A 144,179-nucleotide genomic window follows, 5' to 3' on the forward strand; every position below is an offset into this window, starting at 1 on the left:
ACATTTATGACTTTGAAGTGGCGGACGAGGTCCTCTAATACAGATAGTTTGATATCCTACTAGCAATTGTCTGATTATTTATCCACTGTGGACACCAGCCTTTAGGTGAAACCAGTGACAGTGGAGACCTGAAACTTAATGTTCTGTGTGACTGTTATTACTAAACGTGGATTGGTTTAAAGACACTGAATCATCAATAGATGTCAGGTAGTTTTTAAGTTTGTATTTTGGCAAATACAGCCTAGATTTTGGTCTCCACACCACACTGTTTACATGCAGGCAAACAAAACAGGATTGGCTTAACTCAAAAGTGGACATTTGTTGCACACAGATGTTTTGCTTCGGCAGCAACTTAAACAACTGAGTTAAATTAACACAAGTCACTCAAACATGAGGCAGTTGTATTAAATACAAGATGCTTACATAAATTCAAGAGATGACCAGTCTTGTTTTTTCAGTGAAACTATGAATGAACTACAAACCCAGAAAGATTCCAGTAACAAAAATCACACATTCTCCATATTCATGTGCATACCGCTGTTATAGAGATCACAGAGCAGTCATAAAGAGGCACAAATCACCCATAAAGATGCAAGATGAGCACAAACAGACACGAAATGTTTAGAGGGATGCAAAAGAAATACACTCAAAGTGACCAAAAACAACCACAAAGAGTGCAAAAAACATCCACAGGGACACAAAATGCCTGAAAAAAATAAATAAAAATAAAAAATCACGTCTGGATCCTTGGTAAGTGGGATAGAGGGCCATGGCCCCATAACTTTGCACACTTTACCTGACTGATTTCCATCTCTATTACTCATTAACAACACCAAAAATGCCAAACAAACCAAACGGACTTGGATTTAAAAACTGTCCGTGTCTTTCTTCCCAGTGAAACCTTTAAAACTCGCCTCTGATCCACACTGCTTCATTTCTCCCAACACTTTCTCCGTGCGCTGGTAAAAATATATATATATATAAATAAATAAATAAATAAAAGCGCGAAAACCGTGTGTCGGCTGGACTGATGCTGGAACGTCATCACCGCGCTTACTCTGTTTCTTAGCAACAGAAAACATCTGCCTCCGCCAGGACCAATGAGGGCAGGCGCTGAGCGGAGTGTGTTGTCTCCTGTTGCTGTGAACGGGATATTTTAGGAGTCTGGAGAGGAGCGAGCGTCTCACCCCGACAGGAGCTCGAGCTCTGCGAACGTCCACCCGTCTGTGTTTCTGTTTGAACCCACACAGGCTGTGACTGCAGGCGAGCTGGAGAAGCGCTAGATCGCTGCGAGTACGGTGGATGAGGCACCCAGGAAAGGACATCACGGTGGACAGAGGAAAGGAGGCTTTAAAAACTGCTGCTCGACAAAATTATTTAAAGGTAAGAACCCGTCGCTTAATTATAATTGATGTATTGGTGGAAAATTTTTAGCAAAACAGCTGTTTCTTCCCTAAAGTGTCCATTAAAGGCGTTCATTTATTGAAATGTGGTTTTGTTTTGTTTTTTACTTCGGGTAGAAATCAACTGAAATAAACGAGAAAGGGAGTTCAAACAATGCATATGCTCTTCATTGAACAATAATAATAATAATAATAATATAAATATTTAAACTCTATGTGATGAAGGACTGGCATCTTGATTTAGGAGTGTTTTGGGGATGTAAGTAAATGCAGGGATCTTCACTATTATTACAGAAGCTGCTCTTTTTTTCTCTTTTTAATCCTAAATATACTCACATCTTCAAGTGCTGCTTTTGCTTCAGAAAGAAGACTGGTACCTGTGTCTGTCTGAGCTGCAAACTGTTGACTTCAGCTGGCAAAAGGTTTTTGATGCAAGTCATTAAAAAAAGAGCTTTTGTTATTTGCCAAATCTTCTTCAGATTGTAAAACTCCTGACCTCCTGCTCCAACATATTCCGCTTTTAGCGAAATTATTTTCAGCAAAAGAAAAGACAGCAGGCAGAATGCGCACAAGCACACTGACACACACTTCCCACGCAGCCTCCATCTCTCTCTCTCTCTTTCCCTCTGCTTATGCATCCATCACCATGGATCATTTTCGGGATGCAGTTGGACGATAGAAACTGCGTGAGTCACCACAGCAGCTTCAGGGGAGCCGGTGTGAATGTTTCACGACGTAAAGCTTCCCACTCTGTGTTTATGATTGATTTATGGCATTTTAAATAACATCACCCACACATGCGCACGCATTCAACCCTTTTATCTCTCCTCCTCTCTTTTGATCTCTCTTAAATTCAAATGAGCGGATTTCGGAAGCAGCATCTTTAGATACATTTCGCCAAAAATGCAGCATCGTGTAACAACATTAAAGGATCAGATCAGACATTGTACGTTGCACATACAGTGTGTGGGTGCTGTAGTGTGGGAACGTATACATCTGAAAGATGTTTTATTAATGCCCCAACATGAACTCATAGTTCATGTTGTGCAGGTTTATCACTGTTTAGATGCAAATGACAATGTATAGAAAAAAAATCGATGTGATTGGTTCATTGCAAAAACTCCAGGTGAAGAACGCGAAAGATTAAATGTGATCAAACGTGAAGCTTCTTTGTTTGTGTGCTGATGTTTTGGTCCTTGCTGATACTCATTTGTCTGTGTGTGTATGTTTTCCAGCAGGAGTCTGAGGGCGATGTGGAGGATCAGCTCAGCTCTGATTTAAACTCCGGTCTGAGAGCTGAATCGGCCGTGGCCCAATTGGCAGCAGGTAATCAAACCTTCTGTCTCTTCCTGCAAACCAACATCTCTCAACCAGGAATTAAGAGTGATGTGACAGAAGTCTGCTCTCTTAATGTTTATAGCTCATACCTTTCCATAGATTACATTAACTGGACATGACCTCTAGTGGCCGTGTGCATCACAACCATTGACTGAATGCAGCAAAGGCAGAAAGGAAAGTTTTCAAATAATAAAATTACTGAAAATAAAATTGGTAATAATACATGGCAAAATAATACACGCTTATTTGTTTAAAATAATACATTCAAATCACGAACAAAATCTAACACAAACTTAAAAATATAAAAACCAACTGAGTCAAATACCTAAAAAGAGAGAAAACGTTACATAAAAATATGGACACATTAAATAAATTTAAAGAAATGCCACAAAGTGACCCAAACTAACTAAACAAAGATGAAAATGACCAGAAGAAGAAAGGGACCAGCTGTTGCAGGTAGACAGAGAGACACATTAAATCAATAGAAAATGATACAAAACCAATAAAGCGGACACGGATAACTGTAAAGTACCATAGAGCATTGCCATATGCAGTGTTAGAGGATTGAAAAAGTAAAGAAATGACCTCAAAAACACATGAAAAAAGAAATAAACCCTAAACTAACCAGAGATGGGATGAAATCTGACCACAGAGAGTGAGGAATGACCTGAAAAGGAGGCAAAATATGACAAACACGCGTGCATGATCTGCAAAACAACTGTGGGAGCAAAAAAACCGTATCCACAATGACTCAATAACCAAAGCAAAGCTGTGGTTTCAGTCTTTAAGTCTGTCCTGAGAGGCTGAGCTGTCTTGCAGTCTGTGCAAAAATGTACATATATTGGATTTTGGTGATGTAGATAATTATCACCAGCTTTAATCCAAGAATACAGAGACCAACATTCACCTTATATCACATGGAAGCAGTTTTTGCTCTCGATAAGCACTCAAGTTAAAACCAGCCAGTGAAATCCCCTCAGTGTAACACAGAGGCTTCAGCACATTATGATTGTGGTGCTGTGGTGGCGGTAGAAAGCAGTGATCTCTGTGTGGTTGCCTCCAGCAGCTCCTTCCCCGTGAGAGAGACCAAACCATTCAACAACGTCGAAAGTTGCTTACTTCAAGAGGAAATATGCGGAGGAGGAGGATTTACACCGAGGCCTACATGGATATTTTCAAAAAGTACGTGTTCTTTTCTTCTTCTTTTGTTCTTTTCATGCCAGCGTGACTTGATTTTCTGTGCCTGAAAGACCTTAATACAACAGCTGAAACGTTTGGTGACTTCATAGCTGAACAGGCTCGCCAAATGTTTCTGGCTTATTGCTTCTTTTCTACTGCCTCTTCCTTCTTTTGTCTTCTTTCTTTGCTTCTGTGCATTCTCGACATTCACAATTCTCTCCATCACTTTAACGGTTTCACTCTTTATTAGCTGGCCTTCATCACATCCTTCAACTTCATTACAGCATCCTACACAGTCTCCACTGTTTCTCTGCTTTGAATACCTAAAGTGTTCACTCTGCTTCTAAAGGTTTATGCATTTCAGACATGAATGCAGTTCTACAAAAATAATATGTTACAAATAAAAGTTGTGCAATAAAAAATGATACCTAGGAATATATACAAGTATAATCAGGAATTGGGAAAATATTCTAGTTCCCTGTTCCAGCTCAGTGAACTGCAGCTATATATATATATATATATATGTATATATATATATGTTCATTAATAATTAATTAAATTAATTAATAAATGACATCACTTAGCCAAAGTCACAATCATGGTGCTTATTTTTTTCAGTTTACGGTCTATTTTTTAATCACTTAGAGGAAAAACACCCAAGGTTCACTTTTTGAGAAGCTAAAAAAAATGTGAGATTTGTCCAATTTTTCTATGATAACGCACTTTTGCCCTTCTATTCCGGTCAATCATTTCCTGTCTCAGCTCAGAGTTTCACTTCATAATAAAAGCACCATATGTTGGAAGCGCTTTAAAGACTAGCTAAAGCTGCCAAGTAATTGTAATGCAGTAAAAAACTACAGGATTATGTTCAAAAATAGCAGCATTAAACATTACAAAAGTATTTCAAGTATTGGACAGTTTTATTTAAGGATGGTGCTCAAAATGTGCGTTCTCCCATTGCCTCCTGGAAAAGGCTATTTAGAAACTTTGTGGGCAACAGCCATCAGAAGCATTTTTTAGGAAGACTATCAAAGATTTGTTTAACAGAAATGTTCCATTTTTGAAATCTTCTCATTTAAGTTTGCTTGCTTTACAATTTTAAAGTACAACTGCAGTTTAATCACGAAAGGTGGACAAACTAAGCAAACTGGATGGAAACCCTTTTTCTACATGTCTACATAGATAATTGATTGTGTGTATTAGAGAGGTAAACTCAAACAATTTTACATAAAAAATACAATGGGATTAAATGAAGGCAGGAGAGGGAAAATATCTCCAGCTAACTTTATTTTAAATAGGTCAATTATAAAACACATTATGTTACAAAGGTAAAGTTTGCTGTTTAAAACCACATTCAACCCCCTTTTTAATGTACGCTAAAACACCTTCAGTAATAATAATTTTAAAAAACATCTTTTTTCTGATGTTTTTTGAAAATTCTCAGTATAAATTGTCAAAATAAAAAAAAATGTAAAGACACAAACTGATCTGCTGCCTTCACGTTTGCCACTTGCAGCACTTGATACTGCAGGAGGACCGGAGCTGCATCCTGAGGCTGTCCCTGGAGAAGCTAAGGTTCCTGGAAGATCCTGAGGCCTACCTGAGGCGCTCCGTCCTCATCAACAACCTGCTGAGAAAAATCCACCATGAGGAGGAGGAGCTGGAGGCTGAGGAGGAGGAAGAAGAAGATGAAGTAGATGAAGAGGAAGAAGAGGAGGGGGTTATCGGGGATAGGGGGCAGCGGAGGCTGATGTACCCAGACAGGAAGAGAGTGAAGGTGCTGGTGACAGACTGCTGCTCCCCGGGCTTTGGCCTGGAGGAGCTGCAGCACTACCGGCTGGTGCCGTGTTACCCGTCAGCTGGTTGCCTGTACAGCCTGGGTACCTGCCCGGGCCTCACCCCAAACCACCAGGTCCTCCTGTACAACCTGGATGACAATGGCTGACTCTCTGCTCCTCACCGCCAGGCCTCTTTTCAAAGCTGGGAACTGCAGCGTCGGTTCATGTCACAGGCATGTGGACTCGCACTGTTTGCTCCAACCAGCAGGAGGAAGGCTGCTGCTGCTGCTGTTTTTCTCCCTGTTCACTAAAAATGCTTTGAGGGGAATGTGTCGCAGGCTCTGTTTCGTGCATCAGCAGGACGTCGCCTCTTCTCGTCACCTTGCTGAGAAGCAGTGGTGGATTCAAGAATCTGAGAGACCATTTTCTTCTTCTGCCTCAGGAGTGTTGATATTAAACTCTGCTGCAGCATTACTGCTATTTATTGTTTGTGCAAATGTAAGAGACTCTAAGCAGGCAGCATTTTTTTAATTCTTTGCAGCTGTAGTATTATTGTTTTTTATTGTTACTGTTGCTCATGTAAACTGTGAGCGCATTCAGGGATTTACAGACTGCTGGCTACTTTTGATGCACCTTGGCTTGCGTGGAGAATATTTGCTGATGTGCTTCTGTTATCTTTTTATGCTACTGTGTGATTTATGAAATATTCTGTGTAACATTCCCTGGATCGTGTGAATTCTAATGCTATGAAGAACTCAAGGCACTCATTCCCCCGGGGTGCGTTTACTGCCTGTGGGAAGACTGTTTTCTCTCTGTGGTCGATGTCCCGTGATTATGTTTTCATTTTGCAGCACTTTGCTGCCCTCTGCTGGCGAAAAAAGATTATCTCAAAGCATTTCTTAGTAGTCTGTGTTCAAATAAGAAAACAGAGGAATGCTTACTTTAAACCTCACTCTGATTTAGCATTAATAGATGTTATATACAGATTATAACCCACTATAGATGTAAAGAGATTTGTCAACAATTATAACATCTGCTGAAACATACAATATAGCAAACATTTAACACATTTTCAAATGAGTTATAACTGTTGGCAAACACTATTATTACCATACTAAGCACCAACCTGTAGTCTGCATAGTCTAAATATCCCAGATTATACATATATGTATAATAAAGAGAGATAATGCTAGTGGCAGTAAATACCTAAATATAAAAGTTTTTTTTTTGCTATCTAAAAAGGAGGAAATTTTTTTTTGTCAGTTCTATGAAGTCAAAATAGTTTTTTTCTGATACCAAATATTGCTTTTGTGAATGCATTTCAGCCTCGTGGTGTTTTAATGCTGGATTTCAGAGACCAGAAGGCCTTTAACTTGATGTTGCATTCCATTTTTTTCCTTACTATGGTTCCAGCACCAGTAGTGTTTTCACAGAGGACCAAGGTTTGCTAAAGTGGTCAGAAAATAGGTTATTTAACACGGCACATTGGTGCTTTATAAAGCCGACTTACCTGCTCTATGACAACAGCGATTAATTATCCATCCTTCTTCTGTGTCTTTTCGTGTGTTCAGTGTCTATCCAGGAGTTTTACTGATTTTTACAATGTGCATCTTGATAACAATCACTTAAATGGAAAAATAAAGTAAAATAAGGTAAAACAACAATGACAAACTAAAGGCAACTATTAAAGAGAAGCTTGATATTTTAAATCAAGAATTTATATTTTGATGAATATGAATAGTCTGTATTTAAGAAACTATTTTGAAAAAGGGCCGTTAAACTTTTTTCATGTGATTGATTATCAAATAAAGTATGTAATGTGACATTTTTGTTTCATTTTTTAATTTTTCGACCTCTCTATCAACAAAGCGCGGTCACGTCACGCCATGACGTTTACAGTTCCGTTGAGTGTTGTGCGTGCGCGCCGGAACCACCGTTGCTTTCAAGTGCTCCTAACAAAGACAGACTTTACATCCTCACATCAGCAACCGTCACCTCTGCAGAGAGTTTGTAACAGAACATAATTACGTCATTTGATAAAGCACAACTTTTAAATATTATGGTCTGTAAACTAGAACTTTGCACAATTTAATTTCAAGCCTTTATGAACTGGAGAGCAGTTACGTTTCTGCACCCACAAAGCAATGACTGAGTTATAAACGCATATTTCACTTTAAGATATTTTTTACATATACGAGAAGAATTATTAAATACACAAACTAAATATGATCCAGTATTTCTAGACTTTAAAAAGAAAAAAAAACATCTATTGTGATATATGTGTAGCCTCTGTTTGATCGTGGTCTCCTTTCCTTCTTGGCAGATTCCCAGCGCTTTGCTTTATTTAAAACTGCTCATTGTCAATCAACGTCCTGATTACTGCATCTAAAGCGATCTAAGCGGCTTCCTGTTACTTCAGTGGCTGTCCGATCTCGACTTTGGTCCTAAATCTCTGTACGTTCTGAAGTTGACTGGGGAAAGATTGTGACATGTCATGCAGCACCTGAAGGCAACGGGGAAGGCGCGTTCCACGGACCTCTCGTGGATCTGACAGTTGCACATAGCGGAACGTTTATCGCATCCAGGCTCAGACGAACGGCAGGAGCCCTCCGGTTCTTTTTATCCGATACGGTTCAACTGAAAACGGGATTTCTTATTTTAAAACGACTCAAGTTGTTGTCAGATTTTTTCTACCGTTTGCAAATGCTTCAAGGGTTCACCTTTGAGTGCCGCTCTGCCATGATGTACGGGTTAGCTCGCTAACGTTAGCCGGGGAGCTAGCATCCACAGTTCGGAGAAAGTAACGGAGTACGCGTTTCTTCGACTACGTGGGAGTCGTCAGAGGGAATTAAAACATGGAGAAAATGAAAGAGCTATGCCACTGCCTCCAGGACCCTCACCTTGTCGCCCGCTTTCAGAACATTTGCGGGGTACGGGGCACGTTTACGACCACCGGCAGCAGCAAGGTAGCGGACCGGGCTCACTCGCACAACAACGGCGCTTGTCATCATCGCGTCGCCGGAGAGGATGACCGTGAAAACTTGTCCAATGTAGGAGCTGGGGAAGGAGAGAAAATGCAAACGGCGTCAGCGAAGCTTCGGAGAAGGATTGCGGACTCTAACGTTGCTAATAACTTTAAAGATGAAGGTGAAACCCCGTCACAGAACGGGACAGCGGTGTCTGCGGCGACCGCCGGGGGAGAGAGGGTTGGTGTGGGCAGCAGCCTCGCGGGACCGGGCGTCCGCAGCGGGTCCGCGCAAGATTTATCCCGGGCAGCCGATTGTGAGGAGAGCCAGGTCGGAGGAGTCTTGGGTCCCCCACGGAGCAGCAAGGTAAAGCCACTCCGCAAGAATTCTCTAACGGGCGACGACGGGCAGGAGTTCCTGATCGACAACCGCTTCTTGTACTATCTCTTCACTTTCGGAACCGAGCTGGGAAACGAGACTTTCTACATCACTTTCTTCCCATTCATAACGTGGAACGTGGACGCCTTCGTCAGCAGGCGACTGATCATGGTGTGGGTCTGGGTCATGTACCTGGGACAGTGTACCAAGGATGTGCTCGGCTGGTCCCGACCGGCCTCACCGCCTGTGGTCAAAGTGGAGGTGTTTTACAACTCCGAGTACAGCATGCCGTCCACGCACGCCATGTCCGGCACAGCCATCCCCTTCGCCCTGTACTTCATGACCTACGGCCGTTGGGAGGTAAAGTCCCTTTTCACACACACAAACTGGATGTCACACCGTTGGATATAAGAGAAGTGGTTTGGAGCCACTTCCTCTTAATTTCAGTGAAAAAGACGAAGGAAGTTGGCTTTGTCATATTTTATAATATTTTGACAGCATATTTTTCCTTATACGCAAGTGAAATGTTAGGGTTCATTTGAGAGCACAGGAAACGCAGGTGGAGCGACAGAAACTCTGCCACGTGGGTAAAATCGAATCTTCATCCCTCATTTAATGTACTCTGTTGCAACCCTGGAAACTGCACGCACACCTGCTGCAGACACGACTCTATATATATATCTATCTAATATTTTATTAAAAGGGGTTTTGTGTCAAAAGAAGATGAAAAAACAATTAATTTCTGTAGCTTTTGTTAAATTATACAACATATCTGCTTATTACTTGATTACCAACATTAAAATTTTTTAATTATATACATTCAAATTTTTTTATATACTGTTTATTAATATATTTTTATTTGCAGTACAGTGCAACAGCTTTACTCAAATCTAAACTATTATTAATTACTTGCTTTCCCTCCAGAAACTCCCAGTTCCTCCCACAGTCCAAACACATGCAGGCAGTGGGGTTGTATCTTGTGTCTCTCTGTGTTAGCCCTGTGACAAACTGCCAAACTATCCAGGGTGTACCCTGCCTGTTGCCTCAGCAGGGATAGGATAAACTTGGATAAGCAGAAGAAAATGGATTTATGTAGTATTTAAAGCAGCAAAGTGTTTCACAAACTAAGAATTTACAATGAAGACACTGGATCATATCATATTCTAAGTTGTGAGATAATGGCAAAATAGCAGAGCTCCAGATACTCCCGCTGGCATTTTGTTTTTTACCAGATATGTACAAATTCCGATGTGTATGTAATGAGCCCAAATTTGTGGATTTATTCCATTAGTTGGGTCCAAGTTTAGGAAATAGTGAAAACTGTCCACAGTTAAGTTTAACCTGCAAAACCAGCAATTCAGCTGAAACTGAGACACAGCATGCTCATATTTTAGCAAATTGTCAATTATAAGATAGGCGTGCCCCAAAGTATACAGCGCTTAGTTCCTTTTGACTCGAATGGGCACCATAATTGTCAAAATGGACATAATATTGTACTCCGTAAGAACTAAAACTAGCAGTGGAGCTCATAAATGCATCAAGAATATGTTTACTAAAGGCCTAGATCGTGAGCGTTGAAAGCCATCTCCCCATAGACTTCTGTTCAATCAGATTTCTTTTTACTACCACAAAGCCCCCTCCTGTCTAACACACTGAATGCATGTTGAAGGCACTTTGCCATTAGCTTCACTTTCTAGACCTGGGAGCTATGTCCTTATTTTATACATGTCTGTAATTTGATGTCAGACCTATGATCCTCCATGTAATCACCTGACCATGCACCCTTTTGCTATTCGCAACCCATGTGATCACGTGCCAGTCTTTTCTACAATGTCACTGAGACTTTGCCCTCTGAAGTCAGTCTTCTGAAGTGCCATCATTAACAATTAATGAGCTGTTGGGTCAGTGGATATAGTGACAGCAGCTGTGGGGTGACTGTGGAAGCTGCATGAAGACAAAAGCTGACTCTTGACTGGGTAATTTACTGCATGAAATCATGCTTGCTATAGTTACAGCAAAGACTGAAAGCCTGACTACAATTGACTACCCGATGGAGAAAAACGCTCCTAACACAGCTAAAAAGAAAGCTCAGAAAGTCCATTACCAGTTTTGATGATGTGATATTTGCTAATTTTCTCTGATATTACTCTGCTGGTTGGATAAAATAAGCAGCTAATGTTTTAGAATTGCCCATCTTGGATTTTGGGCAATTCTGTGACTTTTAATAGTCTTTTAACAATTCTGTGACTTTGGAGTAATCGTTTTAATACTTAAATGATTATTGCAAAAGTGAGGAAGTTGGCAAAAGGTAACGTGATAATGAAAGTCCCTTGTCAGCAGCATCAGTTATGCAGATCAGTAGTTACACAACTGATGATAATTAGCTGAAAGCCCATATTCAGCTTTCTGTTTTTTGGCATTGTTAAAATTTTAAAAACATTTTAAAATGCTCCAAAATCATTTGAATAACATTAATGCTGAAATTCTGTTTTAACAAGCCATTTCTGTTATTGTTTCCTTCATCTCCTCCTATTCAGTCTGGAGGAACAACACCACATTGTGTCCAGTCTGTAAAAAAACAAAACAAAACCACAGTCTGTGAGTCCACTTCTGTTGTCTTACTGTGCATCCACACAGTGAGGAACGTGCTCGACAAGCTGTGGGACGACTGTTTGATTCATTTAAAAAAAAAAGAAAGAAATAGAAGACACTCGACAACTTTTTTTTATGGCTCCCCGATATGAAATATGAAAAAGTGTAACCTGAAAGTCAAGTGCAATTACCACTGAGCAATTACCTAATGAGCCGATCAACAAAACAAGACTAAAGAATCCTTTGAACAGCTGATTAATCTCTGAATGATATATCTATAGCTGCTGCTGATTTTCTATGAGTATACTAGTTGTTGTTGTTCTCAAACGATTAACTATTAACATAGGACATAAAGACATCTGCCTATTCCAGTGAACAGGATATGATAGGTTGATTTGCATAGCCTGCTTTTTGATTACCGAGAGCTTTTTTTGCTGACAGTGGTTATCTACATGTTACAAAGATGAGCTCTTCTGTTTTATTAATATAAACAAAAATACCAGTGTATATGAAAAACTCTCACCATTAGCTCTGCTGCACACTATATAGTCCATTTACCAAGGTTAAATGACAGGATGAAGTACATTTATCTGAAGTGGTTCTTGCTGATTGCAGGACTGCTTATCTACATTTAACTGCATGTCTAAGGCAGTATTGCTCAAGGAAACTGCTCTGCACGGACTCGTCACTAAATCCTACTCTGGCTGTGGTCAGTGTACAGTCCTCATTAAAGTCCTCTCATCTTGTTTACGAAAATGCTAAACATTTCATGATCACAGCTTCTCAAATGTGAGGATTTTCTTTGTCATATGTGACGCTAATCTGAAAGTTTTGGTTTGGACTGTACAGGGCTCGCAAAATCGCTAGCCCGACGTCCCGGGGCTAGCGATTTTTCCAGTCGGGCTACCAGAATCTATCCCTGCCCTGCCCTTCGGGCTATCATAGGAAGGAAAAATATATGTCAATGCTTTTGCATTCTTTCGGAAATGTAGCTGGGTAAATATGTCATTGGCATCGGTGAACCACTGTCAATATGTGACTAGGGCTGCTCAATTAATCGAATTTTAATCTAAATTACGATCTGGGCTTTCAACGATCATTAAAAATGACTGAGCCGATTATTAGCACCTCCCTCGTGCTTTACTCTCGCGCTGCTCCGTGTGGCAAATCGAGCGCACCTCTCTGCGTTTCGAACACGCGGCACAACAATTAAGAGGAGCTAACAGAGGGAAGCTCGGAAAGCTAAGCAGAAGTTATTTGGAGAGGAGAGTGACTGCCGTTGGTTGAAAAGAGAGGTAAAAAAAAACCCTTCAGTGGTGTGGAAACATTATGGGTTCGCGGAGTCAGACGTGGATCAAGTAGACATAGTGTGTAAACTTTGGTGTCCTAGCTGCACCACAGAGCGACATGGCAAAGTTCACTAAACATAGATGTTTACATTTTATTTTTTATATTGCAAACATTTGCACTGTTATCAGTATTTGCACACTATTTTATACTATTTTTGACAATCTTTAAAGCCATTATTCAATACATTGTTATTGTTAAATAAATATCATCAAATAATCGAGATCTCAATTTCAGTGAAAATAATCGTGATTATCATTTTTGCCATAATCGAGCAGCCCTATATGTGACATATTGAAATCGCATTTGAATTTGCGCTTGTTTTTTGCTTTCACTTTGCAATCGCGCGAACTGTGTATAGAGAGCGACAGTACTGATTGCTGAGTGACTATAATTTGCGCACCAATTCCTCTGACATCGTCTTATCAATCGTTAGTTTACTATCAAACATGACAAGTGAAATCTCCCGCAGGAAGCTTAAACATGTGAGAGGTTGATCGCGCAGAGAATCGCTGAGCGTTATGTGAGTGCGTGTGTAAAGGCAGCAGGATATATATTTTAGTTCTGCTGAGCCAAATAAGACCGGTCAGGGTGAAGAAGTGACAGCCAAAGAAAAGCTTACCACAAAACGGAAAAGTTATGACAAATCAGACTATAAGGCAAAAAGAAAGTGCAGCTTTATGGTTTCATGGACAAAAGAATTTCTGTGGCTGGAATATGACAAGCTAAATAACCAGGGGTGCACATAAGTGGTCCGCAGGTGCGCATTCGCTGTCAAAATAAAATACGCGCACAAGATAAGAAGTTGCAACGCGTGTTTGCGTCCATAAGATTTTCTGGAGGAGGACAGACATTTGTTTAGAACTCTTAAAGATGTCGAAGAAGCTCCTTTAAGCAATTACTTTGGTGTTCCTCCACCTCCAAAGAAATGTCAGATGGAGTCCGAACCACAAAAGAAGCGCGTATTCTAGGAAAAGTGGTTGCAGGAGGTGAGCTGGCTTCAAACAAATGATGAATGCACAGAGATTTGGTGCAGAATGTGCCATGAAAATCCCACTCTAGCGGACAAAAACAGTGCCTTTTATATGGACGCAAACGCGCGTTGCAACTTCTTATCTGGTGCGCGTCTTTTATTGTGACAGCGAATGCGCACATGCGGACCACTTATGTGCACCCGTGTAAATAACATAATGTTCTGCCGGGTGTGTTGTTGGTTTCCCTCGATTTCTGAGTTGACAAGTGCCTTTTTTACTGGGACCAGTAATTTTAAGAAAGGCCCCCATTAGAACCCATGAGAAATGCAAGAAATGGATTATTGCTCAGTCTGTAAATAACATACTAAAAATCAACCTGAAAAATCTGTTAAGGACAGCCTACTATGTTGCAAAGAGTGAACTACCACTGGCAAAATTTAGCAGTCTTTGCAAACTTCAAAAAGCAAATGTCCTAGATCTTGGTTCCACTTGCCTCTTACCCGTGACTCCAGTGGAAATTTCAAATTCAGGATCTGACACAGACTGATTCCTGTTGTACAGTTCTTACAAGTTCATAGAAATTTCTGTTCAATTACAACCAAGTATTTGAGTTGATGATTGTAATTTTTATACAATATTGTAATTTGTGTTTCAACAATTTTTTGATTAATGTTTTGTTTCCGTTACAATATTATACATTAAAGTATAATATTGTAACGGAAACAAAACAGGAAACAAAACATAAAAAAATTGCTCCCTTTTTTATTCGGGCTACTTAAATTTATTTTGGCCTACCAAAAACTGAAGAGTCTCTGCCCGAAGGGCTACCAGGGATTTTGAAATTTTGCAAGCCCTGCTGTAGGTTAAAAAATCTGAAGATGTGACCTGAAAAACTTTTTGCTGACATTTTATAGACGAAATAATTGAGAAAATAATCAGCAGCCTAACTGATAATGAAAATAATCATTAACCACAAGCCTTGGACAGTATATTCTGTCGTGTGGGTCATTTACAGAGAGAAATGTGAGGATTTGTAAAGTGAAATAGGTGGGATTGGGATTGCTGTCTTTTGAGGTTGAAATCACAGCAGAGTTAGTACTGATTTACTACACTCGGCCTCTCTGTCTGAGCCAGAGCAGGAGAGCTGGCCTCTGACCTTCCAGTGAACAACTGAGATAAGACTGATTTAGTGTCTGGGACTCTGCTTTTATCTTTACTGTCACTACAGCTCTCTTTGTGTTTGACAGCCTAAATTTGAAACGTGTATGAAGTTTGAAAAACTTCTTTCACACTACACGCTCTGAACAAGCCAAACTCTATTCAGCACCAAACAATACAAACTGCTGACTCGCTTGTGTGCAACACCAGATAAGATGTTGACCTCTGTCTCACCTTTTGAATCAGATTCATGCATTTGTTTTCTTCTCATGTTTCTTCTCAGTGTTCCCCTTAACTGGGGGTTTAAAAAGGTCTAACACTGAAATTTTCCAGGCTTGTAAATTTCTGAAAATTATGCAAGCTGGTTCTCAGTTGGTGTATGAAGAAGAATTTTCTCACACTAATATTTGTGTTGTGTGTGTTACAGAACGTCAAGTGAAGTCCAAAGCTTTCATCTTTTAGATGTTTTGACATCTGGTGGCACCAGCTGCCTGGCCATGTTAGTTTTGCTATTTTAGCCACAAAAAAATCTGGTTACATTTTCAGGCGCTTTCAATTCACACAGTAAGAAAATCTAGCTTAATATATACAGATCTTGTCATTTTCCAGCTAACCAGCTAATCAGCTACTGTAATTTCCCCTGTTGTGTAGTGTGACTTGTGATTCATTAAGAGCATCGGCTTGTCTCTGACGTTGGGTGGTGTCATCACTTTACAGAAATCTGTTTAAAAAGGAAAAAGAAACTATGGAAAATAAGCCCCAGAGGTTTATAGCATGTTTCTGCAATTCAGAGTTGTCGTTAATACCATTAGCCCATCCATCCCTCCAGTTGTTCTTTGCTGCTAGCCTCTCTGTGAAGTTTCCTTCTGCTTCCCTGGTTGACTTGTCTAAGCAGAGCAGGAATGTTTGGATTTAGATGGACCGCAGCCATTCAGTCCTCCCATCCCACCACCCTCCTCCTGCTCAGACAGTAACTCGAGTCAGATGTCGTTCTATGGAAGACACTGTAGATCAAAGTTGAAGGAGTTGATGAAGAAATGGACAGAAGCAGTTTGAGAAGAGAAGAGAATGAGGTTGAGCCGAGGAAGAAGAGAAAAGATTAGATAGTGAATGAGAGGAGATTAAGTAAAATTAGACTAGAGGACACGACACAGAGAAAGCCCTGAAGTGTTTAGAGACACGGAGAGGGGATTAATACAGTAAAGTGTAAGAAGGAGGAGGACTGAAGGATTTAAAGAAGGCTAAAGAGGGAAACAAACTAGTTTGATGGTGGAATTTGTAATAGGCTATAATATTAGCTGTGGAAAAAGAGTGCTGTATATACTGCAGAAGTTAGTGAATGGCTGTTAGCAAGTTTTGTGATGTTGTCCAGTTGATTCAGAACACAAACAACAGGCTTTGTGTGAGACTTCCGTCTTCAAGCAGGAACATAAGGTGGGAGCATTGCAGCTTTTCCTGCCAGCATGAATGAGTTTAACAGTATAGCATTTCCTAACTGCAGCTTGAGCTTTACAAGCTGTTTTGCACTTTTTGGAAAATGACAGGAAGTCAGGGAACAAACAAATCAAACAAGGAATGCTATTCACCAAATGAAATTAATAAACTGTATCAATGATCTTTTTGAAAATTATTATTTTTTATAATAATGTTTTTATTATAAAATAATACATTTATTTATTTATTAAAAGTATTTATTATTTTATTATGATCACCAGGTTTGAACTATAATTGTTTAAACTTGGTGTAAGAATTGATACTGGGCTCACTGGCCATGTATATATATTATGATATGATTGATAGTGCTGATTCATCGATTGTGGGGCCTTCTGTGTGGCACAAACGAAAACAAAACAGCACTACTCCTGATGAGAGGAAGAAGAAATGCATGAAGAGATAGACTTGTAGGCTTTTTCAACTGGGACACATAACATAAACATATTTGTCCCTTGTGTTTTTCTACTACTTTCACTTACATCAATTCCTGATAGTTTCTGCAATCTCTCTCCAGGAGTTTGCTGACATTTGTGAGTCTTTATATTGATGCTGTCATTATGACTCCTTATAATGACACAATCCTTCTTATCAGTTGAAACACTCTTGACTGTTCTCTAAACCCAAGCGGCGGTTGATGTCTGCAGATCAGACCAGGCCATCTGGCACCAACAACTATGCCATTGTTCAAAATCACTTAAATCACCTTTCTTCCCCCTTCTGATCAGGTTCAGCAGGTTGTCTTGACCATGTTTGCGTTCCTAGATGCAGTGAGTTGTAGAAATGTGATTGGCTGATTTGATTTTTGCATTTAAAAATCAGCTGAACAGGTGTGTGGAACAAAGTGTCCAGTGAGACTATAAATGTAAGTTGGAAGTCTTCAGGCTTTAGATGATGCTTAGTTGCCCAATGTAGTTGATTAAACTGTAATTATGTTGGTAAACGGCTGATAAATTGATGAAATATTCTTTTCTTTTACTCTGATGAGAACACATAACTTTAAAATGCAGAAGGGCCTTTTCACTAGTTTTAGTGTTTTTTATGAAATGAATAATGGACTAAAGGAGAGAATCATTTTATAGATGAAAGAGTTTATGATTTAGGGAACTGGAAGATTGACTGATAATAAAAGTGAGGAGTGCCTGTAACTGTTTCTTTGTTTATTACTGTTTAATGTTTTCTCAAGCAGTAAGTCTGTCCAGTTTTTTTTTAATTGTTTATGCTTATACAAAGGTGTGGCCGAGCCTTTTCCAGCTTGTAGGTCTTTCTCTCCAATATTAACCTGAACCCTGCGCTTCGACATTGTCCATCTCTGAAATGTTATTTGGATCGTATTCAACCCAAAAGTGTGTTACCCAAAGGTATGGTTTTCAGAGTATCTAGCAACTACTTGAGTATAAGTGCCTTTACTGACTGACATCACCTCAGAAATATGTCATGTAAATATGTTAAATAGATGCTCCTAAATCAGGTAATCAGTTGAGCGTGGACTATGTCTGATATGTCAGAAATGAAAAGGGAGCAACTAAAGCAATAGTTTCTTTCAAAAGATTCCAAATCTCCTTTAGCAGATCAGCAGCTCACATTGTTAAAGCCTTTGTTTTTCTGGTTGACACTTTGAACTGCAAATGTTTCAAGCTGCAGTTTCTAGCAACCAAACTAAACACTATAAATCGTATTATCAGTAATCAGGTCAGGGCTGTCCTACAGTGCGGTATTATAGTTCAAACATGAGAATGTCATTCACAACTTTGGTTTGTGCATAGCCTCAACACAGTTCAGCTTACATCTTGGCACTATTCTAAGTCAAACACAGCACACCTTGGGAACTGTGTGTGTGTGTGTGTGTGTGTGTGTGTGTGTGTGTGTGTGTGTGTGTGTGTGTGTGTGTGTGTGTGTGTGTGTGTGGACCTATGTATTTACAGTATATGTCATGTGGGAGAATACTGAGAAAACTCAGCACTGAGGCTCAGCGAGCAGTGTGCAGGGAACCACAACCCACAGAAGAAAGCACACCATGTCCATAAAGCTTTGCATGAGGCAACCGCCACACCACTGCTGTGGTCACAGACACGAGGCCAGAGTGGATATGCAGACATGAACCAGAGACACGTTTTGTGTTTACGCGCAGCCAGAGAACGGTGTTTGATGGTGTCCTCACAGCCCCCGCCCACCTCATGAAGTTCAGCTGATTCTTCTCAGTCTCAGTGTCAATCTGTGTGTCGGGTTCCTGCATCTGACTTGGCTTCACAGCTAATCCACACACATAAAGGCGCTTTATTTTTCAACCAGCACCTCCCTCTGCGCTGACCCCATTCTTGAAAAAGGTCTTAGAGTTTATAATTGAAAACTCACTGGTTAAAAAGACACCTGTAGAAGAGTCTTGCGGTAGTCTTGCTAAATGTAGGATATGCTTTAAAGAGTCGCCTTTCTGGTGCAATATTGTACTTTGTCCTTAAGAAAGATGCCTACTGCTCACTCCACTCACTCCGCTCACTAGATTGGTATTAGTCCAGCTCTGATTTGAAGCTGGATGGGATATTGTCACCAATGTTGCCACCTATGGCTATTCAGTTCAGTTACATTTTGCTTACTGCATAGAGCATCAGCAGCAGTGCACCGTTAACGCTAAAGAAAACAGTGGTTGGAAATCAGAACACATCCAAAATTATTGTGACAGTGTGCAATGAACTTGAGTCTTGTTGCCATTTAAATATTTGCTTTAAAGATGGGGACCAGATCTGTAGACAGTCAAAGTCAGTTCTTTGCAGCTTTGGTGCATGAAGGAGCAGTAAGAATCTACTGTCAGTTTATGATCGAATCAGTTGAAGTTAATACTACGATTAAGTGTGATAAATAGGCAAAAACCACAAAGTTGTTGCAAATCAATTGCTGTTTACATACAGATATTTACATTAAAATACTTTCAGTCAAATAAGAACCTCACAGAGCTGAAACAGAAATTGCTCGATAAATAGTGACGTAATTGATTTAAGTGCAAAATGACAGTTGCTTGGAAATCTTGTTTATATATAGGAATGTAACCAGAGTACAACCAGATGGCAGCCTTGTTAAGTCGAGACCCCTATTGCAGAGAGACCCATCGCAGATGAGCTGCGCTCATCAATCACCCATACTGACTCACATTAATTGCAGTTGCATTAGTTGGCAATATGTCTGTGTTTATAAATTTAATTTGGACACAGGTTGTGTCCAACCTAGTAGCTTGTCCAAGTGCCTTGAGTTCAGAAGTGGTTGAGGGTGTTACATGCTCAACCTCTGGGAAACCACTTGGTCACTGCAACTATTTGCTGTCAGTTGCTGAATGCAAAGGAATTCAGTGCAATCACCGGGCAACCACTGATGTTTCCTGGTCACAAGGAGGTTCCTGTTTTTATCTACCGTGACTGAGGAAACTAAGAGCAATGATTTAGATGCTAGTGAAGTTCACTGCATAACAAAAATAAGTCCTGAGTGTGAGTAGAAGGTTTGCTTTAGTGTGCCATTTGGTTCATTTTAAACCCACTGATCTCTAGTGTGCAGGGTTAGCCTTTAAGTTTAGTTAGTATACTGTTGTCATGAAAACTAATCAAAAGCACAGTAACTTGTGCCCTCTGACAGCCTACGTGGAAATTAAAAACCCCACTAAAGATAGGGATGAACCGCAATTATATACACAAATATATGCATATGATACTTTGCAGTGAGAGCATACCTTTGAATAAAGGTGCTGCTGTGGTTAGCTGTGGTTTGTCTGCAGTAGCTACATTGTTAGGAACAAATCATATCTTTTATTACAAAAACAGTTGGTTCCATAAATTTTAAATGGAGAAAGTTGGAGTAAAATGTATTTTTAATATCAGTCTCTGTTTTGTGCCATGACCCAGAATTTCACACTGGTGGCAGTCATTAAAAAAAAAAAGCCCTAGAAATGCAACAAAACCCTGATAAAAGCTCTTTCAGGTTTGTTAGAATGTGTTTAAGCCAGCTGTCTCATAGCTGTATATTTAGTAAGGTTTCTGCCTCATCTGCAGTGAGCAACTGTTTGCAGTATCACAGGATTATTCACTGGAAATTGGTGTCAAGTGTGTCACCCCCATAAATCAGTATCTTATCTCTGTTTAATCAGCCTTCAACAAGCACCATCAGGTAGCTCTCATGATTCATTTTCCCCTGAAGGCCACAGTGCTGGGAGATGCTGTGATGTTGTAGGATTAGTACTGTAATTCTGTTCTGAGAGAGGAAATATGAGCCATCTGAACTCAGAGTATCCACAGCAAGGAACGCAAAAGGTTTTTAGCAAGTGTGCAAACCTCAGCAGCTCACTCTATCCTCTGCCTTCTCTTCCAGTCAAACTGTCACTCATTGTGTCTTTTCTCAGTCTTTCTGCATGCTGAATCTGTGGATGCTCTGATCCAGTTAGGCTTCGGGTAACTTTTAATACCAAATACTGACCCAAAACCAGCATCAAATGAAAAAGCTGGATGCCTCACTGCAAGGAAAGACTTGCAATCATTCTTTTCTCTGCAAGGTACCATAAGGCCCAACTTAAACAGTGCTTTCCTAACTTTGTATTACAAATAAGTACATACTGGAATATAAATGTACTGAATTGGTATTTATTAGTAAATTAATAGAAATTTAGTGATGTACATAGAACTGCACCTACAAACATAACTTCCAGAAATTAAAATTAGCAAGCGATACCTGAATGCTGATTCAGGTGGGACAACAGAAAACAGCCCTTTGACTTTGGACATAATTGCATCTTTATGGTAGGCAACCAAGATTGTATCATAAACTTCGTTGACATTCAAATTGCTTAAACATAAATATATATATCTATATATTTTTTTAAATGTCCGATAGACACTTTAGCTAGTTGGTAGTTGCCATTAGCTTATTTTTTTCTTTTCCTTTTTTCAAATCCTATTCATCTGTATTCAAATTTCTATGTGTTTCTTTTATATTTTATGCCTTACATAAGGCATGTTATTTTGCTGTGTTGTTCAAAGGTGTTATACAAGTAAACACGCCTTGGCTCCCTCCTCTCAATGCTGCAGGCCAGGAACATCTGATAAGGAAGTGGCAAAATTGCTGAAACATTTATGAGGACATTTGAGTCTGGTACACATTAGCAGATAATCATATCCACTACATCACAGCAACATTTTATCAAGGCTCATTATAAGCTGCAAACTGAACAAGTTCTGGATGAAATTCTACTCCCACGACATGAGTTCTTTTGTTGACATGCAAATACAGAACAATAAACACAAATTTGATAGGTTAGCTTTGATACAGTGACTCACTGACAGATACAGTGGTGCACTTTTTGATGTAAAGCAAAGCATGCTCACGCAGTGCAGTTCAGAATACACTTTGTTTTTTTATTTGTATTTTGCACTACATGCCTTAAACATTGTGTCATGCATAATTAGTTGCTATTGTAAAGTAAAAATATTAAACATGTATATGTATGTATATGTGAAGATTTATTTGCTTCTGTGTTTCACCATCATAAATTCAGTCTTTTTAGGCTTTTTAGATGTCTTTAAACTTTTTTCCTTTCACCTCCACAGTACCCATCCACACTGGGATTCATCTTGGCTCTCTGCTGGTGTCTGCTGGTTTGTTCCAGCCGAATCTACATGGGAATGCATTCGGTGCTGGTGAGTGTGATCGATCTCTTACACACACAAACACAGACTTGCAGTCTTGCCAAACAAAAGACATGTTTAATATCATCTTGTGTTTTTAAACATCATAGCAGGTCTGTTGGACGAACAGCAACAGTAGTGATTTGTACCAGTGTGTGGGCACATAGTTAAGGTTAACTGTTAACTGTGAGAAGTTGTCATCTCTGGGCATGTTGCAGAGTAATGCAAATGTATGGTTATGAGGAGTATAATGAAGGAGTAAGTAAGTAACTAAGAGGAGTAAATAAGTAAAGTAATACATTATTTTTTGAAGAAGTAATGAGAAGTCCCAAAAGCTGGAGTTCTTACCTTTTAGAGTAAGAACTCCAGCACTGTCTGTCTTACATTTTTGGTGCTGTTTACCAAGCTAAAGTAGTTTGGTGTCAATTCGTTTTTAATATAAGAACCTGTGAAGAGTAGGCCTTTCACACAGCAATATTGTTTTACTTTTACTACCAACAATCTGACCTTTCTTCAAAGGTTCAACCCTCTCTCAGACATAGGTGTGATATGCTAGCGTCATTTACCAGAGGATCTTTATTGAGAAAGAAAATATATTTCAACACTTTTAAAAGGCTGTTGTAGTTTTTGGCTTTGGATGCATTTATTTGTTTATATTTTATATGTTTGTACAGTGATCACTAGTCTCACAGCACCACAGACAATTTACCGGTTCAGCAATTCAGCAACAGCAGGCAAATAATTGACTGTGTTGTTGCTCCTTTTGGGATAGTAGTGTATGACGCACTCCCATGTGGCAATAAAAACAAAGAAGAATATGTTTTTAAGACAAGAAAGATATGTGTAATTGTTTTATTTTTTTATTTTTTTAATAAGTTACCATTTAATAAGTTGTCTGTTCTAGTTCACTTTTAGTTATGTCATTGTGTAATAGTGGTTGTTCAAGTCTCTGTGCACTTTAACAAAAAAAGTATGCTGTTTTCTTTCTCTTTTTAAAACTTTTGGGACTAATAAATATTTAAATGTCACACTTGGAGGATGGATTAGTGACATTTCAAAATCCTGCTTTTTTGTTCCTCAAACAACCTCAGATCTAAGGTGAGCTTAGAAAAGAGGAGAACAGGCTCACTGCACATACATCAGTCCAACTGCAAGAGAAGGAACAATAATGGAAACATGATTTTGAGTGGATGGGAACTTGAAAATGTCTTTGTTTTATACTGTGATTAACAGCTAGGCTCAGGAACAGGAAACCTCTCGAGCTGTTGATGTTAAGCAGGAGGTGTATTCTGAACTTTAGTCCAAACAGTAGCTTTCCTGTGTTAAAATGTTGAGAAGGCAGCTAAAGGTAACAACAAGAAGGTAGGTGAACCACTGCAGTTCTGTGCTGTTTGTGGAGTTCATAGTTATGGAAGTGCATCTCCTCACATATACCAAACTGTGATGTTCACAATAAGTCATCAAATGAACAGTAATGGTTGTTTCATATCAGACATAGTTGTCAACTCCTTACACTGTTGAATCTTCAGTCTGACACTGCTTCCAAACTAACCAAGTACAGTGAGGAAGTGAAACACACCGCAATATTAAAAATGCATGCCAGTAGATGTTGTCGCCATTGCTGTTATTATTTCACTTCTCATTCTCTCATTTTCTGTTTGTTATTACTGCTCCTTGGCACTGGCACACAATTTGACAACAGTGTTAGTCCCACTCATGACTAACTGTCTGCTCAATTCTGTCAAGGTGCCACATGAATCAGCAAACTGGTGGAGTAGATGGATTCAAAGGTCAAGAGTCAGGCAACAAAGATGGCAAAGGAGCCAAGTTCAACACCAGACAAACTTAATATTGTGCAGATTTAAGTTCAGCTTATCAACAGTCCCAGTTTTTCATGTGGTCCCTTACCCACTCCCTGGTTTAGAGCCTACCTGTACTAACCATGCCTTTCAGCTAACCTGGACCAGTGATTCTGTCATGAGCATGCTTAGGCCTGTATATACCATCAGCGAGAATTAGTAGTCCAACACTTGATGTTTGTGCCTGCAAAAACTTGCCCCTGCTTCTTTTATCTGCTCTCACGTTAACAGAGTACAGTCATAACAAATCTATCACCACAGAGGTGTGTATACCTCAGGTTCCCTACAGCATTAGAAGATTTCTCAAAGTCCTATAGGTTGCAAGAGATGGGGGGAAAATGAAATCAACCAGCTGGAGATACTTACTTGTAGCTCCAGCAGTATGTGCTGACTGGTATAGAATTCAATCCATGAGTCAGTCTGAATCAAGTTCCTTTTGCAGTTCATACATATATATTAGATAATCATGAACCCTGGCTTAAGAAGTCAGACTCGGCTTGAATGCCAGATGTTTTCATGGATTTATTTTTAAGAAACACATCAATACTTCTGTGGTGAAAAAATCCTCAAGAGTCACCACAGATGTTTTGGTCAGATGTCTGGTAGCCTGTACGGGGGTAAATCTCACTGGTAAACGGCGTCAGTGTTGGTGCACTTGTGGGGTTGGGCTGTCTGTTGCAGAGGGAACATTCTCCGTGGTCATGACTGTGTCAGTGATGGATGGTGGTGTGAGACCAGCAGACATTACAGCACGCTGACCATCTTCCCAAACAAACTCAGAAAGTAATTCCACATCAGAGACCTTTAAGAGCTTTCTGTGGGTGCCAACAGGTGGTATCACTGTGAAAACCTGCACCTCAGAAACCACATGCACATCTGCCTGCTCACATGGTTTCATATCTCTGCTGCATGTCAAACAAAAAGGTCCAGTTTTTTCCACAAATAGACAAGAGCTGACCTAGAAAGGTGGTTAAGATGATTAATTTAGCAGTCAGTCAGATTACAGTTCAGTCGAAATGAGCGTGCTGAGATGATTGATCCTGACATTTAAGCAGAGTGACAACAATCAGCCTTCAAAATCACAGCTGCTTGAGGAGCAGCAGTTATGCCCCAAGAAGGAGCTTATTACAGTTTTTCAAGAAAAAGGCTGTCATTAAAAAAAAAATTAATTTAAAGAAAAACATCCAGGACTGATTCAACGTTTATACGTGATTTGTCAAAATAGTGAGCATTCATTTAAATAAAGACAAGGAAAAACACTCCCTCATGGGTCCCACATTACTTAATGAGTTCTCAAAAGAATCACATGAAACTGTTAAACAGAGGAGTTTTTGTGATTTCCAAAGCAAAAGAATCTGCTGTTTTCCTGTATTACATTGATATGCACGTACTAAATTTCTCTCAGTATAACCGTACAATGTAGCCCTGTGAGACAAATTTGTCATTTTGCCTACATAAATAAATGACCAGTGACCCTATATTAAGAATAAATGGGTAAAAATAGCTCATAAATTAAAGCTAGACTCCTTCACATTAAAGTGCACCTTTAAACAGTAATATATTTTTTGCTTGTGAGATCAATAAGACTCAGTCAGCTTATCAGCAAGTAATAACAGTAAATGCTGGGTTAGTGGGGTGTGGATTTTGCTCAGCTGCAGCAAAAGAGGTGGCACAGTGTACTTTAGGGAGGGCTGATCAGCACAAGCTGTGGCACATTCACTAATTATGCAGTCAGATGCTCGGGCCTTGATGCTTTAACATTGTTTTGTATGAAAACTATGTGAAATACTGTAAATGGCATGTATTTGTCTGTCTCTCATATTAAAGTCCTCATCGTTCTTGCAGCGTGACCGCTTACTGTTCTTGATTAAGAAGTATTTGTGAGCAAGCCAGAAACTCCTGCTGGCTCTCCTCACTGTCTCACCATGGATATGTTAAAAAAAAAAAAGTCTGTAACCATAGCAACTGTTGCAGTACACACCAGGCCTGGGTTGACTTTAAGCAATGATGTCAGTTTATCTATAAGATCTTAATTGTCCCTTAAAATAACCAATTCCCCCTTAAGAAAGCCTTAAGAAACCATGTCTTTGTACAGCGGTCCATGACATCATAAAGACACACCATCTGTATTTTAACTCCTCAGTTGAACTATGTCATACTTGTACTGTGTGACATTTAGCCAGGTCAGCCAGTGCAACTTATAATGACATTATCATATAATCTGTGAAAGGTGTGCACATGCTTTTCACCATTTCACACAAAGCTTGAAATAAAGCCATATGTGGTGTAGTAGTCACATTGATTTTTTTTTTTAATATCAACAGGACTTTTGCATGTTTGGGTATGGATTTCAGATTTTGAGAAGTTGAAAAGTAAGAATATTTGATTGCTCAGTAGGTCATGCTTTTGTTGTATTGATTTGAAGTTTTGGGGGTTTGGGTATTCTTATTTTAATATGGAAAAATATACCACATCCTTATGGATTATTACGCTTCAGTTCACCTCATTTCCAGCATGCAGACCACCACATTTTGTGATTTAATTTGATTTTTCTAAGAATTGCCTCCTGAAATATTTATGGACAGCACTGCCTGTCCCACTCCACTCGCAGATCTCTCTCCTTCTGCTCCGTTCAGCATATGAGAGCGCAGCAGGCTGTGCACGGCCTGAGAGAACACATAAAGACCCTGTCACTTGTAACTTTCTCTCTGAGTCAGTGATAATGTTTGACTTGGCCATATTTATGTTTAACTTGTGTGTGTAGTGATTTTGTCACAGTTAAAAAAAAAAATCCCTTGATTATCACACCAAAGTCCTAGAGCTCAAAAACCATTCAGCTTAGAGGTGACATCATTTTGCACAGGAGGTTTTATTACATAGGGTTGAACCAGTTTTGAATTTCAAGCCTTATACTGTTGTTTGAAAACAAGAATTGGACAAATATGATACCAGTATTTTTTTTTCAGTCTTTTTATTTGGTTTTCTTTTTATTCCATGATAACAAAGATTCTTTAAGACTCTTTTAGCCTTCAATAAAAATATATTCAATAAAAAATTTAGTTTTGGTCTGTATGTAAGAACATGATTTGTCTTTATTTGAGCAATTAACAACCATAATGCTTTGAGGAATATAAACAAGAAACATTTATGACATGGCGTCACTTGTGCTACAGTATAAGCCCCTCTATTTTAGTAAATTAGGAGTTATTTAATAAGCTCTTGTTTAGCTGTAGAGACAGTCTCATTTAGCCAGCTTATAAAATTCTGAAGAGCATCTTTCTACATGTTTCTAAGTTGGTTTCTTCTCAGTGGTACAGATACCCTTGAAAATTGAAAACTGGTGTGACTCTGAACACGTGTGCGTCATGTCTGTCTATTCAGATTTGATTGGATTACGGGGAAAAAATGGGTGTGAACTTTAAGGTGTGACTCGCCTGAAAAACAGTGACCTCAGAAACACAACATTCAGGTCAAGAGAAAAGACGTGAACCTTCTTGAGAAGGCTCGAGCTGCTGGTGCACAGGCACAGAGCTCATTTCCTCCTTGTGACTTAGCCCGACGGCTGAAGGCTCCACATCACTGTTGGGAATCAGGGACTGGAGCTTGAATACTTGGTGAGCTATTATCGGTCTGCTGTGCCAGGCCTGCAGGGCACTTAAAGAGATCTGGAAATCATCACGCCCAATGAAACTGCTTCCCCCCTCCTTTGTTGTACAGGAAGAGCTTGCAGACAAAAAGCTGTTTTGCCCCTGATAATCATGGTGTGTTCTGCAAACTGTTTACTAGTTCATGAGAACTGTATGCCATTTCTAGTTCCCTGTAATGTTTTGATATTTAAATGCAACAATTTGTTTACTATTATACTACTGCTATCTTACAAATCACATTATTTATAGGATTTTGAGGCTTTTAACATGTTAGTATGCCCAGTAGTCTGATGTAACTCCACTAACTTTATTTTTAGTAAATTTAGAAACATACCGATCAACTGTGTATGTGCCCACATCCTGTTATTTCCCTCCAGCTGCTCCCCTGTGTCTTCTCTCACAATTTAATTATTATTATTTTTGCCTTTAGTGGACAGATGCAGTGAAGATGGACAGGAAAGTGGGCAGAGAGAGAGCAAAGACGTGTAGCTAAACCGGCATTGAGTATTTTAAAATTCCAAAAAGAAAATCACAATGTCAGTGACTAACTTTGTGATATTTTTTAAAGCCTAATAATGAAACAAGAAAGTAATGCGTACTATTGGGAATTCTCTTTAGTTGCACTGATTAAGAAATAATGCTGCAGCTGTTAATTTTCATCATGTACTTGTTACTGATGCGTGAATTGAACTTGTACATCATTTGCAGTAATTTAGTGAACAGGCAGTAGGCACATGTGGTTGTGTTTTACAGAGAGAGTTCTTAATGGTTCTTTCAACATTTAGGCCACCCATTCTGACTATTTATTGCTCTTTTATTTTGTTGTAAAGATTAAGGCATCTACTGAATGACATGCAGTGTGTTGTTCATTAAGGGCACACCCTCTTTTTGGACAATTTTAGTTCAGGCAGCACATTGGTGTCAGTGGAGGAGAAAATTACAGATGGCTGAAAGCTTCCAGCCTCTCACTGTGTGTGCTATTAAGAGAGAAGGCTGATACGGGATGGCACTGGCACCAGTTATCTTCTCAGAGGTAATTTGGTTATCTCACTGTTGACTCATTTTGATATGGTCACACAGGGAAATGTGTCCTTATAGTGAACCATCTGCCAAAAGTGGAACTGCTGGGACACAAGTTGTTGCTGAGCTACAACACATCTGACGCCAGCTCTGCGGCTCTGGCGCTCGTGGCTCAGCACGGGCTACTAACTGACTGTTAGCTCAGAGCTTACACGTACCACAACATGTACTTAAGCAGCCAAATAGATACTTAAACTCTAACAGGACCTCAGTTTCCTTCCAGTGCGGCCATTCGAGTGGGCTGACCCTGCCAGAGACGGCTGCAATGTTCCAGTGTCTGGCTGGTGGATGGAAACTGGTGTAAAGTTACAGTGGCTATCATTGATTTCTCCTTCCAGGGAAAGCAGACACTAATCACAAAAGTAAATAGTGTACACACCCAGCTTAGCAAGATGAGGAATGATAAAGTGTTAATTTACAGTGTGTGCACTCACATTATAGCAACGTACCCAACGGAGTCTCTTCGCTGTAGGCATGTGCGTAAATGGCCAGGAAATCTGAGCCTGTCAGCAGAAATGGACTTGAGGGATTCCCATTTTTCATTCTTGTAATGTTTAAGATTACTAGTGCTGTGATTACTAGTAGACCTCGTGAATAGCATAATGATAGCAAACGTGTAAGCCACAGTATGCTAATGTAAAACATACAATAAAGGAGAAAAATAAGTACCACTGATGGCAGTGCTCAATATACACTCTGCAAACCAGTGTGACCTGATTAGGATTATTCATTACATGCCATAATTGTGCATAATTGAATAAACTTGGGTACTGTGTCAAGTTTGCCATATGCATCCTGCAGGATGATAACGTGTACTGAAACATAAGCTTTAGTTCCTCTACCGTTGCTTCTTTTGCTACACCCTTCTTTTTTGCTACACCCATAGCAGCTGGAGGATGAATCAAACAAAAGAGGCTTCTGCTGCCACAGTGTAACCACGTTTTTTGTCTTTGTCGGAATTCCATTCATCGCACGCAAGCCTTTGCTTAATTTTTTTCCCTACGAACGCCAACTGTGATCAGGCTCTGATCGAAAGACCTCTCCTACTATGTAATGCAGGATCACCATTTAAAACCACGTTCAAAGATTGCACCTCGATCCTTCCACATCGGTTATATAATTAATCTCGGACAACCCCAAAAAATGTCGTTTTACTGTTGCATATTATCAGTTCTAGTTTAGTGCATCAAAATCAACTCCAGAAAATGCACAGAAAATTACAAATGTTGTTTTTCCCCCAACCCATAACCAAAGTGTAGCCACACACACAGGCCATCATTCAACTTGAAGAGCTGCTTAAGTTGCCGTCTGCCCTGTGGTGCTTCAGGAAATGTTACTTTTCCTCCCCAACATTCAAACAGGTGCTAACACTGAGCATTATATCAGCATACACACACAGCCAGATACATGTTAGAAAAGCAACAAAAGAGAGACATAAGAACATGCAAGAATAAGGCTTCAGTGTCTCAGAGGCGTGGGAACAGATTCGGCTTAGGTAAAATTTGTATTTCATGTCATTTTTGGAAAGTTTGTTGGTGGAACAGCACGTTATCTAGAAATAAGGTTTAATTGTGAATTAATTTAATATGGGTACAGTGTTACAGATGAATGTCTGTCAAGTCAGTCAGGGTTTTGATTCTGTCAGTGTGATGTGGGAACCATGTCAGGTAGTAAGGATTCTTAGATTGGTAGTAGACTGATCACAGAATGCCATCCAGATACAAGGAGTCACTTATTTCAGAAACAGCTTGGAGACGTTGAGCAGGAGCTGGGGTGAAGTCAGAGATTTGAAAGGTTTAGAGGAGGCAAGAAGCCAACTGTCAGTTTACTCCAGAGATCAGTAAATAAACAGCTGTGACCTTTGTGTTTGAGTCCAGAGTTCGTCAGCATGTAGATCTTCCCGTTTTCCTGTTTCGTGTCAATGCTGATCCACTTCCTGTTCCCATCTGAAGGAAATGCTCCAATAAATATCCTAATAATAGCACTCCTTATCTGGTAAAGGGATTTTGCTGCTGAATCAGCTTGTGCAGGTTTAAAATTTTAATCTGCTGCTTGTGTTGTTTCAGCATTTATTCACAGAATGCATGATCAGTATAAATCATGTTTTCTAGCCAAGAGGGAAATTTGTTTTGCAGTCAGGTCACACTGGTTCGCTGAACAGGCCCATACAATCAGAGAAGGCTTTGGAACTGAGCGCTAATAACAAAGCACATGGGCTTTCTCTTCTTTTGTCATCGACTACAGACCAGTTTTCCACTTTTCCTCAGTCCATTTTGAATGAACTTTGGCTGAGAGAAAACATTTCTATAATTTCTGTCCCAACTTTATTGGAATTGAGCTTGTATTCTCCTAGGTGTTTGTTGAAGAAGAACCTACCAAGAAGGAAACTAGAACATGGTTGATATTTACAGGATGAAAGTAGACACAGCTGTGTTGTTGTTTTCCTGGATTGCATCTGATCTCAGACAAAAACAAAGATCAGACACTTGAACCTCTGTTCAGGCCCCTTCCTGACTTCTCCACCCTCTGACATCACACACTTTGTTTCAGTCCAAATTCACAACATAGTTGCTTTCATCTGCACACATGTGAAACACATGTCAATGACAGTCTCAGCTGTGCTGTTTTGTTTACAGTTTCTGTCTTTGTATTTCCTTCAGGACGTCATCGCTGGGTTTCTGTACAGCATCCTCATCCTGTGCTTCTTCCTGCCGATACTGGACCTGATCGATGGCTTCAATTTGACCTGCCGCTACGCTCCAATCATCATCATCTCCCTCCACCTGGGCCTGGGCCTCTTCTCCTTCACCCTGGACACCTGGAGCACCTCTCGCGGTGACACCGCTCAGATCCTGGGCACTGGTGCCGGCATTGCCTTGGCTTCCCATGTCAACTACTGCCTGGGTCTGATGCCCGACTTTACACCAGACCAGCTTCCCCTCAGCATGCCTGCACTTAGCCCCAGCCTGGTGGCTGTTGTAATGCTGCGGCTCGTTGTGGGAGTGCTGGTGCTGTTGGCCACGCGGGCGCTGATGAAGGCCATCACCATCCCACTGGTGTGCAGAGCGTGTAGAGTGCCCACTGATGACCTGAGGAAGGCCCGACAGCACATGGAGGTGGAGCTGCCTTACCGCTACATCGTCTACGGGACAGTGGGCTTCAACGTGATCTTCCTGGTCCCGCTGCTCTTCAGCTACATGCAGCTCTCCTGATTGGATGTTACTTGAGTGTGTGGCCAGTCAAAGTGAAGTAAAAACCTAAATGCTGTCATCAGATCAGTTTTGCTGCTTGTTTTCATCCACAGCCTAATCCCTAGCTGGAGGTTGCTGGGTTTGGGACTGATGAAGGTACATTAAAGCCTAATTGCTGATCTGGATGCAGAGTTTTTATCAGATTTTTTGTTTTTGTTGTCTCAGGTTACATTTAAAGACGGGTGAATCCTGAGCAATGGAAAATCTGCTAAAATGGGCTTAGACTGTTATCAGTTCACTAGCGATATCTCTTTGTTCTTTAGATTTATTTAAGAGTAAAATCCAGTCAGATGATGCTTTGACACTCTCAGAGCTGGAAAGTCACTCCTCAAATTCAAAAAAGCATTTCAACAGTGGCCTCTAGAAGACTAAAAATGCAGGTCATGACCACTAATAGATGATGTGCATTAGTGTTTGCATTGTTATGACTGATGTTATTATTAAGAGCTCAGGCAAAGAACCATAGAAGTATTTTTTTTAGGAAAACTTAAATTATTCCAACAACTCAAGTGAATGATAAATCTTCAAACGCCTGACAGAAAATGTTGAAAATAAAAAGACGTAGTAAGTCTCACTAACAGTCTGAAAGCCAAAGATATCCAGGCACGTGATGAATAAATAAATAAATAAAAAAAAAAAAAAAATAGAAAGCCTTCTTTTAGTCGGATGTCCAGATGGATCAATGGCAGAATGAGTTTGGGTTGTAAATTAAGTGCTTAGTTTAACTAGTTTAAAGAATGTTGTAGTTTGAGTTCAGTGTCACTGTTGAAACTTTGTGTGGTTCTTTGTCTAGTAGCCTCTTAATGTTTCTGTTTGATTATACTCTCCTTTTTCTCAATTCTTAAAGCAATAAGAGACCTTTCATTTTATGATTCTTGTGTTCCTGTACTGGATCGGAGGAACAATTAGTCTTTAACCTCTGAACCCCCTGCCTGCGGAGAGGAAACCAGTTTGATTAAAATTTTTGATTTGTTGTTACGTCTCTGATGTCTGAGAATTCAGCCACATTGTTTTTTCAGGAGGTTAGATTGTGTTTTCTTAAAGGGCTTTCCCCACTATTTGAGTTCTGAGTTTGACTGCTATTCCTGCAACCCGATGGGAGAAAAAAGAAATACCAGGCACATACTGTACGATGCAAAAGGAAAGGAGAATGCATCGCTTTGTTTGGGAAATGTACAGAAAGGGTTTTAATGGTTTTATTTTGTTCTCTAAGAATGACTGGAGTCTGTGCACTCAGCTCAGCCTGTTTTTTTAATTTTTATTTTTAAACACTGTAAACTTGCTTCCTATTAGAGATGTCGGCTCACATCCACTTCCTGTTCTTAGCTGAGGGTCTTTTGCTGATGTCAGGTGGGAGAAGGTGGTGGAGATAAACCGTCCAGAGGGAAGACAGAATGAAAGTTTTCTCATGTTTCTAAAATTGAAACTCCATCGACAACTTTTTTGTGCACAACAGGCGCATTCTAAAAATATTAGAAAGTATTCGACTACAAGTGCAACATTATTCACTGTTTTATCATGCATGAATTTGATACTTGATTCTATAAATGTAGGAAAATTTTGTCTTCAAATTTTGAATACAAAATTGCTCCAGAAAAGCGGCGTGAACGTGAACTTTTTAAGTGCCTTTGACAAAAGTAATCAAACACATGGTTGCCCTGAGAAGTCAAATGCACTGCAACATAAGGAAACCCCAGCAAATAGAAAAACAATCCAGATAGCACACAAAACACAACAGAAGTTGAACAATATGCAATGGAAGTAAACAAAGAAAATCACACAAATCACAAAAGATATGCTTCTGGGGAGGTGATAACATGACGGAACAGCTACACATGTGACAGTAACCAAAACATGTCAACTTTTGCACTGAGACGCTAAAAAGAAGCAGAGGTGTTGTATAACATGGAGAAGAAGATGCAAAGTACAGTATTACTGATTCTGTAATACTGTGCATACATGTTTGCTATCAGCTGTTTACCATCAGGTTATCACTTCCATCCGTCACGTTATTGTCTCCCCAAAAGGATTTTTGAGGTTTTGCTGCGTTTTGTTTTTTTCCTATTTCCATTGTGAAAGAACTATTTGATTCAAATTTAGCTTGATAAGATGTTAGAGCAGAATCTATCATCGTAACACTCTGGTGATGTTAAACTTGTTAAAAAGCACAGGTCTCTCTCTTTTATAGTAACATTTGCAATAAAAAAAAGAAGCTTCCACTCGGACTCTTACCCGAACTTTGTCTCCTCCACACCACAACTAGTGATTAATTGGTTAATTAGTTGATTAACAAAGCTTCCTTCGACCACTCTAACCTGAACCTGAGTATAAGGACCGAGGCCAGGAGCCCAGATGCCTGCTTCCTGTTTCTAAGCTGTGTGTGCCTTGCTTAAAGGCACATTTAAAAAAAGTTTTTCTCCCAGCAGGATGCTGCCATTGACAAACATTTCTTTAGTCTTAATTTCTTTCTTCTTCTTTTTTTTGCCAAGCTGATTTATTTATGTTATTTTTGTGTACGGTACTCTGCTAAAATAAATGCACTGTTCCCAGAATGCACTGTTCCCCCTCCGAGCCAGGTAAAAATAATGAAGGTGGAGCTGGTCCTCAATGCAGTCCGATCAGTAGTTCCCTTTGATTTGTCGTCTTGCAGTTGGTTGGCAAACACTATGACTAGTGACCGTTATAATGAATAGATGCTTTACTTACATTAGCACCTGTTAGCTAATGCAAGTAAGATTCAGTCATTTACAGACATCTGTGCAGTAGCAGAGACATTTTCCAGTATAGCAGCTTGAACCAGCAAACATCTGGAGTCTTCCCTTCATAAGTGACCTTAACTGTCCCTGGATACTACAATTTTCTGTGGTATGTTTGAGGAATTAGATTTTATTGTTTTTCTGTAGTCGACTACTTCTGTCTGAAATGATAATCCAATGATGTGATGAGAGCTCCTCATACTTCACTGCTGATTGCATTTGTTTAATTCTTTAGGATGTTCACATATAGTTTAGTATTTTAACTTGATCCAGCTGCAGATTTGCCTCTAATTAACCGACTCATCAAAGCCAAACGGACCAGCTTACCCTCTGCATTTGTCAGCCGCCTGGCTCGTTTCACTTCCTGTGGCCTTGCCTCGTGCACAAAAATGTTTGTTTGTCGGAGCGTTTGTATATTTCTTGACGTTTTTGTGCGTGTGTTTGGGCATGCGGTTTTGTCTCTGTTCCACAGAAAAGAGAAGTTTATTTCTGTTTCAGTGACATAACCCAGTTTGTGTTAATCCTGTGGCTGAGCTGAGTTTGTGTGAGTGACGGACAGAAGCTCAAACTGCAAGGCAACATTTGTCATCTGTGATATTTAAGGACATTTCCCCTGCACATCGATAAAGGAGATGAAGCTGAACTCCCTGACACGTCTCGCTGTGATATGTTCCTGTGTTTGTGTTTGGAGACTGGTTTCCACCTGTGGATGTTCTTTTTTGTGGAGTCAAAGCAGGGCTGGCCTCGTGATGTTTGACGAGCCTAATTATAAACTTAAAGATGTATATTTGGTACAGCATCTTTAAAATGCATCATATAGTTTTGTTTGGCTTTGTTTTTTATATAATCTTTATCGTGATTTTGCTTTGTTGTGATCATGATCTTTTGTTGATATTATTTCGGTACATTAATATATTTTTGAAATCCTAAATTGATCTGTCAAAAATATATAGTCTGTGTTATTTTCTGTGGTATGATATGGCTGAATTACAGAATTTCTTTATTATTTGTAATGTCATTAGGAGATGGATGGACAGAGTCACCAAAGTCTATATACTGTAATAACACAATAAGCTTGTCAAATTGATCCTAATTTATTATTATGATAACTTTAGTTCTTGCAATACAATATTTAAAACTGTTTTTCCTTAATCTGTTCAATGATTGGTTTAGAGCAGCCAGCTCTGCTTTGTCAACTCACAAGATGGAGATTTGATTTCTTTCTTTCTTTTTTAAATACTGGATCTCAGAGGAAAAAACGTCTTTCTTGACCAAATATGCAGTATTTAAACTGTGTAGCTAAACTGCCCTACACGTCAGTGCCTTCCTCTGTCCTCAGCTCTGTGCCGTCATGTTGCCTCTTGCACTTTGTAGATGTATATAAATATGGGATGATGAGAAGTTTCCTGTTTATAAAAAAACAAGAACAGTTTTTAATATTGCCCCTACTTTTGCTTTTTAGTTGCTGTCTTGAGGAAAATTCGCAAGTCTTTGTCTTTAAGTCTACATGTTTGATTGAGTTTGCTTTGCAGAAATGAATTTGCCTTTTTCTCCCTGATAATTTGCGGCTTTCATTCCATATCACAGTCAGAGAGTAGAGAGACGAGGTGAACTCTTGTCAGAGTTTCAGTTTGTAATCAAACCCTTCATGATTCCTTCTTTATTTGTGAAGTCTCGCTCACTTTCACAGTATTTTCTTCATGTTTCTGCAGGGCTTTGTTGTTGGTTTTCATCTGTGATTGAAAATGTGGCTTATTTCTGTCTGTGTGAAATAACTGAGAATAATAAATGAGAGAATCAAATATGTGCCTGCTTGTCCTCAGTTATTCCCTGCAGTGACAGACTGCAGAATGAAAGGAGCAAAATGCCGGTGAGAAAACGTCAGTGTGCGTGTGGAGTTTTGGACATGAATGTAAAACCATTTGAAAGTTTGTTCTTACTGAATCTTTCTCACTGTAAAAAAAATGTTACTAATTATTCTGTAGGTCATTATTTTCACTGGTGCACCCACAGCCATGGGAGACCTTGAAAACTCTTGCTTCTTTAATCTGGTTAAATCTTCCTCTAAGGATGAACATAATGTAGTATATTAAACACACTTTGTGTAAGATTTACAAAAATATATGTGTTTGTAGTTTTGCCTCTGTGCACCACCACTGTGGATTTTAAATCAAATAAGATGTGAGTCAAGTGCACACTTGGAACTTTAATTTGAGGGGTTTTACAAACTTTTTGAATTACAACATTTTACATTCAACTACAGATATTTTATAATAGTCAGAGGATCAAAACTAATTGGGAAAACTAACATAATTTGAAACGTAACAAATGTTTTTGATACTTGGATGAATCCTTTTGCACTCGGTGACTGCCTGACGTCTAGAATCCATGAACATCACCAAATGCTCTGCCAGGCCACCTTCAGCTGCTGGACGTCTGTGGGAGGAAGCCAGAGTGAACCCACGCGGACAGTCCCCCGGCCAGATGGTGGATTTGACCTCAAAGCCTTCTTGCTGTGAGGCAGCAGTGCGAACTATGGTGCCACTGAGCTGCCCGCTTTTAAAAGGTGTTCAAAGAAATTTTCAACAAATAACTTCATCCAGGTCCACCTAAACTGTTCTGTGTGATGTCAGCTCTCTCATGCTTTGGATACAGCCATCCCAAACTTGCAGTGTTTTTTTGTTTTATCATGGATAAATGATTTGTGTGTATGTGTGTGTGTGCATGTGTGAATGTCAGCCCAGCTTTCCTTTGAGGCATGATGGAAAAACTAACAGACCTCGGATTCATCTGTCACCAAACTGCAGCGGCTTTAGTCAGGAAGTCTCATGAAGCAAAACCTGTGCTGGTGAGGACAGTAATCCTGAAATGGGTCAAATTCAGTCCACATGTGAACAGGTGACTATTTGCATAAGAACTTGACTGTTTGGGGTTTTTTTTTTTTTTTTGATGACGCAGTCTCTCCTGTGTTTGTTTCTCCTGCTGCAGAGCTGTGATGTGTCACAGGAGGACCAACTTTCCACTTTGTTCTGCCAAAGCTGCGCAGCTGAGGAAGGGAAGAGAAACTCCAGCTACTGGCCTGAACATGAAAGACTTTCTCTTACTTCTTTTTTTCCTTTGCTTTAGAACGTGACAGCACTCAAGACTGCGGCTGAAGCCTTGTGGGTGTTTTACTGGGAAAGATGAGTGTGTCAGTCTGGGCTAAAGCAACAGAAACTTCACACACTTCAAACTGTAGTTAACCTTTGCTCACAATCCTTAATTTGTCTCCAGGTTAACAGGAGACACTGAGGTTCACAATACAAACAAATTGAAGTTGCAGACACACACACAAAAAAATGCTCAAAGAGGCACAAAAGAGCCATAGAAACACCAAAAGTGAGAACAGAGACACAAAATTACCACAAAGAGTCATCAAAAAAGATGAAGGACTGTAAAGATGATAGATGATACCAAAGTGAAGTATTGGTGCAAAAAGACTCAAATGGACCATTGAGAAACACAAAACACACATGACAAGAAATGCAAAATAAACAATTGTACTCATTGTCATATTTGTTTGCAGTTTAAAGACCCACAAAAGGACTAAAATGTGCCGCACAGGGGCACTGTGTCAAAAACCAGCATACAAAGTGATGCACAGTGAGTATGAACACACATTAAATGACCACAAAAAGATGCAAATTGAGAGACAAAGCAAGTAGATTTGTTTGAAGCAGATGCAAATATGAGGAAGGTGGAATTATATAAAGAGCTTTGAGAAACATGAAAGACTTCAGAATAAGAGTGAGTCATATCAGCTGTGTGAGCGTTGTCTGAAATGACGGATAATAAAAAGGAAAAAGTCTCCTCCACTCTCCTCCTCTTACTCCAGTACTCCTGAAGGACTGAGATTGTCTTTAATTTGTTTCTGTGTGGCTCCAATGTCAGATTTGGGTCAGCTGGAAAGCCTCGAACAGTTTGAGACCTCTGAGAGCTGCTCCTGCTGCCACCTGCTGGACGACACAGGTATCACACCTGAATTTATTTCATCCTAAGGCAATCCTTCTAGTAGAACCAGATCAGCTTTGCCCCTTTGTTTTGATGATATTTTTGAGTTTCTTATTCTGTTCCCTTTTTTAAGTATGTCTATAACAAAAAGCCATCTGAAATTGCCAAAGGCGAAAAAAAAAACAGATTTAAGATTTTAAATTGAAGAAAAATATAATAAGAGATTGCTGCAACGCTTCATAGGTTGTTTTACATATTTAATTTATATTTCTGATGCGCGGCAGCTGTGTTTCTTGAATAAGCTGATTAATCTTTCCTCTGCAAAGTAAATTAGACGAAACCCCGGTGCATGATGAATCAAGTCTCAGCTTAAGGACCTCGTAATTTACTTGTTGAGTATAACGTCTCAGTTCTTCTCTTTGATTAAATCCAAGCCTTGAGACTGGCTGACTCACTGCAGAGATACATTAAACCCTTTAAATTCTAAAGAGAGAGAGAAAGAGAGAACAGACATTTTTGCACAATTTTTAGCTGAGATAAATTAAAAATCAAGAAATGTAAATATATACAGTTTTTATGTCTTTTCTTACGTAAGCACAGTGTAATAGTGATCTACATTTCCCACATTTTTCATTTTATTAAAAAAATTAAATATAAACTATTCACAAGCAACGTTATAATAAAGTGCACTGTGAGGGAAATAAATTCATATTAAATATTTAAAAAATAAAGATCAAAACAGAATATGAAAAAAGTAATAAGTACGAAACGCACGAACGGAACTGTGTCATGAAGAACGTTTCCACCCGGTCTGTACACACTGTGACACAAAGCACTTCCTCCATGCGTAGTTTTCGGTGAAATGAACTCAGTTACGTGTTTTTAAGAGCTTTAACGCCAAAGTCTTTTATTGTAATAACGTGGCAGTGGGCTGTTGTGTTGTGTCCAGAATGGCGGCGGACGTGTCCAAACACTAGTGTGTAACACACCGGGAGTTTCCCTTCATTTGTAGCAGGTAGGAAGGTCGGCTTTAACAGCACGCGACACGATAACATTCACTACACAGCGATGAGCGATGAATGTGGAGCTACAGACCCCAGCGCCAAACTCTAAAAAAAATCCCTAAAACTCGTGTTTAGAGCTAAAACATGAATAATGGAGGGGTTTTGGAAGTGTTTTAATTTGGGGCCGAATTACAAAGTTGGATTAGGCAATTTATTAAACATCATCAGCTGTGTTCTCATATGCGTATGTATGTAGCAAATGAAGAAAGCTGTAGATAATATACATTTGCTATTGAGTCTTGTTATAGGAGACTGAATTGTAAGCAGTTTTGCTTTGGTGTTTCAGAAAGAAAAAGTTTAGGATATATTAAAAAAAACAACAACTTTGTATTTTCCCCAGTGAAGCTACACACAGACTGATAACACTGTGGTGTAGGAGCACTGTTATTGCTGCATAATTTAGAAGAATATTCACAATTATCTGTGAGTGGGAGAAACTGTTCCCACAAGTCTCCTTCCACATGAATAAACATGGGCACATTCAGACCACTGTGGAGCTGCTGGTTATTACACAGTTGTAGAAAAGCAGCTCTGTATTAGATTATAAAACCGATGAGCTGCAGGCACAGGTGGATCCCAGGACTTACAGGGTTTTAACCACTGACAGGAAGTGAAAGACAAAGTTGCTGGATTTGCTGATCAGAGTTCTGTGTCTTTTTTAATTATTCCAACTCATTAGGAACTCATCAGGAGCTTCCATGGAGGGTTTGGAGGAGAAGCTCAAAGTTCTGTCCATCGCTAGGCGGTCCTGTCCGGAAGAACCCACCTACCTGCTGGATGTTGCCTTGCAGCCGAGTGGCCTTCTGGCGGTGTCCTGCTCCAACTTCACCATCCACCTGCACAACAAGGACACTTTGAAGCAAGTGGGAGAGTATCAAGGCCACAGCGGGCGGCTCTGCGGGGTCACATTTGGCCACACCTCCTCTGACCTCCTGTACTCCGGTTCTGCTGACGGGACGGTCCGCGTGTGGGACATCCGCCACCCCGGGACGGAGGCAGCCCAGAAGTTTAAAAGCGATCCAGCGCACTGTTACTGCAGCTTCGACCTGAGCTGCAGTGACATGCTCCTGTGTGCCGGCACTGAGCAAGTGGACAGCGAGGACAGCTTCCTCGTTTTCTGGGATTCCAGGAAACCGGCAGGTGGGCTTCTTGGGGTATACTCTGAGTCGCACAGCGATGACATCACACAGGTGCGCTTTCATCCCCGGGATAAGGACCGCCTGGCTTCGGGCTCCACAGATGGCCTCGTTAATGTTTTCGACCTCAGTCGGGGGGCGGAGGAGGATGCGCTGCTCGCCACCTGCAACAGCGACTCATCAGCGAGCTCAGTGTGTTGGTCCGGGGCCAACTACACCCAGCTGCTGTGCCTCAGCCACGATGAGGGGCTGCACCTTTGGGATTTGGGCCAGCTGGATACAGATGAGCCTCTCACCATCTTCAGCACCTCCGACGCTCGCAGCCTGACTCCACTGGCTGACGGGCGAGGCGTGGACTACCTGGTGGGGGGGCGGTGGCTAGAGGACACCCAAAAGCTGCTGGTGGTCGGCGGGAAGAACAACGGAGACCTCCACCTGATGGAGTGTGACGCCAGGGGTCTTCATCTGCTCAGGAGCCTAGAGGGTGGCCACGCCTCCACGGTGCGCTGCTTCCTGTGGGATGCAGCAGGGGAGGCGTTGTTCACCGGGGGGGAGGATGCGCAGCTTTTGCTGTGGAAACCGGGTGGAGAGGAGCTCACACCAGGGAAAAGGGAGTCTATGAAGAGCGAGTCAGCTCTAAGACTCAAATCTAGACCTCATAAAAAACACGGCTACCACAGAGAAAAGAAGACGGCGTAGCAGAGGAACAAAGTGAACGATGACCTGACTGAAGCAGCCCTGTGTCCTACAATTTAAAGCAGCTCAGCTGCTGAGGACGATGTCAGTAAGCAGATGAAATGGTGTTCATCTTTGCCTCAGCTGTTGTTTTTACTGTGCAGTTTTCTGTTTACAAGCAAAACTTATTCTTGTGTGTCATAGCAGCCTGAATGTGGACCTTTCCAGTGTTTACAAAGAAACCAGCTTGCAGAAAAATTGTGACCAGGTGACTTTGAAAGGCAAATTGTATTTTAGTCTTTGATAAAGATCTGTTGGCCCCAGCTAACAAACAGGGCAAGTATTTTAATATGAAGAGAGCTGTGTGTGTTCAATAAAAACTTTGGCATGCTGTGTGACTTCACCACAACAATCAGTCTTTATAGTTATTATATTTGTAGCACGCAGGACTGTAGCATTTCTCTAGAAGCACATCTCAGTTTTTAGGCTACAATTGCTGTTCCAGCACATCACCAGCCACCATTCTCAGAGCTTTGTGTGTCTGGACAGCCTTAGTTCTCCTTGGGCTGGACATTTTCCACTGATTGGTTTAGTGATTTATGTTCATTGAATCATAAAAGCAGCTTTTCATGTCTGTATTCTCACATTCATCTGTCCTGTGCCCTATGTGCTTGCTTGCATCTGATGTTTTCCAGAAAGCGACACAAAGCGGACGAGGAGATGTCACTGTTTGTTGGTATCATAATCGTATGCTGCTGGGATTCACATTCATTGCCACCCTTGCTCTTTTGTAGCTATTTGACAGGTGTCACTCGTGTTTTAGACTAGAAATGATTTGTCAATTAATAGAATAGTTAATCAACCAAAAATGACTAGAATTTAAAACTAGCTCCAGTGTCAGCTCCTGATATGGTACTCTTGAGGACAGAGGACCCTCCCACCTGCTGTTTAAAATTTTTGTTTGACTTAAAAGAAGAGGAGCTAAAACAGCTTGTTTGAGACAGATGAGAGAAATAAGCATTATTCTAACACTGGAATCTTGCAAAGTTACTCAAGCAAAGTCGAGTATAAAAGTCTGGAGCTGGAAATGAGCAGGAAGTGTCCAGTTTCTGTAAAAAATAATGCATCAGATTTTCAGCTTTTTCGATTAATTTTTCTGTATCGCAATCATTGGTTGGGCAATACAGGACTTTTTATGATTTCTGAGCTTTAAAATGTTGATGTGGGTATTTTTTTTACATGGATCAAATGAACAATCAATGAATTTAAAAAAGAAGTAATAATCCGCAACCCTGCTTGGCATATTCTCACATTTACTACTACTAATAAACAGCATATCACTGGCAGTCTACTGACACTGAGCATTGACATGATTGAGTCTCTGGTTGATCAAACCCACAATGAGAGCTATTTAGGCCTACCCCCCAATAAGGTCAGAAATGAGCAGAATAACTACAAGAAAAGTAAACCGTAGTAAAGTTGCCCAGATTATCTTCCAACACCATTATGGCACATATTTAAGGGTTTCCATGACAGAATACTGGTAAAAAAGTGGCACAGATGTGGCGCAGTCAATAGTAAATAAGAGCCAGCATGTGCAGGAATACGGCTCCAAACACAAGGATTCATCTCCAGGACAAGGACATCTTAAAAACAGCAAACTGTTTGTTATAAGTGAGGTTTAATTACACTGGTATTGTAAAGTTCCCTGATGACTGGTTTCCACTAAGTACAATGAAACATACTATGCATTAAATTTGTTACACTGTATAGTATGACATACTGACAGCTTCCTCCTATATCCATTTTTACACTTTATATCTTCTAGTTGCAATGATTCCTTCAGCTGGCCAGCTGTTATTACTGGATTACTTCCTGAAAGTCACCCGAGCTGCCCGGCACAGTGTGATCACGCTGAGACTGCAGCTATCCTTCTCAAATGGCAGCAAGTGGAATAACTAGACTGGCAGTGCAAGTGTCTGTGTGTGTGTTTAATTCTAGCCAGTGGAGTCATGCGGTGAATCTCATTCACATTAGCGATTGCGGTGACTCAGGCTTCATCTTTGCATTCTTTTAACCATTCATTACTCTATGAATTTTTTGCAGTGTGAAAACATCGGCTGAGTCATTACATTCTATTAGTAAATACAGACAGACAAAACAAAGACAAGTCTTTTTTGAGTCTCACTCTGGAAGCTAAATGATATTTACATGTAAAAGGAAAGAAAAAGCTATCCAAATTTGGTGTACCTTATCACCTGGTGTACCTAATGTACTCAGTTTCAGAGAGGACTTCACATCCTGCGTTTTACTATAAATGTTTGGTACCTTAATGTGAAGTTTTCACAGGACTCTGTGGAAGCTAAGTACACCCTCACTGCTTCCACAGGATTTAAGAGGGTAAGTAGCAGCCACATGCTGCTGATCAGATGCACTCGATTAACTGATCATCAGAAAGCGTGAGCAGCCCTGTAAGAGCAGAGGTTTTGGCGGTTTTGGGTGTGCATTAACATAATCCCACAATCTTCCCAGAAGTGGACGTCACAGCAAATTCACCCCAGGGTCAGACTGTGCAACGTGAAGAGAAATGACAAAAACCCCCAAGAGCCACAGCTCAGAGTCTGCAGGCCCAGACAAGTTAAACGTTAAAGTTCATGACAGCACAATTAGCAAATACTGAACAAGTATGTCTTGTTTGCAAGGGTTGCTAGGAGAAAGCCTCTTCTCTCAAAACAGAACATGGCAGCGTAGCTAAAGTTTGTGAAGTTGCATCTGAACAAACCACAAGACTTCTGGAGCAACATCCTTTGGACAGACGAGAGGAGAGGGGAGATGTTTGGCCAAAATGTACACAGCCTTGTACCAGCATATCAGCACAAATGCTAATAATAAAGCACAGGGTGATGATCTGGGCTAGTTTTGCAGCTGCAGGACCCATCCACCTTGCAGTCACCAAGTCGACCACAACTTCCTCTGTACACAAAGTTTTCTTAAGTCAAATGTTAGGTCATCTGTCCAACAGCTTGGCTGCAAGGGTATGGTCCAACAGGACAATAATTCCAAACACAGCAGCAGATCTACAGCAGAATATCTGAAAAAGGAAAGCATCAAGCTGACTGAAATGCTGGACCTTAAATAGGCTCAGTATAAACGAATGCCCAATGAACTGAAGCAACATTTTGAAGACGACTGGGTTAAAATTCCTCTACAATGATGTGAAAGACTGATAAAGTCATTAAAGCCATAAAGAGCTATTTCTGTTAACATTGGTTCTACGAGCTACTCAGTCACAGGTTTTTCAAACGACTGCAAAGTCCCATGAAAACTGACTTCTTCACATCTGTATATATATAATTGCACAGAAAAGAGTAAACTTAAACTGCAGATATTACTGAAAGACAGTGATGGAGCCACACAGTTTTTATAGAGTGACCACAATGAGACCATTACTGAGAATGGGGTGATGGAGAAATGTCATCTTTTCTTTTAAATATCTGTTTATATTCTTGATAAGTCACTGTATGCCTAACCGCTCATTTTTTGGTCACTCACATGCTTATTTGTTCACTCATATGATAACTGAATTTATATGACCCCTGACTGCTTAAAAAACATAATACAGAACTATTTCTAAAGTCATTCTTTTAAAATTGTTGATAAAGTCCAAGATTCCTAATTTAGCAGTGTAGTTGTGATGCTAACTTAGCTACAAATGAGGTTTTACTACTAAAACGTGTTGATATGGGAAATACAGCTGTAGAGAAATGGTTCCTCTAAGTTGTGTGAATGTAATTTTACTTCAGTAAGTATGAACAAGGCCTCTAGCAGGCTTCATTGTTACAGTGGCAAAACCAAAGTGTGGTTTCGCTGGTCAATATGATGCAGTTTTGCTATTTCTGTCCTTAGTGACAACGGTGAGAAAACACTTCACAAGAGATTCTGCTGAGAATGCCTAAGACATACCAAATCTTGTGGAGTTCTGAATGAAGCAAAAAAATAAAATAAAATAAAAAAATCACAACCAACATTACACTCACCAAAGATACTCCTTGAAAACTATGAAACACCAGGGTGACTAAAAAAATGCCAAAGGACTAGAAGAGAGGGAAATGATAACAAAACAGCAAACTCAAAGAGACGCAGCTAGAAGGATGATGAGGAAGCAGATGAAAAAAAATCACGAATAAGTCGCAGGAATCTCTCAGAGATGCTGTGACTACATAAAATGAGAAAAAATGACACTAAAATTACCACTTAAAGAAGCAAAGCAACCACAGACACAGAAAACAGCTATAGAAAAACACTATGGGGTATGAAGTTTTTTTTTTATTTTGTATGAAATGTGCGAAACCTTTATACACGGCCTACTGCCTCATAATTGTCCAAGCCAGTAATCAGCACGTTAGATAAAACTACCCCTGGACACAGTGCGTTAATACTAATAATTATTGCTATTTACACGTTAATGCACCAGTAATTCAAATACATAAGCTATAGCTAGGCCTATGTAACACTTCAGTTGACACGTTTCCAGTATAGTGACTAATATGAATTATATTGGTGTTTTAATAAAAAATTATTTGTATAATTTGCTGTAAAGTTGGAGCAGAAACTATTTGTAAATGTGTTATTTTAAAAAACTAGCAAGCGAGAGAAAACCAATACGTGAGCGAGTAAAGGGAACACCCATGCATGCCCTAGCATTAGCTATATAGCGCATTCACAGACCTATATATCAGTTATGTAACTCTCGCTGTTGTGTTCCTGTCTAATTTCGGTTCTAGGGCTGAAATGCGCTCGTCTTTCACACAGCACCGCTTCGGCTGTGAGGAGGTCTTCAAAAACACTTATAAATGTGCAATAAACGATTGGGCAGAACGAGCGTTAAAATGCGGATACATAGAAGCGAGGTGCAGGGCCGGGCCTCGGACAGGTTTAGCCTCATTCCGGCACGCTGGCTGGTGAAGCCTCCACACATACACACTGTACTTCGCTCTCTGCCTCGATCTTTTTCCTTGTCCCTTCTCCTCTACCTAACCGACGGATTCGGAGCCTCGTTTCTCCGTGCTGTGATTGACAGTTCTGGCTGTCCAATCACAATTGCGGATATCGCTCCCTGCAGCCAATCAGCTTTGTACGTGGTTCAGATGCTCGTCCAGCACGCTACGCTGTGTCTCTGTTATGTGTGCCATGGTCTCAACCCAGCAGTGTTGACAATAGGGTGAAAGGAAACAGCCCCGGATCATAGACGAGCAAAGAAAACACCAAAATCCAGGGTTTTTGGGGAAGACGAGCGAGTGAATCAATAACAGGAATGTAAATGCGTTAACGTAATCGTTTGTATAGGTGTATTTTGTAATTAATGGGAGTTTGAGGATTATTCAGTTGGAAGGAAGGCTACTCGTGGGTTTGGCTGTTTCAGGCCAAAGATTTTCCTGCTGCTCCGCCGCTGCTGGGGAAAGGCTGTTCTTACCGAACTGGAGGTAGCCTAACTAATAGCCCGATAGCTTTCCAAACATAGGATAACTCCTCGCCGCCGTCTCCGTTGCGAACCGCAGAGGATCAAGGTAAAGTACTACGATTGGAGGGCTACCAGCCACTTGGTCGGCTGCAGCTTGTCGGGCTCGGGTCGGGACTCGGGACGGTGTGTGTCTCCCAGCCTGGTCACTCTGTCAGTCTGTGAGCGCTAGCTAACGGTAGCAGCATTAGCACTGCCCCGTATTTACATCTGGGATGATGGGTGATCGCCCGAGCCCGCCCAGGTAACTCTATCTTATTAGCACACATTAGCTTTGATATAATCGCAGGTTTCATTCTTTTAATCAGCTTCTTGTGTTTCCTTTGGCTGGTGGCGGGTCTTAAGCTAAGGCTACATGTTCAACTTGAGCTAACCCGCGATAACCGTTGCACTAACGTTAGCTAGCTACCAAAAATATAATTTTCTAAAGTAAAGCTTCAAAGCTTTGAAATGAAAGCCGCTTTATCTTCATGGCTATAATATCTTAGAGCTTTATGTGTTCTTTGGAGACGACTATCTTGGTTCAATGCGGCTTTGTAACGGTTAGTCGGGATGCTAACACTGCTAGCTAGTTAACGCTAGTGAGGCTATCGCGCTGTCAAGTTTTGAATGCTGCGCTGCCTCCTCCTCCTCCTGCTGCTGCTGTCGCTGCCAGGCCCGATTTGCCCATGCTAACGCCAGCTCTCCCGAACGGCTTCATTTTTAACCTTAGAGTTGATGGCCTACTTTGCTGCTCTAGCTGATAACAGCAGCAAATATGTGACATCACATTGCACTGTACAGGAACTGGGGTTTATTGAGTTATTTGCTGTATGCAGCGGCCCACGGGCTGGTTCGCTCAAAGTAAATGCTGCTGTTTAATCCTCGTGAGTTGAAAAAGCCCCATGAACCCAGCCTGAGACAAGTTTAGCTTTCCTGTCAAGTGAAGCCAACTGTCAAACGGTGTGGCGATAATCCTACATGAACTTTGACTGGCTGTGCACTAAGAGGCTGTTTCTGACAGGCTCGTACCTCTAAACTTGTCATCTTATATTTTCTTGCACAGACCACCATTGTTTCTACATGTTGAGTAATGTGTGTAGAACTGTTAGGAGGGAGAGAGAGATCATCACCACTAATAACAATGTAGTGACATTGTAGATGAGAGGTGGGAGCATGGTGATGAGTGGAATGCATCGGGCTAACTTTAAAGTATTATCATACTACTTTTGCTTTTATTTTGCCTAGTCTCTACATCCCCAGCCATTTACGGGAGGCCAGTTGTGGCCTTTCATATACGCATATTTGCACTGTCTGTGTTTTAGGAAGGTTTACTCCTGTTCTGTGTCACATCTGGCTCACCTTTAGGGTTCTAGAGTTTAACCATGTTGTTAACAGGTCCAACCTTAACTCAGATAACTTAACATCCAAAGTCTTCTGTGTTTATGACAAGGCTGGTACATTAACTGCCTCCTCCTTATCAGCTCTGTGTGGTTTTGTGTGTGTGTGTGTGTGTGTGTGTGTGTTTGAAAGTTGCTGAGTTCATTTGTACTTAGATGTGTGAACAGCGCAATTCACCCATGAATGAATCACACCAATTAGACGGGTTGTCAGGTTGCAGCATTCAGCTGATAGTAGCAACAGGAGACTTTCGGAAGTATGAGGATTCAGTACAGTAAGCCAGGGATTCATACTGGTATTGTTAGTTCAATTTGTTAGCAATTTTTATTGGATGGATATGTAAAGTAACCTGTCTTCTTTATGTTGCTGTGACATGCATGATACTTGCATGACTGGTTTTTGGGAGGCAATAAAAGCTGCAAAGCAGGATGAATTATTGGATTTAAGGGCATATCGTGTGTTTAACTTACACAAAGGACTGTTTGATATCGACTGCTTATATGTCGAACTGCACCATATAGTTTCAGTTTTGTTGACTGGTAAGATGACATTTACTGCTGGCAGTAAATATTGAAAAACACTTAAAAAATTTTTTTTACTTATTATAATGAACACTTATGTTTTCCTTAGCAAAAAAGTAGAATAAATAACAATAAAAGCAAGTTAAATAAAACAGTCTGTGCATTTATAGATTTCTTTTGGTATGGATGAGCTGAAAAAATAATTTAATTAACAACCAAAAAGTGTCTTTGAGGATCTTTTTTTCTGAAGCAAGTTATTATCAGAGTCATGTTATTGAGTGTTGGCCAGCCAAACCAAGACAGCTGTTGTTGTTGCATAAGGCTTTATTTATTTATGACTTTATTTATTTTTTATTTTCTACTACTTCTGTGACATTTAATAAGCTGAATGTACTTCTAACAATGTAGATAATGATTTTGCAGGCCTATATCAAGAAAATGTTTTTATTGTTATTATTATTTTTATTTCCATGAAATAAAAAGAAAAACAATTGGGCTGTACCAAAATATGACTCTTGTCGTATTATGAAAAATTTTTAAATACTGGACACTGCAACCCTGTGAAAAACTAAGTACACAGCACGGTCAATAGCTTGTGCAACCATTTAGCAGCAGTATGTTGAATAAATAGTTTTCTGTATGCCTTTATAAGTCTCTCACATCCCTTTGTAGGAATTTTTGTCCACTCTTCTTTAGAACGTTGCTTCAGTTCATTGAGGTTTGTGAACATTTGTTAATGCATACCTCTCTGTGATCAGGGTATGGTCTGCAATACCTTGATTCTGTTCTTATTCAGCTATAGTGTTTTAGATTTTCCTGGTGTGCTTTGGACCATTACCCTGTTGCATGACCCAGTTTGGGTAAGCTTTAGCTGTCACACAGATGGCCTCATGTTTGACTACAGAATACTAGTTCATGGTGGACCAGTTCAGATCCTGTGGCTGCAAGACAAGCTCAAATCATCACCCCTCTATCACCGTGCTTGACAGTTAGAATAAGGCACACAGCTGATATGCTGTGTTTGGTTTTCTCCAACCATCGTGCTGTGCTTTATGGCTAAACATCTCCACTCTGATCTCATCTGTCCAAAGGACGTTATTTAAGAAGTTTTGTGGTTTGTTTTGATGCAACTCTACAAACCTGAGCCATGCTGTCACATTTTTCTTAGAGAGAAGAGGTTTTCTCCGGGCAACACTTTGAAACAAGCCATATTTGTTGAGTATCTTTTTTTTTTTTTAAATTGTACCTTCATGAACTTTAACATTTAACATGCTAATTGAGGCCTGTAGAGTCTAAAATGTAGCTCTTGTGATTTTTGCAAAAAACTCAAGAGACATCTACCCCATTGCTAGCACACACCCAAATCCTCAAGACCAGCAAACTGCTCAAACTTCTGCTTTTATTGAGGTGCTCACACTTGCTAATGATCAACAACCAAATGCATTTGATCAGCAGCATGTAGCTAGTCTTAATTCCTTAGAAAGCAGTAAGGGTATACTTAGTTTTTTATAGGACTGCATAGTATGTTTCAAGCTGGTATTCCTCTCATCCACAGCACTGCATTCTTGTACATATTTGCGTGTGCATTTTTGTTCCCTTACTCCAGCTCCTTTCTTTCGGCCTTGCCATTGCCTGTTTGTTGACTTCCTGTCATACAGCAGCTCCCTCCCTCCTCTTCCTCCTTCCCTCCCTCCCTCCTCGTCCTCCCTTTCAGTTGGTCTCCCTGTTGCTTGCTATGCACCCCTCCTCTCTCCTTCCTCCTTGTTCTTTAATCCCACCCTCACCAAGCCTGTTTGGATGTCATCTGTTCTCTTATGTAAGAGGCATGGGAGGAGAATGGCTTTGGTGCTTGGGTGCCATACGCCTGACCAGGCGGCATAGTCTTGCTCTCCCTCGTGTGTTGTGGAGTGTTGTCGCCATTAGCTGCTTAGTCAGAGAGAACGATTGAACGTGAGGCACTGATGGTTGTACACAGGGATTCCAGTGGTCCTATCCACAGGTAAGAAAAGTAATGTGGCTGTTCAGTTTTTAGATTGTTCCGAAGGTGACTAATCACAATTTGATCACTTTCAGTGGTGCTGCAGTGGAAAAGCACCAATTTGTACTGTTTACTTTTACCATTTGTGATGTAGGAGGTAGAAATTGAAATTAAGTCTTTTCCTTGTTTCTTTTTTATTTTATTTTATTTTTTGGAGCTGAATGATGCTCTTTGTCATCATAGCAGAGATTAAAACTTGTATTGCCTGAAATCATGAACACAAAGAGCTGGAAAGTCTCTCCATAATATTATGGTGGAATCTTGGAGCTGATATGGACCCCCCTTGCCCACGCCAAAAACCCCCCAAAACAGAGCAAGAATATTAAAATGTAATATTATATATTATAAAAGACAGCTGGAAGTGCTGATTTAACCATTTATAAGAGTAAAACTTGATTATCCAAGAGGTGTCAAAGAGTACGTACGTCAGAGCTAGTCCACTTTCAGACATTAGCCGGGGATTATCGCTGAGTGCAGGTGATTTTTAGACGCCTCAGCCTTGCTTTGTCCGGTATCTGTAAGGCTCTGTACCCACAGCAAAAGCACAGAGAACAAGTTGCAAGGTGTCAATTTGCAAGGGTTTTTGTTATGTTTATACTGTAGGGTATGTCAGCCTTGTGATAAAGCCGACATACTTTTTAGGCTCACATTTGAATAGTTTTGAAAGGCAAAACTATGGCAGGAAATCTTTCAACAGAGAAAAAACAAACAAACCAAGTCTCTATCGTGTGTTGTTCTTGACCATAGTGTTTTGTTTTTTTTTTAAGCAGAATTTTAAGTTTGTTAGCTGCTAGACTGACTGATGCTAACCAACCACAGGAGAGATCAGTGTTTAGCTGGAGGTATTTTCCAAGACCGGTGACGGTGCTGATGCCAAACAGAAGGCATTCACACAGCTGGATCATTAACTGCTGGGTGACAATGAAAGTGAAGACCGTGAGTAGTACTGACAGATGACTCTCTTGTCATATAATTGGTGTTGTCATTTGTGAATCTGTGTCTGTAGGGAGCTGTGGTAGTGTACGCCAAAATTGTGTGTTGTACATTGAATTGTTACAATACTAGAATTTTACTGCCTGCTTGCTACCATTTTTGATACCAAGAAGAAAAAGATTCTCTCTCTCTCTCTCTCTCTTGACTACAGAATACTAGTTCATGGTGGACCAGTTCCACCATGAACCAGTGGGCATATCGTGTGTTTAACTTACACAAATATCTATATATATCTATATATATATATATCTATATATATATATATATATATATATATATATATTAGGGGTGCAACGATACTCGTATCGATATTGAACCGTTCGATACAGTGCTTTCGGTTCGGTACGCATGTGTATCGAACAATACAAAATTTTTAATTTATTTTATCAACTTTTCTTCTGACGATGCTGTCTGTGTTGAGAGCTCAGTGGATCTGCGTTCGACTACTCCGCCTAGGCTGCACTGTCGAGCGCAGATCCACTGAGCGCAGCGCAAGCTAGCAAGACAGAAGCTTAGCTCGTTGCAACATGGCAAATTGAACCTCCCCCACCCTCATTCAGATCTGGCCTTTGGAACTGTTTTGGTCTTCATGTGAAGTATGACCCTGAAGGTAAGCGCATCATGGACAAAAGTAAAACAGTATGTCGGATGTGCCACGCAATGCTCAATTACATGGGTAGGAACTAGTGCTTAGCGCAATTTGCTCGTTAACGTGTTGACGCTGTCCAGCCCCACGCACGGGGCGATCCGCGGTAGATCGAACCGAACCGTGAATTTTGTGTATCGTTGCACCCCTAATATATATATATATATATATATATATTAGGGGTGCAACGATACACAAAATCGTTATATATATATATATATATTAGGGGTGCAACGATACACAAAATCGTTATATATATATATATATATATTAGGGGTGCAACGATACACAAAATCGTTATATATATATTAGGGGTGCAACGATACACAAAATTCACGGTTCGGTTCGATACTTTGGTGTCACGGTTCGATATTTTTTCGATGCAAAAAAATGTTCATGCCTTTTTAATTTGTCATTTATTAAAATTATAAATATATATTTTAACTCAAAAGTACAGTTTTTAAATTTAATGTTGCTGAAACGACAAAGTAATAAAAAAATTAATCTATCTGATGGAGAAATCCCTCATCTTTGGAAAAAGAGAGTTTATTACAGAGAAATGGCTCTTTCCAAAATAAAAGCTATACTATACGCTTCTTCTGGGCTATATTCTCAGCAGCATATTAAACATATCAGGTCCCCATAAGGAGAATCATGTGCTAACGGCTGTCTAAATGACTCGGGTAAAGTCTGTAGCATGCGTGCTTGTTGTTTTTGTCTGCTTCCACTTGTCTTCGCACTAGGATGATGTCGGCGTAAATGTGCAGTCATATTCGTTGTGTTCCCACTAGTGCTGTCAGCGTTAATCTCGTTGAAATGACGTTAACGCCACAACACGGCAAATCTCCGTTAACGAGCTACCGCGGATCACCCCGTGCGTGGGGCTGGACAGCGTCAACACGTTAACGAGCTAACTGCGCTAACGCACTAGTTCCCACCAATGTAATTGAGCATTGCGTGGCACATCCGACATACTGTTTTACTTTTGTCCATGACACGCTTACCTTCAGGGTCATACTTCACATGAAGACCAAAATAGTTCCAAACGCCAGACCTGAATGAGGGTGGGGGAGGTTCAGTTTGCCATGTTGCAATGGGCTTAACTTCTGTCTCGCTAGCTTGCGCTGCGCTCAGTGAATCTGCGCTCGACAGTGCAGCCTAGGCGGATAAGTCGAACGCAGATCCACTGAGCTCTCAACACAGACAGCATCGTCAGAAGAAAAGTTGATAAAATAAATAAAAAATTTTGTATTGTTCGATACATATGCGTACCAAACCGAAAGCAGTGTATCGAACGGTTCAATATCGATAAGAGTATCGTTGCACCCCTAATATAATATATATATATATATATATATATATATATATATATATATATATATATATATATATATATATATATATATATATATATAAATAAAATTTTTAAAATAAAGATTTGAGCAATGGTCTGCAGAAAATATATTCATGTACAGCCTTGTTTATTACTTGTGTTTCTGGTGACTTCTGGTGCATCATATTTCTGTTGCTTATCTGTTGCTTAAAGTTGATGAGCTTTGATTAAACTGTACTTGATTATGGACTCAAACAACTACATAGTTGATCCTGTTGTACTTCTTTGTCAGTCTTTATGAGAATGATTGTGGAGGTTTGTTAGCGATATTGTTCATATGCGTACCTCAAGGTGAGGGGAGGGGCTTTGTGCCTGATTAGCTGGAGTGGTGCTGTGTGAAGTTGTGTGTCAACTAGAGCAAGTGTTGCATCAGTACTGTTGTAAATGAATATCTACTCCAATGGTTTCTTGTATCTTATCTGGTAGATTGTATTTTTTTTTTCTGGTTGAGAAATCTACTTATACACTCACTCAGAAATAATGAATATGACACGACTACCTTTGGCCAGACCATCAAAGTCTGGCTTCATGTCTGATGCATGCAGCACAGTGGACAGATGTTTAGCCGTCCCTTGGGATCTATTATGTGCTGTAGTTTGTCATAGAAAAGGCTTGTTTGTCTCTGTAAGTGAGCTGTTGAGGCTTTTGTTTTCCTTTTAGAATGTTGCGCGCTGCACTAAGTTAGCTCAGGGTAGTTCTGTCTATATTAAACCTATGTGCTAGTGCTAATTTGTTGTAGTTGTGCAAAATGTCTGGCTTGAACCAGGGTCTCCATCTGCATTCAAATGATAAACAATGATAATAGATATTTGAAAGTTTACCTGGAAGATTGTGATGATTATCACTGACAGCTGTCTTTGGATCTATTTGCCATATGTTTAAAGTAAGACCTTACAGTCTGTTGCGATTTTCAATTGCAAAACTATATTTAAAAAAAAAAAAAAAGAACAAAGTAGTTTTGCATTACAACTGGAAAAGGGGAAAGAACTGATTGCTCAATAGCAAGTTCTTTTATAGCTCGTTAAAACTTTTTTCATGGTTAAACTTGAGGCTTTGCCATTTGAAAATCTCCAGAACTTTTGTCATCCTAGATTGACTGATTTTTGAATTTGGAAGCCCATGTCCTTAGGAGGACTCTGCCTTTTCTCCTGCTGACTGGCTCATTGTAATGTAAACAAACACATATAGTCAGTCTGTAATGATAGTATGCTGTAAATGTGTACAAACTGTCCTAAACACTGACAACTTCAATCTAATGCTTAGCAGAAAGATGAGAGGACTGTGGTTTTGAGGCTGTTTTAGCATATCTTCTTATATTCACAGTTGGCACTCTTGATTTTTATCTTCTTCCTCTTGTAGTTATATTGCATCAGTGCTGACAGTTTCATCACAGAGAACCACAGATGTACATGTTGCTTCTCTACAGTCATTATAACTGCTGTAGATTCTTTACTATGATGGACAGTAAGCGGTGTATCCTCAGGGAGCTTTTGAAAGCCTTCGACTATCCATATGAATGATGTGCGTATGTACGTGTTTGTACTGAAGTCCAAGCCTGTAGTACCTCTCCTCGCTCTGTTGTATACAAGGCTTGGTGGGCATGTTGTATGACAGCCTTTTGACTTTGACAGAACATTTGCTACCAGCACAGACCGCAGCCTGCAGCATCTCATTCATGTCTTATTATATAAGGATTTTTGTTAGCACTCTAATTTATGTCCTCTCAGGCCCCCCATGCCATCCAGGTCAGTTAGTGATCAGGCTCTTTGTCCTTTCCTGAAATCAGAGTCCAGTTAGCTTCCTAATGTCCTGAATAAACTAAAAATATTAGCCTCATTCTAACTAGCAGAGGCCAGTTTTGTTGTGGCTTGTGGTTGATATTGAGCTTTGTATTTTTCCCATGTACAGTACTGTTGCAAGAAGAAAGTGGGAGTACTAATGAAATATGGTCAGTTAAAGCCAAACACACTCACATCTGACTAAATAGTTGTACTTTTCACATCTTTGATTAAATTAATTTCTATCTTTGACTACGGGCTGAATTCCTGAGTTTCATAACTCAAAGAACAAGCTTTAACAGCAACAACCTCTATCCTGTGATTACTTATTACACTGGCACAACAACGTTGAATCATTTTTCTTCCAAAAAAATGTTTTTCCTGGATGTCTTGAGTGGTCCTTTTTAAGTCATGCTATAATACCTGTAATTGGTCAGGGCCCAAAAGATGAGTTCATGACTTCATGCTCCTTCTAAGGTTATTTGAAACTTGTTGTGATTGGTTGTGATGGTTCACATGTTGTCAGGATTCACACTTTATGGGGAGAGACACTGTGACAACTCAGACTTCTAATCACTGCGTTTCCTTTAATTTAGGTTAAGATTAAGATCAGAACACAGTTCAGTTCACAGAAGTTGAGAAACTTTTCTATGCAACCGGGCTGTTGTGTTTTGGTGTCTCTATTCCTTCAGTTCATTGGTATCTGAAGCAGAGTCTGCCAGCGTCCCCCTGGATGACCTGGAAGAAGGAGGGTTTATTTGAGCTTTTTGGTTATTTTGCACCAGAAAGCATCATGTTGCAAGACCTTAAAAAATGGATCATGTCTTTAGGCTGAATTTGATCTAAACCAAACATTCGAATCATTGTCAGTTTTACAGTTTTCTTCTCAGCCTCTGCCAGAGCAGCACATTTTTGAAACTCTATTGGTTTTTCTTCAGACATTCCAGGCTTTCCATGTGCGCATTTGTTTTTTTAAAATGGATGTTTCATTGGTTTTGTTCGTATTTTTATAGGTTGTTAGCGAACTACCTGAACAACTGAATTGGCTAGTACACAAGCCTAACTGACACTAATGAAAATCTTAGCATGTTAGCTTAGCGTGTATGTATGAATATTTACTTGTTTGCAGAGTTAGGGTATCGTGCTTATATCAAAGGATGACAGCAGATCTTTAAACAGTGTGCATCATAGATGCTAATGTAACCAGAGGACCACAAAAACAGGGTTAGTTTGCAGATGTGAAACTTTAAGAAAAAATTTTAGCCCCATAAGAGGTTTAAAAAAAAAAAGAAAGAAAAAAAATAACGTCACCACACCCACATTTGTGGCCACCCTACAGATCTGTACCTCTGACAGCCAAAAACAAATCCTGAGTGTGCTCTTCCAAACATGTGCTCCTGGGTGTGGTGCAGAAAAGTAGTCTCAAGTGTGACTTCTGCTGCGGCTTGTTTTTATTGCTTGAGAAGTTAGTTTGTTAGATTCTTTTTTTAATTGTTATTTTAACATGCAATCAGCAGCCAGCACACACAGCAGTTGACATTTCCTCAGCTTCCTCCGACTGTGTCGATAGCTCGCAGCTGCAGAACCAGCTCCATTGTTGTCGGTGCCGCTGTGTATGTGTGTGTGTGGGTTTTGTGTGTTTTTTTTTTTAAAGTTGTGTGTGTGTGTGTGTTTGAGATACTTTGATGGTCTTCTGGCAGGTAGGAGTGCGGCTTGTTTGTGTACTGTAACCATGCTTGAACTGAAGCCTAAAGTGTCTCCCATGCTGGGAAAATGAGGCTGTCTGCTTTGGCTGCAGGAAAATGAACTCGTAGAGAGCTAAAACTGTAACTGGGGATGTTGTTTTTTTTTCTTTTTTTTTTCCATTTGCATGTGCTTACTATCAAAAAAAAAACGAACCTGCATGACTTTAGTGCACGCACATGCTCACACACAAAAACTTGTAAATGTGCTTCCTGTGCCTTAAATTCAAACTGGAATGAGAATGGTTAATTTAAAGCCAATACTGGCATTACACTAATATAAGTTGTTTTTATATGTGTGTGTGTGTGTGTGTGTGTTTGTTACTTTTAAAAATAATTGTTTTAAGATGGGGTTATTTGATCTTTTATATGATTTTAAAGATTTTCTTTTTTTGCTTTCCATGCTGAAATTCTTGGAATAATTCAGAGCTTGAGAGAAATGATTTCTGGACAAATCACTACATTTCATTAACAAACCAGTAAATTTTAAAATAATTTCGAGTGATGTCAACACACTGTTGAAGCACATGGCTATCAACACAAGCTCGTGCAATTGGCTGAGAAGTGAGAGGAGGGAGTGAGCGGTGACGGCACCAGCAGCATGATGACTGACATTAAAAATGATCACAAATAAAGTGTTATGAAATGTAACTGTCCTATGAAAAAGTGACAATTTTTTTGTTGTGGTTAATCACTTTTGCTTTCTAAATTTGGAGCTTTCTGAACACGTCTAATGTGACTTCATCCCCCCCCCTTCCTCCTGTGTCTCTCTCACCAGGGCTATGTCCTCGGCAGCCACCACAGCTCCCTCTGTGGACAAAGTGGACGGATTTTCACGGAAGTCTGTCAGGAAGGCCAAGCAGAAGCGGTCGCAGAGTTCGTCCCAGTTCCGCTCTCAGGGCAAACCTATAGAGCTCACGCCCTTGCCCCTGCTCAAGGGTAAGTAGAAACACATGTTTGCGTGTATGTGAGAGAAATCTGTGGTTTGTGGGGTGAGAGGCACAAGGGATGATTACCAAATCAAATACAAGTAACATCTAAAAGGCCCCTCTAGCTTTGTTTCTGTTAATCTAATTGTACTGAATTTGAACCCTGGTTCACTGACTCAGTTTCATTGCGTGTAATGTACACAAAAGTGTTATTATATTCAGACATTTTCATATTTCACAAGTATATTTTTTCTAAATTAATGTAACATAAATGTCTGGATATAGGCTAGTCTAGCATTAATCAATCAGCTGAAATAACAGCTGTGATGAGCACTCGAAATCAACATAAACTAATGCTGAAGATCCAACAGTTGATAAGTCATGACTGGAATATTATTTTCACCGCTATATAAGCTAACTGGATATGCTTTGCCTCTATATCTGTTACACTAGTCAGAGGCTGTTTCAGGGACTTCCTCTTTTTCACATTTTTTATGTGTTAAATAATTTGATGACAATGCCACATTAGCAAATAGCCTCCATAAACGCACACAGTTTGCAGTATTTTTTTGCAAAGAAATGGGGGATAAAATGTGCATGTCTACTCTTTGATGAAATGATACTAATGTTCTGAACATACAGCAGAGATATTAAATGAAAGTAGGCTATCGATCACATCACAAAGGTATTCATCTAATACCAATAACAATGATGGTATTCATAGCATTGATCATTTGTATCAATCTGCCCACCCCAAGTGAAAACAAAGCCAGCAAATGGCAAATTTCCCCCATTATGCTTAAGCGGCTACAGCAGTAATTACTCAGAATAAAGATTTGTTCTGATTAGTTAAAATCAAGCTGAGCAGAGCAGATGATAGTTATGTGAAGTTTGATATTTAGGTAAGTAAAATGTCTTAAATTAGTGAAGATTCATTCGTGGTAGTGTTAAACTTCTCTTCAGGGTTTTCAGGGCTTTGTGTGTGGCACCCCCCACACACAAATTTTTTTTAAATCAAGACACTCACCTTCAACTTGTGTTTTGTCTCTGCCCATTGATGGCAAATTTTGTAGCATTGCTCTGTATAGTCTGGTTGGATTAGTTCTGTTTGAATGCAGCTGCTTTTCTATGCCAACTATTCTCTGTATGCGAGTGTTTTATTAGTGACATGTCTAGACAGGCAGATCATTTCGATGATTGCAGAGAGCAGGTTGGTCCTAGAGGACGACCTATACAAGTTATACAAGATTCATTCTTAAATTTACTGTGGTATTAAGACAATCCACCTTAAAAATAATCTTGTTTTATTGTCACAAGTAGTCATGGATTACTCAGTTGCTCTGCCTGATTCTGCTCAGGTCAGCTGGTTGTTGAGTTTGTGGGTTTTAAAGCATGTGTCTTACCAAGAGGGAAGTGGCCTCTGTTTGGCACGCTGTGTGACATCAACAGTCATAACATGGTTGAAGAGTGTTTCCCCTGTCTCTTCTTTACTTTGAGTTTTCATTCATTATAAGTTTGCGATACCAATATATCAGCAAATGTCTAATACTGGCTAAAAAAATCAGTCTAGAGATGTTCTCATTAAATGCAAGATGTATGTGAGGAATAAGAAGATCATAGGTTAAAATATGAGGAATCTTCTGATTCCTCAAATGGTTTAATAATAATATACCCTAAGCTTGTTCTTGTTATATGTAGCTGTTTGGCTGCCATGATGAAATGGACTTAACATTTGAACTGCCTTGAACAGAGATTGGCTCCTTAAAACAGAAATCATCACATTTTGTTTAAGCAAGAGGTTTTTTCAAGTTTAAAGTTGGAAACATGGATACATTTTCAGTGCTTTTTTTTCTTACCTCTTCTGTCCTATAAGGCCTCTTCAAGTTATCATAGAACCCCTGAGAAAGTCCAGAGGCTCAGGTTAGGAGGAACTGGCAAAGATCGATTTAAACGGATCTACACCCATATGTATGTTTTTGATCATGCTGCATTATAAGGACATTTTCTCTAAATTGTTTGATAAAGAGTCTCAGTGTATTAATAAGTAATGGAATGTGTTCAAACGTCACATCTCATATAACTTTAACCTGCATTGTGACATGCTAAGTGAATAAGGCATCTGTGCTATGTAGCTGGGTGTAGTAATACACAATGTGTTACCCTGACGTTTCACCTGAGTAAATACAACAGTGTGGTGGTGTGGTTTGGTAGTGACAGCAGGAATGCTGTCAGACAGAAACCAGACAGATCCTCCTCCTCTCTGAGACTGATGGAAAGTCACTTCATAGTTCCATCTCAGGATGCAGGAAGAGGCAGAAGTGACTGATGAAGGCAGCTGAAGATAACAGTAGGCTCTCTTGTCTTAAAACTATGTTAAGGTCATCGTCTATTACACATAAAACTAACAAGTTACTACACTTGGTGCACTGAGTTAATCATAATCTCTGTGCTAACTGTCAAATGGTTCTGTTCTCTTATCTCATAGAAGCTTATATTCAGTGACACCTGTGCTGTCTGTATGTGTATATGTAGACGCTGTCAGCACACAGCAACATGCTTGATCTCCACACCTGTGTTGATTACTCTGGTTTCCATGAGCTGCAGATATTTTTAGTAAAGAGGTATAGTCTGTCTGCTAAAGAGAGAAGCAAAAACATCAGGGTAGTTCTAAATGTTTCAAAGAAATGCAGAACTAAGTTTAATAGAAAGCCATGCTTCATTTCCTTTTTTGGAAAAGCAGAACAGCAAATCCACCTGGACAATGATAATATTATGAAATAAAAAACAAGAAACAGAGCAGGTAAGAGTGCTTCAGGTGAGGCCGCAGACTAAACTTCACCTTGGTATACCCTTGGTTTTTTAGTGTGCTTTATAAATAAAATTTATTATTAATGTTATTATTATTAAATAAAACATGCTGAAGACACATGACGTCCACTCAGTCACCATGAATTCACGGTGGGAGTTACCCTCTCTGGAATACATCGGAAGTCACACAGACTTTGAACTAGGGACCTGGTGGTTAGAGGAAACTGTTGATGTGTAGAAGCAGCTTCAGTGATAAATACAATTAGAACCATAGTGTGTGGAACCACAGTTATGGTATCAGAGAGGAATCCCCCTTCTCAAGTGTTTTTGTGTAGTGAAGCCGTTAAAAAGCAGCAAGTGTACAGCATACACTGTATATTTCCTGTACTGTTTTTGCAAAAGGCTCTGCTTTCTTCTTCAAAAGGTTGCTTTCAGGAAATTCTGTCCTGTTGTCCTCCCAGTAAACCACCACTGCAAAAAATGCTGGAATCATCTGATAGAGCAGGTTGATAATTAAACAGCAGCACCATTCAGTGTGACCTCAGGTCCTCGAGTACGTGGTTGATACTATTAGTAATTTAAACCATACCCAGTAACCTGTGAGTCAGTTTTTAAAAAGTGACAACCCAGATGCACTTTGTTCTTTAAACAGTCATAAATTCTTTGGGATTTACATTGACAATTAAATATCAAATGCTTTTACAATTAAACCTGTCCCAACCAATGATCTCCTTATTGACTTGATCAGTCTTTTAATATTTTGTATCTCCTCAAAGAGAGTCACATCCAGTACTTACTTTAGATTGATCAAAATGTTGTAACACTGACGTGCATGTTTAGCTCTGATACTGACAGCGTAGTTGCCACAGTAATAATTATTATGCGTTTTCACCGTCTGTTTAAAACACTTCTCAGGTTTTTGGCTATACTGACACGATAATGTCACACAGTTGCTTACTTGTCGGCACCAAATCCACGATACAAATCTCTTAACTCTTAAATAACCTTGTTTTTTTCCCCCTCCTCATTCTGATGCTCAGTTTAAGCTTAAACAAGGCCATCTTTACCATGTCTAACATACCTGAAAGATTTGAGTTGCTGCCGTGTGATTGGCCGATTAGATATGTGTTATGAGGTGTACCTAAGGCCATGTCCACACTAATACGTTTTGGTTTGAAAATGCATCATTTTGTCTCCGCTTTGGCCTTCCGTCCACACTGAGACGGCGTTTTCAGTCAAGGAAAATGGAGGGTTTCTAAAACGCTCTCCAAAGCAGATACATTTGAAAACGCCATTTTCACGGCGCAGTGTGGACAGCGAACCTGGAGCCTTTTCGAAAACGATGACATATTTTAGTCATGTGATGCAGTCATGTGACCAATTAAACTAAGATAGCGGAGGGCATTACACAGCAGTTGTTTTGTTTGCTCTCAATTTTGACAGCCCTATTAAAGATTTAATATCAGTGTGTACATGCTCCAGATAGCTTTCCTTCAAATACTTCTTCACACTCGCTTTTGCAACTTTGTACTTTTGTGTTACTCGCACCAACAACTCCACCTCATTGTTAGTCCATTTAAAAAACCTCTGTGCTTTTCCTCGACATTTTGCAGCAACGTTTCAAAGAGCCGGAAAGTAAATAAACAGCAGACAGAAATGAGGCAGGTCAAATTGTATTGCATTTCACGCATGCACAGTACTGGAACGTAAGCGTTTTCACCCGTTTCAGTGTGGATGAACAGCTCTATGAAAACGATAGTGTGGACACGGAGCATTTTCAGATGTATACGCCGTTTTCAAATTTATCTGGGCTAGTGTAGACATAGCCTAATAGTGACCAATGAAGTGTATGTAAACAGCTAACGGTGGTTTATTTTACAGTCTTACTGTATTTATTTGTGGTTCAGTGACTGAGCCGGCACACCGTCCGTCTTTTTCAACACTTCCATGGTTCAGTTTCACACGTTCACTTTGCATTCACACACATCCACACATTTCCCACCTCCTCAGTACAATCACAGTCTGCTGCTCCTGACCACTGCCTCAGCAGCTCCACTGGAGCTCCACTTTTAGCCCCGGACGGTCTCTTTACCTATTATGGATTTGAATTTTTGCTGTTATTCATTTTCTCCTGCCTCTATACTGGATTCTCTTCAGAATCTCTTTGAGCACAGACCCAGGGTACATTAAAAAGAAAAAAAAATGTTTCAGTAACATGGACCTCCTGAAGTTTGCACCAATTCAATTCAGTTTTATGTTTTATTTATATAATACAAATCACAACAACAGTTGCCTCAAGGTGCTTTATATTGTAAGGTAAAGACCCTGCAATAGTAGACAGAAACCTCTGCATTAAACACGTGTCTGTGTAAAAAGATTGTTTTTATACTGATTCTTAATGCAGCCGATTACACAGGCTTTGTAATTTCACTGGACAAATTTCTTTCTTTCTTTTGTTTTTTTTCTTTTTTGGGCAGTTTAGCAATGCGCTCGCTGTGTGGCCTTTACTTGTACAAATCCATCCAGTTTATATATTTATATTTTTTGTGCCTTATCTGTCTCTATTGCCCTCTTCATTGTCCCTCGATAGCACCCAGTGGAAAAAGGTCAGCACAGATACAGTCACATCACACTGATTTTGAAAGTCAATCCCACAGTCAGAAGTATCCATGTCCTCCTGTTTTCGCTCTTTGATGATGATTATGATGGATCCATATACTGGCTCCAAGCTCACACATTAACTTCAAAGCACACACAGAAGTCCGGGTGTGAACCCGTGTGCGCGCCCTGACACGTCTGTGCTGCAAGTGTCAGTTATATGTGCAGGCATGATGTGAAACTAGGGCTTTGCAGATTTTAATTTATTATGAATCTCAGCACAACGACAGTATTAATTTAATGTATCAATGGGCTCAACCCTGCGATGTGATCAAGCTGTTCTGTGCCGGGAACACATTTTAATGTTGCCATTCTGTTCCCAGCCCTGATCGCCTCCTTCATACGTTTGACAAGCATTAGCCAGTTAGCACAAGTATTGACTTTAAAGGAAATTTCAACAATTAAGCTTGCTATTTAGACCCATCAGTCAGTGACTCCTGTTTCATTCAGATGTCACTCTTGCACCAAATTTTGTGAAAAATGGTTTTGGCAAGTATGTGAGCCTCATGTTTGCTGTTAGCTGGTAAAGACTAAAAACCATTTGCAAGTCCCTGAGCATCCACGTGTGTCTGCGTAACATAACATGTGTAACATTTCATAATCAGAAGGTAGGCTTAAGGGTCTTAACGTCTGCATGCCTGTTTTGTTTTTTTTTATGATTGCACGAACTTGTCTGCAGAGACTTTTCATTACGTTGCACCCCAGGCAGTGTAAGTAGAACAGGAATAACAGCTCGGCCATTGTGTCTTTAGCGGTCCCTGTCCGCAACACAGTATAATTAAGACTTATTGTGACAGTTTTAGTGACTTGACACAGTTTTACTTAACTGTTGACTGTTGACTGTGGCTGTTTTTACACACTGTACATACTGAATGGGTCTTAATGTAGACGGAATCCACTGAAATAAAAAAAAAAAAAAAGCTTTAAATTGTTAGTTTACATAGACTTTAAGGAATGGTTCAGCACTTTGTGATTTGTCAGCATTACCTGATTGAAAGAACACATCAAAGAGGTTTCAGACCAGCTTTACTGTCAGCATTGGTATATAGAGCACACTGATGACACTCGTGTGCTCTTTGGTTCACCATGAGCTGGTGTCTACATGCAAACATACAGCTGCGTTGAGTTTGGAGAGAACCCGGAGGGTCTCATTTATTTCCCAGGATTTGGATCCATCTGATCACAAGACGACTGCACCAACCTCTGAGCCTCCCTCCACTCCCATATATGTCCACTTAAACCAAGTGAAAGAACAAGGATTAAGTTTGTCTCTTCCACTTGTCTGTTTTGAACTTTACACTATAAACAGCAGGCCCTCTGTGACGAATACCAAAAGCCCAGTGTTAAGGCACCAACCAGTAAAATTGAGTTAATACATGAAATCAGTCATTGAAGACAAACAGAGCCAGCGTCAGATGATCATAATGCATTTGTGGCCTCCAGGTGGCGAACACGAAGGACTGACATTTGTTGGCCCCGCTCCTTTTGTGTGTGTGTGTGTGTGTGTGTGTGTGTGTGTGTGTGTGTGTGTGTGTGTGTGTGTGTGTGTGTGTTTAATTACTGACAGGCACTTCTACCTCTAATCTCTCTGCAGTATATAACTGCCAGGAAGAGGTGCGCTGGGCAACTATGCTGTATTTTATTAACTGGCTTACAGAGTTCACACCATGACTCAAACCATTTGGGAGTGTTTTAGACCAGCATTCAGAGAAAGAACTTGGGCATATATATTATACATTTGTATACATTTCTACATTATTCTGTCTTTTTATGTTGTAGTTTTTGATTGTTTTAGTTGCCTTGAAGACATGTCTCCTATTTGTTTGAAGTTGAAATTCCTTTTAATCCCACTCTACATATTCTGCTACTTGATTTTTCATGATTTTCTCTTCTTTTCACATCCTTCATGTAGTCTTGTGGGGTGCGTATTTTATGACTCCTTTCCTACGTTTCTTGTTTATTTCTATAAGCTCTCTATATTTACTTCCTGCCTTGAGGTGTACATGTGTGTAGCAGAGGTGGGCGTTTATCTGGTCTAGTGTATTCTGACTTTAGAGGTTTAGCAGACTGCAAAAGCACATCATCAGGATGCACAAATCATATCGTATTCCCTCTCCTTTTCCTTCTCCTACTCCTTTTTGTGGGTCAGTCGCAGGCACAGGTCAGATTTGAGCCAGAAATGACAAGCAGGGTCTTGATGAGGCACGGCGGATTACATAAATCCAGTCGTTGGCAGCAGGCTCATTCCTGGATATTTAGAGGAAGACAAGTAAGACACTGTCTCCTCAAGGGAATCCTGGTTGGGGGGGTGGGGGGGGGGGGGGAATGACGCACACTGCCAGGAATTTTCACAATAAACCCGGTGAATGACACCACCCCGTTTTCTGCAGGTATACACATTTCTTGGTATTGTAATGATTAACAGGATCATGAGAATGTGTGCACCGTGTACACCAGGGTGCACATTCGACATGAATAAAAATTAAAATTTCATATTTTTACATTTTTAAAAAGATCCCCTGTTCGATCCCGAGAGGAGACGCATATTCCTTTGGGTTTTGCTTCAAGAATGGCATCCGCTGTAAAAATCTGCCAGATCAAACATGCGGAGATACCCGCTGTGACGGCCCCTTGTGAATAAGGAAGCAGCTGAATGTAGCTGCTTCTTCAGATTTTCACATAGCAAAATGTTAAAAATAAAAATCACCGCCTCCCTTCAAGCTGTATAGTTAATTGACGATGTAGTTTGGCGTATCTTTGTGTAGAACAAATAACTGAGCGTCTGTGTTCAGGGTGTATGCTATATTTACCAAATTAAACAAATGTATACTGGAAAAACTCAGTAACAGTAACGTTGTGTTTGATGTGTACAAACATGCCATTCTTCACCTTGTGTGCTAACATTGTTGGCTTTCTGATGTCTGAAAATAATAACTTGTTATTGACATTAAGTCTCATAATTAATAGAACAATCTTTGGATATATGCTATATCATAAATGATTTTAGCTTATTAGTTAACAAACAGTAACTGCCAAATGTGACTGGGTGAACTATACACTCAAAACCGTGTAAGCTGAATAAAGTGTAACGGAAGAAGCCTGCATAGGCTCAGTGTCCTGATTTGGAATGGGTGCATGTGCAGTTACAGCTTGTACTCTGTAGACAGTGGAGGTTGTTGGTTTTTATTCTTTTAATGAGCAAAACATCCCAAAAAGGCTGTGAGAATGATGCTGCTTTCGGCTCTTCAACTTCCACTTGGCAGACTGCCCTTTAGCAAGGAGCTAAATCTTCCCAAACAAGACTGCATTTGTACTACACATCTCCCAGGCTGGGCTGCATAACTGTGAATGCGAAGCAAAAATGTAAAAGATGAAGACCCAGCCGGGTTCTTCTGAATCAATAGAGTTTAAATAGCAAGCCAACTGCTCCCTCCTCTAAAAGATTGAAATGAAAATTGGAAACGGTACACGGCTCGTGCTCTCTGCAGACCTCTGGGGACTTTAAGAGTTTCAGCTGCTGCTACTTGTGCTTGGGCGTAGTAAAAGTTTTCTCCAACGTGATAAACATTCACAAGAGGAAGGCAGAAAAAAAATTGCCAGCACGATCCCCACTTACTGTCAGAGTTGGCATAGCAACAAAATCATCCCTTTAGCTGGATGCATCCAGCGTGCAAGTTACACAGTTAAAAGATACTGCTGTGACATTGTAAATATGCACAGAATTATATTATATAATCTAATTTACATTCCTGTTACAGTTGGCTACATTCATTTAAGGAGGCAGGATGAATAAGCAGAGAGAGGCAGAGAGTGGTGATCAGCCTGGTGGGTCACCTGCAGGAAGGCATAAGAGTCCTCTAATGTTATGTTGTTGGGGAAGGGAGCTAGTTAGAGACGCTGAAACTTTAACAAATTCACCTTTTTCCTGAGAGCTAAAATGACTAAGTATGTCCTGATTCATGAGTTGATATTTACTGTGCTGACTAGAGCAGGGCGATATGACCAAAAATATTTATCATGATATACATTTGAAAATTTGCGATAACGATATAACTGACGATATAACTGACACTAGACAAAATACTTTACAACTCCACAACTTTATTAGTGCAAAAAAAACCCCATCAATGTATTTTCACTTAAACAAGCAGCTGTTTTTTATGTGCATTAAAGTTATATAAAAATTTAACAGTGCAAATGCAAATTCCTTGCTGACAGTGGAAATTGGCCGACATATCCTCAGCATAACCATGTATAATATCCACAAAACTTAAAAAGAGGTTATACACACACACAATACGATAATATTATGTTGAAGCACAGTACGTATCACTCCGCAAGGCTCCTGCCTACGATAGCCGTAATGCTCCGACAATCCATCAAGCAGTGCGGTTCGTAGCTTAGCAAAGTCGTACTAAAACATTTGACAGATTTTCGAGCGCCATGTACCACATAAAATCGTCGATTTTCAGAAAAATCAAAGGATTGATTTTAAGTGTGCCGTATTTTCCAAAAAAAAACATGGTAATAACGACGGCCCGCTAGCATGCTCTACCAAAAATAGTGCTTTCTTGTGTATCTGACGGACGAATGCTAAACCAGTTCCACACCACTGAAGTTGCAGCATTTTTACAAACCAATTCTGGTTCATCCATTTCATTCAACGATCCGCTTTTGCCCTTCTGATTCTCCGTTGCCGCCATGCTTTTTCCGCCATGTGCGCATGAAAACAAAGGCACTGCGCATGCGCGTTTTACCCATATTCTATCGCGATATTTCATTTTCTTATCGTTGCCCAACATTGTACCGGTATTACCGTGAACGGTATGATATGGCCCAGCCCTAGTGCTGACTGCCTTCGATCTATTGGCAGATAAGATTGAGATTTAAACGAACCAGTGACTGATTTTTATGTCTTTTGTCACATCAGTTTTATTCTGGTTAAGCGATTATTTTCAGTCACTCTGAGCACAAAAAGTACCTGTCACCTGCTATTTTAACACTTGCCTGTGCCTGTTAAGCTTAGTCCATGAAGTAGAATTACTACAGCAGATCTGAAGCCCTCTAACTGCTGTGTGGAGAGAATTCCTTTAGGATTCAGGATTCCTTTCCCACTCCTGCACGTTGTCTATTTCCTCTTCCCAGCTCTCGTGTAGGTGCTTTCCTCTCATGCCACGCTGATGTCTTATAGTCAGCCCCTTCTAATTACAGCTGCTGTAGTAGAAATAGGGAAAACTATAACAATAGAAGCCTTTTAATGGCTATATCTGGTTTTGACAGCAACCGCAGGCTAACGTGGGCTATATCCTCCTGTGGTTGAACGTGTCCTTGACATTTGCAACCCAAATTAGGTTCCTCTCATGTCTTAAGCTCATGTCCACTTGGCGTAGGAGGACTGATCTGTCTCTGACCTATCCTTGGACAGCAGTCTTTAAAGGAAAAAACATAAATAAAAAGAGAGAAAAAATTAAAAGGAGATGTAGAATTCTGCACAACCCTCCTGTAGCTCTCTTTGTGGCTGCCTCTGTTCTCTATTCGGCCAATGAATCCCACCAACGTGCTGCCTCGTCCCCCACCACTCACGTCCTCTCCTCAGAAGAAACCCGAGCTGCGGGGTGTCTCTTTACATTTTTTTTTCAGCCCGACTCGGTACAGACGAGCCACAACAAGAGCACGGGTCCCCCAAAACTTCTGTTGTCCACATGTTCGACTCAGACCAGCTCACATAGTGACGTCCATGACTGCCGGTTTCTGCTGTTGGTTCCTAATAGGGAGAGGAAACCTGATTAAGTGAGTGACAGTTTTATGTGTGAGTATTGTGTGGGAGTGCATAGTTGCTAGCCCATGAGCATGGAGTGTTAAAGTTAGCCTCTGCTGTCAAGGGCTGTTGATGATACCAGCCGGCCTAGCCTGTCATGTGTGTGTGAGACAGATGGAAAGGTAGACTTAAAATGGAATGGGAATGGTAACAGAAGATGAGCGTTTTTGCTGGCTGAAAGGAGAATGGAAAGTTCGCTGGTGGAAGGAGGACATTTTATCCTGAAAGTGAAAACATTCTTCTACAGGTTGTGGAATGTTTGAGTTTGTAGCATAGCAGGTGTTAGCTTTGCTGCTGCACTTCTATCTGCATTATTGTTAAGCTTAGGTCAGTGCACATGTATAATATTTACAGATGTGGATTGTTCAATAACATTTTTAGTGGCTAAATAAGAGTTTAGTCTGTAAAGTGTTGAACTAGCAGAGCACTTCAGATATCAACATACTGTATAACTGATTAGTGTTGCATTTTAAGGCCATACTATCCAACACTGGTCTAATAAACGTGGGTAGCACATCAAGTATGATACCTGTAGACTATACCATCATAAGTCTACCTACTGGATCATTGTCAGGGGCACAGCTGGTAGTCCTCCATTACATGCTATACTCCCCTTGGCTCGGCTATAACAGCTGGAGGATATAAAGAAGTGATCCCCTGGCACATCTTAGTTGAAGTCTGAAACATTTTTTGTCTTTATCACTTCTATCTCTTCTGTTTCTTTCATTCTTTCTTTTTTTGGCCAGCGATATAACCCCGATTCTTTCACATTGGTCATCCTAAAATAGGATGGCATCAAAACTTAATGGACTAGTGGTAGTTTTGTGTATAACTCCAGCAAACTTAATAAACCAATTACTTGACTTTCTTGATCCTGTAACTGTCAAAAAAAAGGCATTAATCATTGTTTTGATGTTGTGTTGAGGGTTCTCTTGTTACTTGGTAGCTTTTGACAAATGGTACTACACATGTAGTATTTAGAGCTGGGCGATATATCGAGTTTTTTAAAAATATCGATATATTTTCATACGAGATATAAGATGTGACAATATTGTTTATATCGATATAGTATATGTTACGTTATAATTATACTTGTGGAGCTGCAAGTTTGCCTCTCTTTCGTCCATTTTTGTCTCTACGCTGCGTTACTGGGCCTCGCCTCTCCTTCACTGAACACAACTCCCCCTCCCCCATAGCTTCACCTGCAGGCAACGACAAGATGAACACGGCAAATCTCCGTTAACGAGTTACCGCGGATCGCCCCGTGCGTGGGGCTGGACAGCGTCAATGTGTTAGCGAGCTAACCGCGCTAACGACATGCAGCCCCTGTGGGCTGCATGACCTAAAATCCTTTCATTTTCTCAAAAATCGACAGTGCACCTTATGTATGAATTCTGGTTGTGCTTACTGACCGCGAACTGTTTTTATGTGGTACAGGGCGCTCAGCAATCTGTCAAAAAATGTTTTAGTACGACTTTGGTAAGCTACGGAGCCGCACCGCTTGATGGATTGTCGGAGCATTACGGCTACCGTAGTGGAGCCTCGCGGAGTGATACGTACTGTGCTTCAACGTAATATTACCGTATTGTGTGTGTATAAGAACCATAAATGGCACCTGTTAAGAGACATGGTTACAAAGAGGATTTCAAACTCAAGGCTGTCAGTAACGCAGTAGAACTTGGGAACAGAGCAGCTGTGAAATCTGTCTCTTTGTTATTATGCTCAGCGTCTTTTAGTTTACATTTTGACTGCACAATTGTAAGCTTTTTGTTATGCACAAAAACAACATTGTGTTTCTTTTATTTATGGAGCATTATTATTTAATAAATGCTGATAATTTATTTTTGAGTAATTTCTTCATGTACATCTACGCTGTATGTTAATAAAAGTGCCTGTGTGACATCTGGGACACAGCTTCGACTAAGAACTCTTTTTGTTCTTACCTTATGGCTTAAAAAAAAATACCGAGATATATATCGTATATCGCCATCCAGCTAAAAAATATCGAGATATGAATTTTGGGTCATATCGCCCAGCTCTAGTAGTATTAAGATTTCATAACCTGCCTTTTAAACTTGGCCTATCAAAAAGTGCTGATGGAATTCCTGACGTGGCTGTTGTGTTTTTGGAAAACACTGCAGCAGCGGGTAGCGAGAGAGCTTAAGGTGAGGGATGGGTACCTCCTGTCTTGTGCTGTGTTGGTGTTAACAGCTGTTGGAATTCCCGCTATGTGAGATCTACAAGCATCCTGGCCCTCTAACCTAGACTTGTGAAGGGCACCTTTGTCTGAACCATCCCAGGTGATCGTCCCTGCTGCCGCTGCTTCTGCTGCTGCCTCAGAGAACAGATTTTAGTTTTCAGGCTTTGACTTGATGCTCTCAAAACAGTGTCTTACTCAAGGAAACTTTGATATGACACATCAGCTGTCAGCCAGTCCAAATAGTTGACCTTTCAGTTATGTGAAATACTGCTGCTACACTGAATACTGGTGTCTCGAGATGGATTAATTGCCTTCCAAATGATTGATACATTTATTTTTTTGGATTATTTATTTAGGTAACACTTTCATTTTATATTAATGAATTGACCTTGGCTTGATGCTTGATGCTAACTGCATTGAATAGCCCATAACCTACCTACCACTTTAGGTACTATTCATTCAGAGGTAGTTTAAAACATTGTTATGCATATTTAGCTGCTATTTCAAAATGAAATTCATTATCCACAAGCATTATTAGCAGGGATGAGCAGGGATAGAAACCTTTATGCACACTGTGATAGCTTTATGTCATGTATACAAGTTGAACTCTGCAGGGTCTGCAAACCTAACCTCAGAGGGGTAGACTGCACTGCTGTTCCATTTATCCTTTTCTTATATCTGTGGCAGAAGTTGCATTTGTTTTACAATGAAATCTATTTCAGGCATTTTGTACCTGTGACACAGTGCTATCAGAGTGATTGAGTGAAAGTGACTAGGGCCTCCATGGCCCTGCCATCTGTTGTGTTGTTGGCTGCAGCAGTCGGGAGCAAAGTTTACCCAGGACAAGTGCATGTGTTAATGATTGACAGCGGCCTGGCGCCTCGCAGGAACTCTTATATGAGACCTGAGAACACAGAGATAGGGGCACAGGGAGTTTGTATCTGGGTCATGAATATATATTTATATGTTCAGGTTTTTCCATTACACCAGTCCTACCCTGCTACCTGTACTGTATGTACAACTTTATTTCGGGAAGATATGTAAATCCAAATCATGTAAATCCTTTGCAAACAAGGAAACATCAGAATGTATTAGATCACATAATGTCTGATTATAGTTCTGTTTTTGGTTTTGTTTTGTTGAAAAGAAATGATTTTGATCATTTGATTGGTGATCTTAACATCATTGCCCCCACCTTTCATTCATGCATGCTGTATTCTGGCATTGGACCATAAGAGAGCAATCTTTGCTGCTGAGCTCAGTGAGCTGTTAGAAATGCCCTCTGTGAGTAGAAGATTAAGAATAACTAGTAAAGGTGACCCAGCTAATATGAACAAAGCTGTACGAACTATTTGCACACTCTAGATTGTGGGTAAAAAGGGGAATAAGCTAAAGTCAGCAAGCCCTCCAGAAATAATCTATAGGAGAAAATTGGACTGCCTTTTGGTATGAATATCATAATCAACTCATTTAAATTTAGACTACTATTCTCACCTACTGAGTATGATTATGCAATGGTCACTGAGTGGTTATATCCCTTTATTCTGATGCAATGTACATTTATTTTGTTGATTAGAAAAATCCCATACATCTGCAGAATGTTTTGAGTCCTACTTTCCAAGTTGCTTGTTTAGAACGTCTGTACGCACATTCTGCCAGTCATCGTCTGAAATAAAAACCCTACACTCATTCTTCCATTTAGATTTCAATTTATTAGTTCATTTTTCCCCCATTCATAATGTTAGCAGTTTGTTCCTTCTCATTATTGGTTTTACTGTTGAATAAGGATGGGAATTGATAAGAATTTCGCAATTCCAGTTCCATTATTGATATCACTTATCGATTCCATTCATTTTTGATTCCCTTATTGATTCTCATTGTGCATGCTGAAGGTATTTCCCCTCTTGGTTGTGATCATTACTGGGGTCATTACTCAAAAAAGTAATTATTACACAGGACACATTTCTTAAAAGTAATGCAGTACGATACTTAATTACACCCAGGTTAAAGACTTTGTTATACTACTGTTTGTTACGTTACTTTCATGTTACTTGGTAAAATGATCTGAAACACACTGTGCCATAATTGCTATTTAACAATATAAACCTGCAGGCTACAGCCCCACACACCAACACAAATCCCTATCCTAATGAGGACACAAATATGATCTTTCTCTTAGTGTTTATGAACACAAAGCAAAGATGAAAACCAGCACAAAGAGACTTCAAAATGATCGTCCCGGTGATTCTACTGCAGACACATGAACAGGTAGAAATAGAGGCTGCAGCCTGATTAGTCAACAGTTTGTTACCTGTTGAAGTTCAGCAGCAGCTCACTTTATCACAGTGCTGGGCTGGGGTCAGCATTAACTCAGCTTTAACATCCTTCTGCCTTCTTGGCTAGCTTAGCCTTAGCATGCTGTCTGTGCACGTGCTTGTAAAAAGCTGAAGTTGTGTTAACAGTACGATGCATTTTTGTTCTGGAGCAGGCTTTATTTTACCATAAAGCTCTCACCCTTTTATGCAATAAAAATAAAAGTAATGTCCATATCCACTGTTTTCCTCCACTGACACACAAACTGAAATCATCTGATTGCAGCGAGAGTGCACGAACCGATAAGCGGGACTGATATACAGGCAGACTAACGATTCCAAGGAATTGGTCTACTGAGAACCAGTTCTCTACAAGAACCGGTCTTTGATTCCCATCCTTACTATTAAAGTACTTTGTATTTCTAAAGTACCTGAGCCGTAACTTTATATGAATTTCCTGGAAGAAGTGCAGTTCTCCATCTGACGAAACTGAACGGTAGGAATCGATATCAATCTGATTTCAATATTTAAACCTCCCATCAGTTCTCACTGTGACCATTCTGTGACCATTGGTTTTGGCTCCCAGTGTGCTGTCTATATAGAGTTTTCTTTCCCATTAATTGCATGTGTAGTTGTGAAATTCATGTGCTTTATAGCTTCAGTAAGTTCTAAATCTTCTCAGCAGAGACATGAGTTTGGGAATGGTAACCTGTGTTGTGGTTACAAACAAAAAGATAAAAGTGTATAAACAAATCTTCTGTTCAAGGTCTCTGACCATTGTTCCTTTTAGCTTCGCATCATCCCTTATTAACTGTGCTAGGGGTTCAGTGTACAAAGCAAATGGAGTAGGGCTAAGTGGGCATCCGTGCTGGCAACCCCTCTCTGGGTTTCTATTCTGATTGAGGTGCCTGCTAATTTTAATTCTGGTATTTGGCAAGTTATACAAAGTTTTGATGCATTTAATAAACTAAATGGGGCCTGGAGGCTATCCCAGCTGTCTCAGGGAGAGAGGCCTTTTGCCATCTTTACTAATTACTGCTGCTGTAATATTTTCCTAAGTCGCCTGATCAATTATCCAAGGTCTGCCTGTACCTAAATTGGTCTCTATATATTTAAATTTTTTGTGTGTGGTATAATTGAAATGATCGCCTCCCTCCATGTCATTGGTGCCTCATCTTCCTTCAGAATGTGATAAGAAGTACTGGAATTATCTGATCCTTAAACCACATGTACCATTTGACAGGAAAGCTGTCCGTATAGTGAAATGTCAGGGAGGTATGTCCAAAAAGAAAAGGAGGCTGCCCATTTGCCATTCTATACAGGTGAAACTAAGGGACATTTCAGTTCTGCATTGAAAGCGTAATTGCTTTAAGCAGCAGCACTTTGAACCATTTCAGCCTTTGTTTGATTTGGTTGCCATGGTTACAGTGGCCCTTTAACTTGAGTTGCGTTCATTTCAGCCCAGCATCGTGATAATCTGTTAGTTGGTTGTGAATCAGCTTCCTGTTGAGGTTGGGATTGACAGCTGATGTTGCTGGGTCATGTCTGTCCTGGTTTGAAGACCAAAACCGAACAGATGTTATGACAGTGAGCATTTATCATCTCATCTCACTTTAATCCTTTATGTAATGTTTAACCTCTTTGGCTCATGGGCCCTGTATTGACAGCAGTGAATGCTGGGAAAGAAGAGACAGAAAACACACAGTTCCTTTTTGAATTTCAACAGTTGTATAAATATTTTGTTTGCTGAAGTTTGAAGCCAGATTTGACATTGCCTTGAGGTAATTGGCACTACTATTAGTGGGTAGAAATCAGGTAGTAAGGTTAGAATTTGGTATAAACAACATGAAAGCGTGGATCCATCCATCCCAGCGCAGACTGCTGGTGGTGTTGTAATGGTGTGGGTGGATTTTTTCTTGGCACAGTTTGAGCTTCTTAGTACCGTTTGAGCATCATTTAGACACAGCCTATCTGAGTATTGTTGCTGACCATGTCCATCCATTTATGACTACAGTGTCCTCATCCCCTAGAACTGTAGAAAAGTGCGTCATGGATTTGTAGCTGACAAATTTGCAGCATCTGCATGATGCTATCATGTCAGCATGGCTCAGCATGATTCATCAAAGCTACTTTTGCAGAGTGCAAGAGTAAAATTATAGATCTGAAAATGAACATAAAAGGTCCCCTTAAACTAGCAGTTTCTTCTATTTTTGTTTGCAAAGAGAGTATTTTGCAAAACAATACAGACTTGACAATGTTAAAAGCTTAGTATTTGAGCACTTTATCCACTTAGTTGTCCTCTTTTTGGAGATGACAAAGTGAAAATTGTCATTTTTTTGTAGAGCTGCTGATGAGGCATAGTTAATCCCTGTTTTCTCCTCTCTCACTGGCTATTTGTTCTCAATTGCTAAAAGGGGATGGGGCTGAAAAATTATGGAGAGAAATTTGCCTGAAAACGGTTGCAAATGTGAACGATATGATTCCCAAGCTCAAACTACGACTTACAACTCTGTGCAATGATTTGTGTGTAACTTTTGAGGAGTCACACGTGGTCAGATTGCTTTGTATTTGTGTGTGGATTGAAGCGTGCACGTGTGACTCCTCCAAAGTTACACACAAACCATTGTACACAGTTGTAAACCTTAGCTAATGCTTGTGAATCACATTGCACACATTTGCAACCCTTTTGAGGCGAATCTCTCTACATAAAGAAACAACACCTTTTTATCAGCATAAATAACATTAATTGAAAGCCACAATCAGAAGCAAGAAGTGCAAAGGTCACACCCAAAGCACCTTCACATCCCTCCATCAGAGGGTATGTCTGCCTTTACTCCTTATCTGCAGTCCTGACTGTTTATACCTTTATGACTGTTGTTTGCGTTGGCAGAAGACAAAGTGTGTGTGTACATAGAGCGCTCTCTCTCTCTTTCACAGGACTAATTCTGCAAATTAGCCTTCGTACTATGTCCATGTGCTGCAGCCGCTTGTGCTTGCTCTCACTCTTACTCTCTCTCTCTCCTGCTGTAACTCAAGCCTGTTCACCCGGTCACACACATTGACTGTTTTTAGAGATGAGGGACTTTCCCATTTACACTGTGTGTGTCTGTGTGTGTGTACTCTTCTTAAAGAGTGTGCCGCCTGGTCACCTGATACTTTTCTATGATTCCCCTCCTAGATTTGTACTTCCAGTAAAGTCTCTCCTGTACTGCACGGACAATAGTATAATCTAAAAGATGGTGAAGGATTGTATTGAGACACTTAGCATTTCAGTAGTCTCCTCAAATTTTATTGGTGCGCTAAATTGTGCTAAAATAGATATTACATTTTCATTCATATTAGAGTGAGGGGGTGAGATAATTTTCCCCACACATTTTTATTGTGTTTTTGTTTGTATTTATTTTTATTCTTGTTCCAAAGGATTTCTTCACCAAAGGCTTTGATTCAGTCTTGTTCTTTGTTTTCAAACCTGCCGCTGTTTTAAAGCCTTAGTTTTCTGTGTATATTTATCCCAGTAGCCGTGCCCCACTTTGTATTTATACCCCGTCAACATGTGGAGTTCACCCGCAGGCCACACGGAAACAGTTGACTGCTTCAGCTCAACTTCACTTGTTCCAAGGACAGACGTCATCACTCACATGATTAGCTGTGGGCACAAACATTATATTTTCCCTTGTTAGTCTTAATCTCTCGCTTCATTCATGTTATTAATGAGGAAATGACTGTTTGCTTTTGAAATCACCTTTGCTAAATGCTAAAATTCCCTTGTTTCATTCACCCACCATCCAAAATTTAATGATGAGATGCTGTTGTAATGTGAAAGGCATACCATGCTTTGGTAGATGGAGGAAAAAAAGCACTTTTTGTGCCCTGCTTGCTTCCACTGCAGAGTCACTATTTTTGCCAACTCATTAGAGCATGCGTTTCAGAATTTCTGCTAAATGGCTGAATGATAAGCTTACTAAACAGCAGATTTTACAACCTTTTTTTTAAATAGACAGTTACAAATGTAAGCTGCTGGATTCTGACCCTTCATTCAATAGGTTCATGCTGTTATGTAATTAGCCTGACTTATAGGATTTCCTGCAGCGAGACATCCAACTGCTCTCTCGTGCTGTGAGTTAAGTTTTTTTTCCACCATTAATTAAGCAGCACCGACTTCTCTCTTCCTCTGCCAGGGAGCCCAGATGAGAGTCTCTTCCAAAGCTGAGAAACAGAACAGAACTAAGAGGGCAGGGAGGAGGAGGAGAAAATCAGGGTGAGGCTGAAGCCAGAGTGGTGCATCAGTGTTTCCGCAGGCCAGAGCCGCGCTCATAAAGTATCTCAGAATAGTTTCGTTGATATGAGAGCAGTTTGCTTTGCAAAAAGTTGTGAAGCTTTTCTAGTTCTGTGACCTAGTGTCTACCATCATGCTTGATGGTCTTTCAAGGACACAGAGTTAAAGTCTGTGAGGTTTCTAAAGAAATTGCTCTAAAACACGACATTAGATCTTTGAGTCAGAAAGATTCATTTGGACAATTGAATATGACAGTGTTACTCCAGACTGATACCACTGAAACATTGGATTATGAAGTTCTGTTCACATCTGTATTGTGGAGTGTTCAAAACCTCTGTCTAATATTCTTATTGCGGCTGAAGGTCTGTTTGTCTAATGATGTCTGCGTGAAGTTGGTGAGTCAAATGGGAACAGAAAGGAGTGCAGCAAATATGTTCACCCTGCTATAAATCTTACAGTTTATTTAACTAATAAACACCTCTCAGGCTACTTAAGTAATCTAGAAGCTGACAACACAAATGACTTCGGGTGCAGTGCTTGTTTTTGCCTTTGCTGATAATCTGAGAGAGTTTATTATTTTGTCATTTAGACTGAGGCTGAATAATGAAGTGATAATGAAGTTGGTTAGAAGCTTTGGCAGCACTTAGTATGAGGATTTTTCACTCAGATGGAATAAATGGTTGAATTAGAGAAATAAAATCTTAGCATATCAATCTCTATTGATTTATGTTTGTCAGGATTTCATTATGGATGATTACTTCTTACAGCGCCTTTTTAGATGATGTAACAGGGACGGTCATATAATGTTGTATTTAACATATGGTATTGCATGCATCTAATAGATCACGTTCTTCGTCTGTGTTAGACTTGCAGAGAAGCTGTGTTTGTTTGTGCATTAGGGTTTTCTTCTTCTGTTTTTTTCTGGTCCCTGTACGCTGGTCAGTGTACTTCAATCCCACCTACAAAGCTTGAAATAAGTTTGGCTAATCCATGGGCACCAACTGTTTTGACTTATATTTGATAGCCAGTACTAATTTCTAAAAGTGCCCCCCAAAGTTTTCTAGATTTGCAAGTCTTAACAAATGTAAACCAATCTGTTCTTGACCTAAGCATCATAAAGGTATTGAAGCTACCAGACATTTCAAGTCTAGATATATAAGAAAAAACAGAATACATGCAGGCGTATTCCTTCCAACTATTTTCTTTTGCAGCCTACGTTTTACTAGCCACACTAGCCTCTGCTGCAGTCATATTGTCATTCCGATCCTACAAATCATGGCTTGCTGTTGCTCAAAGAGACTGACGGTGTGGATCAGCAACCGCTAAACGCTCATGATTTTCATCGACTGTCCAGAGTGGCTGGCGGATTAAAGAAAAAACAGAGCACATTTGTACCAGCTAAATGGATTTGGGGATAAAGAGGCATGGTAGAAGTAAAAAGCCCTTTGTGATATGGGTAGTTGTATATATGAAACTATATACACTCTGAAATGAGATCAACTTCATCAGTTATGCTTACAGTTGCAAACATTGGTAGTAGGGTTATGCAGCCCATGAAGGTGAGTGGGTTTGGTTGTTTGAATGGGGTTATTGTGGTTAATCATACAATTAGATTGTGTGTGGGCAAGTAATTGTTTTTCTATCCTTTCGTCCTTTTGCTTTGCGGCTTTGCGTTAAAATCACTTTCTGCCCTCTGCATCGACACAGAGATGTGATTTTAAAGAGACAGGTTAACTTGGAAGGGTCTGACTGAAGCTGGTATATGTTTGAATGTTTAACTAGATAATGTGTGGTGTTATCCTTCATGATGATTTTGATCATTTTTAATAGGAAGCATTAGCTACAACGTGGCAGTCTGCAGTGGAGTGTAACCTTTTAATGGCTATGAATGGACCCTCTCCTGCATTTGTCCCACTACTCTGCTCTCAGAATTACATTATTTTACAATATTCTGAATGCATTTTTATTCCCATATTCAAATTAACACCGTAATTTTTTACAGAAACAAAAGCAGACAGTAGCTGAGAAATAAATAGTTTGATTATTACTGAAAGGAAATTACAAGAGAAAATTTTGAGGGATGGATATGTTTCTTTTTAATGAGGCCAGGAAGCCAAAAGTCCCCCAGTTTCAGTTGTTAAATATGAACATTTACATTTTTTTCTATTTTACTAAGCTGAATATTTTTGGCCTTTTGACAGTGCAGGGAATTTGAATATGCCACCTTATGCACTGCCGACTCGCAGAGGGCTTTTTAAAAGCCTTTTCTGGCATTTTGAAGACCCAGTGACTACAATGGATAATGACAATATTTGTTAGCTGCTGCTGTGGTTAAATTACAGATAATAGTCTGTGAGGAGGCAGACAGGAGAGGGGAGCATGACATGAAAAATATGGAACCATAAACATCATAGTTATTTTGCATTCAGGGAGCTCCACATTGTACAGTTATTTAATTTGATCATCAGTGCTAAACATAAACTCTGATTTTGGACTGTTAGTTTGACCGAACAAGTATTTAGGAGACCTCACCTTCAACTCTTTGTGAAGATTTGAAGTTTTATCTTACTAGAAAATGCTGATGGAATATGATTGGTTTGTAGCTGCTTCTTCTTTTTCTTCTTCTTTTCTTTTTCCCCCTCCATCATTTAGGCTGTTTTTACAGAAGATTACTTGTTGATATTCACTGTGATGTACATACACACAGAGAATAACCCTCTCTGGGACCCCTTTCAGAGGTTTCATATACGGCTGCACCACAGGCTGCTCTTTGTGCTGATTTCTGGGCCTAACTGAGATTATATGTGTGCGCGCAATATCAGGGTGGTTTCTGGGTTATCCTAGGCCACACACACACACACACACACACACGCGCGCGTGCGCGTTCTCTCACTTACTTTTAAGTACAGTTGTACACATTTTTATGCACAGTGTGTCTCTAGCTCTCTCTGCTTCTCTCCCCTCATTCACCCTGGTAGTCTCTCGGCCTGCTCCAAGCCGTTTAGCTATGCCCCCTCGCTCTGTCTGTGTGGAGGGATTACTCTGTCCTTTGTGATTATCTGTCTATTAATAGCTTCCTTTAAGGCTGTTCACATGCTTCAACAGAAGCAGAGTTGCAGGATTCCGAGGCCCCGGGCTCTCCAACACAATCCGACCCCGAATTGTGAAGCGGGTAATTACAGTAATGATCTACAGCATACTGTACACTGCTGTACTGAGAGGAAGGACTCGCACATACACACCAAAGAGTGCAGGAGTACACACAAAGCAAGCAAGAACATTTTTTTTGTTTTTGTTTTTTTGCTGCGGTGTGCAACAAAATGGACTACATAATAATGTATATTGTTACACCTTGCAGGCGCATACACAGCCAAACATAAAATACAGAGGCTAAGAAAAAGCTCTCTTCTGATGCCACTGGGGTGATGAACCTCAGATATACACCCATCACGTATAACATTATGAGCACTGACAGGTGAAGTGAATAACAATGGTTATCTCTTCATCATGGCACCTGTTAGTGGGTGGGATATATCACGGAGCGAGTGAACATTCAGTCCTCAAAGTTGATGTGTTAGAAGCAGGAAAAATGGGTAAGTGTAAGGATTTGAGCGAATTTGACAAGGGCCTAATTACGATGACTAAGCGACTCGGTCAGAGCATCTCCAAAATAGCAGCTCTTCTGGGGTGTTCCCGTTCTGCAATGGTCAGTATCTGTCAAAAGTGGTCCAAGGAAGGTACAGTGGTAAACCAGCAACAGGGTCATGGGCAACCAAAGCTCATTGATGCATGTGGGGAGCCAAAAAAGTCAAATTGCCAAAAACAAAAAGGTCTGATAGAAAGGTGTGAGAACACAAAGTGCATCACAGTGGTGTATGAGGCTGCATAGGTGCAGAGCAGTCAGGGTGCAGAGCAGTCAGGGTGCCCATGCAGATGCCTGTCCACCACCATAAAAGGTGATGGACAGTGATGGCAGTAGAAATTATAAAAAGCACTGATGGGCATGTGAGAACTGGACCATGGAGCAATAGAAGAATGTGGCCTGGTCTGATGAATCACAATTTCTTCTACATCACATGGCTGGTCAGGTGACTATGTGTTGCTTACCTGGGGAACACTTGGAGTCAGGATGGATTATGGGAAGAAGGCAAGCCGGCAGAGGTGTTCTGCTGGGAAACCCTGGGTCCTACCTTACATGTGGATGTTACTTTGACACATACAACCTCCCTAAGTGTTGTTGCAGACCATGTACACCGTTTCATGGAAAACCTCTTTTAGCAGGATAATGCGTTCTGCCACAAAGCACAAATGGTTCAGCAATGGATTGAGGAGCACAACAATTCTGAAGTGTTGACTTGGCCTCCAGGTTTCTTAGATGCTACTACTGTCTTACAGCACTGTTACTAACATCTGGCTAGATCGTGCTAGATACCAAGGTGCATCTTCAGAGGACAGGGCTGTTTTGGCATTAAAAGAGGCACCAAAACAGTATCAGGCATGTTTTGCCTGATCAGCATATTTATTCTTGTATTGCACACTAGGGCTGCCACGATTAGTCGACTAGTCACGATTACGTCGACTATCAAAATCGTCGACGACTGATTTAATAGTCGACGCGTCGTTTGAAGCTTTGTAAGATCCCAAAAGACTCAGAAATAAGTAGTAGGATTTAAGAGTGTAATAACGGACTGAAACAGAAGATGGCAGCACGGCATATACAAGGATGCCAGCTGCCGTTAAACCCCGAAGAAGAAGTAGCTCTGTCCCAGGTCGTGTCCAAATTCATGGGCTGCCTCCTCCTGAGGCCGCATTTGTAGACCGATTACGTCACAGCGACGCGCCGAAGGCTGTCCAAATTCATAGGCTGCTCCGAATGCAGCCGACAAATGGGTCCTCATTTTCTCCGAATTTGAGGATGGGTCTGATGTATCCTTGGTCGTGTCCAAATTCATGGGCTGCATCCTCCTGAGGACCGGGCCTTCGCAATCTAAGTGGGCCGGGTCCTCAGACGGTCGGGTAGGCCGGAAGTAAACGGCAGTGAAATTGGACGGTCCAGCCTTCTGATTAACGTCACCGCTGTCTCGGTGGAGTTTAATAAACTCGGCCGTCTGCTCCTTGCTATATAAAATATAACAGGACACTGGAGTAAATTCTCGACCGTCTCACACTTCTGTTTAATCAGTTTTCTGTTTGACGTTTAGTCAGCTGTATAAAAACCAAGGAGGAACCCACTCGGGGGATTAATAAAGTTTTATTTTATCTAATCTAATCTAATAACTTTAATCTCAGCCAAACCGATTTACTCACGAACAAACAAAACACTGTAAAAGCCCAACAATAGCATTTTTAGGTTGTCTCAGGTTATATTTCATGATTATACTTATATACTACGTTTAACCCTAGTAGCGAAAGTCCGCGGTGATCTGAAAATGATGTGCCGGGAGTTGTGCCGTTCTCGGCGGCTTCAGTGACCCTCGAGCTCCCGGCTCGCTATCGAGCTGGTGGGTAGCAGGCGTCTCCGAAAACGTCGAAGCACTTTTCCAAATATGCGATATCTTGATAAACCGAGCAGATATTTGATGTTTACACAGCTACTTTCTCGCCTGAAAATATGTTAAAAGTTTATTTTGTGACCCAGAAAAATTAATAAGAGTAATTTTAAAACGTAGTACCGGCCGCCATTACTGGAAACTAGAGTTTGGCTGGGCCGCGCTATGAATTCTGGGATATGGTGGGCAAAGAAGATTCATAACGCAGCCCAGCTCAGATTCCAACAATGGCGGCAGCTAGTTAGTTTTAATATTACTCTTATTATTCTTTCTGGGTCATAAAATAAACGTTTAACATATTTTCAGGCGAGAATGTAACTGTGCAAACCTCAAATATCTGCTCAGTTTATCAAGACACCACATATTTTCAAAAGCGCTCCGACGCTTTCGGAGACGTCTGTTACCCACTAGCTCGACAGCTAGGCAAGGCTCACTAGAGCCCGTGAGAACACCGGACTCCCGGCAAATTGTTTTCAAACCCACCGCCGTCTTTCGCTACTCAGGTTAAACATATATGAGTCACTTAGATAACTTAAAATGTTACTGTTTGGCTTTTTTTTTAGTATTTTATTTGTTCCTGAGTAAATCGGTTTGGCTGAGATTAAAGTTATAGTTTTTACACAGCTGAATAAACGTCAAGCAGACAACTGGTTATCAGAAGTGTGAGATGCTCGAGAATTTACTCCGGTGTCCCGTTACATTTTAGATAGCAAGGAGTTTATTAAACTTCACCGAAACAATCTGCAAATTTCATTAAAATTTAATAAACTATCATCTTGTCTTTATTTTTAGTTAGCACATACCTTAAACACTTGTAAGCTAATGATAGTTATATAAGAGCAGACGCATGCTGGTGCAATAAGCTGTACGTTTTACGTCCAATGGATGCATGATCTGATTAGTCGACTAATCGCAAAAATAATCGGTGACTAGTCGACTATCAAAATAATCGTTTGTGGCAGCCCTATTGCACACTGCCCTCTGCACTCACTATACACTGTATAGCACTTTCTTGAAAATTGTCCTCTGTATACAGCCTTGTCACCCATATGCATATTACACAACAATGTGACAGATGAAACCTTGATAAAGATGCATGCACGTTTTTCCAGTCCACAGTTCATATTTCACAATGCATAGGCATGCACATGAAGGGTGTTTCACATGCAACACATGATGTAGAAGAAGAGGGACAACTTTGATGCCATATTACTCTCCTGTTTTGCAGTTATGTGTTCAAAGAGAAGACTACATACACACAGACATGACGTAGGACAATCTTTACCTGCCCTTTTTTCTTCTCATCTAAAGGAACAGGTTTAGATGTGGAAAGAAACATACAGGGATAGCACACACTGAGGACACACCATTATTTTAGCCCAAAAAAATCTTTTGTTCTTCACCTAGAGAGACCATAGGTCAGGAAAGTTGTTTACTGTGTTACTGTGTGTGCTGGTTTATTAGGGTTTGCCGTCTGCTACTGCTGAATCCAACACTGATGAGTGATAAGAGTGAGCAAATAAGAGTTGTGTTGCAGGCCATTAAGCTAAAGCAGTGAACAGAAATGGATGCTGAAACACCACAAAACCAGGTCATCCCTGGGGTCAGCAATGCAATAAAGTAGTGCAAATGAATCTTCTAGTTGTCTTAATTTCTGATGTTCTTTATCAAGCAGATTGTTTAATTTGAGCAGAAAAGAGTGAATCCCTCTTATGTGTACAATAAGACTGCAGCACAATTTGTGAGCTATTTGGAGCGCTGAGTAAACTTGGCAGGATAAGAATATTTTTGCATGTGTTGTAACGTCTCAACCAAACGTGAAAAATTCAGCTAAAATCAGCTTGCTGTGCATTCTCTCTGATAAATGAACGTTTATTGTGGAAGTTTGTGGAGCAGGGATTAGGACTGCTGCCAGTCAGCCAGGGTTTGGGTTTGATTGTGACTGGCCCGGTTGGATGCAGCCTCAATGAGCTGAGCTAAAGCAGGAGGCCAGCAGGTCGTGAGTAACTAGTGGCATTTGGATCAAAACACATTCAGCATAATCACTTTAAATGCGCTCAAGGAGATCTGCAGAGGACTTTTTTTCCCCAGGACAGGAAACTGCACTGTCTCTTTAAACGGTCAGAGCTTCAGGAAGAGGATTTTAGCCGTTCATTGTGATGAGCTGACAAAAAAGGAAGAATGAACCAAATCATCCATTTATACAGAAGTTTAATTATGTTTCTTCAGCCGCAGATCATTTTCTAATTTCCCAAGTTAATATTATTTAAAGGAAGTAAAGTAGAAGACATTTTAAACCCTTTTTATTTCTAACAGGATGTTGAGGTTTGCTACACAGGATGCTTACAGCACAGTTGAAGTATTCTGGTCATACGTTAATATGATTCTGCTTCTCTGCCATACAAACAGTTTATGCACTATTCAGCCTCACAGTGACTGCTTCTTCATAACAGCAACACAGATGTATAGACACTTCACACATAATGTGTCCTTGAACTTTTATTAGTGCCCCTCTTGTCAGAGTTTTTACAAAGCTGAATTGGATTTGGATTTTGTTGACTAAAGTCATCTTAGTTTAGGCTAAACTGGAGCTGCCACAGACTGACAGGAAGCACGTTAAAGGAAGGCATCGCACTGAATTTATCTCTTTGTTTTCATAATGATTTGTAGTTAAAACTAGGCTTGATGTAACAGTTTGTGTATCTGTATGTCGCTTATCAGTGCTTTTCACTATTTCTACTACTGGAAAGGGCCTGCTCAAGTGAGAGAGCTCAGTGAAATCAACAAATATGCAAAATCCCCCCCCACCCCCCCCCCCCTTTTTTTTTTTTTTTGCATTTCTTTCTATAAAATAGGCATATTTCCTTCCTTCAGTCTATTATTTGGTTTGTAAAATTGAAAATGGTGAAAAATTAAGTATTTCAGAGGTAAAATAATGAATCACCTACTCACTATCACAAAACCTGTATGTTATGGTGAGGTAAAAAAGTCATTTCACCGGTACTCCCGAACTTTCTCGCTCATTTACATGTATATTGTGACTCATTGTCAGTAGCAATAGAATTCAAAATGCAGCCAAGCGCTTTGAAGTGTAATTGTGGAGCGCACACATGCACAGTAGTAGCAGTGTGCTGCCTTCAGAGCAGCAGCTTATCTCTTACATAATAATGGCCCAGTCCTGCCGGGATGAGAGCACCGGGTCTTGAGTTGTGGCGATCTGGGAAGATTGTTGCTCATCTCCCCCCGCAGGTCTGAACTCTGTGCGACCTTCTTGTCGTGTCTGTCACAGTGGGATCAGAATAAAGACACCTGCCGCCTTCTTCTGCCTGCACATCCATACAATTCGTGACAGCGTCGCCTCTCCCATCAGAAACACTCGCTGCTGGATAATGAGGCTGTCACACTCATCCTGCCTGTGCAGACAGGGGTCTGCAGGGAAGATGAATAAGTTAAAAGCTGTTGCAGAGCAAGAAGCACACTTTTACAACTGAGGCATGCACTGGTAGCATCCTTCGTTTCTTTTGAACAGTCCTCCGTGAACATCTATTGGAGAGCTTGGAAACTCCGATTCCTTCTTCTAGGCAAAGTCACACATTTTCTTCTTTGTGGCTGTAACTACCCACCTACTTCATCTTGTGTTTACACCAAACAGAGATGCTCTGCTTTCGCTCCAAATATTAAAACAGGTGATTCAGGAAGCGACAAAATCAGCAAGAGATGAGGGCAGATCAGTAACAGTTTAACTACTACATGGTATTGGATGTGTCTTTAACCCGATCTGCCTTTAGAAAATTGACTAAGAAGTAAAGAAAGTATAACTTGATCTCAATGTGGCTAAAAATGGTTTTCATACCAACGACTTCCTGTGCTAATTGTTTAGTTTGTAAATTCAGTTTTTAGTTTCAAAGGGTAGAATCCTGACCATGACCATTAATTGCTTTTCTCATAAAATGGTAATGAAAAAATAAATCAATAAATATTAATGTGGTTATTTGTGTGTCAGGCCTCTGTCCCACCAGGACTGCTCAAATCCCTGTTTTTACTCTGCCCGTCTCTGACCATGTGGTCTTTGCTATTACAGCTTTCTGGTAGCTGCGGGAGTCAGAAGCATCTGCTCGCTCCAGATATGTGTCTTTACCAATTTATCTAACCTTTGTCATCATCTTTCTCTTCCCCCGTGTTTGCTTTTGCCTGTCTAGACGTGCCAGCGCCGGAGCAGCCGGAGCTGTTCCTGAAGAAGCTGCAGCAGTGCTGTACTGTCTTTGACTTCATGGACACGCTGTCAGACCTCAAGATGAAGGAGTACAAGCGCTCCACGCTCAACGAGCTGGTGGACTACGTGACCGTAAGCCGGGGCTACCTGACGGAACAGGCCTACCCCGAGGTTGTGAAAATGGTAAGAAAAAACGAATCCGCCCATTCTGCGTAAACAGTAGATTTGCACTGTTTCCATTTAAAACCTGCGCAAAAGCCTTTTCACTTTTATACATCTGCAGTTGTGTTTCTTGAAACTGATATAATGTTATATATAGTGCAGGTAATGAAATGGCATTCAGTTTCAAATAACAAAACAGAATACTGAATTTCAGTTATTTTGTTTTCGCCATGTCCACTCACAACTTTACACCATCTTCATCTCAAAGATGGAGGAAAGTTTGCAGTGATGGGTGTTGGTTTGTCTGCACAAAACCCTTTTGTCAATTTTTGACCAATAAATCATTAAGCTGACCTTGAGGACCTTGTAGATGGAATCTAAATTTGAATAGATAGTTAGCATGGGCCCAATATATACCGTTAGGTTTTATTGCCGTTCATTCAAAACTTTACAATCTATCGTTTTTTACAGACTGCTACCAAAATTGCAACCTCTTTGGAGCAGGTACTAAAAACTGAAAATTTTATTACATTTAATAAGGTAAAAATGGCTGTTTTTGTCAGTGGGGTCTGGAGATGTTTCCTGTCTTAGCGTGTCATCTAAAGAATTTTACTATCTTTTGACACACGTGAAAGTTTAACATTAAGGTAACATGCACCTTGAAATTTCGAGTCATTGATGGGGCAGTGCTGTGTGGCCCTTGTAGGTAGTGTTGGTGTGTAAAGCCAATGATGCTGAAAATGAGTACTGACAGACATGTTTACATAGTGTGCCTCCTTTGGGTCAAAGCTTACTTCTTAAAGAAAAGCTTGTTTGTAATAATTAGATTTCACTTTTCCCAGTCGTCGTTTTGTGCAGTCATGTTTTGTCTCACGGCTGGAAAATGTCAGCCCCCTGCAGCCCTCAGCACTGATGATGTAAAGGTGTGAGTGGACATAGTGAAAATTTACTGCTTAAATTTGTTACTTGTCATTATTCAGTGGGAGGAAACTGATTCAGCTTCAGTCTGATGCTTGGATTCTTTAGTTAGACTCACTAGAGCAGGCGAGTGGGTGTTGCTGTGTTCTTTTCTCAGGGAAGGAGTAGTTGTAGTTGTTTTTCGTTTTCTCTTTTGTAGGTCAGTCAAATTTATGAGCTATGTTAGTTCACTTTTAGTTCTGTTCTTTGATTTGGCAGCAGCTACAGACCCTATCCAGCCCCACGGGACGTCCCCTTGTTTTGGTTTAGTATGTAAAGTCTACTACTAAAGAATAAATAACTAATCCTGTGTGGTTGAAATGTTGCTTCCCTCTTTTCCTAGCTCAGCAGGGGCATAGCAGTGATATTTGAGTGCTCCGTGTACAGACAAATAGGAGATGAGCAGATACACAGGAGGAAAATAAGAGCAGAACAGGAGCTGGTGTGCATGTTGGCAGCTACGTATGTTCAGCTAATGAACACAGACCCCACAATGAACAGAGGCCCTGAAGTACTCAATGCTAATATTTTTTTAAACTAGTGCACCAAGTTGTTATTAGGTTTAATTACTTGGAGCCTTCCACAGAGTATATCTTCAGGCCGCTGAGGACAGTCATAACTGAAGGTCTGCTACAGTACATACAGGTACTGTAAAAGAAGCAGTCCTGTGCTGAGACAGAAAACATACTGGTCTAATGGACATTTAGAAAAACTGACACAGCACAATATTATTTTCAGAGGTTTCTGCCTGATGACAACTCTTTAATAAGAGTTAACAAAGTCGGTCTCATTAAGAACAGACATACATGTGGACAGCATTGTAATTCATTGTATTATTCTTAGTGAATCTAATGTATCACCTGCCACACACATCTGGACTGATGTGGTTTACACTAAACTCTGTTAGGTTTGCTTTGTATGTGGCTAAATGTACTGCTTCATGGTAGTTTTTGCTATCTAGTAAACTATGAACACATAATTAAGTACTCTAAAGCTGAAGTGTAGACATATATACATGTAGATGCTGCAGTGAGGATTGTGAGACTTCTGACTTCTTGCCAGATTTAAAGCATGCTAGTCTGGTTAAAGATGCAATGTTTGAAGATTGTTCAATGGAGAAATGCATCAGAATAGTTGACAAGGAGGTCCATGGTTGTGTGTAATAATTACGAAAAAAATGTTTTGTTAAATTTTAACCCTATCAATCCACTCGAAGAAAGAGAAGAAAGTACTGAAGCAGAGGCTCAAATATTAAGGCATGAATTGAAATGTGGTTTTGGAAAGTTGTTATACACCTAGTGTCAGTTTAAATGTTTAAGTGTACATAAGATTAACTTATGTATGTAACTGAATAATGGTTAAAGAAACAAAAAACTTCAAAACATTGTTGACATTGTCTGCAGCTCTTATTTTAAATAAAAATTTGTCAAACTTTTGAGGAGATAGAAAACCCACCAAATCACTTGAAGGCTGGTTGATGATTCAGTTAGCTGTGATCATTATTGTTTGTACAGAGCTTTAGACTTTTTTTTTTTACATAAGAGGGAACAGTCCCCTTGTTTAATAAGGTAGCCGCATTGAAGCATCCCTCATGTAAACAGCAGTTATCATCTATATGTTGGGTCAGAACCCCAATTTCCAGTCACTGGATTGAAGTTCCCGCTTTCATTGTTCCAGGTGTCTCACAACATATTCCGGACCCTTCCGCCCAGTGACAGTAACGAGTTTGACCCTGAAGAGGATGAGCCCACACTTGAGGCCTCCTGGCCACACTTACAGGTAAAGTGTGTGTGTGTGTGTGTGTGTGTGTGTGTGTGTGTGTGTGTGTGTGTGTGTGTACGGGTTCGTACTATCCTGGTGGGGACCAGAATCTGACTTTTACTATCCTGGTGGGGACTTTCTGCACCGTGGGGACCAAAATCCAGGTCCCCTTGGGGTTGAAAGCAATTTTCACACTCAAAATGCGGTTTTACTGTCAGGGTTACAATTAGGTTATGGTTAGGTTTAGGGTAAGGGTTAGGGTTAGGCATTCATTTTTAATGGTTAGGGTTAGGGTAAGGGGCTAGGGAAAGCATTATGTCAATGGGATGTCCCCATGAGGATAGCAAACCAGACATGTGTGTGTGTGTGTGTGTGTGTATAATGACAACCCTTTAGGGATACTTTGGTGTAATTTCTTTACTAACTTCTGCTACGTTTGTCTATATACCCAAAATTTCTGTGCAGTTATCAGTGAGTTGCCAGGTAAAGTTCCTTAGAACAGGCTGAAGCAAGAGCAGTGGTGGGTAGAGTTCAGGAGGAAGTTAAGAGCAAAGTAGTGCTGGAGAGTTATGGGAAAGATGGATGACTAAACCAAAGGAGGCAGTTATTATGATACAGGTGTTTGATCTAGTTGGAGGAAGGGTGTCAAGGAGTCTTGAGATGTAAGGAGGAAATTTAGGAATCTAAAAGGAGGGAATACAGGGATGAGCAAACAATGCAGTGTTTAATAAGAAATGTGGCAACATGAGGAGGCGCTAAGCTGGGAAAGTTGTGCCACAAGTTAAGGTGATGGAGAAGTGAAGAGAGTGTGCTGAAAAGCTGGAAGTAGAGAAGGTAGGACTATCCTGAGATAGGAAATCATAAAATGGAAGGAACTGGCTAGGATCAGGTGAGGATGGCAATAATGCAGCAGGCCTATATAAAGTCTTTGTGGACTGTAGCTTTGCAGATAATGATGTGATTTGAAGTGAAAGTTAGCAGCAGGTTAGAGTGACCGTAGAGGGGTGGAGGCGTGCCCTGGAAAGTCCACGTGTGGAGAATGGTGTTAAATATGTAGCTGCCTACAAGAGCAAGACCAAATTGTACTGTGTTTGAATACATAATACATGAAAGAGCTGTATCACGCTAATTAGTGAGCTTTAGAGGTGTTTGCAGACCTGTTGCTGAATCTCAAACAGAAGCAGGCTAGCAGTGCCCCCATGCTTCTAGTCTTATGATGGTTGTGAGAGTGGTTATTTCATTCTTATATAGAAAAATAAATGATGATATTTCCCAGAATATACATTTAAACTCCATTTAACTTAAATTGACTTTTTTTTCCCCTACCTTGCTCGTCTCAGATTACTCTGCTTTTTGTGACTTTTGAGCTGTTTCTCCCTTTAATCCAGTTCTGTATTTATGGGCTTAATTCAATGCACTCATATCTGAGAAGAAGTGATGAGCCTTTGGACTTTTCTATTCTTTTCCACCTGTTATCATGTGAAACAAAGATTTGTTTGCGTCTGAGGTTAACATAAATTCTTTATCAACCGTGTTTCTTTCTTCAGTTGGTATACGAGTTCTTCATTCGGTTCTTGGAGAGTCAGGAATTCCAGCCCAGCATTGCCAAAAAGTACATAGACCAGAAGTTTGTCCTACAGGTGAGTTGTCGAGTCACCTTCAGAATTCTGCTTTTCTACTTCATCATCTTCTTTACTGTCGGTTTAGCTTTTTCACATCTTTCTTTGCTTTTAAGTTTGTTTTTTTTCTTGGCACTTTGCTTTTTTCTGCCTTACTCCCTAAAATAGATTTTTCTCCCCCCTCACCTCTGTGTGTATTCCTTGTGTCCAGCTCTTGGAGTTGTTTGACAGCGAGGACCCTCGGGAGAGAGACTATCTGAAGACAGTCTTGCATAGAATCTACGGCAAATTCCTGGGGCTGAGGGCTTTTATACGAAAACAGATCAATAATATTTTTCTACGGTGAGTAAACATGAATTCTTCAGATGTCTGGGCTGAAAAAAGCTTCTGTTTGTATATGAGTGGAATTTTTTTTGCGATAAAAAGGAAGCCACGGTAGAAAGTTGCCAGTCAACATAGTGGAGCTAAAAATTCGAATAGACAAGGCTCACAAATAAAAGCAAAGAGCTGAATTCTTGATCTCTGCCGTGAGGGGATCAGATGGCTCTCTTATTCAGTAGAGAATATTTGCTGGCAAAGCTTTGCTCCACTTCTCACCTTAGAGGTAAAGGTCACTGAAAATCAATACAGACTTGTTCTGAGTGATCTCCTTCATCTTATGATGTGTACCCTGTTCTCCTGGATGACGGTGCTGTTTGAGTGAAAATGATGTGAGCTGTAAGCTATGGTCTTGTCAGCTGAACACCTGTGGGAAATATGGACCAATGTCCTATGCCCTTTGCACACATGCACAGCAGCCCTGAGTTTTCGTAGACATCATCCGACAAATGCCAGAAAGCACAAATGTTGTTAAACAGTTGTTAAAGAGTCCTGCACCCTGCACCAAACTTCTGATTGGATCGTATGCAAGAATAGAGCAGCTAATTGTTCAGTGAATTCATATGAGTGGGTCACATTTCCTCCATAAACCAAACATTTCTATTAGTGGAAACCCAGCTAAAGTGGACTGTCTCCTGCTGTGTGATGCATGTGAAAAATGACAACTGTGATTAGCGTTTCAACCTGATTTCTCCTGTTGGTGACATCATGTGGAAGTTTATGTCCTCTTCATCATCATCTTCTTCCCCTTTTTCGTCTTATAATAATTCTTGACCTTCTTCCTTGTTTTTCACCTCATTCTTCACTTTCATCACCTTTTTTCATCTTGTTTTTCTTCCTCCTCACCTTCCCGTCACCTTCCCTTTGATGTTCCTCTTCACTTTATTCTTCTACACCTTCTTTTTCACTCTATTTCTGTTCTTTCTCACAATCATCCAAACTCCAAATTACAAAATATGTTTCAGAAGAACGAAGTTTATCCCTGCCATCTATAGAGTCAGTACCTAGGCACGTGACACTGTTGAAAGCCGATGACGGTTTTTCCTTTAATATAATTACATTTGTTTCAGTGTTCCTCAGAAGTTTGTAAAGGCCACAATAGAGAGAATATGGGACTCAAAAGTGGAGAAACCCACCGCAGAATAAGTGATCATGGCACTGTGTGTCTGCTGAATGTGTAAATGAATAAAGTATGCGCTTACGCAAAAGAGCCAGTTATTGCAAACAAGCTTACACTGAGAGTTTACGGAGACTTTTCTGCTTCTGTTCTGATTATTTGTACAGCCAAAGGATAAGAAGGATCTTAGAAATATCTGTGGCTGTTGGTTCAAACCTGGAACTCCTCTTTGTGTGTGTGTGTGTGTGTGTGTGTGTGTTTTGTCATTATTTGTGTTAATTTACAAATTACCTGTTTTTTGCCATTCTTTGAGAGTTTTAGTGCTTCTGTCTTTTCATCGTGTGCCTTCTCTCATCTCCTCCTCGGTCTGCCTCCCTCTCTGTCTGTCTGCAGTTTTGTTTATGAGACGGAGCACTTCAACGGGGTGGCTGAGTTGCTGGAGATCCTGGGGAGGTATGTGGGGGCCTCTGAGCCTCAGACACACATTTACATTCTGCTCTGTTATTGCTGATGCTTTTAGCCTGAGTGACTGAGACCTGAGAGCGACAGCAGAACTAAACTCAACTCTGCTATCTTGCTGTGGTTTTGTAGATGTAACAATGAGGATTTTTTTTTAACGTCTTTAATTTAATCAGGCAAGCTGGAGTTAGTTTTTTTTTAAGATACCCAAGGAGGCTAAAGACATGGAACTAAAACGCTGAATGATTATGTTCCATAAAAACAGGATTTTAACAGAGCAGAGTGAATTCCAGGAGCACGGTTTGACTTGGAGATGAGAAGTAAATTAATCCTCCTTTCAGCTAAACAGTCTTTTTAAGCAGTGAAACAAGACAGAAAGTACATTGACTTTGTGATTCGAGTTGTTTGAGGTCAGACAGAGAAAAGGGCATTTTTCTGTAATACTTTATTTGTTAATAAAAATATTTTAATATCCAGAAACATATCCAGATAACCTCCTTGGAACGTCTTCAGTGCTCTGGAAACTGCAGTGTTTTACACAGACATTATCTGACCATTTTTAAAACATTTTTTAATCAGACTTTGCCTCTCCCAACTTTCCTCTTATTTAAGTTCAATCTCTAGCGTCAGCTCTTTTGAGTTTGCTTTTGTAACGTTTTTCCACATCATTCAGCCGCTTCTTCGGAGAAGATCTCATCCTGTGGTCACACTGATTGGACCGCAGCTAGCAACGGCGAGAACTGGCTCATGTGACCTTTTGCCAAGGTCGTCGAGGTTGCATAACAACAAGGACTTCAGGGGTGCATTCACCACCTGCAGTCTGAGACAGTAGCTTTGGATTGCAATGAGACTCATTCAAAATAGAGCCAATTCAAATAATTGTAAAGAACGTAAAAAATAAAAGTATTATTTAGTAGCTCAGTTAGGAATGCTTGCTTGTGTATTTGTGCCACAAACAGAGGGTTAACCCGTGGAAAACACTGATATGTATATGACGTTAAGGTCGGCAGATAACAAATTACATGATATGTTTCATGGAAAATGATCCACAGTCCGACCTCTGACAGTCATAAATTTTTGTTGTTGACTATCAAAGCTTCAACTGATTGTCAGGGAGAGCCTGGACGAGCGTGACAAACCAATCAACCAACATTAGATAAAGTCAAACCACCTCCAGAAGAAACACTCCAACTATGGGAATGAGACGGGCTTCTCCTTGGAGAGCTTGCTGGCACACAGTTCAGAAACACAGCAATAAAAATAAATACATTCAATAACATCTCTGACATTTGTCTGGCACACAGCATAGACACGGAGCACTGTCACTTAAACAAACATGAATCTGATACAACACAATGTAAAACAAACAGGATTGTTGCGATTTTTGTGAGGATCATCAGGTCTGTTTTCTTGGTTCAGGTCAGGCCTGTGTTTCTTCCCCAGGCCACATCACCCGTATAAACAGTGTTCTTTTGTTCTGCAGCTCATTGATCTTCCACTTGCTTTCATAGGGTCACAATAAAGTTCTTTTATGTGTTCTTGTTTAATTTATATTCACATTTTCCTCTTTGTCTCCTCCTTCTCTCTTCCAGTATAATCAATGGTTTTGCTCTGCCACTGAAAGCAGAGCATAAACAGTTTCTGGTCAAAGTGTTGATTCCCCTCCACACTGTCAGGAGTCTGTCCCTCTTCCATGCACAGGTAACAATAGTGTGTATAGAGTATGTGGGTAAAAGCTAATATCTGCCACCTTTAGATTTGGTGGAACAGAACTTGGAACCTTGAAAAGTATCCTGTTTGCTTTTTAAGGTGTGCTTTCATGCTATAGCTTGATTGATTGATATACCTTTATTAGTCCCACAAGGGGAAATTTCATGCTTATGTGTATGTTTGTGTGTTTTTATACACGGAAGGAATCTAAATGTGTAATAATATTATAGTTGACAGCAGCCGTGAAAATCATCAGAAACACAGTGGTTTAAAAAGTAAAATCATTTGAAAGCTCTTTCACTGCTATGTTTGTACGTCTGAGCTGCTGTTGTAAGCCTTGCTCGATGCTTAATGTGATGTTAGTTTTAACCTCCGGATTCCTCTCCTCACAGTTGGCGTATTGCATTGTACAATTCCTAGAGAAAGACCCAACATTAACAGAACCAGTAAGTATCTATGCACAACTCCTCCTATCAGTCACCTTTGTGTGCCCCCCCCGAGCAGATCAGTGGCTCCCATGACAGCTGACAGATGCTTCAGAAAAACTTATTAAATGGACGCTGAGTTAAGATTTAGTGGTCAAATCACAGGGACTGTATGCAAACATTGCTTATTACTCAGTGTGTAATTACAGCATCTGTATTATTTCATTTTTCATTCCCCCTCCCAGTTTGTCATGAAAGTGTTTCACATCAACGACAGAGTCAGAAATGTAAAGAATGACATTAGTGTTATTATTATTTCAACTCAAATACTTATATTTAAGAAAAAAAAAAGGGGAAAAAAAGGAGCCAACTGTATGAACTCTGGCATCTTCTCTCTCAGGTCATCAGAGGCTTACTGAAGTTCTGGCCAAAAACCTGCAGTCAAAAAGAGGTGAGGCTCATTTGTTGCTAAATGCAAAAAACCCCCAAAACAAAACAACAACAACAACAAAACTGTGTGTTTTAAACATCATCTTGTGTGTGTTGATATTGTCCCTCTTCCACGTCACTGCAGGTGATGTTTCTAGGGGAGCTGGAGGAGATTCTGGACGTCATCGAACCCACACAGTTCGTCAAGATCCAGGAGCCGCTTTTCAAACAGATCTCCAGATGTGTCTCCAGCCCACATTTCCAGGTCAGTGATGACTCATTGTTCCTTTCCTGACAATGCCTACGTTTCCTGTGGGGTGGGGGTGGCCTAATTTGTATCATGGGGAATATTTGTGCTTAAACAGTTATTGGTTATTAAAGGGTGACAAGTGAGTGGTTATTGGTGGCATGAAGACATGGCTCAGTTAGTGTGCGTCCGTCTCGTCCCAGGTTGCAGAGCGAGCTCTTTACTACTGGAACAACGAGTACATCATGAGTTTGATTGAGGAGAACTCCAGCGTCATCCTGCCCATCATGTTTGCCAGCCTCTACAGGATCTCCAAAGAGCACTGGAACCCGTGAGTAGCATGACTTCTGTGTAATAGATGAGGCTTAATGTTTTCACTTTCTACTGATGTTCATTAGGAAATGTATACTTCAAGACCTGAATAGAGTCACACATACAACCCTCTGTACCCCAGCAGAATTCCATTACAATGTTCCACATTCTTGAGAAAAATCTGAATTCCGAACAGCTAAACATAGCTTAAAAAAACTGATATCAATTGAGAATTAGTGTTAATTTGAAGATCACAAGTAGATTGTTTAAACTGCATATGATTGTTTAAGTTACTAGTCACCTCAGGATTCCTCTCCTAAGCCAAAGTCAGGGCTCTAACACAGGAAAACATGCATACACGTTTATTTATTTCTGATTTTCAGCAAATTAGACTTTAGCTGGCCAGAGGTGAAAATATAAATTACTGAAAAATATTTCATTATCGTGTACCTGTTTTTTGGTTGTTTTATTCCGAATTTATTGCCAAGTGTTGATATTATTCAGATATGATGTGCGTACACGTTTGTAGACACAACCAGTCATCGAAACATGCCAGCTGGCTGTGACTGTTGTGGGGTGCATGGGGCACATATGGATCTTAAAGAGGGTTATACTCCAGTGCTAATAGGAACAGCATGTTCCTGTTTTTAAGAATAAATGTGGAATGTTTGGAAAAATCTACAAATGGGCTTGATTTTGATCTCAAATTGACAAAAATGTTTGTTAGTTTGCAAAATAGTTGGGCACACATTGCTGGATGTCTCCATAATTTATCCAAAAATGAAGGCTGGAAGCTCTGTGTCTGCTACCACAGAAGTCTGAAGAAGCAATAAAAATGTGTCGCTGTAAGTTGTCTTACTCTGTCTGTGCTTTTCCCCTCTCAGGGCAATCGTGGCGCTGGTATACAACGTACTGAAGGCCTTCATGGAGATGAACAGTACCTTATTTGATGAACTCACAGCCACTTACAAGTCGGACCGCCAGCGGTAAGAAGCTGCTCACATCATCAGCAGCAGCAGGAGTGATGGGGACTCATGAATAATGTGATAGTTTGTGATGCCTCCAGGGAGCTGCTTAACACATTACAGGAACACACACAGTGCTACTATCACCCCACTGTGTCAGTCTCAGGATCAATATTAGATGTTGGTTAAAGAAAAGCCACACTGATAAATACTTTGAGTTAGAGCACCAGACTTCCATTTAGAGTGACTGATTCAATAAAAACATTTCTTTATTTTTTTCACTTAGAGCTAACGCTTATTTTGTGCTTAATGCTTATGTGTTTTTTGTGTTCCAGTGAGAAGAAGAAGGAGAAGGAACGGGAGGAGCTGTGGAAGAAGCTGGAGGACCTGGAGCTGAAGCGGGGCCTTAGGAGCGACGGAATCATCCCAACTTAACAAAGACAGCGCCGCGCTCCCCTCTGTCCCTCCCCTGTCCTACTGCTCCTCTCCTCCTCCTCTCCCCATCCGACTCCCCGCTCCTCCTCTGCCCTGATCCCAACTCTCCTGCCCTCGACATTAGCCATGTCTGCCCAGAGCTCCTGATACAGGCTGTCGTCTCTGGATCGGCACAGAGCGCTCGCTGGTTTCTTAATTTTCTTTCTTTCTTTTTTTTCTTATGTTTTTTTTTCCTCCTGTGTTTGTGCGACTTACTTTACAGTAGATTCATTACGTCTGTTTTCATTATTTCAACAGCACTGTAAATAATTGTTTTTTTTTTCTTTTTTCTCCCTTAAACTGATATTATTGCAAATGGAAAAACAAAACAGTAATAATAATAATAAAAAAAGGAAGAAAAAAATAGAAAATGAGAAAATCACTTGTGTGGGAGGGGGATTTAAACAAGAAAAAAAACTTTTTGGACTGTAGGACATGGAATGAACTCTTGGAAAATATAAAAAAAAAACACAAAAAAAGAGAGGTTAGATTGATTTTAACTCTTCATCCCAGTCTTCTTCAGTATAGTCCCATATGTCATTTTTATTTTCTTGGTTCTCCTCTTTGCTTTTCCTCTTGTTGCCTCCATCTTTCTGTTCCCTCTCGGTCTTACCAGGCCCCAAGTGAACCAATCACAGTCGCCCCATTCCATCCAAAGGACACCCCTAATCTCCCTGGCCTCACCAACCTGTCTGCAAATTCTGCTTCCTGTTTAAAACAGGCAATGAATCGAACAAAAAACACACATTAATCTGACAACAGGGCCTTTCACAGTGCACACACAAACACACCACTGACTCTTTAAATGTGTTTACATGCGTGTCCATGCAAATCAGGAGAGTACATAACTACATAAATCCTGACTAAAACTGTCAAACATGGGATTTGAAATGCTGAAAATTGAGCAGTAAGTGTAGGGGTTTTTTTCCCCCTTTACTTTGGCGCCCTCTGGTGGTAGTGCCAATACAGATGACGTTAAAAACAACAACAACAACAACAAAAAGGCTAAAAACAAACTTTAAACGTGTGCAGTCATAAATGTTCCACACAGCAATAACTGAAATGGTGAGGGGGGCTTTGTGCAAACTTTCTCCCGGTGCTTTTGTTTCACCTGTCCCGTGAGACGAGTGTCTCTTTTTAGTCTTTTATAGTTATTCAGCATCTCATTTTATTAACCTCCCTGGCAATGTGGCTGGTTGCCCAATGTTATAACAGAAAGAGATTAACACATACAAACCAGAAACAATTTGAATCCAGAACCATCTGCATGTAAACACACTCCTATTCATTTCCCCCTCTCCAAAAAAAAGACTACCTTCCATTAGCTGATTACGTTCCTTCTCTGTTTTTGACCCCGTCCCTCCTGCCATACCAGGTATCGCTGGTATCAGTCTGGCACTGGTACTGTCTGGCCATAACGGGGGACTCACAGCTAACGACAGACACACACACACAAGATAACGGGTCCTCAAAGGAGCGCCAAAAAAGAAAAGTACTCCTTGTGTGAAAAGACGAGCGCCTCGCATCACCTCCTGCCCCTCTCGCCTCATCCCTCTAAGCCCACTGGGGGGGCGCCGCGTTGACTTCACAGTATTACAGCAACAGTGACAAAAAAAGACAACCCTGTAAATTGTTATTGAATGCAGTACACTGATAATCTTGTATCTTGTAGTAATTTAGCCTATGTTTTTTGCTTAGGAAACTGTGGAGAGGAGTATCCAGTATATAAAGAGGTATTATGGAACAACTTCCTGGTATTTATGATAGTGTTTCCCCTTCTTTTAGTCTGTTTCTTTTTTCTTTCTGTCTCACTCCTCCCGCTTCTCTTGGTTTTTATCTCATTTTGAATATTTTGATGAAGTTTCTTTTGACCATTTGAATATATATATAATTATATATATATATATATATATATAATATATATGTAATTATATATATATATTATATATATAATTTTTCTCTTTGTTTTTTTTTTGTTGTTTTTTTTAGTTGGGGAGGGGAGGGTGGGAGGGAAGGAATGCAGGGAGGGGTGAGGGCAGGTAGGCAGGAGAGGGTCAGAGGGGGGAGGGAGGCGAGTGTAGAGGGAAGGCACTGAGCAGACCACTTTTGCCCTGTTGGGAGTCTTTGACAGTGAACCTCACCCCCTCCTCCCTTGCAGAATTAATGTGTGCTTTAGAATGGCCCAGATGTAATATGATTTAAAAGCTGAAAAAAAAGATAAAAAAGGGTTGGAGAAATACAAATGTTTAATTATTTTAAAAAATAAAGAGATATTAAATTAAACCTGTTTTGTGATAAAGCCCAGATGCTGAATTGCTTTATTTCACTGGGTTCACAGGGTGTGTGTGAATGTGTGTGAGTGAGAACCGAGATCCAATTTTACGTTGTGTATGTAGACACTTTGCAGCCTGTTGCAAAACTATATCATGTGTTCACATTTCTTTAGCTGGATTTAAAAAAAAACAAAACAAAAGTACCATAAAATAGTATTTTTGCACCAACACAATGATTCTAAAGAGCTTTTTGCTGAAAGCTTGGCATCTGTGTCCTTAAAAATTATCTACAGCAGATGAGTGGTACCTGAAAGTCATGTACTTAAGAAACAGGAAAACATCCAAAAGACCGGACACGGGACCTGAGAGATTCTTCTGGCCCTTCAGTTGATCATCTACCATTTATCGAATCCTCAGCGGAATTGAAGGGTGACTGTCGCAGGGAGAAAGAGCTGAGGTATGCCAAATGACAGAAGAAACTGCAATGAAAATCAGTGGCAACATTATTATGTTGTGATGAGTTCAAATTTGACATTTTTAAGTCAAGTCATCATCACAGTATATACAGGGGAGAGATGTACAGTAGTGAATGTCTACAAACTGTGGAGGCTCTATCGTGGTTTATGTCTACATTTTAGTCAGTGGTGTTGGCGATCTTACCAAATCTGATGAAATTATGAACATAAAAAAGTGATGCAGTACCATCAGGAAAGTTTCTAATGGGCTTCGGTTTTTAGCATGACAATGATCCCAAACACACTCCTAATGCAATAAATCATACCTGGATAGAAAGAAAACCCACATAGATACACAATGAACACTCAAGGTGGGTCTCCCCACAGCTCGGACATCATCTTTAAAGCAGTGTGGGATCATCCTGACAGAGAACAGAACAAAAGGCAGCCAACATCCAAAAAAGATGTTTGAATGCCCTTCAAGAAGATTGAACTATTTCTGAAGGCTACTTTAAAAGAAATTGAAAGAATATTTACCTAAGAGAGTTCAGGCATTTGAAACATTAAACAAATCTGAAAGAGAACTCAAAGTTTTAGTAGACATTCACAGCATCTAGTCATGACTAGATTAAAGGTTTCTAAGAGGTTGCGCTTTAAAACACTTTAACCAAACTGGATCATTTGTATCCAAACCAAGATCAGGAAGACTTAAAGGAAGCATGTTTACCAGATGAACACATGCAGAAATAGTAAGACTCCATTTTTTACAGGTCGAGTTTGCCTACAAGAAAGAAGTATCTGTAAACCAAGACAGGAACCAACTCCAAACTGCTGAGGTGGTGAGACTGGACTGCTGATGGGAGTTGGAACACCTGCAGTAACCCAGCAGCACTATGTTCATCAGAGACCTGCTCCAGCCCTCTGGGTTCAAGCTGTGAGCAGAAAGCCAAAGAGCCCCAACACACCTCAAAGCTTTGAAGAGCTGTTTGAAGACCAAGGTGGCTGTCATGGATTTTCTGAGCAGTCAAATGATCAAGACCAATGAGAGCACTAAAACAAGAAGAAACACCCCTGACACAGGAAGATCCTTGTCAGAGGTGAAACTTGCTGGTACCTTTCTATGGAGAGTTTACATGTTCTCCTTGCGCCTGCATGGGTTTTCTCTGGATGTGCTGGTTTTCCCCCACAACCCAAAAACATGCCCATAAGGCTTACTGGTTACTCTAAATTGGCATTAGTTGAGAGTGTGAAAGAGACCACTTGAAGTATTTAGAATAAACGGCTGTATGGTCGGATGAGGTCAATGACTGTGAAAGGATTTTTTTGAATCTCAGTCCAGGAGTGAGCCAGGTGTGTCCAGGAGGTCTGCAAAGACAGAGCTGTGTAAGGAAGTAGATTTTAGTGTGGGATGATTCTGCTCATTACCACAGTCCACATATACCATGAAGAGATTACAAAGCAATCATCCAACTATGGTAGACACGAGTTTCTCTCAGTGTAATAAATAAAAGAGCTGGGGCACCTGTCTTGGACTGTAGTTAGTAAATTTATGAAGACATTTCTTGAAGAGAGCTCCTCTGAACTGAACTGTGGTGTGTTGCAGTACTTGAGGTGGTCAACAGAGGCCAGCAGAGACCTACAGTTTACAGGTTTAAACTCGATCTGGTGAGTCAGTCACAGTTAAAGCGACACTTTAAAAACCAAAGTTCATTCACACAAGCTGTTTGTTTATGTTTTATACAGGGAAATAAAATCTTTAAAAGAATAGATACTAAAAAACATCCACACCCCACAGAAAGGCCCGAGCCTATCAAGAGGTTCAAACCCAGAATTTTTCTTACTGAGAAGTAATAATACTTACCACTGTGCCACCGTGCCGCCTCATGTAGCACAGAATCTGAGCTCCTGTGTCTGTGCTTGATTCAGTGCTGGTCACACCCAGGAGACTGGGCACGCTGTGGACTGCCGTTAGGATCTAATTAGGATCATCAGTCAAACACAAAACCCAGGTGGCTCACATGGGGCTTCTTGCCTGGAATTTTCCCAAAGCCCCATGACACATTTGGCTCTGAGCTCTTTACAGCAAAAAAAATAAATAAATAAAAGAATAACGTAGTAACAACACTGCTGATAATTATATACACTCCTGTTTCTCCTCTCTGTACAGACTTTCTTTGATCCCAAAACAGTCACATAGGAGGGAAGAAGAAAAAGGAAGATCATTTGCATCTACGTATCTGCTGAATTCGTTCATCAGGCGAATATCTCCTATACTTTTCCATTTGAATGCATGGATTTCTGAGCCAGAGACAGCCAGGATCTGTGTGTCTGAATGTTTCTCCAATCGCTTCCGTTTCATTTGCTGTAAAACCCAACTTCCTGCTTTCTTCTTTTACCAGCATTAAGTGGTGCCTTTATTTCTCCTGTGATATGAATTATGCAACAACAGTAAAGATAAATGTTATCTTGCATGTGGCCTTCTCGGTGCATCACTGTACATTGTCAGAGTAGAAACTGGTAACCAAATAACAGCCAGACTGTGGGAGTGTCTATGCTGAGGTCACATGCCTATTACCAGCAATAAAGATGCATTTTTTTTCCCTGTTTTTGTCTTTTCTGTGCACCTTTTGTTATACTTAGTTTTAAGTCGCATTGGTTATTATTAATATGTGTATTTGTGTAATTTAATTTAAATTTAAATTCAGTAAATTAAAAGACCCTACAATAACCCAGAGAAAACCCCAACATATTGACCACAGTGTTTGAGGTATGGCTTCTAATGATACTGTCCAAGAGCAGCATGTATAAAGTAAACAGAATTGGTCCTAGCACAGAACCCTGTGGAACTCCATAATTAACCTTTGTGTGTGAAGAGGACTCTCCTTTAACATGAACAAACTGTTCATGTTAGAGATGATTCAAACTACCGTTCAGTACCTGTAATTCCCATGGCATGCTCTAATCTCCTGGGTTACAAGAAACGGCATTTGGATGCATTCTTAAGTCAGTCCTGCACCCTTACTGCAACCTTTTATCCAGTTGTGTGAGACATATTAGATTCAAGCCATCAGAGACCATCTCACTACATCAATGGTAGGAACAGAAAACCTCTTTGACTGTGACTTTTGTTTTTTTCTCCCCTTTTTTTCAAGCTGAGTCATGCCCTGTCTGTCTCTCTGTTAACATTTTTATTTTGGAGTTCACAAAGTTCCTGTTCTGCTGTTTCCAAGGGTTCCTCTCTAAAAACAGAAAACTCTTTCACTCCGCCCCTCTGTCTCTAATGCACCCCTCCTCCTCTTTCTCTGCTTCTGCCAAATCATTGCAGATGCAGCATCCTCTCTACTTTTTCTCCAGCCCTCTCTTTCTTCATTTCATTTTGCCTTTATTGCTTCTTCCATCACATAGCTTTTTCTTCTCTCTTCATTCCTTTTCTCTCTTCTTTCATGCTGCAGTATTAATTTGCCCCCCCCCCCCAATAATTCCTCCTATTGTTTCCTTATTACCATTTTGCTCTTCTTATCTCCTTCTTTGCCCTCCTTACTCCACCTTGCCACTCGCCTCTTTGTTTCCTCTGCTTTTCTTTCTTCTGATCTCTTTTCCTCATTTCTTTCAATTTACCCTCATTTTCTTTTCCTTTCCACCTTTGTTGTTTCCTTTTTTTTTTCCTTTGTCTTCTTTTTACTTGTCTTCTTCTGTTTCCTCTCATTTCACTTCCTTACTCTCTCTTCTTCTTCTTCTTTTACCCTCCTGCTTTTATTGTGACTTGTTTCTTCATCTCTTCTGTTTCCTTTTCTGCCTTGTTTTTTTTTTTTCAAATCTTGTACTCCCTTGTTTCCTTATATCCTACTCCTTCCTTCTTGTTTCCTTGCGCTGATCTCCACCTTTTTGTGTCAAAGTCCTGTTCTTCTCTCCTGTGATTTTCCATCTTGTGCATTTTCCTCTTGCTTATTCCCCTCCTCTTCTTTCTTTTCCCTCTTCATCAGTTTTCTCTTCTTCCTGTTTTTTCATTCCCCTCCTTTTCCTCTGTGGTGTCTCGCCCCTTCTCTCTCTCTCTCTGTCTCTCTCTCTCTCTCTCTCTCTCTCTCTCTCTCTCTCTCTCTCTCTCCATGTGTGGGGGGGATTAAGGTGGAGGAGGAGGAGGAGGAGAGAAAAGCCCCGACAGTTATGAATGTGTGTATATTAATATAAGCCTCATAATCCCATATTGCCTCGGGCTAATCTTTGCCTTTTTGTTTTTTTCGATGTAAAAACAAGAGAAGCAGCCAAGAGTTCAATCCACATTAGCGCACTGTGATGTGGAAATGCAATGCCCACCAGTGCACAGAGGATATGTGCTTTATGAGGAAGATTGTTGTCATGTTAATGAACTCTGAATAAGTCATGTTCTTATACTTGTTTGATAAGAACATGAATGAGATGAAAGCTTTTAATCTTGTCTCTCATCAGTGAAGACAGAGGTATTAGAGGGTACAAAGCCTCCCACTTGCCTGTCATAAATAAGGCTACCGGTGTAGCAACGAGCCCACACACACACAACACAACCATGAAAACACAACCTGTTGCTGTGTATTTATTTGGATTTGGAACATTCATGGAGGATTGGACCATCACACATCTCTCAGTCCCTCTCAGCTCATCCCCTCAAAAACAGCTGATTGTCTTTTTTGTATAATAATAAATTATATCATATTTAAATGAAGCCTTTCAAAGTTACATGGACTTGGAAGTACTTTTTAATTCACCTCCAGTCACAGGAAACAGAGATGATGTGATATTCCAAACTTATTCAGAACATGTGATCACTAGCCTTTCTCCATTTCACAACCACAAGCTACATTCACAAGTGTTAAAATATGACTTTACTGTTGTTAGAAGATTAGGATCAGATTATCAGATTATTATAGAGCTTTTTGACCAGCCACCTTTCCCACATGACCCCTGAAATTTTACACAAAAGGCACGTCTTAAAGTTTTCTCCAGTGAATCATCAGAGAACAGACAAGACTACAGTATCAGTGCTTGTTTCTGTTTCTTTACATCACAGGCAAACTGGTAAAGTTGTGCCACAGACAACATGAGGCTCGAAGATGACTACAAGAATGTAACGTTGCCCTTAGGTTGGGACACTTGGAGTTGGTCGGAAGATAATTTTGTTGCCATTTTTCTTTTTACAGAACATTAAATATATAAAAATGTTCTTAGTATGAGTCATTGTAACAGAAAAGGTTTGCTGTTTTCCTTCCCCTTTTTCCAGAAGTGATTGATTTAAGATGTACTTACCCCCTTAAGTGCAAGATCCCAGAGATTTTCTAACAAGTTTCAAAGTGAATTACTGTAATTTTTCAAAGTGAGGAAATGCTGATTGGGCTTTAGTGGTTGTTACATGTGACGGTGGAAGAAGCAGAACTTTTACTTCAGTAATGATACAAAAGAAAAGGTCATCAAAGTACAACACTCAGTGTGTACACTAAAGTACAACAATTGGGGTTGGGGGTTCATGATGTAACTCTTAGCAGTGGTGATGTTATTCACTATTGTGTAGATTATGTATTCTTCTGCAGTGAAACAAACCTCTGATGGCACAAAATTCCAACACCCCTTCACACTGCATAATGTTACTGAAATGTAACACTGTTTGTAAAAATGTCTGTGGTGTTCATTTTAAACTCTTCATTCTTAAGTAATGTTAAATTACCAAAACTTTTGTTTTCACTGAAAAGTTTTCAAATAAACCAATAAATATGTTTTAAAAATTACCAAAAACCACAAATGATGCCTTACCAGCCCTGAAATATCAGCATTTCATATAGAAAAACTTAAAACAAACCTTAAGTTGGCTTATGAGACATACTGTACATACATATGAGCAGAGATGAATCTGTTGTGCCACATTTCCTTTGAACATCAAAAGGCTTGAAGTAACACAACTCAGTGATGTTCAGTGAGGTGCCTTCTGGATGCAAGCAGACCCTAAATGCATGATAATGGTAATCAAAAAGCATGGTTTCCATCAGTTTTCACCACAGTAATGCAATTTTCTCTTTCACAGCCATAATCCTGATTTTACAAAACACAGTCCTCCCATTTGCTACCTCTGCGCACATGACAAGGTCATGATGATGTACCGTGATGTTTTATCCACGTAGCAGAAAGCACACTGATGGACAATACGGCTCCACGTTTTAAAGCAATCAGTGGGCCTTGTTCCAGTTCTGCAAAAATCACCATCTTTCTTGGTGCTAAAGCTAATCTATCCCTGCCATAGAGTTTTGATACGTCATAGCCAGTGTCTTTTACTACATTACTGCCAGAGGGGCCATGTCCAACCACTGTCTGGCCATTTGGTATGTGCAGTCCTCTCCTGTGACACTTGATCCTTATTCTCACTATCAGCAGGGTAACAAACAGCCTAAGCGCATCATTTGCTTTCTTTTTCAGAAGCCAACACACAACACTCAACTCAACAAAGTCTAAATGTAGCAGTGAAATGTAAAGTTTGTAGTGCTGCTGAACTGTTTGTAGGAATCATAAAGTGGAAATGCTCAAAAAATAGTCTATAAGTGATAGACTAAATTTAAGCTGACTTAAACAAGCAGAATTGCAGTTCACCTCCACTGGGTCTTATTAAAAATATCTCCTCAGCCAGTCGTGTTTTTAAAGAAGTGCCAACATTAACTTATTATTATTATTATTATTATTAGTAGTAGTAGTAGTAGTAGTAGTAGTATTAGTATTATTAGTATTATTATTAGTATTCTTTTTTATTTTTTAGAATGGGTCTTCTTTCACCAGCACACATGTCTAGATGAGAAGACAATCTAACTTTCCTCCTACATGTTTCAGTAGTGTAGATATTCCAAGTCAAAGAGTCACGAGACACTCCCACACTTTTACAATCAGCAGGCCTGAGTCTAGTTTGTCTCGTACATCAGTGAGCAACATGCTTTTGATGACAAAGAAATATAATTTGCAGCAGGCCAGGGTCTGTTTTCAGACTCCACATTGATTTAGTTTAACAGGAATACCTTATGTCTGTGAAGGTTCTCAGTCATCCAGTCTAAGGAGCTTGGAAAGAAAAGCGTCTGGACTTCTTTAGGTTTCCTTCAAGACGTTTTACCTCAGATCCGAGAAGCTTCTTCAGTTTTAAGAGCAGTTGGTGGAGAGTCCCAGGAATATGTGCTGTTTGTGTTCTTAATGGTTAACAATTCTTGTTGGAAATCGAAGTAAATGGTCACAAAGACACAACAAAGGACTTCAGACAACTACAAAAAGATGGGAGACCAATAAAAAACAAAAAATGTAAACAAAAAAGTGGTGCAGGCAGACCACTAAGAGACGGCAAAGAAATAAAAGCAAACATTTTAACTTAAAAATGCAGATTCAGATTTTCTTCTTTCTTTTTCTCTTTATTTAAAGACTCATTTTCATTATTTAAGTTATCTCATTACATATTTACTTTGTTTTCCTTTCTCACAATCAAACCAGATATTGCACATATTTTAAGATTACACTGTGAAGCAAGACTATATTTAGATGTGCAATCCTACCTCTATCTAATTTAATTGTAATGACTTGAGCTGGAAATAATTAGTGTATGTCTTCTTGCTTATTTACTTTTGAAAATGCGAGGAAAATGCTACAAAGTCAAAAACCGAGGCCTCTGCATTATTAGTCTCTGAAATGTTTAATTAGGAGCATTTATTTATTGCTGTTCCACCATCCTTATGCTGTATATTTCTGTGGTGCTAATTAATCCCAGTAAACGTAGCAGACGCTCTGACGGTGCTCGGCTTATTTATTAGGAGGAAATGCTCGGAAACTAGGAAGCAGGCCAGGAGAGGTCGGAAATCCACCAAGGACTCTAAACATCCACTTTGGCTGTTTGAAGGCAGTGCAGCTAAATATTTAACACAGCTTAATGCACCGTGTTGAGAAACAGACTGTCAGATCGTGTAGAAACCACTCCCCCACTCTCACACATCCGTTCTTCCGCCAACTCCCTGACCGAGCTCGGGGGCCAAAGCATTTTTTAAAAGCCGTATTTTAGAGAGTTTTTCTCCTTGCTGCCATCTCATGTAGTAGAAAGAACACAGCGCAGATGCAAAACTTCATGATCTGTAAAACCAGCAGCTTGTTTGTGTGCAGATGCACGGGACAGGTGCAGTGATGTGAGAGCATGTGAGACGATGAGTTTTCATGAGTTTTGTATGTTTCAGATTGCTCCTGTGCTCTGTGTTTTTTTCTGAGCTGTGTGAATGCTGCTGAGGAATGTTTGGTCATGGCAATCCACGACCTCACGTCTTACAGAGTCATGTTTTCTCTTATTATTTTCTCCTAATTCACAGCTTCTGTGATCTTGTACATGGTTTTCTTTTCTGCTCCCAGTAAAAGAACTGCTGCTCCATTCTCACCGTCACTTCCCTGCGATGCATCTTTCTTGCCTTACGTTTAAGCTATATGTAAGCCATCTAGTTGACATGGAAACTGAAAACGAAGCCATGAATAGCCCACAGTGGGTGACAAGGTGACTCACTGTGCATCTTCCTGCCTGGAAAATGTCTCCCTGTGACCAAACATCTGTTTATTTGAAGTTCCTGCTATTACCTAACAACCAGCCAGCTGAGAGCTTGCTGATGTAAATAATCATAAGTCATTCCAGTAGCTTTTTGTGAAGTCTGTTTTTTTTCCCTCAGGTGGAAAGTGAAAAGGTGTAATCAGCTGGGGAAATGCTCACGTGGAGACATAAATGAATAACTTACATAGATTTTCCTGTCGTAATCATCAGCTGGACACTGGCAGAAGCAAGGCAGGATGGTTATTCACCCAAAGTTTGCTAAAGTTTCTGCTTGAACTGCTGCTTCTGAGTATATCTTCCTAATAATTTAAGAAATCTTTTTCCAGCCATCTGTTTTCCACCCATCTCATCAACAGCCTGTTCAGCTTCAAACTTAGCAGGTGTATTGCTCTTGACCCAAGTAAGTTCAGTGCTGAGGTTGAGCTCGTTTAGACAACTTGACAAGAAGTGGTTCTCATGTTTTAGCTACTTGCTGCTCTCTGTTATCAGTGTTTCAGCTACAAAAACTGGGGTTCATGTTAAAAGATTGCAGGTTTACACCCTTTCAAAACAGTGACCACATGTTAACATGCCTTTATAGCCAATGCCCTGAGGACAAATTCTCTAAGCTTCTTCGCTGTTTTCTTGGTTCCCAGGTTGACAGACAGTGATGGCAACAGTGGAGATTTAAAATGCACTTTATCACTCTGGCACAAAAAGCCATTTTAGACCCCTTAAACTGTTACAGAGTGTTGTTATATTTCAGGTGAAGTTGGGTGATGCTGTGCATGTGTCTTTTTTTCTGATAACTCTGAAAACAGTTTGCGATTTTCACCTCTGGGGACCATGAGTACACCACGCCAAGGACCTTTAATATCGACACAATGTAATGGAGGAGTTTGTCTAAGGAATTCAACATCAGCTTTACTGATGTTGACTTACTGATCCTCTACTAATCTGACAAGTATAAATATGTGAAGCAATTTCTATAAAAGACATTAGCTAAAGAGGAAATTTCTTATCACTGTGATTCAAATGGAAATATCATGAAAAGCCTGAACAGCTCTGAACATAACTTGGAAATTCATGTACATATATTCATGTATTCATGTACATTTGGTCAAATTACAGTATGCTTGATGCTGTTTCTGCTACCCCTCAGTGCAGCATTCAACACTGCTGGCCACAATATTTTGCTGCAGAGATCACAACATGTCATTAATGCTTTTCTTGGGTAATATTATTAGAACTAGAATTGTAGTCTTTTTTTTTTTGTCTGTCCCATTTGGTTCTTTAGCCGTCAGAATTGTTGTCTGAAGACCAACAAGGATACCAAATGGATTTATTTTGCCAAATGGATCATCATGGCATTGCCGTATTGGTCCATTTGATCAACTTTTGTTGTTATTATTTATTTTATTTTCAGTAGTTACAGATGAGACAGACATGATTGGGGGATAGGAAAGGGAGAAAGAAAGAGAGGAAGGAAAAGAAAAACAGAAGGGAAAAGGGACAGTGAGAAAGGGCACTTACAAAGACAAAGAGAAAAAAAAATCTCCTGGATCACCTGTTGAGAGAAAAAGAATAGAAAACAAGCAAAAAAAACCCAAAACAAAGCAACATACTAAACACAACACCATCATGTTAATCTAGCTAAGTGTAAACAGCAATAAATACTAAATATTGAATGTTGTTGTGCAGCACAGACAGCGCACAATGTGCTTTGAAGTAGCAGCTAAGAAAGGTGTAGTTTATGTCTACGAACAGTGAACACCCATGTGCACACCCGTGTGGATCAGCGCGCTTGTATACAGAAGGTTTCCCCATGTAACGGTCTGCTAGAGGGTGTGGAGGGCCATAGCCCCGTCCCCCAGGGCATGAAGCAGGCATGGAGGAGATCCAGGCTCCAGACATCCAGGGACCCCAGAGTGCGAGAGCCCAAGGAGTACCACCGGAGGGGCATCCGTGCCACCCTCCTGGGAAGGGCTGAGGAGATCCCCAGACGAGGGGTCACCCAGTAGCCACGGAGCAGAAGCCAGAGGGGGCTGCACTGGCGCGCCCGCCGGCTCTGCCGGCAGCCAGCTGTGCCAGAGTGAACCGAGCTGCAGGCCCCGAGGCCGGAGGTTCGAGGGCCCCCTTTGCCCCGGAAGAGGCCTGACCGAGCGACAGGCACCAGGCCCCGCCAAGTAGCCACCGGGAGTGAGCTGGTGTATACCTGAGCGCCCAGCCCCGGACACCAAGAACCACCAATGCACCGACCCCTGAGTGCATCAGTTACCGGCAGGGAGTGTGGTGAGGGGAGATAGGCCTCCACACTTTGGAGGGCCTGGGTGTTCCCAGGGAGGTGGAGTCTAAGACCTGACCTGACATATAAACATAGACAAACAGGCACACACAGACACAAACATGCATTCCCACCCTCATGCACACATATACAAACACTCAGCACTCATCCAACGTAGGAATAGACATATATGCACATGTACACACAATCGCACTCCCCAAACATACTCTATACCCCGGGTCCAGGTACCCTCGCCCCCAGAGGGGGAAACGGCACCCAGACCCAAGAGATGTGACCCTTTCCCCCCGGGGTGGAGGCAAGCAGACCTCCCCAGGCCTCGCAGAAGCAGGGAGGCCAATCTGTCAGCCAACACATCCTCCCAGCCCCCCACCCCGATGGCTGGCAGAGAACGGGGGTGTGTGAAGACCCCATACCTCCCTCCTCCCGCTCATGTGTAGTGTTGCTGCATGTTGTTCTAAAGTGCATTTAAAACAGGGGAGGGCATGGTGCTGCTGCCGGAGAGCAGCAGGTGTTTGCACGGCCCCTCCCGAGAACCCTCAATGTCTACATGGATTTAAAATTGAGAGGTGGGCACCGGCGCCAGAGGTAGGGTTGAATACTCAGACCATTCACTGGACGCCGTTGGCGTGGTCACCCTCAAGGCCCTATATATATGTGTGTGTTATGACAGTGTGAATAATGTGGATGTCTAAGTTGTGGAATAAAATTGAGGCACAGGTGGCCAGAAGGGGACAGAGGGGGGGGGATGTCTCCCCTGCACCCTGGTGACACACCCACACCCCAAGGCCCTACCTGTGTGGGTGGGTGTGGTGGAGCGGGAAGAAGGAGGCAGCCGGGGATGGGGAGGAAAAGAAAGGAGGGGCAAGATGCTCCTCCCTAGGGCCAGCTCCCCCGCTGACCCCAGTAGGCACCCCCGTCCTCTGGCACCCACCAAGGCAAGGGAGTCCAGGCCCATCCAGACCGGGGCCTACGGCAGCAGCACCGCCAAGCCCCACAGGACCCAGGGAAGCCCACCCTACCCCACCGCAGAGGAAACTGTACCCACCCTAACATTCAATCATCTCCCAGACTACACAAGACAACAGACACCCAGGTTAGGTTTGTTCTCCACCTCTCCTATGTCTCTCCCCCACCTGCAGAGTGGACTTCTGCAAGGATGGAACAACCTCCCCGCCAGTTAAAGAGCCCCCCAGTTAGGCCGATGCACCAGAGGCCCCCTGCGCCAGGGCTGAGCCCCCGTGCACCCACCCGCCCACAACCTCGGCGACACACCGACTAGGACCGAAGCCCCAAGGCCCAGCCAGAGCCCCATCACGGAGACGAAGCACCCCCGAACCCCAAGCCCCCCCGCCTGCCCCGGATCCACTCAGGGGCAGCCAGGCCACCAGGCCAGTAACCTACGTCCGCCAGCACAGACCATCCCCCAACCCCCGCTGCACGCAGCCACGAGGAGAACACCCTCTAAGAGCGACCAGAGCCACTGACCAGGTTATGACCACAGCCCCCCGGGTTGAGCCCTCCCGGGATAACGTCTCTAGGGGTCCTCCAGGCGCCCTAAGCCCGTCCCAACCTCCACATCAACCACAATAGCTAAGACGGGACCAAACCACGACCCCCCACCCCCTCTAGGTGACGGAGCCGATCAAAGGAGCCCAGAGGGATTGATCTAATGTGGTGGCAGAGGCTGTATCAAGACTAATGTGATCTATTAGATGGTTTCTATATTGGCTAGAATTAAGATTATTTTTATTTTTCCAGTTCATGAGGATCGTTTTCTTGGCGATGCATAGGGCAGTAAAAACCATGTGGACTGTATTAGTTTCTGTAGTGACATCATCCAATTTTCCCAACAAGCACACTAAAGGGGAGGCTGGAATTTTACATTTCAGACACTTTGATAAGTCTTTACATATCTCACGCCAAAACTTCTGAACTGGTGAACAGAACCAAAGAGCGTGGATGTAATTGTCTGGTGTATTGCCTTGACAGTGTGAGCAGTTGTTGGAAGATGTAAAGCCCATCTTGAACATCCGATGACCAGTATAGTGCACTCTATGTAGTATTTTGTATTGTATTAATTGCAGACTGGGATTTTTAATCAATTTAAAGGTTTTTAAGCATACCTGAGACCAGAAGTTTTGGTCTAAGCTTACTGATAAATCTGCTTCCCACTTTGCAATAGGAAGGGATACTGATTCATCTATTTTAGAAAGTGTTCTGTATATTTTAGATAATAATTTGGGGGATTTAAGAGTAAGAAAACGCTTTGATAGAATTGTAGTCTTAAAGACATGAAGACCTGGATGATCTGGAAAATATCCAACTTCTAAATTCAGACTAAACTGTTATTGTGAGTTATTGTACTCTGTTCTAAAAATCTCAGAAACACGGTGTGTAACTGATACTTACTTTAGATGGCATTACCTTGGCCTCCAGTAATAGTGTCAGGAACCTTGGAGTCATTTTTGACCAGGATGCCTGGGGCTTCTTTTTGTTAAAAGGGAGTTTTTCCTTCCTACTGTTGCTAAGTGCTTGCTCACAGGGGTTGTATGATTGTTGTCTTTCTAATATTGGGGGGTCTTTATACTATAATATAAAGCATGTAAAGGTGACTGAATTGAATTATACTGAATATTTAAAGGGATGTTTATGGGCTCAAAATGTGGTCATAAATATTTTGTACTTGTAAATCAGGATTTGTATGTGTAAAAAGAATTTGTGTGTGTGTAAAAAAGATTTGTATGTGTAAAAAAGATTTGTGTGTGCGTAAAAAAGATTTGTGTGTGGACTTAGCCAAAAAAACACCTGCAAGTTACAAGTACGAATTTTGACCCTATTTTTCTTCCTTTCATGTGATTGGTCAATGTCATGTCAATCACAAATGTAACAATCCAATCAGAGAACGGATGGGTTTGGCTGTCGGAGGGGCGCTTTTTTGAACTGCAGGTCCTTGAAGGGAATAAATGCCCTTTTACATGCCAACCCAGTGTTTTCCTTCATCACCACAAAGGAAAACAGTCTGTGGTCGTCCGAGTTTGGTGATTTTTGTGTCACAGGTTTATGTGCTTAATACAGGGACCTCCAGAGCCTTTCTTGTAGAGGACATAAAGTCAGAAACGACAAGCAGCAGATGCATCTAGTACAGGTAGAGCTGCTGCAAAAACCCACAGAACTCAGCAGCCAGCGCAACAAATTCTGGATCCTTTGCTTTTAGTTAGCAGTTAGCATTAGCAGCACATGCTGCGTCCGATGTGAAAGGACCTTTATGCTGCGCACTGTGACTCACAGCCATGGTCCCGGGTCAGCCCAGACTTTGTGTTAAACTAATCCTAAAGTAATAATAGTATTTCTAACCACTGATATACCACAACTTTATCCTTTCAACAGCTGCTGAAAGTTAGCGGACCTAGCTGCTATCGGAGATCCTCCAGCTTCAAACTGTATTACCCTTCAAGGACCTGCAGTTCAAAAAAGCGCCCCTCCGACAGCCAAACCCATCTGTTCTCTGATTGGATTGTTACATTTGTGATTGACATGACATTGACCAATCACATGAAAGGAAGAAAAATAGGGTCAAAATTCGTACTTGTAACTTGCAGGTGTTTTTTTGGCTAAGTCCACACACAAATCTTTTTTACGCACACACAAATTCTTTTTACACACACAAATCTTTTTTACGCACACATAAATAATTTTTATACATACAAATCTTTTTACACACACACAAATTCTTTTTACACATACAAATCTTTTTTACACACACACAAATTCTTTTTACACATACAAATCCTGATTTACAAGTACAAAACTGATTTACAAGTACAAAATATTTATGACCACATTTTGAGCTCATAGATGTTTAAAAAACATGTGGCTTTCTTCTTTCTCAAGTAAAGAAACCTTATAACACTCATCCCTCTTGCTGACCGTCTTCAAATATGGCTAACGTTTGATATCAGACTTCTGTTTCCCACTGCTGAGACTGTGCGTCTTTACACTGCTGCAACTGCTACTGTATATCCGAGATTAGGAGGAGAGTGATTAACTAAAAGCTCCAAAATGTCTGCTCCAAAATGAGCCTATTCAAGCTGCAACATTCAGATGTAGGAAAGGGGATTCAAAGAGAGAGAGAGGGGGTGCAAACTGCAGCGGGAGCAGAAACAGCTGTAATTAAGCACTAATTCTAAAAACAGTAAGGCAAAGTCATCACGGGCAGGTTACCTCAGGTGGCTAATCCAAATGCTTCAACAAAGCTTATGCCTGGGAGAAAAAAAAACACAAAAAACAAAACATTTACATTTCAGATTCAAGAAGTAGTAATTAGCCTACAGCGGAAAAAGCTTTGTTAAATGCCACAGCAAGCTGTTCATGCACCCGCCAGCTGACACAAAGTGGCTATTAGGTGTTAGATCCAAAAACAGGAAAGCAGAGAGAGACAGAGGAAGTCCCATAATAAGAACAGCAACAAGGCAAAACACTGAATTACAGTACTGTTGTATAATATCAAAGGCAGCATTAATAGCTCACACTTGATCCAGTTCTGTCTTCTCTCTGGTTTTTCTATTGTGTTTTACGCTGTCACACTCTTATCTGGCACTGTGTGTCTTATACTCGGCCTTTATGCAGCCCTCATGTTCATCCACTGTCTGAAACAGGCTTTTTAACTCCTTTCTCCAGAAAGCATTTTTATTGTGATTGACTGCCCCTCGTAGGGGCAAACAGAATGTTTAAAAGTGTCAGGTTGGTGTTTCTGTGGTCCCAGCCAGAGCTGTGTGCCTGAGTGTGGGAGATGGCCTTAGGTATCTGATATCTGCTCTCTATGACATCATACAGAGCCTAGAAAAAAATCCAAATCACCCAAATATTACTTTAGTTTCAATTTTGACTGTAACTTAGGCCTTGTTTAAGATCATCATAACACTCACACTCTGATGAACACATCGGGAGCAAATCAGGGATCAGTATCTTAGCCAACGACTTTGGCATGCAGACTAGAGCAGTGAGGCACTGAACCACCACTCTCACTCCTGAGTCAAGCCACCCCATCTGTCCTTTTGCCCCATCGTGACTGAAGACAGGCTCTGACTGCGTGATTGGATAAACAGAAGAATATGGATGGATGGATGGATGTTTACCAACAGAGTTGCTTTATCCATGTTTTATTTTGTAAAAATGATGGTTACGTGAAAAAAGTTATCATTTTCTCAGTGGATATATGCTGTGGAAAATGAATAAAGGTGTTCCTGCATATGACATCTGAGGGTCATGAGACTGCTGCTTTACCACAGAAAGAGGGATTCATGCCCTGGCGGTCAAGTTGTAGCTGTGGATTACAGCCACTGTCTGTGCTTGTCAACTGAGGACATAGAGAAATAGTGGAAACATGTTTTTTTATTTTTTGCCAAGTGCATCCCTCCAACAGGTCAATCTGTCCTTGAGAAAACTCTTTCTCCAATAAGTGTAATGGACCTCTTTTTATTGACTAATGCAGCAATTTAGACCTCCCGCTGGCCCCCTGATGCAGCACACTGGCAACACAACAGAGACCTGTCTGTATGGCATAAAACCCATTTACCACCATGTCCCTCGGCTATGCTATTCTCATCCTCCTCCCACCTTTATCATCAGTCAGCTCCCCCTCCACCCGGTGTATTTTTTCCCAGGATGACCAAAGTCTGGGGTAGGGTTTGGAGGTTTGGTGGGGCCAGTGGACTTTGCGGTTGGGTGGGGGCAGAGAACGCTTTGATTTTTGATCCTCTTCCTTTTTAAGGAGCAAGTGAGAACACTGGTGGAAGCTGCACTAATTAATTCTGAGATCAATAAAGAGGGATGCAGCTATGCCTTCCTCCAGATGTGCAGGTGGTTCATTGATCGGCTCTGGGCGGTTCAATACTTCTATCCCTGTATAGTCCCACTTTCCTTCCCCAAATGAGGCGTCAGTGTCATCCCACTGCTGCCTTTGATCTCTACCATGTGACATTTACTCCTTTCTACTCAATGAGCAGCAAGCTGGAATTAGCTAATGCTGAGACGTGGAGCTGCACAGACAGAAGATTTCGGTTTCTTCCTGCTGATTCTTTTAATGCTCATTAGGGACCCGGTGTTTTGTTTTGTTCATTGCCCCCGACATCCAGAAACACATTTGTCCAGCTCATGGCTGGAGCGTGGCTCACTGTGAGGATGGTGGGCACATGCGCCTTTGTCACATGAATAAAGCAGGCCTGCTTGCTAAATAATGATTGGGTTTAATTGAGGGGTTGGTGATACAATGTAATTAGGGTGATTACAGTCATTAAATCCCTATAGAAGTGCTCTTTTCTGTTGAACATGGCCAATCAAAGATACATGAAGCGGTTTAGCGATGAGGTGGAGTTGCCCGCATCAGCAATAATGCATTTTAGTTTTAAGGCGGAGAGCAACTACACTGACACAAACCTACAACTGCTTTTGCTTCACAGCAACAAATAGGAACGATGTCAAGTTGGATTTTTATTTAGTGCTTGTAAGGTATGGTCTACTCTGGTTCGGGTTATTTGTTATTGGTGTCTTTTTATTGTTGTAAGCCTATTCAGACTGGGAATATTGTTTAATATGTGGCATAATAATAAAATCAATCAATCAGGCCTATAATTTCCACATTACATCATACCTATAGGCCACATCACTTCATTGCTATAGGAAACATAAATCAGGGAAATTTGAAACCCTGCTCATCATTTTTTAATTTGAAAAGTCCACACTTGTGTGTTAGTGTGCACTCGATTTGTCATGTGGCCCTTTTCCAGGGAAGAATATCAGTCTCGATTACAAGTCACCAGAGATGGGCAGTAACGCGTAATCCGACTACTTTTTTCAAGTAATGAGTAAAGTAAGGGAATACTATTGCAAAAAAGGTAATTAGATTACTGTTACTTTCCCGTAAGCGCACTGCGTTACTAAAACCGTGATTTTTTTGCGAGAGTGTCTCATGATAATGATGTAAGCGAGTGCGACGTTCGTGGCAACAGCTGTGTGCAGATCAACAATGGATAATATAGCGAGTGCGGGAGAGAGTACGACCGTGCAGCGTTTAACGCGTGGAAGTACTGACCATACTTTGAGTTTGATTCTGTAAAAAGTGACAAAAACATTAGCGTCCGCTGTTCACTGCGTGGGAAGAAAACTTCTTTTTACAGCAAAGAAACCCCCCTAAACTTCAGAGCAAGCACCGAGTGCGCTGCCACGGAATGGGAAACTCCCAGATCCTTCTACTGACCGCTACTACACACCTGCAACAGGGCAAACCTCCGCCTGCCCCACTCCTGCTATAGAGGTGAAAATAAAGCAACAGGACCGCTGAGTCTTTGATTTTATTTATTTTCTGCTGTGTTTTACGTGCATCTATTTGAAAGAGTGAGTGTAAACACAAAAAACTATTTTATTTTATATGCTGGAATGTGCAGAAAATGGGTTTAAATGTTAAACAAATTTCTTCCAGTCAGAGAATGTTGCATATAATTTAATGTTTGCCTCATGCGTAAAGTTAAAAGATTAAAACTAATAAAACAAGTTTCAAAAAGAGACTTTTTCATTTGATTGCATTTTATATGATGGATCATGCAGAAAAAATAGAATTGGGCTGAAAGATCTATTGGTTTATTACCTATTCAGGTTGTAAATATTTTTTTTAAAAAAGTAACTAAGTAACTAATTACTTTTGAAAATAAGTAATCAGTAAAGTAACAGGATTACTTTTTTGGGGAAGTAATCAGTAATTAGTTACTGATTACTTTTTTCAAGTAACTTGACTAACACTGCAAGTCACTAATTCAACACTGATGATGAAGCATATGTATTGCAGGCCATGTTGTCTGTATGAGCATCTATGTAAAACTCAATGTTTTACTTTATGTACACAGTGCATGTGAAATATTATCTGTGTGATATCACCTGCTGGTTTCTGGACTCTGGATTCTGAAGCCTCAACAAAAACTGAAAAAGTACAATCTTGATTGTACTTTTGAGCAAGCTCCAATCAAATACAGTACTATATGTTGCCTGTAATGATCTTAAATAAGGCATTTTAACATGGCAGTCTGTGTGGATGGACTCACTTTTGGAGTCAGTCACAAGTGGCCACTGCACAAACTGCACATTTATGTTGGCCTAGCACTTGAATTTTCATGTAAATGGTAAACGCACTGGTTTTTACACAACACTTTTCTACTCAAACACTTTGTACAACATGTCTCATTTACCCATTCAGACACACACTTTCTCCCTGTGTCAAGTTTTTATTTAACATTCACCCTGATGAAAGCATCAGGACCACCTTGGGGATACTTTGACCGTGGATCGAAAAATGTAGTAGACTCAGCTGGTGCAGGTACTAGCATTAATTCAGACTGTTTCATGGACATTTCTATAATTATATACAAAACTCCAGTAACTTACTTTGCAGTATGGATTGTTTCTTTGCCCTACAAACAGAACCTGACATTAAAAAGCAAACACAGCCTCAGTGTGTGTAATGGACCTGAACACATTTCACCCAAGTGATGATACTTGTTTTGCGAGCCTGCTGGGGGATAAAAACTTCCCTTCCACCCGTCTGCAACACAAACACACAGTAAAATGATCTCTTAAATTTCTGCTCACCTGGGAAATGCTTATCAGCTTTTTTTTTCTAAAATCCTTCTGGGTGACTAAAAAGATCCAGAAAGCTGCAGTTACTTGACTGTAAGCAGCCTCTGTTAGATTGCATGCAGTCATTTCATTCATTATTAATATAAAAAATATTGGCAAATTCAGTTTAAAGAAACACGGGCGAATCACTCGCGAGGTACATTTTTAAATAATGCTGTCTTGGACAAATCTAGAGAAATCAACCTGAAATAACACTGGATGTGCAAAAACACCTGCAGTGAACACACTGTACAGATATTAAAAAAGATGTTAAATAACAGTAAATGAAGAAAATACTCTAGGTGATATTTGACTTTATTATTTAAGCTGTATTGTGTGTTGGTGTTGTCCTTGATGGCATTATGTTATTGTTAAATTGCACAGGTGTTCCTAATAAAATGCTAATTGAGTTTAGGTACCGACACACCAGCACTGACTCATCATTTCTTTTCATGGAGGAGTCTGCAAACCAAATATGGAAGTCTAATAGTGACAAACTATTAGACTTCCATATACTATTTGTCATGGCTGCTGTGTGAGCAGCTGGGTGTGGCCTGTGTGGATCCTTGTTTCCTGTGTCTGCCTCTGGGCAGGGTCTGCCGTCCTCGCACCTGGAATAATTCATGACAATCAATGGAAGGTGTTTATGGCCAGCTTCACCATCATCTTCATTCTAAATTCTTGTCTACTTACCTAGTTTTCTATGTTCTCTTGCTCCGTTGGCTCGCCACAACACTGCATCACAGCTGACTCACCTCTTGGATACGGGACACCATTCCCACAGGATCTCTGCCACTGTCCAGGACAAAAACGCTTGTCACACTCACCTACCTGCCCTCCTGTCACCAGTGCTCTCAAGGATTTTGGAAAACACAGGTCAGTCCATCTCAGTTATTCTCCGTCAGCCACCTGGATCTCTGCCCCTCCCCTAAGCCTAGTCTTCACGTAAGCCACACCATCTCAGTTTTCACTATCCCCCCAGGACGTATTCATGCAACCACTAACTCCATTCTCTCTCTCCTCAGTGCAACCACCATGCCTCCAGTCTCCCATTGTGTAGCACACCTCCTTGCCATCACGTTAAAGGTTCATGCCAAGTATTGTGTTGTATGTTTAGTATTAAGTATTGAGTGTTGAGTATTGGTGTCACTCCAAATTTCAAAGTCTTGTTCACCACATTAAATACAATCTTGTGCCTTTTGTTAAATAAAGCTTTGCATTGAGAACTCTGAACCGCCTCTGCACGTCTGTCTCACACTTGAGTTTCGGTTTGTACAGTTTTGTATAGCGCCCCGACACTATTAGGGCCAGACTTGGTAACACTTTGCACCAGCGCAAAATCAGTTGAAAAAAAAAAAAAATAGTACAGTTGGCATTTTAAAAAGAGAGCGCAGTGACAAGAAGTGGGAACTCAGAGATTTTTGGAAATGACCCTTTAACAGATGTATTTCTTGGAGTTCCTTTCTCAAGTAGCAAACATTAAATTTTGCAACACAGTTTACTGCAAAATTTACTTAGTTAAAAACAGCATGTCCTGTATTTTGTGCTTGATGCTGAAATAAACTGATGGTTTTGACTGTTTGACTGACTGTTTTGCTCTGCTCAGTGAATCTGGCCCTTCGTTGGGATGCAAGACAGATGTTTAAATGGGAAATTAGCACCAGGCAACGCACATGGGTGGTCTGTGTCCTCAATTGAAAATCTGGGATGCTGTGAATCTGTCAGAAATATTTTGTGTTGCAGATTAGTTGCATTTTTTTTGACAATGTCATATCTAATCAAACATAAGAGTTTGTCTTTACATTGTGACCTGCTGGCATCCAGGAGCCAATTAAATTCAGGAAAGCAGTTTTTCAAAAGGTCGTTTCTGATTCTGCACATCCACATGCATACATGTTTTCACACCTGACTAACCTCATCTAGAAACTACAACAAACTGCTAAGCACACTTGGAAAAAGCAGGAATTTTATCACACTGGCTCCCCTCAGTGGGTATACCTCCTCTTCTGCACTTCTGTGAGGTGATTGAGACCTAAGTTATTCCAAGAGCCTTTGACAACTTCATATAATCTCACAGTGACAATGAGATAAAGTCTCCTTTAGGGGCCATACCATCACTCACTCCTCTTTTAGCTAAAGTTATGACTCTGCCTGATGTTCGGACTTATTGCAATCCTGCAACCTGATGCCTCCCTAATGGTATGGTGTGATGGAAATGGACCTAAACATCTAAAGTGGATTATACTTCAGTAGTGGTTTGAGAAGTTCACATGGATATTATGGGCTTTTGCATTGAGGAAACCAGACTCCTTTGCATTCTAACATGCCATGACCTCGTCTGACTGCTTATTTTTTTCGTGTGCCAGAACAAGTTTCAGACTAACAACATAAACAAGGTGCATAATGAGCTGACTAGTATTCTTCTGTCAGTTGACACGCTGAAAACACTAACCTCTCTTCCGTCCACTTCAATATAAAGTCAGCTACACCAACTGACTGGTTCCTTTCCAGCAACAGATTTGTCGTTAATGAACCTCTGTAGAGTGAGAGACATTCACCTTGTGTAAGAGAGAGAGAGGCTCGTCTGCACAGCTCAGCCTGTTAGAGCAGACGGCAGCTGTCCGACCTGCGCTGTCACATATGGTTGATACCCCATGATGCAACTGGGCCAATTAAGGTTATCCCATGAGAGCATTTGCCACCTTGCGTGTTTACACCCATGCTGGAATATCTGAGGTGATGCTGACAGATTTCTTGACAGCATCAGATGAAAAGAGTGTTAGTAGGTGCAAAAAGGGAGATTTGCACGTAAGACTTTGGGATAGAGTCCAACATTTGAGTGTTAACTCAAAGACTTAGTCACCATAGGGCTTCCATAATGTTGGTTTTAATGGCCACTTAAAGCTCAATGGGATGCTTGTTTTTTGGTTTTTTGTCCTTTTTGAACATTTATAATTGTGTTTTTGGATCATCTCCAAAGACACATTCAAATATCTTAATAAATAAATCTTAATAAGGTTAGTAACTTAGTTTTCAAACTCAGGGTTGATTTTCTTAGGGGGGTTACAGTAGAAGAAAGGGTCACCAGGTATTTAAAGTGCAAAGAGTCAAAGATTGAGATGATCTGAGCAGCTTTAGTGCAGTTTTTAGACCTGCTATGTACAGTGCAGTAGATACAATGTGGTGACGTCAGCATGAAGTGTGGTCTCTTGCTCCAGTGGAGGCCTTCTGCTCCCAGGTGCCCCATTAATCCTTTATGCAAGCTAATGAGCGTTCCTGGGGGAAGCTCGCAGAGGGAGACACTAGTTTTACTGCTTCATACTAAAGTAACTCACAGTTACTTATCTGCTCACTATTTTGAATTATTCTGCTAGATTTCTCTCATGTACCATGTTTGAATTAGGAAAGGAATTAGGAAGCACAGATAGCTTATTAAGGGTGGATGCAGGAAACAGCCAGCCTGACTCTGTCCTGAGATTAAAAAATGCATCTGTTGACAGCTCTAAATCGCACTGATTAACACACTATATCACTTTTGCTCAGCATGAATTGAAATAAAGTTAAAAAGGGGAATTTTGTGGTTGTTTGTTTCACTTGGCTCTTTATTTCTCCTGGCATTAATTCCTGCTGTGTTACAAGTTTGTCGATGAAAACCTGCCAGGTTTAACTCATTATACCTTCCTCCTTCCTCTAGTTGGGTCCTCTGCTCCAGTAGACCAACATTTGAGTTTTCCTTTCTGGTGCCTAAACAGTTAAATTGTTAACCTTATATTCTTGAACTGTAGACTGTCGATGCTGTGTATCCTATAACCTTAGATGGAGGTGTCTATGAAATCAGCTTAAAAAGAACTGTATTACGATTTTAACACGCTTTTATGAATAGATCTTTTGAAAGAAATTGCCATTAAAGCTTGATGTCTGTAAACTGACCAAGTATAGCTGATTTATTAATAATCTACAGCTAACTTTTGGTCCTCTGGTTCTAGCTTCTCCATTGGAAGTATTTGCTGCTTTCTTTCAGTCTGGGCTGATTTTCTGTTTTAATAAATTCTTCTTCAATCTTAAAATGCATGAAACTATGACTGATTACCACCATTTTCTGTGATGTTGGAGAGCAAACAACAAATTAGTCAACAGAGGAAAACACTTGGCAGATTAACCCTAATCAGAACAATAAGAAATAAATAATCTGCATTTCTAGTGCCAAATAATTTTAATTCTAATGCGCTATTGAGCAGTTATGTAAATTGTTTAAAAATCTCATCAAAATGCAAATGAAAAACATAACTAGTCTGATATTGCCATCTGCGTTACTAACGATGCAAACCGAATGTGTGATAAATATATAAAGGTTCCACTTATTGCTAAATATTAGTCAGTAAACATCATTTATTACACAAACATTACAGTACATCGTTATTTTGAAGAGCGAGCACTCGGCAGCAGACACGCATGCGTCCTGGAGCTCCGGGCAGGCAGCGGGATGTAGCGCCGCTGCTGTGGCTCAGTGCGCACCGAGCATCCAGAGCGCACGGTTACAATGAGCTTCCCCATCGGTCCGACTGAGAGCCAGCGTCAGTACCGACATCCCAGCAGCAGACACACCGCCACAGACACCAGCTCCGTCCGCCCGCAGCAGGATGCCCGGGGGAAAGAGAGGGCTTGTGGCACCGCAAAACACTTTTCTGGAGAACATAGTCCGGCGTTCAAGTGGTGAGTCCATGCGTAGGAGCGAAGCTTGCTTTGGGTTTGGTTTTACCAGATCGCTTGGACCAGGACTTTGGTGGAATACAGTGTGTGTGTGTGTGTGTGTTTTATATCAGTGCAACGAGGGAGGTTTGGAGGATATAACCAGATAAAGTCACTTTATACCTGCATTTATTTGTTTGCTCCCCGTGTAAGGCAACGTGAACCCAATATTATTCATCAAGTTCAGCCGATGCCCGTCAAACCCAAGCAAGAGATACAAAAGAAAAAGCTGATTTCAGAAATGAGAATATCCAATCACATTGGATTTTGTTTGCGTTAAGGTCCCTCAACAGTTTACGCATCGCCTTTAACTTTTAATGTTAAATTATTGAGTTTATGCGAGGCCATTATGTCGCCAGTTTTTTTTTATAAAGTTTATTTGTCATAAACTCAAGTTATTATTATTATTATTATTATTATTATTATTATTATTGTTATTGTTATTGTTGTTATTATTATTATTATTACACGGGAACAGACTGAAAGGACTACACAGTGGTTTGAATGTTTTATAGCATGCTCCGTCATTGTGTAATGCTAACTGCGTTAGGTTTAGTTAGACGGAATGAACGATCTGCCTGGTTAAATAATAAAACGTGCCCCCCCCCCCCCCCTTTCCTTAAATTGCTAGGTATTACTCTGCATCACTGTTGACTGCTTTTTTTGTATTGTTTCTGCACGAGAGGGAAAAAAGCAATCCTTGTTGTAAACTGCGCCTTGTCTTGGCACCGGCCTGAAAACGCGCTCTCGTCTCTATTAGACTGATTGCTTTCCTTTATCTTCCCAGAAAAGTCTGCGGGGTAATTGGCCGGAATGAAAGTCGGACTTGTGGACTGAGGAGGTTCAGGCTGTGTGGTGGTATTGAGGTCAAAAAGATGGTTCCGGAAAGGTGTTTCTGTCGCTTGCCCTTAGTCAAAAAAACATTTGTTGTAGTTTCTCTCGTGTTATTTCGTGTTTTTTTTTTCTGTTTAAGAAGTCACAAATGAAACTGTCTGGGATGATGTGAGTAGCAAAAGATGTTGATGTTGTACATTGTTCTCTGGCCTGTCAGCTCCTCCATACGTCAGGATTGATCTCAGGATTGAACAAAATCCATCACAGACAGTTTCAGTGCACCTTGGCATTGATTGTCCAAGTCTCTGATGCTCTGCTGGAGTGCTGGAATATTCTTTTCCAAAACCATATTCATTTGATATTTGATATTTTAATTATGGTGGAGGAGAGTGCTGTCACATAGATCCGAAATCTCCCATAACTATTCAACTGAATGGAGGTTAGTGACTGCAAAATTCATAGCACCTGGCTCACATCACTTTCAGATTTGGTGTTTATGTGCCCTATAGAAGTGAGCGTGGTCATCGGTAACACTGACAACTTCACCAGTGTCAAAATGTTCTATCCCAGGATAAAAGCCTGAAAATACACCAATCACTCTTCCATCAAGGGCACAAGGAGAGCCAAAAAAACCAGCAAAATTCAAATTTACGTTTTACGTTTACAAATGTAAACTTAAATTTAAATGATGACAGCAGCCGAAGTGTGTTAATGTAGAACTTCAGTGAGTAATGATGGGTATACAACCCCAATTCCAAAAAATAGATCATGCTCAGATATGGCTTCCTCTTTGCAACCTGGATTTGTGGCTGGCATGTTGAACTCTGCTCACAGACAACAATTTCTAGAAAATAATGCTGTGATTTCCGACAGCATCTCTTTCATTTCCGTTCTACAGTTTATAGACATTGTTTTTTTTGCAGATTGAGGTGAACCTCTGCCCATCATCACTTATGAGAAACTCTCCCTCCCTAAGATGCTAATTTCATATACAATCATGGTACTGACCAGTTAACAAAAGTTCCTTTAGCAGTTTGTTTTACTTTTCCAGCCCTCTGCATGTTCTGTTTCACTAAATCTATGAAACGTCACTGAAGTCTTCCTTGTTTGCTCATGCATATCCACTATCCCTCCTCTGCACATGTCCAAACCATCTCAGTTTTGCCTCTCTAACTTTATCGCCCAACCTCTACTCTACATCCTCTTCATAGCTGCCATCGCTTCCTCCTTATTGTTCCCCTTCACTTCCTTATTTGTTAACTTTCCTCCATCCACCTTTGTCTCTATCTCATTTCCTTCATTCATCAGCTCCTCAAAACACTCCTAACATTTTCTCAGGAAACACTCTTCACTCATTAGTACATTTCCCTCTCAATCCTCAATCGCTCTAACCTGCTGCACATCCTTTCCAGTCTGAGCTCTCTGCCTACCCAGTCAGTACAAGATATGCAAATCACAGCATTCTGTTTTGTTTTATATTTTAAAAAGCATCCTAGTTTTTTGGAGTTGGGGTTGTATTTCCAGCTGGAAGTTCAGCACTGCTAAGCAGCTCCTGTCATTTTTAAGGATGTTGGAATGTGTTGGTAGGATGAGCTTTTACAGCACAACAGGTTAAAAAAACCCAAAAGACTGAAGCATTTTTGTATTTAAATGTATTATTTCTTTCATTCGGCTTTAATATAAATTTTAACAGTAACAGGTTTCATAGCCTGTCACACAGTTCTCTGAAAATTAAATCAGAGCTGTTAATTTTGGAATAATCTATTAAAAGTGGGTTTTAATAAAGTCCCACAATGGCTTTACAGTTTTTCTTCAGGTGCTCCCGTGGTATCTGCCTTCAGGCAGCCATACTGGGCAGATACCACAGTCCAGCTAACGACTTGGCTGGGATGAAAGAGGAGAGTGGGAAAAGGTCAAGATGATTCAATGTGTTTTTTGTGTGTGTGGCATTAAGTCTTAGTCAGCACTTTAATTTCAAAGAGCCCACTGGAGGCTGCAGTCATCAGGTTTCAGGCTTAAAACAAGAAGGTGATAAATTAAGTAACTCCTGTTCCCTTTAGTGCTGAAAAATCTGTTAAGTAATTGTTTGGAAAGTGATGCAGAGAACAGATGAGGCTGATATTGTTCCGGACTCTTCTGTCCACCTCACCTCTTACCCATGATGCTCTGCGGATTTTTTTTGGGATCATTTTTCAGCTCCATCGGCATGTAAGCCTGAAGCATTTTGCACTAAATTCAATAAGAAAGTTATTTTAATCAAATGCCTGTTTCAAACTAAACTTTTGGGTGAATGAAAAATCTGGAGATGTTCTCCTGTGGGTGGTGCCAGAGAACACATCATATTAGGCTCAGTGGAGATGGTGGAAGGTGGACAAGACCAGGTGAAAGTCTCAGATGTATTGGCAACCCAGAAGTTTTTTCAGTTGTTCATTCATTAGATTGTTAGTTAAGACATCTGAGACTCATGTAAGACTTGGCTTAGTTTTCATCAGTTCGCTGAACTCTGAATAAGATTTGAGGTTATGCTTCGCTGAGCTGGTTATAAGTGAACTTACACCAAAGTCCTCCTAGAAGCAAGTCTCACAACTTAGCAGCTGTCTTGAAACATAAACATATAGCAATGAAAGCTGCATGTATATAATAAGCAACCAAATCTCATAAAAATGCTGTGAAAGCTTAAGTTTTAACGCCTTCATTTTTTTTTTTTTGCTTTGTGCATTTAAAAATCTTCATTTTTCCTGAAACCACATACGTGACCATTTCCACTTTCTCTGGGGTGTTTGAATGTTCTCTCTGGGTACTCTGGTTTCCTCCCACTGTCCAAAGACACGCAGTTTGTGGGGTTAGGTTAATTGGTGATTCTAAGTTGGACGTAGGTGTGAATGGTCTGTCTCTCTGTATAATCCCACCTCTTGCCCTATGGTAGCTGGGATGGGCTCCACTACGTGGAAGTGGATTGATAGAAATTTCCAGCTAATCTGCTGTTGTGGGACACTGATTCAAAGGTTTTATTTCACACAAATAATATCCCTGCTGAGCTCTAAAGAACCCACGCTATACAGTATTTGGATTTTCTTTTCTATTGAATCCAGGAAAAAAATAAATAGCTACAGTCAAGTTTAAAAATATTATCCGTGATGCTTCCACAACCACAAAAACAAAATTCAAGGTGTTTTTACAAGCCATGTCCTGTTTGGATATGGCCTTCCCCTCCTCATTTTTCATGTTGTAGAAGCGCTCTCTCATAACAGGAGGGGCTGTTAAAAGAAAAAAACTTCTCTTCTTATAGCAGGAAAGAAAAACGTGTCAGTGGAGACATAAAATCAGTGAGAATATCATTTTAAAAAACAGTCACTGAAAACCAGCCCCAGGTGATACTTTGACTGTCAGCCTGCTGTTACGGCTTCATGAAGATAGTTAATATTATAAAAGGTCACCGTTCCCCTTTGAATATACTCGCACACTTTCAAATGCCATCTATATGCTTTTCCAGTATATCTGTGGTCACATGATCATTACAAGGCGTTCAGCTGATGAGTTTTTAAAAAATATACAATTGTTAAAAAATCAAATATCACCCAGTCAGTGCTGGCAGGCCAATGCAGTGATAATAGAGGTTTTCCCCTGACTACAGCAAGAATATTTTTATGATCGCTTTTTTTTTTATCATTAGATGGCTGACTGGTGAAATCAATAGAGTGTGCTGCTTGAGGGTTTTACTCATCAGTCTGAAAGAGCTGCTGACACACCTTCAACAACTCATCCGCTCGTGTCTCACTGCAGAAATTTTATTGTCTTTCCGGAGCTTAAATGCTGTTTCACAGAGTTTTCCTCAATGCTGTAAATGTAGAACAGGTGGAAATGCTGCTTCTTGTGCATACATGCACTTATTTGATTGGCTGCTACAGTATCTTTTCATCCTAAAATCCAGCCTTTTACCAGCCAACTGTTTTTATTTTGGAAGAGAGAAGTCTCTCTGAGTTACCAGGAGAATATTCCTGGCAGGTGATAAGGGACATCACTGGTTTTGCATGTTCATTCCAAATACTGCTGTCTGTTTTTTGACTTCTCAGACATGTTAACCAATGAGTTAGCTTCATAAATATTCCATTCTCTTCCGCTTATCCAATTCAGGCCCACATTGGGGTACCTGGAGAGAACGCAAACACGGGTTGAACATGCTCCACACAGAAAGACCCTGGCCTGATGGTGGAAAAGGAGGTGTATGCTGTGAGGCAACAGTGCTAATCACTGCAGCACTTAAATATACTTTATATAATTAGTAACTATTACAGTGAACCTTTATTTACTTTGTTAACATTATGATATTGTTATTTTCTGTAATCACCTACTTTTTAATGGAAAGAGCCTTGAAAATGAAACAGTTGTTGCTATTTTCTTGCTCGTGTGTTTTGTTGTGATTTCGAGGAGATGCAAACATCGGAGAGATAGATTTAGCTGAACTTTTTTGGGATTTCCTTATGCAGCAGCTGACTGTCAGCTTGAGGATGTTTAGGTGTATAAAACAGACAGTGACAGGAGAGTTTGGGAGATGTGTTGTGCACGGCTTAACAATGAAAAGGTTATTTACTTTAAAAGCTCAGCTGCCTCTTTAGCTCAGCGGGTGAGCAGACAACCTCGTGGCCAGAGTGCAGCAGCCTGGGTTCAAGTAACCCATGGACCTTTGCAGCATGTCTTCCCTCTTCTCTCTCTCCCCCTTTTCTGTCTATTTTCACTGCTTTACTATCTAACAAATGCAAACATGCCAAAAAAAACCCCTTAAAATATCATCTCGGCCCATTATGATTAGGGTGTTATTTCTTTGAGTTTGGCTATCAGTTATATATATTATTAAATGGTTCAGCAATATCTGGGTATTTCATAGCATGAAGAGCAGTCATGGCTGTAACCAGCTTTTCCAATAACAAGACGGTAAAAGTTGATGCACTAGATGGCTTTTACTTTGAAAAGACTCTGAGGAATTAAACAAAGTTTTGGCCTACCCTGCAGTGCTGCTGATTGGGCTGTGTTTAGCGTGATAGGTTGATGCATAACTCATGAGCAGTGATAATTTGTTGGATTAGGCACAAGGAGGGAATCAGAGGCACAGTGGGGCCAGAGCCATCAAGTAAGTAAATCTTTCTCATGGGCTGTTTTAATTTCAAGTAAAGGAATAATGTGTTTTGTTTTATTTCATTGTTGTAACAATACCCGTCCTCCATATTTCTTTAGTCATAGTTGCTCCCGATAAAGAGTCATTTATCATTTTTAGCTTTGATTGTATTGAAATGTAGGACTTAGTCTTTTCACAAGTGTAGCCTTTTTTACTGGTCATTGGAGCACAGGCGCTACACCTCAAATACATTAAGAGTAAAAAACTGAACCTCGCTAATCCTGAAACCCAATGTGTGTGTGTTTTAATATAATCCAGATAATTTATGTACAAAAATTGAATATTTCATTGGGACTGCTCACATCTGTTAAACTTAAGCAGCATTATGATGTGCATGAGATTTGTACAGCTAATTGTTAAACAGTCAAAACCTTCTGCATTGTTCTCCTCAGTGACCAAGCTATCACCATGCAGAATATATCAAATGAATTATTAATGTCTGTGTGGTTATAAAGGGAAAGGAGAAAGGGCAAGAAGCTGCTGGTGGTATTTTTCCTCTGCCCTGATGTTTCTGCAGTCTCATTTGTGCCAGACTGCAGCTGCTGGGTAACTCATTCAGGTTGAACAAGGGGGTTGGGGAGGTTTATGATTTTCTCACTCATTCTTATAGATTGCATGTCTGGGGGGAATTTGTGATCATTCTTGTTCATAAGGTCATGTCCATTATTTATTTTGTCCTTACAAGTAAAACTGACTTGAAGAATCAGGTTCAGATGACTTTTGTATCCATAAAGTTGGACCAAATATTCATGATGCAGATGTGTTTTTCTATCTGATAAGCTAAACAATGAATAAAATGAAAACAGTAATAAACACTAACAAAATATATAGCATACTATACATGGTATTAGGGCGGGGCAATATGGCCAAAAATATTTATCACGATATATATTTGAAAATTTACGATAACAATATAATTGACGATATAATTGACGTGAGACAAAATACTTTACAACTCCACAACTTTATTAGTGCAAAAAAATAAAACAAAAACCCATCAATGTATTTTCACTTAAACAAGCAGCTGTTTTTTATGTGCATTAAAGCTATATAAAAATTTAACAGTGCAAATGCAAATTCCTTGCTGACAGTTTAACTAAAAGGCATTTCCAGTGGAAATTGGCCAACATTGGCTTTCGCCCTTCTCATTCTCCGTCGCCGCCATGCTTTTTCCGCCATGTGCGTATGAAAACAAAGGCACTGCGCATGCGCGTTTTACCCATATTCTATCACGATATTGCATTTTCTTATCATTGCCTAACATTATACCAGTATTACTGTGAACGATATTACTACATGGTATACTGTAGTGTAAGACCCCAAAAAGGTGGAGGAAAGGGCGGAGCTATGTGTGACATCTCAAATATATCAAGTGTTCAGGGGCATTGAATTCAAATGTGAAAGGAATAACGATCTAAATGTTATCTTCAACTCTACTGAATCATTAATCTTTAGAAAACAATACATATACACATATATTTGAATATAAAGAAATATCATTAAACAAATAAAACAGGAACTCTTCAGACTCTTAATGTCTGCTCATTAGCTTTTCCCATAGGCTACAGATGGATCTGTTTTAATGCCAGTATCCTGCTGTTTTTCTTCTCATAGTACTGTTAAAAACGTATTAATTATTTGTAAGGGAATTATTTACAATACAATGTTACAATGTTTAAGAGAAATAAGTATTTGATCCCTACAAAACCATCAAAAAGCAAACAGGAAGCTTGGTGAGAAGGTGACAACTGTTGGTGCAGTTATTTGGAAACAGAAGAAATGAACTTCAATCGCCTTCAGTCTGGAGCTCTGTGCATCTCCATCCAACTCCATCAAGTCTCAAGGGTTGAGGAGGCTCATAAAACAGGTGGTGGATCAGCCCAAAGCTGCACAAGAGGAACTTGTTAATGATCTGAAGACATTTGGGACCACAGTCACCAAGAACAGCACTGGTAACACACTACATTATAATGGACTCAAATCTTGCAGCACCCCCTGCTTAAGAAGTCACATGTACAGGCCCATCTTAGGTTTGACAGTAAACATCTAAATGAGTCGGAGAAGCCTTAGGAGAAAGTGTCGTGGTCAAAGAAGAACCAAAATTAAACTCGACCCGCCGTGTTTGGAGGAAGAGAAATGCTGAGGATGACCCAAAGAACATCATCCTCACAGTCAAGCATGGAGGTGGAAACATTATGCTTTAGGGTTGTTTTTCTGTTAAGGGTACAGGATGACTTCACAGTATTAAGGGGTGGCTGTAGCTCTGGAGGTAGAGCAGATCATCTACTGATCGGAAGGTCAGAGCTTCGATCCCTGCCGGTCACCGGCCTGCCAAGCATCCTCGGGCAAAATACTAACCCCAAGTTCTCTTCGATACATCCATCGGAGTATGAATGAGTGTGAATGTTAGATAGTAAGCATAGAAGGAAGTGCTTGTGTGAATGGGTGTGATTGGGTGAATGTGCATGTTATAGCTTGGAGTGCTCAGGGGGAGTAGAAAAGTGCTATATAAGAATCAGTCCATTTACCCCTTAAAATCATGGACGAGACACTGAAGATGGATCATGGAGCTTCCAGCACGGCAATGACCCAAAACATTTTGCTCAGGCACCAAAGGAGTGGCTAAAGAAGAAGCACATTAAGGTCATGGAGTAGCCTAACCAGTCTCCAGACCTCAGTCATCAGGAAAATCTGTGGAGGATCTAAAGCTTGGAGTTGCCAAGCAGCAGCCAGGAACCCTGAAGGATTCAGAGAGTTTCTCTAAACAGGCGATGACCAAAATACCTCCGGAGATGTGTGCAAACCTAAGAAATATCTTACTGCTGTGCTTGCCAACAAAGGTTTCTCCAACAAGTACTCAGTCATGAGTCATGTTTTGTTTGGCGATCAAATACTTATTTCACTCAGTGACATGCAGTCAGTCAAACTTTTATGTAATGTGTTTTGGATTTTTGGTTAATATTCTGTCTCTCTCCATTAAAGCAAAACTACAAAAAGATTGTTCATTAAGTGAAGTTTGTGCAAGTGAGGAAACTTACAAATTTAGCAGAGGATCAAATAATTATTTAAGTTTCACAAAACCTTGGCCCGGCTCTGGTAAGGACTATTCATCAAGTGTCGTTTTATAAATGAAATGTAAAGCCTGCTCGCTCTTTACATGTGATTAGTTTGGCCATGGATGGACCGATGGATACACAGCTTAGAGGACAAAGCAAAATGACATAAAACAACCACAAAGTTGAGTTTAAAGTGGAGTCCTCATTTCTCTGTTTTAGAAATGCTTTGAAACCCAGCATCCATACTGAACCATGACTATACCAAACAATTCTTTGACTAAGAGCAATTTAGTAACTCTTCACCCGAATGTTTGTTTATTTTCTAAAATTCAATTATTTTAAGCCGAAAGGATTATTAATGAATCATTGTTATGGCTCACACAGGAAGAGAGACACTTCACCACTTTGGCTTCCCCGTCTTGATTAAAGTCGTCTGGCAGAGTCTTTGGTTTCATAAAAAAACGCTCAAAGGCTAAAACGATAAGAATTAAACTGCTCAGACTACTGCAACATTATCAGTACTCAGTACCCAGCAGTTGAAAGCATCACTACTGAGACTGAAAAATCATAATCGTCTGATGATTTTTTTTTCCACTGAAAATCTCGACAAGTAATCGAGTGTAATGAAAGCAGAGGGCCAAAAGCTCGAGATGATTCAGGCTGACTGTCTTGAAGTAAGCCTTACTCAGCTCCTTATTCCATAGGGCACACATACGGCTGCAGCTTTTAAGTTCAGAGTTTTTGAAGTCTGTCTTACTGCATGCTCGCTCACAGAGTTATTGCTTGCTGTAATTGTTCCTCCTCATGTTAGCAGTGCAGCATGTCCCCTCTGCTGTGAGAAGTTGTTTCAGAGTTAGTCTTTTTAGTGTAAAACACCCTCTAAACCTGCTTTAAGGTTTGTTTATTGATGGTCAAACAATTTCCTCTGGTTTAATAGCTTTGCAACAAGAGCTCTAACAAATCGGTTTAAAGTCGAATCACTTTTTTGTGGTTTGGCTAAACAAAAAGTGATTGCTGTCAAAGTTCATTACTAGTATAATAATGTAGTATATTTAAAGCAAAGCTTAAAGAACCTTTATCAGTTTTCACAGATCAATTAAAGTATGCATCCTCTGAAATTATGAGGTCCTCAAACCAGAAACTCTCCTTTAATCTCTTCCCACTAAGACTACAAACAGAACAACATGTTGGCTTCATGAAGAGCAAAACTAAAACTGACACGGCCAGTCTAACACATCTTTATCCAGTCCTCCTCAGAGGCTAAGAAGCTTTGTAGCCTTTTATCTGTTATTTATATTTGATGCTGTCTGGAGCTGATGTTCTGTCTTTCCTGTCTGTCTGTCAGAGACCAGCTTTCTCCTGGGAAACGCCCAGATCGTGGAGTGGCCCATAGTTTACAGTAATGACGGATTCTGCAAGCTGTCTGGCTTCCACAGAGCCGAGGTCATGCAGAAGAGCAGCACATGCAGGTACAAGTCAAATTAGATTTTGTATCATTACCAGACATTTGAAGTGGACCTGATATGTTTTTATTTGTTTTCTGGCATATATTTACTGTTGCACTGAAGGATGCTCATATTAAAAATATCTGAAAGTTCAGGTAATAAGGTTATGAGTCTGAAAAACTTAGTAAACTGCAGTCAGAGCAGTTTACTTGTATGTGATTGGCTGTGACCAAAGTCGACCTGCCTGCTTGTTGTTTGAGCCTAACGTCTGGAAGGAACAGCCAATCAGAAGAAGGTTGGCTAAAACACAGCTTAAGACAGTGGGTTGATTGAGGGGTGCATCAAGGTCCAGCATGAGATCAACTATTTTGAACTCTGAATCATGCAGAGCTACTGTCTTTGAGTCCAAGAGGAAAAAAGGTGGAAATAAGAATAGGTCCATTTTAAAGACTGCAAATATGCACGTACTGTTGTGTAACACAGCATTATTAGTTATAGCGTGGTAATGGAGCAATAATCCAATCCCAGTTTAGCTATATATGCATTAAATTTCATCTTCACATTTGCATACAGTTCTTTGCTGAATTTCTAGTAGACTCATATGTCTTATTTAGCTCCCGGGTTTATGCATTTTTAATGGTTTATTCTTCAGTGAGAGTGGGACTCATAAAAAACCAATATATATATATATATTTTCAACACTATTGTATTTATAACCACACCAGAGTAGCCATGATTCACAGCTCAAACCCTGTCACTTTCAAAGTTCTCTATTTAGCCTGCAAAGATACACACAAAAAAAGAAAAGGTTTCAAAGTGTCGATTGTTTTGCACCTCCCTAATTCTGTCCTCCTCTAGTCAAGTAGTGCTGCTCTGGAGACCTGTTTACACGATACTAACCCCTTGTGCACACAAAACTGTGCAGCTCAGCAGAGTCACACTGCCAGAAAAAAAAAAGAAAAAGTCTTGTTTTGAAAGAGAGGAAGTAGAGAGAGGATGGCACACCACTCAGTGAGTGTCTGAAATGAATCCAATCTGGAGCTGTCAGGGGAGCTCTTCCCGGTCCACCTCAAGGATGGTGCCCTGCTCGCCTGTCAGTCAAGATGTTTTAAAATTTGACTCCCTTTCCTCAGGCTGCTCTCAGATGTGACTGGAGGGTGGTGTGTGTGTGTGTGTGTGTGTGTGTGTGTGGGGGGGGGGGGTCTTGACTAGCCTGCAGCTAAAAAGACTCCATTCGGACACTGAGCTGAGTGAGAACAGAGACACGGATTTATCCCTGTGCTTCCTGCTGCTCTGGGCTGAAGAGGACGCTGAGACTGACAATGCGCTCAGTCGTGACACTGAGAGGATTGAAGAGGCCACTGAGAGCTTAAACTTACAGGCTGCTGCCAAACTGATGGAAGACAGCAGCCTGTTAATGGGGTCCAGAGACATTTCTTTTTCTTTTTAGTCTTTTAACTGTGGTACAAAAGGTATGAATCTGTAACAGTGGTGCAGATGTGCTGACATTTCACATAAAATCCTAATAGCAGTAAGTCATGGAAAAAACAAAACAATTTCATAAAAAGTGAAGGTAGACCTCTTCAGCTGGGAATTGAAGATGAAACATTATGCTATACAAATTGCAGTTTTTTGCTTTTGGATTTTTATCAGCCAACCTACAAAGGACTCGTGTCTTAGACCGGTCCCATAGGCCGATCCCCACACCACTACACGTGTATTGCTGGATTTCCCAGTAATTCAACATGCAAATGTGGAAAGCCAAAGCCCATGAGAGCAGGAGACCCCCATACAGAACAAGAGAGATATGACATTAATTAACTTAAGAACTGTGGGCAGATTAAGCAGCTTTAGTCTGCCCACACTGATTCACAGATTCACTTATTGGATGGATAGAAAGGCCAGCGGAGGATGTGGGCTGGCACTGACAACAGCTAATCCTAAACTAATGCTGTGCTTGATTTTTCACATCATTTCACTGAACTATTTCTCTGTATGCCTGTCTTCAGCTCGCAGTAAGGCCAGGTTGAATTTTCCACTCTGCTTACTAATATGTCTGACATCACTGGTGACATCATTGCTAGAAGGCGACATTCAACTTTGGCCCATTCCATTAGAGGTTAGAGGGTGGGGTTAGATGTCAAATCCCAGTTTTCTGAAAATGTCCAATTTCTGCGTTCACATCATAGTGCTGTGGTGGGTAGCACTGGTGCCTTACAGTAATGGTCCTAGGTTTGAATCCAGTCTGTAGTCTTTCCATGTGGGGCTTTAGCCTTTCTTTGGTAGACCTGTCCGGGGTGTACCCTGCCTCTTGTTGTATGATAGCTGCGGTTGGCTCCTGCATCACTGATTTGGATTTTAAAAAATGGATGGCTATACTTTGCATTTCTAACCAAATGATGTTGAAATTTAATAAAATCCTCATTTTAAGTTCTTTGGTGAAGCTGGAAGAAAACTGAATTTACTGAACTCAAGGATGAACTGATCAGGATCTGGTCACTGAGTTTGTTTGTGTATTAAGGAAAGATCAAATGAAAGTCTAAACTGGTATTTCATTTTCAAATGGTCGAAGGTCACCTGCACTGTGGCAGTATAATGGATAAAATAGTGACTGAATCTGTGCTCACACTAAAAAGTACAAATGTGTGTGGATGTGCAAACTGGAACTGGAATTTCATCTTGGAAAACAAAGTAGGAGAAATGTATAAATGTTCCCTTTATGGAATGATTACAGCCCTGGCCCAATCTGCACTCACATCCCTGTGAGCCCAATTTATCCTTTAGCCGTTGCATCACTTTATTCTATTGAACCAAACATAAGAATTAATGGAGTTTTGATGGTGAGATAACACATCGACAGTACCATTAATAACATATATGAAATATCATACAGAGGTATGAAAGACTGATGGGGTCAGGTCAGGATTGATTGTTGCAGTTTCTCATATTGCTTATTTCCCTTCACAGTTTTATGTACGGAGAGCTGACAGACAAGAAGACCATCGATAAAGTTAGACAGACGTTCGACAATTATGAATCTAACTGCTTTGAAATCCTGCTGTACAGAAAGAACAGTGAGTGTTCACTTCAGTTATTTCTTGATGTGTCTCATCATGTCTTTTATGTAATTTTTTAACACATATACATTACTGATAGCCTTCTGTCTGCATTGTTGTCATCATTTCTATCAGTGTGTATCCAGTTGAGTTCCTCTCCAGTCTCAAGTTCAGTTATGTTTTTGTATTCTGATTTCAACATTCTATCAATCGATTATTTCTAATGAACATGTTTTTTTTCATTTTTGTTTGATTTTACATGTGCTTGACAGACTTAAGTGCACCATGTTTGAATTATAGATTTTTTTATTTATATGTCTTTAAAGATGTGAGATTTAAATCACTGCTCATGTTAGATAAAGGCAATAAATGGAGGGCAGATACAATTTGATAAAATGAATTTAAAAATGTAAACACAGTGTTGTTGACTGTGTATTTGAACAATAGTAAAGTATACCAACTGGGCATAACATTATGACCACCTGCCTTGCCTCATCCAGCTTGACTTCTTTCCATAGTGCATCCCGGTGCCAGGTATTTCCCATGTAAGTGACGCAGATGTATCCAGTTTTCCACACGATGTAAAAGATTCATCATCACCTTCTTCCATTCCTCCGTGCTCCAATACTGATGCTCACATGGCCACTGTTGGTGCTCTCGGCATGGATAGTAGTCAGTGTGGTCACCCTGACTGGTCTGCGGCTATGCAGCCCCATACAGAACAAATTGTGATGTACTGTGGATTATGACATGTTTCTATCAGAACCAGCTTTAACTTTATTGGCAATTTGAGCTACAATAGCTCATCTGTTGGATCACATGGGACAGATTTCGCTCCCCACATACGAATGAGACTTGGCTGCCCATGACCCTGTTGCTGGTTCACCACTGTTCCTTCTGTGGGCCACTTTTGATAGACACTATCCACTGCAGGAAAAACCCAGAACCCGTCACAGGTCCTTGTGAAAGTTGCTTAAATCCTTACGCTTGCCTCTTTTCCCTTCTTCTAACACATCAACTTTAAGGACTAAATGGACTCTTTATCTCTATCCGGTCTTTAAGTCTGAGCCGTGTCCGGGTCCAAACTCCGCTTCGGGTCCCAAAGTCAAACGAACACTGCAGCATCACTGAGAGTTGAAAAACTGTATAAATTCTGTCATGTTTAATAAAATGATCAGTATGGCTGCTTTACCAGGTGTAACAATTAAGTTTAACATTCAGGCATCCATGAAAACAGGTTTTATGAAGTTAAACAGAGTAAGAAGATAGCAGGGAGTTAGCTTGCTAGTTTCCATCTAAATATAATATACTATGTTCAGACTGAGGGATTTCTGAAAAAATTAAAACGTACAACTCTGTTATCACTTCTGACATAAATGAAGACAGAAAACTAAACAGCAGTGACGTTTGTAGGGCTACTGAAGTTGGGCTAGCTGGTATATAATGGTGTGCTACATGGTGGCTAGTTACACAGCTATGTTAGCATAACATAAACACATTAGCACAGTGAAAACTTTTTTCCACTTGATAAAAGTTAACGTGAGGGTTCCCGATGGTTAGGGACAAACACAATTGCATGGCAGAATCCTGTAAATGGACCAAACAACTGAACAACTGAGATAATCCATCCACAATACGAGGTTAGTCATTAGTATACTGCTGCATGGGCTGGGCTGTAATTACATCATAAGGTTTTGAAAACTGAGCTTTAGAATGAACAGTGGTAATAAAAACTTAGAGAGGCGGACAGTGATTATAGCCTTTTTTAGGGGCTTCTTCAGATTAAGTAGAACAAGATACAAAGCATTAAAACACGTTAAAAACACAACAGCCTTAATAAACACAGAGTAGTTTGGACCCGGAAGCAGGGTTCATATGTCAACACTTAAAAACCGGATATCCCACCCACTAACAGGAGCCATGAGCCATTCACTTTACCTGTCAGTGCTTATAATGTTAACCTGAGAGGTACTAGATCAGTGTGTTAGGACAACTGAGAAGCTGGACCTACAAAATGGTCCATCTTTGAGTGCAGAATGGAGAAGGAAATAAAAACTTTTACCATGGCACAAATTTGATGACAAATTATGAGAGCAGGGCCCTCATAGAGGTGTTTGTGTAATACGTGAATGAGGCGAATTCTTTATGTGTGAAGTATTTTCTCTTCTTTTCCTTAGTACACGTAGATTAATTGTTTTGCTTCTTTATCTATTGTCTTCCTTAGGGTGCCATCCACTGCCCCCTTAAAAGCTGAAAGAATATCACTTTGACCTCTGACACATTCACTTAGTTCAATTGCCATGTTTACCACTCTCACAAAGTACCCAAGTGCCATGTGAGTGCTGGTTCAGTGGAAGGACTCAACTCAGCCTTTTGTACTAATGAGTTAGCATGTTCATTGCCACAAAATTGCTTAAATTTCAAAGTAAGAAAGCAGAATATGATATTTCTTTTTATTCCCATGCCAGAATGACTTATGTTTTTAAATTAAATTAAATAAATTTTTTTTTATATAGCACCAAATTACAACAACAGTCATCTCAAGGTGCTTTATACAATCAGACGACCCCCTATGAGCAAGCACTTGGTGAAAAAAATCCCCTTTAACCAGATATAAAAATAATGGTTATCACACACTGGTGTGTAATTCAGTTGTTTTCTTTGTTAAGATAAATATCTCTAAAATCCATTATTGGCATATAGATATAAACGTATATATATATTTTTTTACATTTATTCTAATATCTGATACAGAATCTTATGAAACCAACCACATTTGTCTCAGTGGCACAAAGATTGTCTTCTGAGAGTCTTAATGTAGTTGCTTGGTCCTGATAATGGAGCATAATTAATGGCTAGATTATATTTGTATCTGCCCTCTGTTGATTGTTTGAGCAAGCCCAGAGCAGCAATTTAGATGTGAAATCACTTTAATCTGTTTTCTGCAAAGACAGCAGAGATGTCATGAAAGCTAGTGCAGTAATAAAACATTTTTTTCCACAAATTGTTCCTGTGCAACATATATTTTTCACATTTTGAAAGAAGTGGTCAAAGGTTTGTGGACACCCTAACACAAAACCCTAATGGAAGCATTGATAAGTAGTTTGAAACATTCTTTTAGTAAAGCAACCTAAAAGTATAATGTTTCAAACCTAGTAAGGATTCCACAAGAGATTGTTCAGATTACATTTGGTAAGGTTATTTCGAGCATCATGGATGTCAAATCCTCAATGGTGACACTGTCTTGGGTCTATTCCTTATTTCGTTTTATAGTGACTTTCTTTGGACATAGGTACTAAGATTTGATGATGTTTTGTTGCAGGAAGTCCTGTTTGGTTCTACATGCAAGTGGCTCCCATCAGGAATGAGAATGACAAGGTGGTGCTGTTCCTCTGCACTTTTAAGGACATTACCCTCTTCAAGCAGCCCATCGAAGATGAAACTACTAAAGGTGGGTGTTTTCACACTGCACAAATGTTTCTCTCCTTTTGTTGAAGATTAGTTTTGTGTGGAGGACGACGGAGGGCCCAAAGTCTTGATAGATTTGAAAACCCGACGCTCCCTAGTGCAGATGATGATCAGCTTGGTGCTCTGAACCACTTGAAAAGATTATGTTGTGTTTCTGGTTTATTAGATAGCAACACACTATGAAGAATAACAGCAGAGCAGTGCAGGGCATGACATGTGACAAAATGTCTGAGAGCAAAAGAAATTAATACATGGCTGGATGCTCCAATGCAATCTAACGCTACTTGGCTTGTGATCGGACGTGTAATTAGCTTTCTTCATCCTTGTCCTTCAACAGCTTTTTTCTTCCTTTCTCTCCATCTCCTTCTGCATATTTACACTCCTACACTTTATTCTTTTCCTTTTATTACTTGATGTTTCTCTAAACTTCCTTCACCTTATCTTTAACTTTTCTTTATCATTCTCTACCTTTTCTTGCCCTTCATTTACAGTACTGACTTTCTCTTCCTTATCCTAGTTTCTTAGCTTTTCCTCCTTGTTCTTGCATCTTTTTCTTTGAACACCTGTTTTGTTTATCATCCTTCTCTCTCTTCTTCTGTTTTGCTCAGTCATCGTCTTCGCCTTTCATTGAATTCTCT

General features: G+C 40.4%; 4 protein-coding genes and 1 long non-coding RNA gene across 9 annotated transcripts in view; all 5 read left to right on the forward strand.

Annotated features, from left to right (window-relative positions):
• Nucleotides 1-1,181: 1,181 nt before the first annotated feature.
• LOC134645618 (uncharacterized) lies at nt 1,182-7,503 on the forward strand. Of its 2 annotated transcripts, none has more exons than XR_010096573.1 (4): nt 1,182-1,383; nt 2,639-2,729; nt 3,805-3,923; nt 5,437-7,503. It is a non-coding gene; the product is annotated as an uncharacterized LOC134645618 (long non-coding RNA). The 2 variants fall into 2 exon arrangements; XR_010096572.1 differs by having other exon boundaries at nt 3,808-3,923.
• A 680-nt stretch (nt 7,504-8,183) lies between these two features.
• sgpp1b (sphingosine-1-phosphate phosphatase 1b) lies at nt 8,184-36,647 on the forward strand. The gene is made up of 3 exons (XM_063498870.1): nt 8,184-9,402; nt 22,187-22,276; nt 31,511-36,647. Exons 1-3 carry the CDS (start codon nt 8,554-8,556, stop codon nt 32,060-32,062), a joined length of 1,491 nt encoding a protein of 496 aa, XP_063354940.1. The 5' UTR covers nt 8,184-8,553; the 3' UTR covers nt 32,063-36,647.
• Nucleotides 36,648-39,680: 3,033 nt separating this feature from the next.
• Nucleotides 39,681-43,394, forward strand: wdr89 (WD repeat domain 89). Its single transcript, XM_063498565.1, has 2 exons — nt 39,681-39,862; nt 40,591-43,394. Exon 2 carries the CDS (start codon nt 40,610-40,612, stop codon nt 41,744-41,746), a length of 1,137 nt encoding a protein of 378 aa, XP_063354635.1. The 5' UTR covers nt 39,681-39,862; nt 40,591-40,609; the 3' UTR covers nt 41,747-43,394.
• Nucleotides 43,395-46,900: 3,506 nt separating this feature from the next.
• Nucleotides 46,901-101,400, forward strand: ppp2r5eb (protein phosphatase 2, regulatory subunit B', epsilon isoform b). Of its 4 annotated transcripts, none has more exons than XM_063497181.1 (14): nt 46,901-47,484; nt 58,510-58,670; nt 88,481-88,677; nt 91,291-91,392; nt 92,922-93,014; nt 93,205-93,335; nt 94,882-94,941; nt 96,540-96,648; nt 97,050-97,103; nt 97,483-97,533; nt 97,657-97,776; nt 97,962-98,089; nt 98,955-99,056; nt 99,371-101,400. In XM_063497181.1, the coding sequence occupies exons 1-14, from the start codon at nt 47,456-47,458 to the stop codon at nt 99,468-99,470; spliced, it is 1,437 nt and encodes a 478-aa protein (XP_063353251.1). In that variant the 5' UTR covers nt 46,901-47,455; the 3' UTR covers nt 99,471-101,400. The 4 variants fall into 4 exon arrangements, with proteins under 4 accessions (XP_063353251.1, XP_063353252.1, XP_063353254.1 ...); XM_063497182.1 differs by having other exon boundaries at nt 46,901-47,289; XM_063497180.1 differs by lacking the exon at nt 46,901-47,484 and adding an exon at nt 50,945-51,140.
• Nucleotides 101,401-126,284: 24,884 nt separating this feature from the next.
• kcnh5b (potassium voltage-gated channel, subfamily H (eag-related), member 5b) overlaps nt 126,285-144,179 on the forward strand; it is a 167,373-nt gene continuing 149,478 nt past the window's right edge. The window contains exons 1-4 of the mRNA XM_063497810.1: nt 126,285-126,473; nt 136,918-137,041; nt 139,985-140,091; nt 143,396-143,524. Of these exons, the coding sequence (XP_063353880.1) occupies nt 126,401-126,473; nt 136,918-137,041; nt 139,985-140,091; nt 143,396-143,524 (433 nt within the window). The 5' untranslated portion in view covers nt 126,285-126,400. The remainder of the gene's footprint in view (nt 126,474-136,917; nt 137,042-139,984; nt 140,092-143,395; nt 143,525-144,179) is intronic.

This window comes from Pelmatolapia mariae, linkage group LG16_19, assembly GCF_036321145.2.
Source record: "Pelmatolapia mariae isolate MD_Pm_ZW linkage group LG16_19, Pm_UMD_F_2, whole genome shotgun sequence".
Lineage (NCBI taxonomy): Eukaryota > Metazoa > Chordata > Actinopteri > Cichliformes > Cichlidae > Pelmatolapia > Pelmatolapia mariae.

Bases quoted from the DNA above. Each gene is read 5' to 3' on its own strand.
- sgpp1b (XM_063498870.1), top strand. From the start codon at position 8,554: ATGGAGAAAATGAAAGAGCTATGCCACTGCCTCCAGGACCCTCACCTT. The intron at 9,403-22,186 runs GTAAAGTCCCTT...TCACCTCCACAG, and splicing joins TGACCTACGGCCGTTGGGAG to TACCCATCCACACTGGGATT. The intron at 22,277-31,510 runs GTGAGTGTGATC...TATTTCCTTCAG, and splicing joins TGGGAATGCATTCGGTGCTG to GACGTCATCGCTGGGTTTCT.
- wdr89 (XM_063498565.1), top strand. From the start codon at position 40,610: ATGGAGGGTTTGGAGGAGAAGCTCAAAGTTCTGTCCATCGCTAGGCGG.
- ppp2r5eb (XM_063497180.1), top strand. From the start codon at position 51,103: ATGGTTGTACACAGGGATTCCAGTGGTCCTATCCACAG. The intron at 97,534-97,656 runs GTGAGGCTCATT...ACGTCACTGCAG, and splicing joins AAACCTGCAGTCAAAAAGAG to GTGATGTTTCTAGGGGAGCT. The intron at 97,777-97,961 runs GTCAGTGATGAC...GTCTCGTCCCAG, and splicing joins TCTCCAGCCCACATTTCCAG to GTTGCAGAGCGAGCTCTTTA.